This window comes from Euleptes europaea, chromosome 7, assembly GCF_029931775.1.
Source record: "Euleptes europaea isolate rEulEur1 chromosome 7, rEulEur1.hap1, whole genome shotgun sequence".
NCBI classification, from domain to species: domain Eukaryota; kingdom Metazoa; phylum Chordata; class Lepidosauria; order Squamata; family Sphaerodactylidae; genus Euleptes; species Euleptes europaea.
Genome location: NC_079318.1, coordinates 59489985 through 59634163, shown reverse-complemented (window position 1 = coordinate 59634163; position 144179 = coordinate 59489985). Strand labels below are relative to the sequence as shown.

Here is a 144179-nt window from a genome sequence, read left to right as displayed (position 1 = left end):
CTGAGAGACACTGTCCTTCAGTGTTACTCCTCTGAAGATGCCTGCCACAGCTGCTGGCAGGAAAGAAAATACCAAGACAACGGTTACACAGCCCGGATAACCTACAAGAACCAAATAAAAGGTTTTGTTCTTCATCCCTACATCAGGTAGCCCTAACCTTAAAACATTCTTTCGTTAATTTGTTCTCTCTCTGTGTGTAATATCAGTGGTTTGGTGCACTGGTTAGTGTTCAAAATCAGGACAGGCAGAGGATGCTACTAATCTCCCGGTCTCTTTATTCTAGTCCTGTTTCTGCTTTGATCCATTTCCTGCTCTTCCCCCACCCCTCCAGTCTTAAAATGAAAACTAGACTTGAATGCAGAATTTTAATTTCTACAGCTACAAACTGGGTCCTATTTTCCATTATACCTGCTGCAGAGGCGGCCTCTCCTTCCTTACTGCCCTCTGTCAGGCAAGCCACCTGGCCATTTTAAGCCAAGATCTGTCATACCAATCAATAATCCATAAATACACCACCTGTGATTCAGCAGCTCCCCCGCCCCCTGCAATGGTTGCTGTCACTTCTTGATATTAGACAGTTTACAAGTGGGAACTCACAAGGACTCCCAGGAGGCATCTCATTTCCCCCCCCCCACTATTTCCTCTTTCCCTTTTCCTGAAAGCCCCCACAGACTCTCCCCTTTTCCTGCTTCCTTCTCCCCTTCGCACCAACAGCCAACCTACATTAATCTGCCCCTTGGTCTTCAGGTCCCCTTCCCCGCCCCGCTGCCTCTACTTAGGCAAATTATGGCACAGATGTGTGGTGCCACCTACTGGGACAGGCCGACTTGCGTGGTTGGGAACCCTCAAGGACTTGTGGGGGGGCACCTCACTTTCCCCACACTACTTCCTCTTTCCCTCCTCCTGGCAATCCCCATATCCTCTCTCCTTTCCCTGCCTCATTCTTGCCTTCTCAGCCATTCACCAGCCTACCTTTTATCTGCCTCCCATCTTCAGCAGTATTATTTATTTACTTGATTTAAACCCCACTTTTCTTCACAGTGGGGTTCAAAGCAGCTGACATTATTCTCCTCTCCTCCTTTTTTCTCCTCACAACAGCCCTGTGAAGTAGGTTAGGCTGAAAGTATGCGACTAGCCCCAAATCACCCAGTGAGCTTCCACAGGAAGTTGGGGATTCAAACCTGGGTGTCCCAAACCCTACTCTGAAGCTGTAACTGCTACACCACACTGACTTTTTTAGAGTCACTGCTGAAGCCAGGAGCCAGGCCTAGGTAAGTCAGGCAAGCCTGGTGGTATCAAGTCACAGAGTGGTTTTTGTCAGGCCTGGCACCAATGATTTTTCCCTCGAAGGCCAAAACACCCCTAGAAAGGATCCTGCCCCCTGACTTTTATTTATTTTATTAAATTTATATCCCACCCTTTCCCTGCCACAGCAGGGCTCAGGGTGGCTTCCATCTAACCACACACACAACAATAGTCAAGTAACTAATATACAATACAAAATACCGTATTTTCCGGCGTACAAGACGACTGGGCGTATAAGACGACCCCCCATTTTTACAGTTAAAATATAGAGTTTGGGATTGTCCCGAGTCTGCGGCCTGGGGCCGGCCCTCGGGACTGCGCCCCAACCCCGCGGCCACCCCCGGTCCTCCTGGGGCGGGGAAGAAGAGAGGGACGGGGGCGAGAGTAAGGGCCCTCGAGAAGGGCGAGGCTAAAGGCAAGGGGAGGACTGAGCCGACGGCCCGTGGAGGGCGGGGCTAAAGGAGGCTTTGGAGGGGAGGGAAGCCCATAAAGACAGAAGCTGAAGCGGAGGCCGGGGAGGAAAGGGGGCATGTTGGGTGTGCTAGGCGGCAGCCAAAACACCCTGTGCCGGGAGAAGAGAGTGGCCACCCCAGCCCCGGCCAGCCAGCCGCATGCCTGCCTTGCGCTGCCGCTGGAGCACAGCCGAGCACTTCCCTCCGTGCACCCCAGCGCACCTGGCTCCGACTCCGAGCTGGGCAGTGAGCGCCCTCGCCGGGCTCGCCTCCCCTCCCTCCTCTGCCGGACATGGACAGAGCGGAGGCGGCTCCCCAGGCAGATTCTCCAGTCCGGCTCGGAATTCAGCATCCGGCGTATAAGACGACACCCGGCATATAAGACGACCCCCGACTTTTGAGAAGATTTTCCTGGGTTAAAAAGTAGTCTTATACGCCAGAAAATACAGTACTTAAAAACCAATAAACTGTGTTTAATGGTAAAAATCTCGGGAATTTAAATTATGATGGATATCAAATGCCTTCCATATTGGTAGTGTTGGAATCTTCAGGTCGGAGGCAAGTGTTAGCCGGTAACAGATGGTATAGAAGTAGTATAGGGAGGCCAGCTGATGACAGAACCATAGCTGCCCTCAATTGTAGGCCTGAAGAAACAACTCTGTCTTACAGGCCCTGCAGAATTGCAATAAGTCCTGCAGGGCCCTGGTCTCATTTGACAGAGTGTTCCACCAGGCTAGGGCCAGAGCCAAAAAGGCTCTGACCCTAGTCGAGGACTAAGGCCCTAAAGGCTCTGACCCTAGTCGAGGACAGCTGGATATTTCTCGGGCCAGGGACCACTAATAAGTTGGTATTTGAAAAGCATAATGCTCTTTGAGGGGCATACCAAGAGAGGCTGTCCTGCAGGTACAATGGTCCCAGACTGGTCAGGGCTTTAAAGACCTTAAACCTGATCTGGTATTCAACTTGGAGCCAATACAGCTGGCAGAGCACTGGTTGGATATGTGCTCTCCAAGAGGTCACTATAAGAATCCTTGCTGCCACATTCTGAACAAGGTGGAGTTTCTGGAGAAGCCTTAAGGGTAGCATTGCATAAAGCGAATTGCAGTAGTCTACCCTAGAGGTGAACATTGCATGGATCACTGTGGCTAGGTCAGGGTGGGACAGATAGGGCACCAGCTGTTTAGCCTGGTGAAGATGGGAAAATGCTGTTTTGGCTACATTGGTGACCTGGGCCTCCATTGATAAGGAGGCATCCAGTGTCATGCCCAGACTTGTCAAAGTTGGTGTAGGTGTTAGTTGTACCCCAAGAGCAGGTGTCCCATATCCGACCCTCCCCCACCCAGCCACAGTATCTCCATCTTCAATGGATTTCGTTTCAGCAGGCTTTGTTTCAACCATTTCACCTCCAGCTGGCTTTGTTTCAACCATTTCACCTCCAGACACCTAGTCAGATGTTCTGGGACAGTATCCAGTCAGCCGTCCACCAACAGATGTAGGTTGGAATGCTGTGGTTGCCTAGCAACAGTCACTAAAGGAATCTGTTAAAGCTATAGATGCTCCTTGTATCATTTTGGGCTTTTTAATTTCAGGTTTTTTGCAAACTTGGGGCACTGTTCAGGTTTCCAGAAAGATCTGTCTTGCTTATTCATTGCACCAATTGCATCCTCAGATTTGGCTGACTTCACTATTAGAATTTACAAGCGGTAATTCACAAAACATCCCTGCCTCTTTCTTTCCCCCCACCCCATCACTCTTTCTCTTTCTGCTCCCCCACATCATTTTCTCTTCCTGTCCCCCACACCCTCCCACCTTTTTCTTCTCCCTCTCACTGCAGCGGTAGTTGTGGTGGTGCTCCCAGCTGCCCACCTGCTTCCCCCCCACATCAGCAGTGGCAGCAGCGGCTCTCCAAGAATCACAATGGATCACCCATCTACAGAGATCAGTACCCCTCAGGGTTGCTTACTCCAAGTAGGGAAATTCCTGGACATTTGAGGGGTGGAGCCTGGGAAAGACGGGGTATGAGGAGGGGAGGGACCTCAGAAGGGTACAACAGCATAGACTCCACCCTCCAAAGCAGCCATTTCCTCCAGGGAATTAGGGTTGCCAGCTTCCAGGCGAGGGCTGGAGCTCATCCAGAATTACAACTGCTCTGAAGATGACAGAGATCAGTTCCCCTATCCCCTTCCCACTCTACAGCCAACCTACCTTTATTTGCCTCTCTGTCTTATGCTTTCTGTCTCCTCCTCCCCTACAGCCTCTACCTTGGAAAACTACAGTCTTTCTCCACAGTGAGGACCAAAGCAGCTCACATTATTCTCCTTTCCTTTTTACCTGTACAACCCTGTGAGGTAGGTTAGGCTGAAAGTATGTGACTGGTTCAAAAGCACCCAGTGATCTCTCAGAGCAAGATGGGGATTTGAATCTGGGTCTCACTGACCCTACTCTGAAGCTCTAATTACTATACCACACAGGCTTTCATAGGGTGGCTGCTGTTGAACAATAGCAAGCAGCCAGGCCTAGCTGAGTCATACAAGTAGGGTTGCCAACCTCCAGGTGGGGCCTGAAGATCTCCCACTTCTACAACTGATATTCAGAAGACAGAGATGAGTTCCCCTGGAGAAAATGTCTGCTTTGGAGAGTAGACTCTATGGCATTATAACGCTGCTGAGGTCCCTTCCCTCCTCAAACCCCGCCCTCCCCAGGCTCCACCCCCAAAATATTGAGGTATTTCCCATTCCAGAGCTGGTGATATGCAAGTCAGGTGATATCAAGCCACGCAGATGTTTCTGCCAGGCCCAGGGTTGCCAACCTCCAGGTGGGACCTCAAGATCCCCCAGAATTACAACTGAACTCCAGACAACAGAGATCTGTCCCCGTAGAGAAAATGGCTGCTTTGGAGGTTGGACTCTACTGTATTATATTCATCTGAAGCCTCTTTCCTCCCTGCCCTTCTGAGACTTCACCACAAAACCTCCAGGAATTTCTCAACCTGCAGCTGGCAACCCTAGCCAGGCCTGGCCCCGGTGAGTCCTCCCTCAAAGGCCAAAAGGGCCCTGGAAAGGGCCCTGCCCCCCCTTTTACTCACAGAAACTGAAGGCTGGAATGCTGTGGTTGCCTAGCAAAAGCCACTGAGGGAATCTGATGCTTAAAGCTGCATGTGCTCCTTTTATCATTTTGGGGTTTAAACCCTCCCCCCAATGTATATATATATTTAGATTATGCATTTTTCTGCAAACCTGGGGCATTTTTCAGGTTTGCAGGTTTACACACGCATTTTCATAACATCTAGTTTGAACCTTAGACCTATTCCTATTTTCAAGACAAACATTTGCACAGCACATGGGGGAAATGTCCACAAGGTTCTCAGTCTTTTGCTTCTTGATATGCTATAAAATCTTGATATGCTAAAAAACTTGAAGAAATGGTTTGTCCAATGCTAGCAACTAAAAGCCAGCGTGGTGTAGTGGTTAAGAGTGGTGGACTCTAATCTGGAGAACCGGGTTGGTTTCCCCATTCCTACACATGGACCCTGATGGGTGATCTTGTTCTCTCCAAACTCTCTCAGCCCTACCTACCTCACAAGGTGTCTGTTGTGGGGAGAGGAAGGGAAGGCAATTGTAAGCCGCTTTGAGATTCCTTAAGGTAGAGAAAAGCAGGGTATAAAAACCAATTCTTCTAAAAACCCCAGCCCAATCCAAATTTTAGTTCCTCCCCTTCCCACTGTAATTGTATAATGCAAAATCGAATCCTGATTTTTGAACTGAGTTAATTGTTAACTCTTCCCAATTATCTGCCAAACATCCAAATAATTTAATCATTCTATTTTCTAGCAATAATTATCTGAGCAAAAATTGTTTGCAGTACTATTTTAACCTCATAAACTATGAAAATAGAATCAAAAGTAAAATTTCAATACGATATAGACGCAATGGGCTGCATCCTACAATTCCATCCCACCAAGAAATCAAGATTCCTCACATAGTGGAAGTTGTTTAATCTAACCACATACTACTACACACAATCCAGAATGGCACTTCCATAATCAAAATACCAATTACAGATTTCTAGTTATATTTTAAGCAGAACTTTATATTAATATCTCCTAAATAAATAGGACTTTCCCATTAATTTTTCCTTTATAAGCATTTGCTACTAAAATCAGGTCATATGATTTTCTTTCATTAAGATAGCCTGAGAGGAAAAACTAATGAAATTGCAGTGGGAACAAGAAAAGGGCCCAAAGAAGAAAATTCTTTCCTTTGTTCCTCCTTTTCTAATTTCTGCTTTCACATAATGCACACACACACAATTAGGGAAGAGGAATCTCCTGACATTTGTTCCCTGCCACAGCTCCCGCCTTTACTTCACAAGTTTCCATATATGAAGTCCCTAACGTAGGGAGGGAAGTCCATGTATAACACCCCTTGTGCAAAAGAGAGAAAACAGGTGGCAACAATACAAAAACCACAGCCCCTAAAAACAGCATGTTCTTAAAGCCCTATTCACTTCATGGGCAACACACAACGCATCAGCAGGACTGTTCTCATCACTATGTTAGAGGGATGCTGTGTAACTGGTACATGCATGGATACAGGCTAGGGTCATTACTTGGGTTCTTTATTTGGCAACATCAGGAGGGCGGTAAAGATTGCTTATTACCAGACGTGCACATACATGTCATATGCTCCACTTGAATAGAGAAGGCAGGTGCAATTTTGATCCCACTTCCAATGAAATATGGATTTAAAATTGAACAGGTCTTGGGCTGCAGTACTACAGCTTACCACTCTGCGCCACGGGGCTCTTAATACTATGCCATAACAGACACAAATCTATAAGAACTCTATATGGGCACCAAATATAATATAAAACCACTTACAATGGGGTAGGATAACAGAAAATTTCTTATGTTCAATTATATGCTTATTTCAAGATGATAGTATGACACTTTCTAGAAAGCAGATTTTTTATTTTCAGAGTCCTCAGTGGCAAAAGCAATAAGCACTGAGAAATTGTTTATTAAGCATTTTGCGTGTCTGGCCAAATGATGACCTGTCTGATAAAGTTAGTAACCTGTGTCAGTAATTTCATAAAACTTGAAAGCCAAGATATTTAGTTAGTTGCTTTGTTGAAAGAGATTTTTAAAAAGCCATTGTTTTATTTCTAGGAGAAAAGTATACTTTGAATTCCACCTGAAAGACTTTCCAAACTACTGCTTGAGCAGCAGTATTATTACAGAAGCCTGAAGTTGAGAGCAGCTTACACTGTGGTTTCAGTTTCTTGAAGTTTCGCAGGAAGTTTTGCAGCGACACCCCTTGGTGTGTGGGGTGCTGCAGGGTGCAATCCTCTTTCCTATGTTGTCCAACATCTATATGGGCCCTCTCGCCCAGCTTGTCAGGAATTTCGGGCTGGGCTGTCATCAGTACGCTGATGACACCTAGCTTTACCTGTTGATGGATGACCATCCAGACTCCACCCCAGACACACTGTCCAGGTGTTTGGATGCTGTGACTGGATGGTTGAGGAAAAGCTGGCTGAAACTGAATCCATCTAAAACAGAGGTCCTTTGGCTTGGGGGTGGGGTGCTGACTACCGGCAGCGTACAATTAACACCTTCGTCCGCCATCAGGAGCCTGGGTGTGATCTTGGATGCCTCCTTATCGATGGAGGCCCAGGTCACACCCGTGGTCAAGGTGGCCTTCTTCCATCTCCGCCGGGCCCAGCAGCTGGTTCCTTACCTCTCCCGGACCAATCTAGCCAAGGTGATCCACACGACAGTCACCTCTAGGCTAGACTCCTGTAACTCACTCTATGTAAGGCTGCCCTTGGGACTGATCAAGAGGCTCCAGCTGGTGCAGAACGCTGCAGCGAGGCTCCTTACAGGGGCTTCGCTGTGAGAACATAACTCCAATGCTGAAACAACTGCACTGGCTCCAGTTGAAGTATCAGATCAGGTTCAAGGCGTTGGTTTTGACCTTTAAAGCCTTACACAGTATGGGATCTTCATACTTACAGGACTGCCTCTCTTGGCATGCCCCCCCCCCGACATCTTTACGCTCTATGAACAACAATTTACTGGTGATCCCCGGCCTGAGGAGTGTGCGGCTGCCCTCGACAAGGGCAGAACAGTCTCCCTAGTGACATCAGGACCCTGTAGGACCTAAATGAGTTCTGCAGGGCCTGTAAAATGGAACTGTTCAACCAGGCTTATAACTGAGGGCAGCCACAAGTTTTCTATTGTCATCTCTGCTGGCCTCCCCATTCTCACTCCAACTTGCTTATGGGTGGCTCACTGCCTGGCCAGGTTTTTCTAGTGGCCATTGTTTATGATTAATGAATGCCATCTTGCTTTATTACTTATATGGTATAAAGAGTTTTAATGAAGTTTTTAAGTATGTTTTAATCGACGTTTATGTTCATATTGTTGTAACCCACTCTGAGCCCAGCTTGTTGGGAATAAGGGTGGGCTATAAATATAAGGAATAAGTAAATAAATTCTGTAACTACTGAAGCAATGCTTGAGTTGTGTGCTATACACCAGCAGATTACAAGGTTACAGTTTGCTCCAAGCATGGAGTCACTGAGATGCAAAGATTGAGTAAAGTCCACTTCTCCCAGAACAATGGAAGAAGAAAATCTGGGGGTGGAAAATAGAAGTAGCCCTTCGCAGCCCAAGGTGCACTTGAGACCAAAGTTCACATGGCAAGCAGATGATTGAATTTTAAAAGTTAACACTGACACTCCAGAGAGGTTGAATACTAAAGGTTTTTTTAAGGACCACTTCAGTGTCTAACACCTTAAAAACAGGAAGTCCTAGTGAGCTGTTTAACTGCCTACCGGAACCTACCAAACTACTGGAACCTACAACCTGCCAACCACATTAAAGAAGAAACTTCCATTTGGAAGACAGAAAGCTGCCCTATTTAACAAAGCAGTTCCTATGGGGACTCTATTTGAGTGTAAAGGCAGCATAAAAGCGTTTTAAATAAATAAGTAAAATCCTTTTTGTTAAAGCAACCAGATTAAAGGAAAATGGCAGCCTTTGTAGTTCCAATGAAGGATTAGTTTTTTCTCCTCGCCAGCCCAGGACTATAGGGCAACCTACATCAAAGGCACCAATGTATATCTACTAGCCCTTGCATTCAGTACAGAAAGGCTTTGAGAGAATGCTTTTAAAATTATGATCTAGAATGTTTTTTTCTTCCCCATCTCCTTTTTCTAATCCCTAGGTGGAGGAAGATTTCTGGAGAATTTAAAAGCTTGGACACACTTCTGTGTCACTGTAGATGGTCCTAAGACAGGTATTATGTGGACTGTGGTTTGTTTTTGGATTTTGGACCAGTATGGCTACAAACAATTTTTTCAAAGCAATCAAAAAGGGCTAGACAGGCTTTGAATACAGGAGCAGCAGAAACAGTTAACACCTTTTCCTACCCCACCCCTCATATTTGTAGGCTTCAAGAATTATGTACTTCAACAAGCCTCTCTACAAAACTCCTTGGAAGTGCATCTACATGACATTGTGTTTTTGGCTCTGGAGGAGAAAGCTGTAGGTAAGTTACACTAATAATGTTTTTTGTACTGCTATATTTAAGTTTCCTAACTTGTAATCTACCACAGTCAAAATAAAAGCAGGTGGGGAGTCAGTCATTCAGCTACAAGCCAAGAATGGCAACCCTCTTGATGACCTCTTAGTGGCAGCAGTGACTTTGGAGGCCAAATATTTTCTAGTGTACTCACCTGTGAGGAGCATTAGGAGTATGTTGCCTTACTATTAGGTATGATGTTTGCATATTTCAAGTACATTGCATGGAACATGTTTTAATAGTGCCTTAAGTGCCTGTAAGCTCATCCACTAACTTTGTAATGCACTCACACACACCTGAATACATCTATTGACACCTAAAGAGAGACAGCTGCTGGGCAGTAGATCCACATTCTTTTCTACAGCAGTAAAAGGGGGGAGGGGAGACAAACAAGAAATCAAGTAACTATCAGTTAGCTTCTAAAAGGTCAACTGCTTCAAAACACAGAAGCTTCACTGCATAGCTGACAGGGTGCCCAAACTACATGCAAGAGGCGGTTTTGATACTTCTACCCAACTGGTTTTAAGGGAAAGCAAAGGAGCCATGGGAGGCTGAAACTAGGGGCAGAGGGACGAGGTGGCTTAACCTTCTCTCCTTACATCATTTTCCATCTAAAAATCACCAGATGTTGAATGGACAAACAGCAAAAAAGGGAAAGAGTGGAGTACCCCCCCCCGATCCACTGCGCTTGACTGCAGCCTCTTGCAGCTACAGCATGAAACTCTTCAACAGTCAGGAGGAAGAATCACTGAACTGCCCACCACTTACAATTTGACTGTAATGTCCTAGTGAAGTCTGACTGTAGGGGACAGATAGTTTTTCGAGTTTTTAAACACCACTTTTTAAGCCCCACTTTGAAGACTGAGGCTGCTTATTAATGACATAATCAGATAAATGCTGTGAGGCAAGACTATTTCCACTGCTTATTATTAGAAAAAGCATAGTTTCAAGATCTGAAGCCAAAAAGCTGCCCACCACTGACTAAAGAAGGCTAATAACGGTCACCTTGATTAGTACAATCAATTCTGCTGTTGCATATAATTCCAAAGTGTCAAGCAGCATTACACAACAGGCATTAAAGCTGAGGAATAAAACTCAATTCAGCATAACTCTAAAGAAAGCAAAATGATAGTGCTTTGCCAAGTTCCAGCAGCTTTATGGGATGATAATAGGACTATTACCTACGTTTGGTAAATAAAGATACTGCTCACTTTTTAAAAAACTGGATCCACTAACAGTTACTATCCTATCAGCAAGACTTCAAATTAGACTTCCTTCAGATTCAGGTACCGTGTGTCCAGGCCATTAGTCACTGCAGTTGCTCTTAAGAAAAAGTCAGTAGGAGGTGCATATAGCTTATTCAAATGCACTCAGAGCAAAGTATGTATAATACTTCAAGATACAGATTACTGAAAACCATTCTCACTCCCCCTATCAAAATGGCCAGACAGATTTTTGCCTGAGAAACTCAAACAGGAAAGATGGAGAAGGCCATCTTCTGTCCATAGTAATCGTAACTATACTGCCTCTTTTATACAGAGTTTCCATTCCAGCAACCTGACAAAACCAAATAAAGTGATTTCACTCACTAGCTGGTGGTTAGAAGTAAAGCAATCTCTTTGCACCATAGCTCCCCTTATACTTCAAGCAGTGTATGTAGTCTGAGAATGGCTTCAAACTGAGTTAGTTCCCACAGAATACAGCAGCATATTCATATGGATATGAAAAAGTTTCTCAAAGACAAACATTTTTAAACAAAATACTAAATTGACAATTTTTTTGAAGCATCATGTAAAAAGCACTGAGATAAGATAGCTCAGAGCACAGAATGCATTTTCATCAATGCTGCAGTGGAAGCCAATGATAAATTTAGGCTATTTTTTCTACTTTGGGGCTGCTTGTCAAGCAGATTCTAATCCAGCCAGCTTCATACATTGTTTTTAAAGCCATCCAGGGCTGTACGAGAACACTCATCCGGGCTAATGTGCAATGGTCAGGGTATCAGACCAGGAGACCCAGGTTTAAATCCCCACTCAGCCTTGAAAGCTTGCAGGGTGACCATGGACATGTTCCATGGCCACAAGATCTCAGCCTAATCTACCTCACAAGGTTGTTGTGAGGACAAAATGGAAGAATGGAGAATGATGGAAGCCATTTTGGGTCCTCACTGGGGAGAAAGGTGGGGCATAAATAATGTAAATAAAGCATACAATGCACATTAAGATTGGTAGCAAATGCCAATGCTTGGACTAATTGCCATTTGAAAAGTCAACCCAGGCATAAATAGCCCCTGATCTAAGGCATGGAGAAATTATTTCTAGACCACCAAGCAGAGAAGCTTTTGTAAACATGAAAATAATTCTTTTCTTTCATGCTGTCATTGCACCATAAATTAGTAATATAGGTATATGCCCAGACAGACTAGTAAAACATTTCCTGTGGTTTTCTTTTCAATAAGAATTTTATCTCATTTAATAAAAAATAGAAACAGAAATGGAAAATAGAAAATACAGAAAAGTGAAAAACAATACAAAGGAAGTTCTGAGTACACATACAAAAATTTGGTAAGATTACCACATACACACAATTATTTTTCTATCCTACTTAAAGACTATTATGACAAGTTTCTACCCTCTTAATTTCTTTCTTGCTTGATGGATAGGTCAAGAGAAAAGATCAACTGAATGAGTGGCAGTAGTGAAAATGCAAAATCTGTGTCAGAGATCATCGGAAAAGACTATGTTTTTATGTGAATGTATGATGCAGCCACATTTGGTACACTGACTAAATATAACTGATTTTTAAACTTCATTTGAAAAAAAACTAAATCAGGTTTTATGCTGAATATTTTTTCACCTTTGCTTTTATTCTTGCTCGTTATATGATATTGTCTTTCATTTTCATTTTATTTTCGTTTTCTATTATATTGTGAACTAGTCAGCTATACTATTTTATTTTTATTTATTTAAAAATTTCATTAGCCACCTTTCTACCTTGTGGAACTCAAGGCAGCTTACAGTGTAAATAAAACAGCAATTATAAAAACAATTATAGGGCCACCATTTAAAATCTCAGGGGAGGTAGTTGTGAGTTTCCTGCATTGTGAGGGGTCTTGGACTAGATGACCCTGGTGGTCCCTTCCAACTCTATGATTCTATGACTCCCAATGAATAAAAACTAAATTAGTCAAATGAATTTCTAAATAAAATTCTTCAACTGCCTCCTGAAGATTGAAAGTGACGAGGGCAGGCACACTTCCCTGGTGAGGTTGTTCCTTAATCATGGGAATGCCACTGAAAAGGCCCTGTCTCATGTGCCCACCAAATGAGTTTCTCTGATTGGTAGGACAGTCAGGAGGGTCTCTCCCTGTGATCTTAGTGTCCAGGCAGAACCTAAGGAACAATAAAGTTGTCTGCTATTTAAAACAGTTCTATGCCACCTTTCCACTCAGTCTCCAAGGCAGCAATCAAAACATTTCAACATTAAAATAGCATTTAAAATATATATAAATACAATTCAATACAAACAAATAAACACACATAACAAAACCAGGGAGGAGGGTCAACAACAGTTCATGAGGCGGGTACAGTAAATTATCAAATCTGAAGCCAAATGAATAATCCCCTTCTCTGAAGATTTCTAAGAGTATATTGGGTTTTAATCTGTGAAAGTTTCAATCCTATATATAAATACAATAAACATATATTAACATTGTCGAAGGCTTTCACGGTCAGAGTTCATTGGTTCTTGTAGGTTATCTGGGCTGTGAGACCGTGGTCTTGGTATTTTCTTTCCTGACGTTTCGCCAGCAGCTGTGGCAGGCATCTTCAGAGGAGTAACACTGAAGGACAGTGTCTCTCAGTGTCAAGGGTGTTGACACTGAGAGACACTGTCCAGTGTTACTCCTCTGAAGATGCCTGCCACAGCTGCTGGCGAAACGTCAGGAAAGAAAATACCAAGACCATGGTCACACAGCCCGGATAACCTACAAGAACCAATATATTAACACTGCTCTCACCAACCAATTGTAACAGGGAAATTTAAAACAATGAAAAAATAGCAACTAGAAATGTTTAAAAATATGACAAAAAAATCATGTAAAGATAGGACAGTAAGAAGTGAAAAGAGGATAAGGAGGAACAAGTTGGGAGGCATCTAGAATAAGAAGAAAAGAGTAAGACACGCTCTGGGATTGAGGCTTTGTTTCATGGTAAGTCTCAAAAACATGAGCACTTAACTGGTTTATTTCAGGTCATGTTGCTTTGCCATCTGTGAGAGAGTAGATATTTCAGGTAACTAGTACAAAATCCACATAACTGTATTAAACACACATCACTGAAGTCACATAAGTGAAGTCACTATAAGAAATAATTACAATCTGCTCCTCTGTGTGAGTTTTCTAAAAAAAAAGACCCAAGTTCAACAGAATTTTCTCCCAAGTATACACAGAATTGCAGCCCTAATCTATCAAGCTTACTTTCTGGTTGTCTGCAATAACCAGAAAACAACATAACCAAGATCTTGAGTAGCAGACAGGCTTCAAAATTAAAGTTTTGGTTCATTAATGTTATATGTACAGTAACCCAACATCATGTTCTACAATGTATGTTGTTCAATGAGTGTTTCAGACCCAAAGTGTGTTCACTCTGAAGTCAGTCGCAATGGGACTTATTTCCTAGTATGAGTAGTTAGGATTGTAATGATAGTGTTAATTACTTCAGACAGTTGTTAAAGCTTTACCTTCCCGATAAAGTTGGTTTAGATTAAACTAGTATAGAGAGCATTGTTTACCATGGTCCTCAACACATCAGACAGTAACCTCAGAGTCAAAGTCCCACATGAAACAAGGATTAATGGATACACCATAAGACCTAGCCCTGGGTTCAAATCTTTTTTTTAACCATGAAGGGACACACTCAATCTTAAATATACCACATATTTAAAAATGAGAACCACTACCTAATCCCACTGTGATATTTCAAAGTTGACTGAGCTCTAGGGATATGGCGGACTATCCATCTGTATATACATATTAAACTTTAAATTCGAACATTTTAATGAGAACCATTATAGCCCCAGTCAAGGTTTTAACAAGACTTTTAATATTTTGGTTTGAAATTCTTTGCATGATCGCACACACGCTAGTTTAGAGCTGTTGTGTGTGTGTGTAAAGTGCCGTCAAGTCGCACCCGACTCATGGCAAGAGACTAACAGAGGTGGTTTGCCAGTGCCTTCCTCTGTATAGCAACCCTGGACTTTCTTGGTGCTCTCTCATCCAAATACTAACCAGGGCTGACCCTGCTTAGCTTCTGAGATCTGACGAGATCAGGCTAGCCTGGGCCATCCAGGTCAGGGCTTAGAGCTGTTAGTCCACAATAAATGTTAATAAAATTAATTGGTGCAAAGCAATAGAGTATTTCTTATGCTAGCTTCAGCATTACTACCGGTACCTGGTGTTCAAGTAAACACTGCATTATTTATTTTCCTTTTTTTAGAATTAAGAACCCTTGCACACAATTTGTCCATGATCTTAAAGCAGCTCAAAATTCTGATCCTATGGCTTCACTCAGTTCAAGACTATACTATCTCTGTAACTCAGGGGTGGGGAACGTCAGGCCCGGGGGCCGTATAAGGCCCGCGAAATCATTTGGTCTGGCCCTTTGTGGGTCCTGGCAGATCTCTAGCTCAGAAGGATCTAAGACTGGCGATCCGCCCCCTCCTGCTGCAAGGAATAGCCTCTTTCAAGGTGGATGTTTGTTTTGCCAAGAAAAGGAATCTTCTTTCCCCCTTGCAGAAGAGTAATTAGCTATGAAGCTGCCAGGACCACCCAAGAAACTATGTTAACCCTTTCCCACCTGAGCTGTGGAGAAACGTATTTCCTCTGCACTAAGAGAGGGCTGGGGGCAGAAGTGGCGACAATGGAGGGGTTAAAGGGGGCAGGGCCAGAATGTGCGGCCCGCAAATGATGTTATAAATATCCAAATGGCCCTTGGCAGAAAAAAAGGTTCCCCACCCCTGCTGTAACTGATTTAATAGCCTCAGAACTACACACATACTACATTCACTTTACATTGAGAACAAAAGGAAATAATATAATCTCTACCTAAACTGTGCAGAGGAAGGCACTGGCAAACCACCTCTGTTAGTCTCTTGCCATGAAAACCCTAAAAAGGGGTCGCCATAAGTCAGCTGCGACTTGAAGGCACTTTACACACACAAACTATCATTGAAGTATTCCCAAGGCTCTAGCATCCTAGTTAAAGAACACCCTACTCTTCCCCTTGGCATCATTATTGAAAAATGCCAAGACTGAAGTCTCACAAATGGAGAGAATTTTTTTAAATAAGTAGAGCTTCTAAGCCATGTTTTATTAAGTAAGACACTGAAAACACATCAGCGATTCACAGTACAGAATTCTTATCTTTCTAAATCTCTGAAAATCAAAGTGGGTGATGTGTAAAGACACATTCATTATTCATATCACTAATTTTACAGGTAACAGAAATCTGCTGCAAATGGAAAAAACATCTGATTTGCCTGCAAATTACTTCAATTTCTAGTCAATGCAAATTTATGCAACATTATGTCATCCATATGAAGAATTTCTTGGCTGAGGTCTTAGTGGTTCTAAAAGCATAGATGTGTTTGCATAAAAGGACATTTCCTTTGGGCACTTCCATACTGCTCTGCTTTTCACTGTCCTACAGGTGACCCAGAATGAACATTTTAGCTTGCATGCTGGCTTGCAAGACAATCATCATATTCCTGAATGTCTCCCTAAGGTTAAAGCATTTCCTAGATACTTTTACCCTAAAAACACATCGTCACATTGCCTCCTGGTCACCCAAGTGAAGCCATTTTGTATGACAGACTTTAATACAAAGTCAGTGTTGTATGCATAGATTCTAAGATAAAATGGAACCAGGAAAGCTATTTTGCTTGACTAAACACAGTATCTTATGGCAAGGTGGTGTTTTTTAATAGCAGAACATATTTGCTGCAACAAATATGGAACCCTAGATTTATGGAAATATTTTTTTTACATATTTTAATCCTAAAGCTTCACTTATCTGTGCACTTCCAACTCTGGAGAACCACTAGATGATAGTGGACTATGTGGACCAATGGAGTCAGGCAGCTTGATGTGAAATCAATGGACTTATTTCTAAGTATGGTTAGGATTGGGCTATAAGGTTCTCATCCTACCATGAAATCTAGAGACCAGATGTTGCTGGTTCCCAATGGTAAAATACAAAAATCACCTACTTTTACAGAATTTTGTGTGAACAAGATTGGTTTTCCTGGTATGAGTGCATTGGACCTCAATTAAACACAGTGGTGCTTAAAGATATGCAAGCATAAAAGCAACTGACTTGTAAATGCTCAGTAATATTAAATAACCACAATTTGGGTCATAAGAATGTTTTTTGCAAATAGGAAATATACTGTTATTCCCTGAAACCTGAATGATGTTCAGAAATTTTTTTCCCAAAAGAAGCTTCACACTTGCCAAATATATCCTTATATAAAGAACTAAGTATAAACAATGAGAGAATATATGTATGTATAGTGCGTTTGTGACAGGTGATTCCTCCATCTGAATTAGCAGTCCATGGTTTTTATATAGCTTATAAAAAAGTCATTATCAATAATTCCATGTTACTCTCCCTTCTAAGACATGTCACAGTTTAATAGAACAAACCCACAGTTCATAATACCTCACTAAGGTTCATTTTAAAATGAGATTGTGAACTACTAGATATTTTAAAAGAGATTACATAATACTTGTGGCTAATATTAAAGCCTTGCATTAAGCATTTATATATGGCTTTTAATATATAAAATGTAATCCTTCACATCCTCAAAAAATGATTCTATGAAGCAGACTGTTATTCCCATCTTGCTGAGAAGGAACCAAGACCAAAGAGAAGAGAGCATTATGCAAGGTCAGTGAAGCTACTTCAGACATGGCAAATGTCATACACAGACAGCACTGCAATACAGGAAGGAGAACACAAACAGTATCCAAGTAGCTATGTACGCGGCCATGTCACTGCAACTGGCCAGCTTCGCTGCTCATACACACCTGTTTTGCTACTCAGTCACCATAGCTGACAACCAACCCAAGAAGTGTACATGACAGAGCTTCCATGTTCATCACATATGAAATTGACTTAAATATTTCCATGATAGGAGTAGAATTTAAATACAAGACAAGCTCTGCTAATCACTGAGCTACAACTTGAGAGAAGAGTACCAGAGCTTTGAGCACATAAGGACTCGTTCATTGGGGGTTACTGCACTTGTATTCCCAGCAAGGTATTAAGAGTTTGAAAACGTTATAAAAAATATTGTTCGCACTTTGTTTGGCCCCTTTAGCTGTGAAGACGTCTTCCAACCATTTATAAGCTGTGGTATCCAAAAACCCTTTTAAAGCGATGTTTTTATAACATTTTCAAACTCTTAATACATCGCTGGGAATACAAAGTGTGGTAACCCCCATTGTCTGGCATCTCCAGTCAATAGTTTCTTGAGTTCAGTTCTAGGAGGGACCTCTCAGCCTGAGATCTCAGAGAGCTGCTGCCAGTCAGAAGAGATACTACCAGCCAGGCAAGTGGGCCCTTTACTCAGACGAATACTCATTACAACTCTCTTTCATCCACAATTTTACAGTCTTCACAAGTCATTGGGAGTGATAGGAAAACAAGATACTGCCATAGTTTCTTGAATTATGGTATTGTCATCAGTCCCATTGAGGAATATGAACCTTAAATGACCATGAATGTTTCCTATCAATTTGGAAGTAATCCATCCAAGATCACTCCCAGGATCAAATTCTAAAACCACAGTCAAAATAGTTAAAGCTACAACAAACAACTTCCAAAAAACGCTCAAATTAAAAAAATTATACAAATCAGTCTTAATACTGTCAAAAGCTTTCAGAGCAGTCTTAATACTGCTCATGTATTTGCCTATCACATACAGTATACTCAGATTTCACAGGGTGATAAGCACAAACCACAACCCATTACCAACAAATGCAATATTTAACCACTTTAAATCAGAACATTATTGAAAGGGTTTTAAAATACCACTTCCCCCTCCCACCCACCAGTACTATTAACCATTTAAATTCTCACCCATATGTATGCGACCAACCATTCAGTGAGCAGCAATTCAGTTACAGCCCCATCCCATCCCCCAACCTGCTCCAACTAGCAAAACCAATGAATGAATGAAAAGGGGTGGGTGCTGGCCATACTGTCAGTTTTTATTAGGCAAAGTATATATGTATAAATTTCCTAAAAGCCTGAGTTTTCAAAACGCCTCTTGAGACTTTCACCCTTCAGGATTCAAATACACACACGTATATACATACATATATACACATACATATCTATAAAGAGAAACGTAGACGCCTACACTAATAATTAATAGAGCGGGCCCAGCTTCTTCCACGCAAATGCCGCAGAAAACGGAAGGACATGCAAGCAGACAACAGCCTCAATAAAAGTATAGGGGGACCCACGGAGAACGACTTGTCCTGCAGTAACCGAGTCCGGTTCTAGAGTACGGGGGTGAATTCGTGCACCGAGTTGGCTGGGGGGGGTGTCAACTCCCACTACCACCACCACCGCCTCCTCCTCTTAAATCCTCACAGCGGAAAACGGCACCCAAGGAACGCCGCCCGCCTTTCCCCTCGGGTCAACCGAGGCCTCTGAGAAGACCTGCCGAAAAGCGCCCAGGCTTAAGTCTCTTCGCCCTCCGCCAACCCCAGTCAGGCTTACCTACCTAACCCCAGTTCAGCAGCATCGACGGTGACGGCAGCAGCTGAGGAAGCTGCTGGCGGTGCTGCCAGGCCGGCACATTTCTCCCCCCCCCCTCCTCCCTCCTTTCAGCTCAGCGCCGGCTTCCTCCTGGGTCCCAACATCGCCTCGCTTCGCCTCCGCTCGAGCTAAGGCAGCGCGAGCGAGCAACCGCCTTCCCTCGCGCGGAGATAAACGCACTGCCCCTCCCCCCCTCTCCCTCACGGCCTGGGAAACGGCTTCCTCCTGAGGTCCAGAGAAAAAGTAAGGGAGTGGGGAGGGAGGAGTGACAGCACCACAGCCAATCGTCGAGAGCGACCGCCTCCGTCCAGTCAGCCAATAGCAGGAGCCGCAATGCGGAGGCAGGGTCCGGCGCAGCCTTTAGAAACGCGCCCAGGCCGAAACGAGAGGCCCAATCCCCGACACAGACATAGGAACAATTTCGTATCCCCCCCCCGCCCCTCGCGCGCGTTCTCTCCTGCGCTTCCTATTGGCTACGGGCTGTGGGTAGAATTTCAGTTGGGCGGCCATTTTGGAATGGGGAAAGGAAGAGCGGCTGGCGAGCCCAGGGAGGGAGGCCGAAAGAGTGGGTGGTCAGTGCGTAAAGAAAGTGCTTCGACACAAAACCCGATCCGACCCGGGGTTATTTTGGAGGGAGTCCGCCCGACTTCAGTGGAGCTTACTCCTAGGTAAATGCGCACAGAATTCCAAAGTCGAGGAACTACCTCTGACGGCCACAGCCAAACGGAAACTCACTTGCATAGCCCATGATGCATTGCGCGGTGGTGGTGGTGGGGTCTCTCCCATGATAAATCCAGTATGGTTTTAAACTGGAAACGAATATTTTAAATCTATACGGGGATAACGTCCTACTCCAACCCCGTCTCGGATCTGAGCTGTGGGAAGGGAGTAACAATGGTTCTATAAGCCACCATAACCAAAGAAATGCCGCCCGTTCTGTGGGCCGCGTTTCTGAAGCTTATTCGTCCTGTTTTCAGTGACTAGTAATCGTTACGTGCTAAGGCCTTTCCCAATTTTTTGTGGTCCAATAGTGGGCGAATGTTACATATATTCTGCTGGTAGTGGCACAACAAAAAATTTCAGTCCATCCCTTTTTTTCCCACCAATACTTTATTCTCCCAATTTCCCCTCTTTAAACTCTTACAGGACTCTAACATTTTTGTTACTAATACAGATTAACTTGGCTACCCACTTCAGACCACAACAATAATGCTGCTTATCTGTTCTCTACCTTATAAATCTTATTTTCCCAGCAACTACACCATAAATGGCACTTAAATTGTACTAACCTTTCTTGCTTATATTTCACAAATCATTTACATAAACAAATGCATGTGGTCATTTCTTCCTACTAATCTCTCATTTATTATCTATATTTTCTGTTGTGGAGAAACTATCAAATTTGGCCTCAGTGGGGTCTGGGAGTACATAGTCATAAACTAATTGATCCTAATTACACATTTCCATCTCCCATTCTTTCAAGTAATTTGATTGTGTCGTTTACTCTTGATTGGATCTTCTCTTTCATCCTTCCTCTGTAATTTAACACTCTCCCTGTCCCACTGCTGGGCCTTCAGACCTTAATTGGCAGTAATGTACCCTATAATCTTCTGTTTCTACTGAGCAGGTTATATAATTTTCTAACTGAATGCAGTAGTCCATATATCTACCAAAGTTTGTTACAGTAAATTGGTCTTTAAAATAAACTAAAACCTGCTAATAGTACATTAGTTCTGCTGACTCTTTTGATAATACTGAAAACAATTTTGGCTGGACATTAGAAAACATCAGTATGACATATAATCAAGTCTAACTAGTCTGGCAATCATAGTTATCTTTTTCAAAACCACTGGTCATCACAACAGTGGTAAACTGAAGTACTGGAGACAGCAGAAACTGACAAACATAAAGTCACCATCGAAGTGGCTTCTGGGTGGGGGGGAAATGGATTCCAATTTATTAATTAGATTCTGATGATTTCTGAATTAAAAAAAAGACACCCGCTGATACAAATTAATTTTGTTGTTTTTGTTTATCCAGGACGGGGACATAAAAGGACAGTATGGTCTAATAAGTCATTAATACTGTTTCACTATGGTAATGTAAATTGGGCATAATTTTATTCTGGGTTTTTAATATTTTGTTAAGGCTGGTGGTGAAAACTGCTGTCATGTCACAGCCAATTTTTGGCAACTCTGCAGGGTTTTCAAGGCATGCCATGATCAGAGGTGGTTTGCCATTGCCTGCCTTCATGTAGCAGCTCTGGACTTCCCTGGTGGTCTCCCATCCACGTGCTAATCAAGGTCAACCCTGCTTAGCAGCCAAGATCTAATGAGATCAGGCTAGCCTGGGCTATCCAAGTCAGGGCTTGCTAAGACTACCACATACAATTGAAAATATTTTCTGTTAGTCTTGCATAAGATAAAACATGGCTTCCAAAATCACTGTGGGGTAGAGGTTGTACTGAGATCTAAACACTGCCACATCTTGAAAGTCAAGAGGTCAAAGTAGACTTGGGATCAGGCTGGTTCACATAATTTTATTTATTTATTTATTTAGTGATTTATAAGCCGCCCTCCCCAGCCGAAGCTGGCTCAGAGCGGGTAACATCATATAAAAACATCACTGCACCAACAATAAGAATCTAAATTTAAAACATTAAAATCCCAATTAAAACACAAAATTACAAAGTTTTAAATGGCGCATTTTGCGGGGGGGGGGGATCTCTGTAGCCTCCCCTAGGTTGGTTATTCTCTTTTCTTGCTGCAAGCTTTCTAAGTAATGCACAAAGGATCTTCACTTGGCAGTATGTGGCTGCAGTCTCAACATGGCCACTGTTTTAATTTTTTATTGACATTCTGCCCCCCCCCCTTCAAAGTCAGGTAACACATATGTGTGTCCCTCTCCCAGTTGAGACTCTTATCATCGCACTCGATGAAGCCTGGCTCAGTCAACATAATAATGTTCTTTCGACTTTGGCAGTATAAATAATTCTAGCAGATCTTTCTTGACTATCTCCCTGCAGATTTTTCTTTTCTCCTTCTACATCACACTGTTTCTCTTCTAGTTAAGCATATGTGCCATTCATCATTTCCCCATCATGTGCTGTAGCACACAAGTCCCTGGGTAAATGGAAAGAGTACACTACACACCAATTCTTTAATAGCTTTAAACATATTAAACCTCCTTTGTTTAGGCACTGAATTGTCCCAGCTACCAAACACCAGTGCCCAACCTGACTAAAGCCCCTCACCAGCTGGGAGCCAGACCCAGTCTGTCCTCACCAGCCTCCTTCCTCAAGCTGCTGCCTGGTTTGAAGACCTTTACAGGGTGCATGTGTGACCCCACTGGGCCTGGGGATGCTGGGTTTGACCATGTTGGGGGGGATGAGAAGGTACAGATTGTTCTGCATTGATTTCCCCATGCAGTTTTAGGCTTATTTACCTCTGTTTCTGGTTAAGGGCCTGGTGTAGTGTTACCAAATCTATCTTGGGAAATTCCTGGAGATTTGGCGGTGGTGCCTGAGGAAGACGAGATTTAGGGAGGGAAGGGAGCTCAGCAGAGATGTGATGCCATAGAGTCCACCCTCTGAAGCTGCCATTTCCTCCAGGGGAGTCTGCAGACCAGTTGTAATTTGGCAGAAAGCTAGGCTCCACCTGGAGGTTGGCAACCCTGGCCTGGTGCTTTTCTTGCAGTTGGAGTGTATTCTCCAAATGTGTGCGTATTATAACATAAGTGCCTCCCCATGTATGTATAGTACACCGAAATAATGCCCACAACCAAAGTCAAATCCACCCCCAGTACACATTAGATTAGCTAGATTAATAGTTTTGTGTAATATCCTTTCTCCAGCCCTGCAATTCTTGACTCTGGACGTTGTACTTGATCTGCGCCCCCATTTACACAATAGCTATGAGAGAGGCTTGCAGGGTTGTTGTAAAGTTCCGATTAATAGCATTGTAATAACAGCCCACCCTACCCCCATGACCACAAGGATAGCATATAGAGAATATAAATATTAACAGTGACCACAATAGAGAGTACACATTAATGCAATTTTTTTCATATTCTTTATAGTTGCTGAAAATAAATTCAACAAAACATAATTCACAGTGTGCAAATTCAGTTGCTATGCTAATTTTAAATTATATCAGCCTGAGCTGGCATTATTATGCTGTGTGTGTGTGTGTATACACGCACGTGCACATGGGGTTTAGCAGAGGGAATGTCCTGTATTCTGGAATTCCACCAAGAGCTATCCTTCTTCAAATCTTTTACAACAGAATGCTGGCCAAATGTTGGAACTTCTTACCCTCTCATAAGAACATAAGAAAGGCCCTGCTGGATCAGACCAAGGCCCATCAAGTCCAGCAGTCTGTTCACACAGTGGCCAACCAGGTGCCTCTAGGAAGCCACAAACAAGACGACTGCAGCAGCACCATCCTTCCTGTGTTCCTCCGCACCCAAAATAGTAGGCATGCTCTCTCACTTTTGGTGACATGCTAAAACTGTTTTGGAGAACATTTGGTAGTTATAAGTTTATCTCCCGCCATGATTGATGAGAACCATATGAAGTAGTCATTGCAGAGCTGGACTAAGACTGGGGAAACCGTGGTTCAAAAGCCTGTTTGTCATGAAACTCACTGATTTGCCTTGGATCAGTCATTCTTTCTCAGCCTAACCTACCTCACAGGGTTCTTGTGAGGATAAAATGGAAGAAAATCACATGCATTACTCTAAACTCCTTGGAGGAAGGGCAGGATAAAAACACTATAAATGTGTAAGTTTCTTTCCTATGATGACTTTGATTGACTTCTGGTTCTTATTTTGTTGTCTGCCTGGTTTTATTGCTTTTATTTTTCTGCTTTGGGCTATCTTTTGATATTTGAAAAAATAATTGCTACTATTTTGCTGCTACTTGTACCTTGCAGTTTTGCGGGTTTTAAGTCTCTTATGTTCTGAGGGTGTTTTTTTTAATTAAATGTTTTTCATCCTTACTTTGCAAGCCCTCCTGAGTATTGTTTTAGTAGACAGAAAAGACTTTTCTTTTCAAAACAAGTAAATGTAAACATGTAACACTTCTAAAAAACTTAGGTCCCAGAATTCTCTTTGCTTTCTGAATGATACTGGAGAAGCAGCACAGAAATTCTCTAGATAAAAAAAATTAAAATACTGGGCCGAATTCTAGGAATATATTACTTGGGCCCTTGGGGTAGCCCATTGGCTTGGGGGGTGATACTCAGTGGCTGAGGAGCCATGTGTGGTTGTCTGAGATGCTACCTATGGCTCCTCTGAGCATTGTTTTCCTATGTGGCACCTGCCCCATTTTTTAAGAGCCCTGACTTGGATGGCCCAGGGACGCCTGATCTTGTCAGATCTCAGAAGTTAAGCAGGGTCAGCACTGGTTAATACTTGGATGGGAGACCACCAAGGAATACCAGGGTTGCTGTGTAGAGGAAGGCAATGGCAAACTACCTCTGTTAATCTCTTGCCTTGAAAACCCTACTGGGATGCCATAAATCTGCTGCAACTTGACAACACTTTACAACTTGACAACACATTTCCTGGTGAGGGTTGTGGTTAGCAAGCAGTTCCTACTTAGCACAGAGAGAGGTACTAACCACCCATCTCTTGCAACACTAGAGTTCAACTTGACGGGTACTTTTAACACAGGGAAGCATCCCCCCCCCTGCCACATCCAGCCTAATAAAGAGTTCTGGAGAATTGTGCACTGTTTTATGTCATGTCTGCCTTGTAGAGCCTTTCTCCTCACTCCAGGTACTAAAGTGTGGCTAAAGTTCACCAGTGGTGGGATGACGCAGCCCTGCATATTCTAAGGTTCTCTTGGAATTTAAAAGGTTGTAGTTAGACACATATTAGATCTTATTGTGTGTGTGTGTGTTTGATGGGGAATACAGCAGTCATCATGTGGCTATTTTGGTAGATAGTAATCATGAGTACCCTAGTTCATCGTGAGTACCTTAGTTCACTCTGAGTACCCAAATTCTTCGTGAGTATCCTTGTTCTCACTTATGAGGTAAACTTGTCTCTGGGCTGCAGATGAGGGACTCAAATGCCTATATATGATTTCCTTCCACATAGAAAAATAGATGTCAAGGAGAAGGTAAGACAGAAACTTTCTTGGCATGCTAGTTTCCTTTGTATAGAATTCTCCCACGCACACAAATGTTGAAGAGCACTCCCATCATGTGAAGCTCTACCACACCCTGGAATAGTATAACCCACACACAGATTACCATCTCACTGGGAATTAGGCCTGTGTAGAAGCTGTTTGGTATGTGTGTGTGTAGGAGCTGTTTGGTTTCATGCCATAGAAATGCACTTGGTGTGATCCTGCTCTGCACTTTGATATCAGGCTGTATGAAATATCTTTCTTGTAGAGAGCTCACCATGGCAAAGTTTGAGAGAAACCAGTATTTGCCCTCCTCTGGAGGTCACTTCATGTTCAGTGTCATAGAGCAGGCCAGTTCTTTTGTTATAAGATTTTTAATCCCGTCCTTCTAATTGACTCAACCATCCAAAGGTTTAAAAAGCTGCCACAGCGCCATCTAGTGACCCACATCTCGCTGTATGCATGCAGTGTCCTGGCAGCAATGCTCCTTAAAAATTATAACCATTTAGGATGCTGAAATGCAAAAGTGTTTTCTCAGTGGTAAGCATCTTCCTGTCCCTTTTTAACTTCTGGTGTGTGTTTATGCTGACTTCTCTTTATAGTCCATACCACTTCTTGAACAGAAAACAGCTGTTTCAGCAGTTAAAATGGGGCCTGGAGATCTAAAATTACTTTACAATGGATCAGATCCTTGGTCAAGCTAGTTGTGACAGTCCATGCTTGACAAGCCAGTTCTTCTCCAGGGTTTTAGGCCAAGTTCTTTTCCAGCATTGCTGTTGTACCACTGAGTGGCACTCCTTTCCTGCAGTAAGTAATGTGACAATGTATGAAATCATGATGGCAGTAGATTGCTGTCCTGATGAATGAACATCAGTTTTTAAGAGCAGGTGGAACAACACATTTTGTGCTCCTTTAAGGTAAGCATTTAAATATAAATCCTAAGCAGGTCTATTTGGAATCCTTCTTCCCTCCTTTTTTCTTTATTTATTATCGATTTATATTGGTTTATTTTATCCCTCTATTTTTTCCCTTATTGAGATTACCCTGTTGTTTTCCTTCCCTTATTCTTCCCCTTTGTTTAGTTCCCTGCTATTGTGTTTTATGGTTTAAAGGAGCCATGAAAATTTAGAATTTTTAATAGATACTGATTAGTTTCAATTCTATTTGATGCGTTTAAACTGTTGAATCCTTTGGAAGCCGTCCTGATCCTGACTTAGTCAGGAAAGGGCAGGTTAGAAAGTGAATGAATAAATAAATAAATACTGGGATCTATTTAATGGGGCTTAACTCAGGAAAGTGCTCTTAGGGTTGCAATGATAGCCAGTGAGTCCGTTAAAAATCTTATCAAATTATATATGCAGGATGAGTCCCTCCAATGATTATCAGGCAAACATCCCTGGTACATGTATTCCATGCTGATTATGTGAGTGAACTTTAGGGTGGGTATGCAGTACTGTTCTCCATCATATTTAATTTAATTTTGCTCTGCTCTTTCCCTGTATTGAATTTTGCATTTTTCCCTCTACCTAAGTGTTACCTTTTATGGGACAGCAGGCTTGTGTTTGAAGTGTTAACACACCTCTCCTAATATTACTGAATGTACACAGTTATATTTAAGCCCTGATCACAAGTTTCAGTGAACACACATGCAATCTGTGTAAAGAGTTCACTTGATTTTTCTTTATATATGCGTTGAGTAATTCTCAAATTACATTCAACACATGTACAGCTGAATGCATGACTAAAACCATACATTTATCTAGGTTCTGATCCCTGGTTTCCTTTGTGAAATGAATGCTCATTGGCTCTTTCTTACAAACAGATGTAGGCATGTAAATGCGGGATGTATGTGCATTCACTGTAACGCGAACAGGGCTTCATATGCACACTAATACATTTATCGTGCATCTGCACAGAATTAGCGTCAAGGTTCTTTTTCTCAAATACTCTCATGGTTGCAAAAGGCATTTACAAAAAACCCAATAGGTTTCCAATGGGCCAAGAATTGGGGGCCACCCCACCAGGAAGGGAGTAGTGACTTTCATTTTATGATTTAAAATATGGGGGGGAATCAGCCACAAATGACTATCAGGCGCAATGAATCCCAAATGCATTGTGACACTCAGGTCAGAATATTTATTTACTCTCCAAGTTCCTGTTTACCTAGGGCAGTGGTCGGCAAACCGCGGCTCCTGAGCTGCATGCGGCTCTTTGGCCCCTTGAGTGCGGCTCCCCACCTCCCCACCCCCCCGTCAGTTGGCTGAGCGGCTCCTCCGCATCCCCGCGCCCAGCCAGGCAGAGGCACTGCACTCCCGCCGGGCTCCAGCGCGCCCCAGGCGGGAGGACCCAGCAGGCGAGCGGGAGGCGGCGCCCCCTCCCCCATCCCCTCTCTCTCTCTCTCTCTCCGGCGGGGAGGGATCAGAGGCGGTGGGGAGAGGCGGCGGCCGGCCGCACAGACTGCTGCTGCAAGCGGGGGAAGAGGCAGGCTCCGCCTCGCGTTGGGCCGGAGCGGGCTGCACGCCCCTTGCGGTCCCGCCGCTGCCACCGCCTCACCCAGCCGGCCCAGGAAGGAGCCAGCAGGCGAGCGGGAGGCGGCGCCCCCTCCCCGTCCTCCCCTCCTCTCTCTCTCTCTCCCCGTCGGGGAGGGATCAGAGGCGGCGGGGAGAGGCGGTGGCCGGCCGCTCAGGCTGCTGCTGCAAGGAAGGAGGAGAGGCCGGCTCCGTCTCGCGCTGGGCAGGAGCGGGCTTGTCGCCCCCGTGCGCTCCCGCCGCTGCTGCCTGGCCCAGCCGGCTCAGGAAGGAGGGGAGGGCGGCGGCAGTGGGGCGCGGGGGGGGGAATCCCTCCCGGAGTGCAGAGCAGGGCACCCATTGGGTGGGGTTGGGGGGAGATAGCAGCGGCTACGGGGCGCGATTTGCACAAGATCACTCCAGAGGCATAGAGTCGGTGGCTGCTGTGTAGGGGCTGAATGGGAGATACAGCATTTGTTGAGGGCAGGCCAACACTGGGACTCCTTCCACCTCCCTCCCATTGCTAACCTAGTAGCAAAATCTCAGTTGCAGGAGTTGGGCGACCCTAATGGTGTTATTTATGTTGATGGGACTTAATAAAAGCGAGCTGAAGGCTCCATAAATAACTGCAGGGTGGGGGAAATGATGGGGAAAGCAAGCTGATTTCCTGCCCCCTCTTTCTTCTCCCTTTATTTGTTTAGGTGGCTCTCAAAAGAAATCTCAATCGTTGTACTGTTGATATTTGGCTCTGTTGACTAATGAGTTTGCCGACCACTGACCTAGGGGGACAGTTAGTAAAGATTCATCTACAGTGCACATCATTTATTTCAGAGGCTGATTGAAAACATGTAGCCAATGTGTACTGAAGACGTTTTGCCAAATTTACTTTTCAGGCCTTCTCTTGTTTTCACTCTACAAGGGTGAAAGCCAGAGAGGCAGTTCTCACTGTGCATCTCCTGAATCGGGATGACCATGCAGGAAAGATGATTTACAATCACATTTCAACCTTCCTGCACTTTACAGGGCACATGTGATTTTGTTGAGAGAGGTTGCACATCCAATTGATGGGGGTTTTTTGACAACCAGCGAACAGTAGCAGTCTGGGAGCCAGACAGGCTCAAAACAGATGAGATGCTGGAAGATTGGTGACTGGATATTTAAAATGCAGTTACAGTTGTGTGGGGTCCCCATCTGGGTAGGAAGGTAGAGGGGGTTTCAACTTCTCCCCCATGGTTTTGAAAATAGAAAATGAACTTTCACCCCACACTACTACAACCTTTTAAAGAAAAAAAAGGCAGACAGATGATGGGTACCTGTCTTTTTCCCCTTTAAAGGGCTAATAGCACTGGGGAGGAGCATGATTTCTATTAGTGACACCAAGTAGAGGTAGAAGAATTAAACCCCTCCTGTCCTTCCTATGTTCCCTGTGAAGAAATGCTTTGCACCCTGGAATTTCCTTAAAAGTGTACTATAAATGGGTCTTTATTTTATCCATGAACAGAGGTTTCTGAGAGTCATACTAGATGTTACACTGGCCATGGATTGGATCCCCTAGGACTATTTTGGCACTTGAGGAGGCATGGGGGAGGAGAAACAAGATCACTCTGTCCCGCCATGCTGAGGGGCCAATCAGGATCAGGCCCTTGTGACACTTTTTAAATGGCCAAAATTTTCTCTAAAATGGCAGGCCCATGTTTGCTGTAAAGTTTGGCCTTGCAATTTTTTTACTGGCTGCTGGAACGCAGGGGAAAAGGAGAGGGAGGGCTCATCTTTCCCAATGGAAGACGTAAACATTTCTCTTTAGAAATGCAAAGAAGCTAGCTTCAGGAAGAAGGAAGTCACATCTTGAAAGGAAAAGGGTCAAGTGTCACTTTCTTTAGAAAGCAAAAAAAAAGGCAGGAGATTTACTGTTAGAGAGGGGGTGAAGACTGAAAGGGGTGTCAAGACCCTGGCCACAAGACTCTTTTACCAAAGGCTCAGACAGGGAGATCATCTGGACCTGAGCTGTTTTGACAATGGCAGTGACGATCATGTGCAGGTAAACAAAGGAATGATGCACCATCTGGAAAGCACAGACTTGAACTGTTTTGAATGCTTGTGACCTCAAGAAATAAGTACTGATCCTTACCGTAACATCTTAGGGATGTGGAGACCAGAGTACAAAGGATTTGCTGCTATACTGGTTTTCATTTGATTTAGCTCAAATTTGCTGTATAAATAGGTGTACATGTGTTTCTGTGACTTTAGTAAACTCTTTTATCATTTGAATGCAGGTAGTCTGATTTTTCTATGAACCTTCCAAATGAACCAATTTGGACACACCAAGGAGAAACATGGCGGGGGGAGGGGCTGAGACGGATCACAGAGTGCCTTTAAAAAAATCACAGAGTGCATATGTATTTCTGTTAGTTCCCACAACAGCTAGAGAGAGATCAGTAAAGAGTGCTAACACAGTAGCCCTTTAGCAGGAGATACCCTTTTTTCCGAAGGCTAGATGGTGGCAATGATCCAGAGAGAATGAAAAGAGGGAGCTGAGAAAGGGGGACAAGCTGGATGGAGAATCCAGGAAGGCTGTGTAGCTTTTTCTCTCCCAACTGGCAGGAACGGAGCTAGCAAGAGCTGTTATGCCACACTATCCAATCCAAATTGGGACCCAGTGCTACTGCAGTTAAAAGGACACTGAGAGAGTCATGATCTCCATCATATCTACCTTGACCCTTTGGTGGGAGGATAAGGCCATGAAGCTTACTGGGTGTCTTCCTTGAGATTACCTCTATCTAACGAATCCTGCAATTTGCCCTTGCATAAAAAATCAACAACTTTTCTCATGTTGGAGGGAAGCAAGGCTGCCTGACCTCCAAGACTGAAAACCTTTTGTTAGATACACCAAACACTGCCATTTACATCCAATTATTACTACACCTCCGTTGGCAGATTCCTTCTATTCTTTTTGCAATGCAGTAGTGAGCAACGAATAGCAAAGAGTTTTCAGTGACTGGGCTGCAGTTCAGGCACATGGTTGGATAAGATCCTAAGCTTTTGTAATGAAAGCAACAGAGCTGGTGTTGCAGACCTGATTTGCCTGTTTGGCTCAGAGCCGTGCAACACTCTTAAAGTGTGACTGTTTTCCAGAATCAGCACAACACTTTGAAGGAACTCAATATGTATTATACACAAATAAGCATATTAGAGCCTGAATGTTTCTTTTTTTTAAAGGTGCTTTGGATAGGGTAACAGTAAGGTGGAAAATTGGCAGAGAAGGGGATGCTTTTAACCCTTTCCTGACCCACCACCGTTCTGCTCCTACAGCTCCCCCCCCTTAAAATCTATAAAGTTTGTGAGAGGCTGGCAGTCGAGCTGTAAAATGCTACTGATGTCTGTAAATCAAGCTGCTATTAGAGGCCCACAAAGAGGTTTTCCTGGCTTGTTTTTTTCTTTCCCCAGCCCTTTGGCAAACCAAAGCTGGGGTGTGTGTGTTGGAGCTCCCCTACTTGGCTCGCTTTTGAAAATGAAGCTTTGGCTCCCAGCGCCGTCGTTCTCATATAGTACCTTCCATAGTATTCTAAACTTAGAGTTTGCCCCTGAAATGAATCCATCACTCTTCCATCAGCAGGCAGCAAATTGGACAATAAATTCTTGTCTCATATGTTTCACGTGGAATTAGCCTGAAGCGAAAGAGGGTGATTTACTTCTCACCATGTGTAAAGGCAGAGGTCAAAGCAATAATAGAAAGTTCTCCTTATTGCCCCTCCCCAATTTGATTTCATGTTACTGGCTACGGCACAGCAAATTCTGCTTGGCAGTACGGAGTTGCACTGGATAGAAGAACAATAGAATCACTTAGGTAAAATGAATGTTTATCATTTGAACTATAAGGAAGTTAGCTGTTCTATTTGGCTTTATTTACCATACTTATATCTTGTGTTTCCTCCAGAGTCTGAGGCTGTCTCTTATCTAAGCACTCACCAGATCCAGGCCTGCTTAATTTCAGCAAGGTTTCTACATCAGAAATCAGGAAAAGGACAGTACCAAAACTGATAATTCTGCCTCGACATGCACACCATTTGTGGGAAGTTATACGAGCCACTGATGAAATTACAAATTCTCCATGCTTCTACTCAGAAGCATTGTCCCCAAACAAATCACCAAAAAAAAACCCTCTTGGCTGCTGCTGCATGCTTCTGATTTTCTCCTTGACCAAAACTTCTCTTAATTGTGTTATTCAAGGTCAGGCTGAAAGTACAAAATGAATTAAAAACTGCTGTGCTGACCTAACCTGCTGCCCTCAGTTTCCCACTAACCAAATTTACTTAAAAAAAAAAACTCCATCTAAAAAACATGTTCCCTGTTGCCACAACCTAATTGCTGGGGTGGCCAACTGACCAGCTAGGCATGTTCTTGTGTTACTGGCTGAAGGTTGCCTAACTAACGTGTCCGTGCCAGAGTGGGGGTTTGAACCTGGATTTCCCAGATCCTAATCTGACACCGTAGCCACTGCACCACACTGTTTCTCTTGTCTTGCAGAAATAAAAAGGCAAGGTCTTCTACGACACTGTCTCCAGCAAGTGTGTGTAGAAAAAACTGCGGTTAAAGTTGTAGTTATAAGGGACACTTGAACGATCGATAATCCTATGCCCAAATAAGTAGGCATGGGATTGCAGCCTTCAAGTGGTAGGCCATGTTTACATGCTCCTATATTGGTGATTCTGTCTATTGCCTCACTTACCTTTCAGCTCTTGGGTCATCTTTTGAGACCAGAAATTCCAAGTGCTTTGGGCAGCCATGTTGTCACCTTCTGTCTTGTCATGAGCTGAAAGTAGTGTGTCCGTCAACGCCAATGCATCTGGCCAAGACAAGGTGTACAGACTGGAGAATTCAGACCTGCTCAGGAACACTTGAACAGAGACTCACACTGGAGACAGTGTTCAGAACACAGGAACCTCTTTGGGGAGGGGTTGCCCTCGAGGGCTATAGTTAGTAGATTTTGTGGAAATGTTTAGCGTACCTTTAAGAAGAGATGCTTGTTAGTTGACTGTTGCAGCAGTATGCCTTTTGACACTGTTTCTTCCTTGTCATTGGCAGTTCCTTTTCCCTCTCTGTTCTTGCTTGCCCCAAGGACAATTTTTCTCTAACTCCTCAAGAGGTATCCACATTTTTAACACTGGTCGTTTATGCATGGGTGCTTTCACTCACATTCACCCCCCACCCCCGTCTGTCTTGGATGTTCCTTGGAGTTATGCATGAGTTTTCCTTCCATTAGTGGTGACCTCACTGCCAGCCCTCACAAATCCCGGGACTTCCCATTCATCTGTTAACCCGATTCTTCCCTCTCCCCTGAGCTCAGCCCTGGTGAAATCCCCGTGCATAAGGCAAAGTACGGGACACACAAGCTTAGTTTAACTCACAGCAAATTACAAAGCAGCATGTCAGAGGCGGGGATTCAATACTTCCTGCTTCCTCAGAGCTCTGAGCAGAAGAAAGGCTTTTTTAAAAACAAAGCTTGGATTCCCCCCCCCCTTCTTTTCAGATTGCTCTGTTTTTTGTTTGTTTTATGTTCTTAAAATGCTTTTTTATGCAGCATTTGGGTTTGGGGGGGGAGGAACTTTTCTCTCACTACAGCCAATTATGAAGCTGCCTTTCAAGGGGTGGGGATTCAAATATTTCCTGATTTGAGCTTGGAGACTGTTGGTGCATAGACTCCCAACAGGAAAGTGTGGGTCCAGCGAGCAACAAATCTCAGGTAAAACTCCCATGCATAAATGACCACTGAGGGAAAGCCTATAGTCTTTTCCACCAGATTTTTCTTAGAAGCTTCAGTTCTTTATTTGTATCCTGTTAAACTCTAATTATTTTACAGTGTCTAATCCAGCATAGGCATCACAGGAACTGTAGGTTTATTTGGACATTGGGCTTTCATATCATGTATCTTCAAAAATCTAAAGCTAATATTGTTTGCTTACAGGAAACCCATATTTTTCAGAAGGATTTATTTAGATTGGAACAACCGAGGTTGGGTAAACTTTGTGCATCATGTAATGATCACATCTTATTTGATAGGCTGAAAAGTCTTAAAAGGGGATTACATGAATTCCCAGAGGACAGGTCCATGTATGGCTATTACTGGCCATGTGACTGAATGGGACATACATTTTTGGAGGTCATATACCTTTGAGTTACATTTGTTGGAGGCCAATGGTGCGGCGAGTGCCCCTGCTCTGTGCCTTCAGGGAAACAGGGTCCTCAATGAGATGGTCTCATTTAGAGCAGCTACTTTTATGTTTTTGTGACACTGTTTGAGCAACCCATGAAAGATAATCAAAACAGAGACCGCATTATGTGACAGGAAAAAGGTGTTCAATGAAAAATGCCATTTATTTTGTAGTTCAGCCTAAATACAAATGTGGTGATTAATTTGTCAATAATAGACTTGTAGCTTAGCCATTACATGCTAGTGAGTTTGGCAGGATAAAAAGGTAGTGTTATTCATCTAGTCCCTTATTGTGGTGTTCTGGTCCTTTCTGTTTCGAAACCACAGATGATGAGCTAGAGAAGGTTTGCTCTGCTTCTGACTAGTTCCTGTGACTGAATAGAAACAATCTTTCTTTTTCCTACTTTGGAAAATGTGCATTGTACACTGGTTCAAACAGTGAAAAAGCTCCTTGTTAGCATCAAATAGGATCATACACACATTCTGTAACCAGCTCATTTCTAGAGCTGCTTAGCTGTGAGCCCTACAGTTATCCAGAGGCAATTAAAGCTGCTCTTTGGAAGAGCTCTGTTCTTCAAGCACTGACCTATAATAAGTGTACACAGTTAATCAGCTTGCATAGTGCAAATGTGTAAATATTTTGGAGGATATCCAAGCTAGGAATAAAAATAACCCATTAGGATTTAGTTGGGATAACAAACAATGCTGCCTAGTTTATTCAGGGGCCAGAGCACCAGTCCTTATTAATCTGTTGCGCATATTGAACCCACAAGAACCTATGCCCTGTTTTTAATACAAAGAGGATTTTGTGAAACCTAGCCCATCTACACCCAACCCCCTCAGATGAAGCTTGAATAAATAAAAGGCAGGAGATTGCTGCAGCGCGCGCAATAATGTGCCACCTAATTTTGCATTTTGTTGTTCTATGTTGAGTTCACTGACAAACTTTAGTGACAGGTTCAATCCCCGGCATTGCCAGTTAAAGGGACTAGGCAAGCAGGTGATGTGAAAGATCTCTACCTGAGACCCTGGAGAGCCACTGCCAATCTGAGTAGACAATACTGATCTTGATGGACCATGGTCTGATTCACTATGAGGCAGATTCATGTGATTGCAAGTGACCAAATTCACATTTTACGCATACAAGGTGTTATCTGCCTTCCGTTATGTTTGTAGTTTTTATAAACACACACAAAACCATTATCTTCACAGTCTCCATATATCTGACAGCCAGTGGGACTCTAGCCCACAGAACCTTATGCTGAAACAAATTCCATTTGTATCACACTCTTCCTGCCAATAGATCTGGGCAGGATACATGCAGTGATCCCATTTGTTTTCTCACTTGGCTAATCTCTCTGGCTCCTCCCCTTCCCCACTGTAAGGGGAAATTAGCTCAAAAACGTTTGACAGGTCCATGGGCCAGTAGCATCACCTTCCCTCTCAGTATTAAAGTTCTACTAAACTCCGTGCTTTATGCCGCAATGGGCTGACTGCCATGCCCTTGGAATTGTCCATTAGGCAGAGCTTACATTCTAATGACAGAAGGTTTGCTATTAGGTACTGTGACAGACTGTCATGCCCCAAAAGGCAAAACTGCCAATCCGCTGTCTGCACCTGAGCCTGTGGGAGTGGGCTCCAACATCCAATCACCATTCGGGGGGGGGGATGAAATGTTGGAGGGAAGCACCACAGCGGTCAGTATGGATCTGCCTCATCAAGAGAGCAGACAATTTAAGGGGTAGCTCCACCTGGCAATGTGATCCAGTGGTTTAACAGAACGTCAGCTCAGAGTACCCAGTTGTGAGACCTATCTCTGGTGATGAGCAGACCTGGTACCGTGTAGTCTGATGGGTGGGAAAGGGCAGACTGGTGTGGGCTGAGTTGCCTGTGTGTGTGTTTGAAAGGATCTACTCTGGTGGCCAGGCAGTGAAAGCCTGCTGGTAACCTCAAGCTTTAAAGGGAGTATAAAACACAACCGGAAGCCATAACTAGCTTTAGTTTAAGTGCCTCAGCCAGGCTTTTCGTGTGAGTGTCTGGAGACCTGTGCTGCTGAATTGTTCTGTACATAAATAAATCTTTGTTATATAAAAATAACTCCTGACTCATGATCTCCATGCTCTTCTTGCTCACCACAACCTTCACCTCATGACAACAAACCCACAACCTGCTAGCCCACTTATACCTTATAACCAAGGGAAACAACTGAGGGGAAGGTTTTATTTTAAAAGACCCTGATCCCCCAAAATCTTAAGAGGCTGTGAGAGTCCCCTTGGTTGATTTATAGGAGCCTATCACATTTCTACCCAGTCTTTGGGTAACCACAGACTTTTATGGCCTAATCCTGCACTGTGACAGTGACTCATGGGGTTCTACGAAGGGTTCTTACATAAGTATCATCTTCTCTGTGCTGCCATTAGAGCTCAAATCTGATGAGGCTGCAGAGATACTTCTTTCTTGTCCTCAGCACAGCATAGCTATGCTATACAAAGACCATTTTGCCATTCTGGAGGGTGGTCCCAGCTTTGTTCCTTCTTGCTCCTTCTTGCATTCTAATTGGTGGTCCAAATTAATAATCAGAGTGGGCTAGGATAGTTTCTAGGAAGAGGGGCAGAGTCTCTGCTTCCCTTTGCTGCAGCTGCACAGATCATCTTCATCTAGCACTATTATAACACAAGACAATGAACAAAAGTTATCCCGTAGTGCAATAGCATAGTGTAGCATCTAATAATGTAATATGCCACATTAGGCTATAGCACACTATCATCCATTCTTTAACTGATGGAAATACTTCTGCTCAATAGTTAACATTATAAATAGCTGTGAGGGCCATCTGGTTTTGGCTCTTATCTGTTTCTATCTCTACCCCTTTGAACGCGTACAAGCAGTTCGCACCTCTGTGTATCTTCCTGAATCCCCCGCCTCGTCCTTCTTGCCCAGGTGCCACCTCTCCTCCCCTGCTGTGCCTTCTGTCTTCACTCCCTCGGGCCGAGTCCGGCCTTGAAATGCAGATAGCCCTCACTGTTTCTCTAGGACTGTTTGATGTTTTATGCTGCACCGGTTTGCCTAGTAACCTCCCATGCCTCCCATGCGTGTGAACCTTCGTGCCCTGTAGTAGATAAATACTGTAACCCCGATAAGCTAGTCACTCGCAACTTTGTATCCATGAGCCTGTCTTCCCTACCTGAAGCCTTCAATAAATCTTTTGTTTCTGTATCCAAGTCTGAGCAATTGATTTGGCGAAGTTTGCCCAGCTAGGTTGGGGACTCTCACATTAAGTTGCGAGTCGTTGCCTCTTCGTTCTGCATCGGTACCCTACGGGACAGCCATGTCAGGCGACGAGGACAAAACTACCCCTCCGGCTTCGCCGGACGGAAGCGGTGCCCCGGACAAGCCGGCCCCGAAGGACAAACCGGACCAGAAGGTGCCAGGTGCGCCCCGCCCGGGCCCGGGACCGGGCACACGTCCCAAGACCACTTTCAATACTTGGCTGGATTCGCCGAAAGGTTGGTCGCTTTCCCGGACTGAAGCAAAGCACCGCTGCTTGGCCTTAACTGGTACGGGGTTCGAAGACGACCCCGCCCGTCGGGACGCTCTGATGGATGAGGAGCGGAGACAGTGGCAGGAGGAACGCCAAGCGATGGTGGAGCGCATAGATGCCATGCAACTTGTGATGGAGGAGATGGCCGCGGCCATGGACGCGCTGAAGGTACAGCCCCCGCCGGGTAACCCTCCGGATGGGACACCGGCGGCTCCCCCCGCGCCTCCTCCCAGCACCCCGGCCCGCCGGGACCTGAAGATCACGTATGATGGGTCGGGGGACCAGTTGACCTTTTTCATGGTCCAAGTGGACATTTTTATGCGGGAGCAGGGCCGGACCTTTACCTCCGAAGAGTCCCAGGTCCAGTATGTGGCCTCCCTCCTGCAAGGCGAAGCGGCCGCGTGGATGGTGTTACAGTACGAGCTCCGCTCCCCTGTGCTACGGAGTTTGGATGACTTTATGATCGCACTCCGTAACCGGTTTGAGGACCCGAATCTGGGGGAGCGGGCCAAAGCCGCTCTGATGCAACTGCGCCAAGGGACCAAGTCGGTGGCGCACTATGCGAGCGAGTTCCAGTCCTTATCGAGTCGGATTCTGGACTGGAGCGAGGCTACCCGGGTGCAGTTGTTCAGGGAGGGCCTAAACCTGGACCTGCAGCATTGGGCCTTTATGCAAGGTAACCCCCCTGACGTTGAGGGTTGGGTGCGTCACGCCGCCGATATCGAAAATAGGAAGCAGCTCCTAAACTTGTCCAAGCAACGATCCGGCCGTGACTTTAAACCGAGAGGAGACAAGGCAAGTGGGATCCGTGACCCTCGCACCCCAGGCGGCGGCGGCCCCACGCCAGCGGAGCGCCGCAAGCGCTTCGAGGCAGGGGTGTGCCTGGTTTGTGGAGGAAAGGGTCACTTCGCCTCCCAATGCCCATCCCGCTCCGGACGCCCGGCTTCCATTCGTCCCGTCCCGAGCGAACCAGAGAAAGCCCCCGCAGAGGGGCAGCCGCGACGCCGAAGCAACGCTCCAGGACGACGGAGCACTCCCTCGGCGCTCCACGCGCACGCCCTGGAGGGGATCGCCAGTTCGACCGGTCCATCGGGACCCCGGATTGCCAGTGCAACCTCTGACTCCGCCGAGTCACGGATTACAAATACCTCGTCCCCCTCGTCCAGCGAGGAGGAAGAGTGGGATGTGCCGGCAAAAAACGCCGTCGGTCTGCTGTAAAGGGGGCTCCTCAGCAGACCGCACCGTCCCCTGTGCAAGGAGCTCCACCGATGGTAAGCGCCCAGGAAGATAATGTTTATATCCGGGTTCACCTCTCACTACCCAAGGGGGGCCCAGTTTTAGAATTCCCCGCGCTCGTGGACTCGGGGTGCGCCCGCACTTTGATTAGTGAGGAGGCGGCCCGGAAATTACAAGTCCGCCGCAAGCGCCTCCCGGGTCCCCTCCGCTTCTCCCAGATGGACGGGAGTGACTTTAAAAAGGGGCCTGTCACTCACCGGACTACCGCGATAGTCATGACTGTAGGGGAGCATTGGGAACAGCTGTACTTTACCATTGCCCCCATAGTTGCCCCTGTAGTACTGGGAATGAACTGGCTACGGGGCCACAACCCTTCTATTGATTGGGTCAAGCGGACCCTTACCTTCCCAGAGGATCCCTGCGCCATGCATGACAGGGACCGCATGACCGGGACCCCGGCGGCCGCCCTAGTGGGTTCCCCAGGACCCGTTTCCAATACCCCCAACCTACCCTCGGAATACTCCCAATATTCGGATGTGTTTGATGTGCGGGAATGTGACGAACTGCCACCGCACCGGGAGACCGACTGTGCGATTGAAATAGTTAGAGACGGCAAGTTATCCAAGGGAAAGGTGTACCCCATGAGCCCCAGTGAAAAGGCAGTGTTGCGGGACTATTTGGACACTAACTTGGAGAGGGGCTTCATCCGCCCCTCCAAAGCTCCGTACTCCGCCCCCGCCTTTTTTGTCAAAAAGAAAACGGGTGACTTAAGACTGTGTATTGACTTTCGGAGGCTCAACGCTGTCACGCAGTCTAACGCTTACCCCCTCCCTCTCATTCCAGACCTGCTAGCACAATTGAAGGAGGGCCGGATTTTCACCAAACTGGATTTAGTGGAAGCCTATCACCGCATTCGCATAAAAGAGGGGGACGAACCAAAAACGGCTTTTTCGAGCTGTTTTGGCATGTTTGAGTATTTAGTCATGCCGTTCGGACTTTCTGGGGCTCCGAGTGTGTTCATGCAGTTAATCAATGAAGTGTTACATGATTTATTGTTTCGGGGGGTGGTAGTGTTTTTGGACGATATACTCATTTATTCTGAAACCATGGAAGAGCATGTCCGGCTGGTGCGGGAGGTCCTCCAGCGGTTACGGGACCACAAGTTATATGCCAAAGTGTCTAAGTGTGAATTCCACCAGCCTTCCATTACCTTTCTAGGCTATGTAATCTCCCACCAGGGGTTGGAAATGGACCCCGGAAAGGTTCAGGCTGTGCGAGATTGGGAACCCCCTACTACGCGCAAGCAACTGCAGCAGTTCCTGGGGTTCGCCAACTTCTATCGCAATTTCATTCCCAACTTTGCGCAAGTAGCTCTTCCTCTCACTTCCCTGCTGCGCACTAAGGGAAAGGGTGCCAATGCCGCCTTACCTTCGGCCCGACTGCAATGGTCCCCTCCCTGCCAACAGGCTTTCGAGGACTTGAAGCTACTCTTCTCGTCCGAACCAGTTCTGGCCCACCCGGACTGCACTAAACCGTTTGTGGTCCAGGTGGATGCATCCGATGTAGCTATGGGAGGGGCCCTCCTGCAGTGGGACGAAAGTGGCGCTTTAAAGCCATGCGCCTATTTCTCCAAGAAGTTTACCCAGTCCGAAATCAACTGGGCCATCTGGGAGAAAGAAGCCGCGGCAGTTAAGCACGCCCTCACTGTGTGGAGACATTTTCTAGAGGGGGCAGAATTCCCGTTTGAAGTGTGTACTGATCACAAGAATCTGGAGGCTCTCAAAGGGGCCAGAAAGCTCAACGCCAAGCAAATACGTTGGGCCCAATTCTTTGCCAAATTTCGGTTCACCCTCAAACACGTGCCCGGCAAGGAAAACGCTCTAGCGGATGCTCTATCCCGACTGCCCCAGTACCGCAATGAGTTTGACCGTCCTGTGGACTCTCTGTTCACTCCCGAGCAAAGGGGAGAGATCCCGGGTTTGGCGGTCTCCACCCGGTCTCAAACCCGCCGCCCCAGTGGTCCCTCGCTCAAGGGAATCCCGGAAGCTTTCCAGCAACGCCTCCGGGAAGCGTCCCTACAGGAAGCGGAGCAGCAGACGCTCCCTTCCGGTATGGAACAGCAAGAGTCCTGGTGGGTACAGGAGGGGAAACTCTATGTCCCAGCCTCTCTTCGCAAGGAGGTTTTGGGACTGGTCCACGGAGCCAAGCTGGCCGGTCACTTTGGGTTTGTCAAGACGTTGCATTTGGTACGGCGGCAGTTCTGGTGGCCGGGCATGAGAGGGGATGTAGAATTGTACGTTCGCAGTTGTCCCATATGCGCCACTGCCAAAAACAGGGGGGGCAAAACCCCAGGGCTTCTGAAACCTCTGGAGATCCCCACCCGGCCATGGGAGGTGATCGCCATGGATTTCATCACCGATCTACCCCCCAGCAGGGGCAAAACCGTACTGTGGGTTGTTACAGACCTCTTCTCCAAGCAGGTCCACTTTGTCCCCTGCGCTGGGCTCCCGTCGGCGCAGGGGTTGGCCAAAATGTATGTCACCCATGTCCTCAGGCTTCACTCGATCCCTAGGAAGGTCCTCTCCGACAGAGGGGCCCAGTTCGTTGCCAAATTCTGGCGGGCCTTCCTGAAGCTTATGGGGGTGGGGGAACAGGGTCTCTCGTCTGCCTACCACCCGCAAACTGATGGCCAAACCGAACGGGTGAATGCCGTGGTCGAGTGCTACCTCCGATGTTATGTTAATTACCATCAGGATGACTGGGTGGACCTGTTACCCTTCGCCGAATACGCATACAACAACGCCCCCCACTCCTCCACGGGGTTTAGTCCGTTCCGTGTAGTATACGGAACCGATTTCGGTCCTTTCGGTGCCGCCCCCGTCTCCCCCGAACTCGAGGCAGTGCCCGAGATGCAGGAATGGGTACAGGCGGTCAGTTCCACTTGGCCCTGGCTACAGAAGAACCTTGAACGGGCCAAGCGGAAATACAAGGAACAGGCTGACAAACACCGGTCACAGGGATGGGAACTCCGAGTGGGAGAACAGGTTTATCTTTCCACGAAAAATCTGCGCTCCCTCCGACCCTGTAAAAAACTCAGTGACCGTTATGTGGGCCCCTTCCCCATTACCCAGGTAATAAACGAGGTGACTGCGGAGCTGGATCTTCCCAAAACTCTTCGCGGGGTACACCCCGTTTTTCACATCAGTCTGCTCAAACCGTTCGTCTCCGCTCCCCAGTTCCACCCCCCTTCCAAGCCAGAAATGCCCACTGTTGTGGGAGGGGATACCCACATGGAAGTATCCAAGGTCTTGGATTCCAAGTGGAAAAAGGGAAAGCTGTTTTACTTTGTACGGTGGAAACATCTAGGCGCTGCGCACGATGAATGGGTTGCAGCCCCCCATATGGCCGCCCCCCGGCTCGTACACGAATTCCATTGCGCTTATCCCGAGAAGCCTCGACCTCCCGAACTCGCGGGAGGGGGGCCTTAAGGGGGGCAGAATGTGAGGGCCATCTGGTTTTGGCTCTTATCTGTTTCTATCTCTACCCCTTTGAACGCGTACAAGCAGTTCGCACCTCTGTGTATCTTCCTGAATCCCCCGCCTCGTCCTTCTTGCCCAGGTGCCACCTCTCCTCCCCTGCTGTGCCTTCTGTCTTCCCTCCCTCGGGCCGAGTCCGGCCTTGAAATGCAGATAGCCCTCACTGTCTCTCTAGGACTGTTTGATGTTTTATGCTGCACCGGTTTGCCTAGTAACCTCCCATGCCTCCCATGCGTGTGAACCTTCGTGCCCTGTAGTAGATAAATACTGTAACCCCGATAAGCTAGTCACTCGCAACTTTGTATCCATGAGCCTGTCTTCCCTACCTGAAGCCTTCAATAAATCTTTTGTTTCTGTATCCAAGTCTGAGCAATTGATTTGGCGAAGTTTGCCCAGCTAGGTTGGGGACTCTCACAATAGCAACAGTGGCAAATGGTTGTGTATATATATATAACACAATAATATGTATAATGTATATAAAGAAAAGGGATAAGCCTCTCCTGGATTTCTGTGGTTATTTGCCATTATTCTCCCTGCTACATTCTAGAATTACCAGTGTCTGAATCACAAATAGGTCTAATGGATCCCCTGATGAAGCAACACAGATGAGGTCTCTGCTTTTAATTCTGTTCTCATCCACAATTAAATGAGAGCTTTTATTTTTATCTATATAAGATGCTCATACAGTAAATTGTTACATAAAAGCCATGTATATTGATAGTGATATCTTAAAATTGGTTTTATGGAATGGGATTTAGAAATTTATGCATACATTTGCTTACTTTTATGTGTCATAGAATTTTGTGCTTGGAAGGCTTTTTTAAAAGAACATTTTATTTTGCGCCTGTCATTGTAAAAATGCTTATGGATTCTGTTTTAAAGTAGTATGAGCTATTTAAAGAAAAAAACAGGGTTGATGTGATTTCTCAATAGTTATTAACTGAATTGTTTTGCCCTTTCCTGCTTTTTAGCAGCTGTGGCTTGGAAGCTTACATTATGACTACTAAAGCAGTGTCCTTGTTAAAGTGGGGCAGGACTGTCTGTTTCTGATCCGCTTGTCTTAAGTCCCTCCCTCCCAATGTAAAAGTCTTGTTGACCTCCAAGACTGTTCTAACCATCCTTGGAATGTGTCACTAATAGTGTTGCCAAATACCCTGGTGAAATGACACTGCCTTGCAGCATTTTCTCTCCAGCAAAAGCTCTGTCCTCGCCTCTTCTGGGAACCTTTTCCACATAGCAGGAGCTGAAGTTGAAAAGGAACTGGCAGGAAGGAACCAAACTAAAAAGGGGGGGAAGGGATGTCAGAATTGACTATCAATAGTCAATTTAACTTTTTCACTGGGAAGAACAGAGTAGAGAAACATATCAAGAGTGTTTTCACGCAGCAGCTGTTTTCAAACAAGTGAATGTACATTAGCCGTAATGCTCATTGTTAAAAAGAATAGAGATAACTTTGTTGATTTTTATTTTTCAGATCAAAAGTTAGATAGGTATTTCCAAGCTGGGGCTATACAGCAGGATGCTTCAGTGCTTTCATGTGTTTTTTTTAAAAAAACCATACAGTATTTTTAAAGGAACGAAATAGTACAGACATGTAGGGTTGCCAGGTCCCTCTTTGTCACTGGCAGGAGGTTTTTGGGGCGGAGACTGAGGAGGGCAGGGTTTGGGGAGGGACTTCAATTCCATAGTGTCCAATTGCCAAAGCAACCATTTTCTCCAGGTGATCTGATCTCTATCGGCTGGAGATCAGTTGTAATAGCAGGAGATCTCCAGCTAGTACCTGGAGGTTGGCAACCCTACAGACATGGGAGGGCAAAAACAATAGACAATGAAGTAAGAGGAGAAAAGGGGCCAGCATCCATTTTAAAGCACGGTGATAAACTGGCACTCTCATGGGAAACCTTGATTTTATTTACCTTTCCCAGTCCCTTCCTCATTCACTCTCTGAACCAGTAGAAACCAGGACTGTGATAATTCTACAGGCGATCATTAGTTGTGTGCATGTCTGGCACATCTTGGTGATCCCTAGTCCAAGTACTGACCATGCGTAGCTTCCAAGATCAGGTTATACCATACCATACCATTTCACATCCTATTTTTCTTAATACTGATCAGCAGTAGAAGAATTGAAAGCTGGTATGGTGTTGTGGTTGGAGTGTTGGACAGGATCTGGGAGATCCAGGTTCAAATCCCCACTCTGCTGTGAAGCTTATCAGGTGACCCTGGACCAGTCACACTCTCAGCCTAACTATTTCACAGGGTTATTGTTGTGAGGTTAAAATGGAGGAGAGGATGATGATGTATGCCATCCTGAGCTCCTTGAAGGAAGGGTGGGCAAAATATACTAAACTTGAAACTGGCCGTAGGAGTTAATGCAGCAAATTTAGATCCAGATCATAATTCCACATCTCCCTAGGACAGTCCTACATAACTTGTGCCATAATACATGACTGATGGGCAGCATTCAGCATGGTAGGTCACAAGTCGTGCAGGCCTGACCCAGCATTTGTAGGGATGCCTTGATTCACCCCTGCCATTCAACTAGCAATGAAAACAGAGTCAGTAACATTCAGTGGGTCATCCAGAACGCATTAAGCATCAACGTATGTTCTGTATGAGTATGGACCTTGTCGAGTTCATTTGGTTTTCTGTTCTGCATACTTGTCACAGGCATATCTCTTAAATTTCCACAAGATCCCAAGAACAGATACTGCAAGGATACAGCTGCTCCTATCACATAAGTATGCTTTTTGATCTAAAAAAATCCATGAAATAATGATTTTTTACAAAAATTATTTTACAAAATGTTAACATTTACTTCAAAGTGGATTGTACCATCCAGCTTTTCAGTAACTTCCTTGTTCATTCTAACAACAGTGAAAGAAGCATGAAATATTTTGCCATTGCTCTGAAATCATTCCCTTCAAGATCTAAAGATATGGTGTATCTCATACAGCTTACTCAGGATGCCAAACCTTGGGAATCAACCTTGTGACACATGCTGGTCAATCATCAATCTACTTAGACAAATCTACTTTGGGAAGTCCCTGTTGGGACCATTAAAGTTCTGCAGGGCATGACTCTGAGATGATTTTGCTGTCCCTTTAAATCTCATGCAACCTCACTTGATGTGTAGTACACTAGCAGTCACCCATCAGGTCCTGCTTGGTGTGGAACTCAACTTCCTCCTGTCCTTGGGAACTATCCAAGGTCCTGCATTGCCCTTGTCTGATTGGCTCTCTCATTTACTTGCTGCCTGCTTGTGATTGCCTTCCGATTTTAGGTCTGTTTTTTCCAAACCTTGCCTTCACATTGTCAGTCTGGCTGGAAAAGGACACCTCAGATTTAAATCACTGAGCCATGCCCCTTCTGCCTGTTGTCTCACTGGCTCTAACATCTCATTAACTCTGACTTTTTCCAGTTTCATTTTCTGCTGAAAAGCCTAAGTCTTCAGAATCATTTAATATATTTTAATTTACTAAAATGTATAATTCAGACCTTAACTCTACCTCCAAACTAGCCCAGTTGGTACTTTAAGGATCTAATTTAAAGTTGCATTCCAAACAACTGTTTTGTTCTTTTAAAGATTCACACCTTTGGGGTGGTCTTCTGAATGAAAACTCTACTAATTAGCATTCCATTAATTATAACACAGTTCAACTGTGGGCATTTTATCCCACAGAACTTCCTTCTTATTAAGATCCTCTTGCGACCACACAACAAATTACTTTAGACCAGAAAATTTTGTAAATTGCTTTAATAAATTGAACTCTATGTGCTCACCAAGGAGTAGGCAGTTGTGACTTTCCCAGCCTGAGGAATTCCCTAGCAACACAAGGAATGGCTTTGCTTAAGGACTGGGGACCATCACAGAAAGACCTCATGGATTCTTAATCATACTGTGCTTTTTCAACTACAAAATGTTCTTCAGGTGCCTAAAAAAATAGGGAATTAACCCATTCTCTATTGACTCCATTTCCTTGAAGACTACTGGTTTGATAGCCACGAAGTACACGGTATACCATCATAAGATCTATGCACGATTAAAAGTAAGTATTTTAAAAATGGATATCATTTGCCATATTAAATACAGCTACTTTTTTCTTCATGTAACATCATATATTAGTGTATTTACCACTTGATCCTTTGAGCAGGATGTCCCTCTCCCCATAATTGCATATGGGATCCTGGGGGACAGCTGATCATATTGCCATTATTACTCTAGGCAAAGCACATGACAAAGGAGAGGGGTAGGGCTGTGGCTCAGTGGTAGAGCATCTGTTTTGTGTGCAAAAGGTTCCAGGTTCAATTCCTGGTATCTCCAGTTAAAAAGGAGCAGGTAGAAGGTGATGCGAAAGATCTCTGCCTGACAGCTTGGAGAGCTGCTACTAGTCAGAGTAGACAGTGCTGATCTTGGCAGACCATTTGTGTGACTCGGTGTAGTGCAGCTTCATATATGAAGCACAGACTCGTCAGAGCTGCGCTTATTCCCTGTCCTTCCTCCATTTCAGCTGTGCTAACTTGAGATAAAGACAGATATGACCCTTTAAGAATAGTAGTGGTGGTTTCATTACACTGTTGGTGTACTCCAGATATTGAAAGATGGGATTAATGTTGTAAAGACCAAGGGACATCTGATTTACTCTTCAGTGAGACTGGAATGAATCCACTAATGAACAGGACCATGGGTTAAAGAAAACCCCAGAATAATCTGACCTATTGGGAGTACACTTTCTGTACACTAACATCGGGATATGGCAGAAATATAAATAAATGAAGCTGCCTTGTACAGACACATTTATTTCAGTACTGGATTCCAAATGGAAGTAGCTCTCCAGGACTGCATGCTGCAACCCCCAGTCCCCAACACACACAAGCACTGCTATCCAAAGGTCAATTCCCACAAGATGGAGGTCACAGGGTGGGGACCCCAGGCCCAACCTGTTAACAGACACAAAGTCATATGCAACTTGTGTGTTGTCCTCAGTACCCATGCACACATTTCATATTCTGGATCAGAACCATTGTGTGTGTGTGTGTGTGTGTGTGTTGAAACAAAGACATTACATAATTCAATATTACTTTAATAACTAATAAGTTACAAGATACTTGACACCCATTTTAAGCCTGTTGCAACCAGGACACATGTCCTTTATCGCTCTGTTACAGTGCTGTTTCTACTTACATACAAGCAGTGGGTGAACAGGAATGGGCATAGTTCTTATGTGGGCTTGACCTTAAAAAGCTTGCATATCCAGAGGATTAGGCTGGCAAATAACATGGCACAAAGATGTAAAGATGTTGATCAGTCTTGTATTTTACTACGTACCCCAATCACAAAAAGGACATTGCTGTGGTCGCTAGCTGACCATTCCTTTGTTAACTTACCTAGGCAGAATTGCTTGATATTGTGTCCATTTTGATTTTCTGTCCCAGGGTTGTCTCTGGAAACATCCATACTTAAACACTATAATCTACTGAGAGGCTGAAAATATTCTTAAGTCTCCCAAAGAAAACAGTTTAAGTTTTAAAAATGTTCATCTTTGGCTAACTATCCTCACAGTCTACTGTCATAGTCAGTGAAAGAGCACAGCGACAAACACACAATTTAATTTGCAAATGGAAACACAGGTTTGATGTGTGCCTTTTCTGAAGACAACACATGACTAATTTTGAATACACACAGTGGGCTGTAAAGCAGATTCAATTATAAAACCATTTCAGGCTACACATGTTTGTGGAAATATGAGCCTCATCTCTTGATCAGTTTGCTGCTCACATCATACTGTTTTGCAGGAGTCATTGTGGTCATTGTCTGTGCAGGCTCAGAAGCAGAGCACGTTTGCCTTTTCATCCAAAGGTGAAGGAAACCAGAGCACCTGCATTCTACGAAACACATACGTCAACCTGAGACCTGCTTAAACTCCTTCCACCCTAGTGACATTGTCTCTGTGGCTGATAGATGGAACACTGAGTCACATAAACTGGACTATGCTCATATTGCAAAGGACAGATGGATGAACTTTAGGCAATTCTCTTAATTTTAAATTTTGTTTCGTAACTGCATTAGTCAGATCTTCAAATTTTTCTATAGTTTTTTTCCAACTCCATTTCTGAAACCTTTCATTTCTCTAGTTCTAAATAATAAACATTTATATAGAACTTTTGGTGTTTAAAGCATTTCACATGACATTGTATTAGGAAGAGACCATAGCTCAATGCATGTAGAAGGTTCAAGGTTCACTCCTTGGTCTCTGTAGTTGAACAACTACAACCTCAAGTTGGAGTAGACAGTAGTGTGATATGTGAACTAATGATCTGGTGAAGTGTCAGGCAGTATCATATGATCTTGCTGTAATTCTTACGCATTCATATAAGGTAGAGTAGTGTTACATTACTTACAGACAAGAGTGGCAGTTGAGAGTCAATGGCTTAACTAAGGCAATACAGTGAGTTTGTGGCAGAGGTGAAATTTGCCATAAGGACCTTTCATGACCCTTTGGCATTGGTCAGAGCACCAGTCAATCAGTGTGTTGTAGTGGGTTTGAGTGCTGGACCAGAACCAGGTAGAACCAGGTTTGTTTTCCACTCTGCCATGTAACTCACTGGATGATCTTGGGCCAATCACTGTCTCCTGCTTGAGGTACCTATCTTAGCTCACATGGTTGCTATGAAACTAAAACAGAGAACAATTTATGCCTCCATGAGCTCCTTTGTGGAAGGGTGCAATAAAAATGAAATAAATAGATAAAAATAGTGGCACCTCATTGGAAAACTACAGCACTACTGTAACTAGCTACCTGGCATGCTAGAAATCAGGGAGCACATTCTCCTGAATACAATGCCACAGATACATCAAGTAAAGGCAGATAGAGGTTCTAGGTAAAGGACAACCAAAGGTGGGTTGTTCTTGCAACATTTGATATCTTGGTCCAATGTGAGTTATTCGTTTATATATTTATACTCCACCTTTCTCCCAAATAGGAACCCAAAGCAGCTTGTATCTGTACCCTTTCCACAATTTTATCCTCACAACAAACCTGAGATAAGTTAGAGTAAAAGTGACTGGCCCAAGGTCACCCAGCATGTTTCCATGGCAGAGTGGGGATTTATGTAATCATCTCTCAACAGTCACGGTCTTTCAGCCTAACCTATCTCACAGGGTTGTTCTTGTAAGAATTAAATGTGGGAGGGGAAAACAATGTTAGAAGCTGCCTTGTTAGGGTCATGTTCAGCTTTGCTCTGAGTTCAGCATTGCAAGAAGAGCATGATAAAAACATAACATATAGATGTGTGTGTGTGTGTCAAGTGCCTTCAAGTCGCAGCCGACTTATGGCGACCCCTTATGGGGTTTTCATGGCAAGAGACTAACAGAGGTGGTTTGTCAGTGCCTTCCTCTGCACAGCAACCCTGGCATTCCTTGGTGGTCTCCCATCCAAATACTAACCAGGGCTGACCCTGCTTAGCTTCTGAGATCTGACAAGATCAGGCTAGCCAGGGCCATCCAGGTCAGGGCAACATATAGATAGACTTAAGAAAACAAACACATGTCGGTCACCATCCTGTCTAGTGTGGCTCTTATAAGACTCAAAGTTTATTGGCTAGCTCAGTATTCTTCAATTAAGTTGCTGTAAAATAGATGGAGCTCTATACATCTTGTGTAGCAGTAACTGACTTTCTTGAGGTTTAGCAAGCAATCATATAAAAATGTAGATACATAGTTTAAGAAACTGGCATTCAGTCAGCGTAAACCGAACTCATGTTTTTATTCCATGCTGATGTGGCACATGCTCAAAGGGGAATAAAGAATCCTGTAAAGGAGTGGCTGCTGGGGTCTCCACAAAGGCCTGCCCCTGCCACAGATCCTAAAGGACTTGGACTGCTTTGCCACTGAAACCCCCCATCTTTGTGTAGTCCCACATGAGAAAAGATACCAATGACCATTTTCTTTCTATCCGTCCTACCTTCCCTGTGCGTCTTCCATGTCAAATTTTAATTCAGAGGCTGCAGTTTTGTGTGTGTGTGTTAAATGCCATTGTCTCCCACTCATGGTGACTCTATGAATCAATGCCCTCCAAAATGGCCTATTGTTAAGAGCCTTGCTCAGGTCTTGCAAACCGAGGAATGTGGCTTCCTTTATAGAATCCATCTCATACTGGGTCTCCTCCTCCTGCCTTCAACTTTACCTAGCATTATTGTCTTTTCCAGTGACTCTCATCTCATAATGTGACCAAGGTATGATAATCTCAGTTTAGTCATTTTAGCTTCTAGGGAGGGTTCAGGCTTAATTTGATCTAGAGCGCACTTCTTTGTCTTTTTGGTGACCCACAGTATCCATAAAACTCTCCTCCAATACCATATTTCAAATGAATCAACTTACTCCCTGTCATTTTTTTTCATTGTATAACTTTCACACCCATACCTAGTAATGGGGAATACTATTGCATGAATTAATTTGATCGTGGTTGCCAGTAACATATCCTTAAGAATCTTTTCTAGCTCTTTCATGGCTGCCCTTCTCATTCTCAGTCTCCTTCTGATTTCTTGGCTGCAGTCTCCCTTCTGGTTGATGATGGATCCAAGGAATAGAAAATCCTGAACAATCTCAATTTCCTAATTGTCAAAATTGAGTAATTCCTCAGAAGTCATTACTTTTGTCTTCTTGACGTGTAGCTGTAATCCTGCTTTAGCACTTCCTGCTTTAACCATCATCAGTAGTCATTTTAAGTCTTCACTGCTTTCTGCCAGTAATGTGGTGTCATTTGCATATCTCAGATTGTTAATGTCCCTTTCACTAATTTTCACTTCACCTTTATCTAATCCAGTTTTCCTTATGATATGTCCTGTGTATAGATTGAAGAGATAGGGAGATAAAATACATCTTTGTCTGACACCTATGCCAACTGGAAACCATTCTGTTTCTCCATATTCTGTCCTAACAATAGCGTCTTGTCCAGAGTACAGGTTACACATCAAAACAATCAGATGCTGTGGTACACCCATTTCCTTTAAAACCAGTCATAGCTTTTTATGCTCCACAGTCAAAAGATTTGCTGCAATCTATGAAACTCAAGTTGATTTTCTTCTGAAATTCTCTTGTATGCTCCAGTAACCATCGTAAATACCAAACTGTAAAAACCTTCACCACCAATCCTGTAAGATTTCTTATGTGATGAATAGCTGAAAGGCACTTTTAAGTGGCAGGTGAGCCCTATTGAGAGCCAATGTTTATAGTGGTGAGAGTGCCTGACTAGGATCCGGGAAACCCAGGTTCAAATCCCCATGGAAACTCACTGGGTGACCTTGGGCCTGTCACACACACTTAGTCTAACCTACCTCACAAGGCTGTTGTGAGGATAAAACATGACAGGAGAAGTATATAAGCCCCTTTGGATCCCTTTTGGGGAGAAAGTCATGGTATAAATGAAGCAAATAAAAATAGGTGTGGCAAAGCCAAGCCAAGAGAAGGAGGGAGCTTTTATGGAGGGGGAAGAAGCCCCTGTCTGATGCACCTATGGACTGAAAAGGAAAAGAGAAAAGAAGGAAGAAAGAAAAAGCTTAGAGCTCTTGAGGCTGTGTTGGGGCTAGACAAGGTAAATGTGAAAACTCCCATCACTGCAGCAACAAGAATCCACTTCCTGATCCTCTTTGGGTGGCTTAGGAGAGCTCCAAATTCCACTTTCCAGTATTAAGAACCAGGATCTAAGCAAACAGCTTTGGGAAGTCCTGCCTCCCATCAAAACACCAACATCTATTTGATATGAAAAGAAGCAAATTAGGGGACATACTAAAATGAACAGGAATTGTGTTTGGACACAAATAATTCAATAAATAAGAACTGGGAATTTGTTCTGCAGTGGTCTTTGTTTAAATTCTTAATTTCTATTAACAGCAATTGTATTCAGTGTATGCATGTGTAACCCCACTGGATTCATTTATTAATGCTGGTGGGAAAGCATTATGGTCTGCCAAGGGATTCTTCTCTGCTATTTGGGGATCATTTTACTGATCATTTTATGAGCAACCAATCACCCTTGTTCTAATGCAGAGGTTCCCAGCCTTTTTGAGCTTGTAGGCACCTCTGGAATATCGACACAGGGTGGTGGGTGCAACCACAAGAGGTGAGGCCAGTCACGAAATGGCTCTGCCACAGGAGGCAGAGCCACACACACAGAGGAAGCCTAAGTACAGGGGAGAAGAGAGATCATTTTTTAAAAAACACACTGGGAAAGAGGAGTGAGACATAATACAACCAACACTGTGGTAGCAGCTGCCATTGAAGCAACGTTATTCTAATCTGCCCAGCTGTTTGGATTGCCAGTGGCCAGTCAGAAACCCTGCTAATTAAATACCCAATCAACTTTTTAAAACAGCACTTGGTGGGTGCCAGGAAAGGTGTTGCCGAGCACCATGGACCCCACAGGCACCATACTGGGGACCCCTGCTCTAAAGCAGTGGCAATTCACTCTGTGGCTCATTGAGAGCCACATTAATACTTACCATCAACTTAAAGAGCTGTATGACTACTGTATGCCCCACGTATGACTATGTATATTCCATGAGCCATCCTACCAAACACAATATAAGATACAACGATTTAATATTAAATATATAACTAATATCGCAGAGTACCTAGAAGCATGTAGGGTTGTGTCTCCCCACCACTGTTGAACGACAGCCAGACCTGTGTATGTGGAGTAAGGGGGAAATGATTCTTTCTCCACTGCCTTGCTCTGGGTTCTTTACTCCTATCCTTGGCAACATAGGCCTGCAGCTTACCTATCTGTCAGTCCCTGTGGCAGCAGCTGTTTCAGAGTAGGAACCATCTGCTAACCACAAGCCCTGCAGAGCAATGACCTTGCTTTTCTGCAACACTAGGAAGGGGCTGCATAGGGAGATAATGACCAGGAGAGCCAAAGGCGTTGTCAAAGAACACCTTGTGGCTCCCAAGCCACTGTCACTGCTCTAAAGCTTTCCTGTAGCCATTCAGAAGCTCCATGAATCCATAACACATTCTTAAGGGCTCAATGGATGCCATTCTGTGAACAAGATCCTCCCATCTGGTGTGGTGCTGTACTTCACGTTATGACTGACCATTTGTAATCCTCCTGCCTCTCTCCATTACCTTGTCACTGATGCTTGTAACCCCACCTGTCTCTACAACCTGCCCATTCCTCTATTACCATTCTACAATTAATCACTTGCCTTCCTGTAATAAGCTTCACACCTTTCCTTTCAAAGCATTAAAACCATGTAACGTACTCTACAGATCAGATATTGCTTTTTTGGGGTGGGGTGGGGATCCCTTCTTTCACTGGAGCACCAGGAATGTATGTGTGTGTGTGTATTAAGTGCCATCAAGTCGTTTCCGACGCATGGCGACCCTATGAATGAAAGTCCTTCAAAGTGTCCTATCCTTAACAGCCTTGCTCAGATCCTGAAAATTGAGGGCTGTGGCTTCCTTTATTGAGTCAGTCCATCTCTTGTTGGGTCTTCCTCTTTTCCTGCTGCCTTCAACTTTTCCTAGCATGTTGGTCTTTTCCAGTGACTCTTGTCTTCTCATAATATGTCCAAAGTAGGACAGCCTCAGTTTAGTCATTTTAGCTTCTAGGGTCAGTTCAGGCTTGATTTGATCTAAAACCCACTGATTTGTTTTTTTGGCGGTCCAGGGTATCCATACCACTCTCCTCCAACACCACATTTCAAAGGAATCTACTTTCTTCCTATCAGCTTACTTCATTGTCCAGTTCTCACACCCATACATAGTAATAGGGAATACTGGCATGAATTAACCCGATCTTGGTTGTCAGTGACACATCCTTATACTTCAGAATCTTTTCTAGCTCCTTCATGGCTGCCCTTCCCAGTCTCAATCTCCTTCTGATTTCTTGGCTGCAGTCTGCCTTTTGGTTGATGATGGAACCAAGGAATAGAAAGTCTTCAACACCACCAGGAATAGGGTTAGCAATTTTCTTTGGGGGGAAATGGGGGTGGCTCCAGGAATTGCAGCAAACCTCTATGCGTTGCGTTCACGTTTTAGGCTGGTCGCAGCTAACACGTTGCATCTAAATCACCATGGGTAGCCATGCTAGTCTGTCACTAACAGTGGAAAAGAGCAAGAGTCCAGTAGCACCTTAAAGACTAACATTTCTTGCAGGGTATGAGCTTCTGTGGCTCACGGAAGCTCATCCCCTGCAAGAAATGTGGTTAGTCTTTAAGGTGCTACTGGACTCTTGCTCTTTTCTAGGTTGCACCTAGGTAGCCGTACAAAACGCAGCGTGCGAAGAGTGTCTGGGCCTGAATCTCACGCCTGCGATGAACCGCTGCGGGTCGAGCAAGGCCATGCGGTTGAGCTTGGGCCTTTGGAAAAGGGAGGGGGGGAATCTTGCAGGCTGGCGTGTGGAAGGTCTGCATTGGGGGGGGGCGCGCATTAGCCGCGTGCTGCGTGCCTAACCCTCGTGTCCCAACCTTGTCTCCTCCGATTACCGCCCGGGGACAAAGGGCGCCTCAGTGAGCCTGGCCCAGCTGACAGCCCCAAGACGTCACTCCCTGACCGGGGGAAAAAGGGTCGATCGATCGCCGTGGCCAAGCGGCGCGATAAATACCAGACGGCCCGGCCAGGAGCGGCCCGGCAGCCGCCGCAGCCTCGCTCGCAGGTCTCCCCGCGCGGGGCAGAGAGGCGCGGAGAAAGGGCTTCCCGAGTCCCCAAAGAGGCGGACGCCCGCCCGCCTTCCCGCCACCGCGGATCAGCAGCCTGGCACTGCATTGCACGCCATTGCATTGCACGCCAGCAGGTTGGGGCCTAGGCTCAGCGACCGACGCCGCAGTGGGGCGCGGGGCTCCCGCCGCCTGCTGCAGGCCCTAGCCAGGTCCCCTTGGCATCCACCGGCCCGCCCTTTTGCAAAGGCGCCTCTTCTTTCATGCAGCACCGTCTGTGCGCGTTCTGGACGGACCGACGCCGGCCGGCCGCGATCTAGCCTCCCCCCGCGCGGCGCCGCCCGGGCTCCGCGCTCCCGCTTCGGCGGCACGTGCTCGGCGATGGCGAGCCCGCCGGCCTCGCAGGGCCTCCCGAACGGGGACTCGCGCCCCCGCCGCCGCCGCCTCCCGCAGGGCTTGGGCGAGCGGCCCGCGAAGCCTCCCCCTGCCTCGGGCGGCCCCGATGGAGACCAGGGCGAGCTGCCGGCTCTGGAGGCGGCCTACGCGGCCATCCTGCGGGGCCTGGACGAGGACCCGGCGAGGGAAGGGCTGCGGCTGACGCCCCGCCGGGCCGCCGAGGCCATGCAGTTTCTCACCAAGGGCTACGGCGAGACCGTCGCGGGTGAGTCCGGGTCGAGGCGCGGTTGTTTTTGCAAACCCTGCGAAACCGAGGCCCGCCCCAGCCCCAACGAAGCGCGTCGGAACGCCCGAGACCCCGGTTCACTCGCGTCCTGGCAACGCTCCAGTCAGAAGCCAGGAGATCTGAATACATAACGCCTGTGATGGTCATTTATGGGGAGATTAGTTGTGGCTATTTCGACTCGTGCTTCTGAAACTGTTGCCATCCAAAAACTGTAATAGTCAGCTAGGCATATAAACCCGCCATTGACAGGCTGGCAGATTATTTCTCTAAACTATTTCTCGCCCGAAGAATCCCAATGACCTCGGGTCCATTGGTGAGGCTGAGCTTACTCTTTGCAGCGGGAACTCTGGTTTCTCTTATGGGGAGTCACAATTCCTCATAATAATCAGATCCCACATTTTGACTTGTTTGGCGCAACTAGGTCCCATTTCAAACTTTGTAACGTCCTTCGGGTACCAACCTGTATGTGTCCGCCTGTTTCATTTTGGTGGGCGCACCTTGCCTTTTTGACAGCCATTCGAGTGGGTGGGTGACTCAGCCGCGGGATCTGAACTTAGGGTCGCAAAAGGAGCGTTCGGCAAAGTGCTGGGAAGGTGGGATGTGTGCAGCGCTGAAGGCGACCAGGGCAGAGACGCAGCAATATTTACAGCCGGTGAGATGGCAAGAGACCCATGATAGGATCTCCTGCATTATTTTAAAAGCTAGGGGCGGGATTTTGGGACAGGGTCCACTATGGAGGAGGGTGAGTTTACACCTGCTCCCGTTTTCTCGGGGGAACTCACTCTGTGAGGTCTGTCTGTCAAACTGGTGGACTTTGAAAGCTCCAAAACTGCGACTGGGATCTAGACAGAGGCTGGAACTGGCGGGATTTGCAGAATAAGATCGGTGGGAGAAGAGCCTTCCAAAGGGGGGTGGGAGAGAGAGATGGGGAGTGGAGGAGCCAGGTACTGGCACGGGATTGTGAGAGAATCATCCATGAAAGGTAACTGCTGTCTGCTGGAGGAAAATTAGTTTCAGAGGGACCTGGAGAAGGGGAAGGCATCGCATGAGGTTCAGATAGGGAGACAGGGCACATGATGCCATAGGACTATTCAGTGGATCTCCAGTTGATGGAGCCTTGTGGCATGTATCATTGGTACCAGGACTGGACTCCACAATATGAAAGTGACATAAGAAGCAATTTTGAAGGCCAGGGTTCTAAGCAGCACTTTTGCTCAATTCTGATAAGGCATAATTTAAACTGTTTGCACAGATCAGATCCTCAGCAAAAATTATCCTCTACCATCTCTTCTATCAGTGCAATTCTACAGAATCTCAAAAACCTGGCTGTCTTTCCGCGAAAAGTAAGATAAGCAAGCAAAACCATGTTAATTACTTTATTTTTCCTTATTCTTTAGGGCTAATCCTGTAGTGACAGAATAAGCATAAATTCTTCTGACAGCATCATTCCACTAGCTCATTCATTTCTCCTTATAATTAGTCTCTTGTTTTTCTTTTATTGAATTGATGCCCAGAAGCGCTTTGACCAGAAATCCTTTTCAATCATCATCTTGTTCCAAGGTTGCTGGATTATTTCTATAATTCATTTGTTCAGCAGCAATTGGTAAACACGTTTTTAATGAAAGAATGGGGCTTAAAGCTCTTGAAAATGTACTTGTATACATCATTGTGCTCTTATAACACAGATACAATCCTTGTTTCCAGGACTTATTTTGAGTATGACTGAGGAACATGAAATGAGAAGATATGAGCCCTCCATGCAGGCGATCTAGTGAAAAATGGAATACTCCTGTCTAGAATAGTCCTTGCCCCAAAACAAGCATTCCAGACTCAGATATCATGGTTCTTAAAATTTGTTGGTGATTCTTAAGAATGTAAAGATTTTCTTATCTCTTTCTTATCTCCCTACAGGACCCTGGTCCCTAGAAATTTTAAATGTTTTTCCAAGTTGACCAGAATCTTTTCTATCCAGTCCTTTGTTACTTTTTCTACTCTAAATAGCCTGTGACTCTTATTGGTTTCTCTAGAGTCAAAGACTGAATTTAATGAAAAAAGTTCAATTTATTTTTCCATGAATAGTGTCCTTTCCCCCACAGATATACTCAATGATGCAGTTTTTGATGAGGATCATGATGAGATGGTGATTGTGAAGGACATCGATATGTTCTCCCTTTGTGAACATCACTTGGTTCCTTTCTTTGGCAAGGTATTGTTCATCTGACATATATGAGGGTCAACTTGTGTTGGCTGGGGATAGGGGAAAAGGGTCTGGCTTCTTTCTTACTCTTTCTGTAGTTCACCCATTACAGATCTTGCTTCTCATACAGGCAGAAGCCTGAAAAGCCATTAGCCAACATTGGAGTTCGTGTTGTATAAGACATCAAGCTAGACATCCTAATGTGCTTTAGGAAAGCAGATTTTTAAGAAAGTATCCTTACCCTTAGCGGTCTCTGTAGACCAATGTAATAACTCAAACCCATGATGCATTACAACTGTTGCAAACCCAAAAGTCCCTTTGAAACAAATCGGTACTGTCTGTTAGCAAATCTTTTTCAGAACTACTGGTTTTGCTTGCTATAATAGTTCTTCCCCTTTTGCTTTGTCCCAGTTCCCTCTTTTGCTATCTCCCATGTTCTTTTTTGCAGTTCCCTTCTGTTTCTTATTCCTGTAACTTTCTTGCTGAAACTCTTTCTGTTCCAGGTTTCTCTTCATGCTCCTTATGCCATGAAAAATAGTAATGTTGATTGAAAGTCCACTTTAAACAGTGTTTTGTAGTGTGCATCAAATTTCCGTTTGTATCTTTTTATGCTTTTTGTAAATACACAGTTGTAGCTCCATCCTGCAAAGATTCCTTGCATATCACAAATGTTAGATATTCCCAGTGGTATCAGATGAATCACTCACTATGCAAACTGCTCTGCATAACAATAAAGTAGCATAATTTGAATCCACAAGTTGGTCTCTGTTTGAAACCCATACGATTAAAAAGTCCTGCAAAAATATTCAGGTATGGAATAATTTAATCATTTTTTTCCATTGAGGGGATCATCTGGTTTTCTTTGGAGAGATGAATGCGAAATCTGTTCTTATAAAGAGGGATCAGCTTCCCAGTCATAGACATGTGTCAGGCATGAATGTTGAAACCCGTTTATTTATTACATTTCCATCCTGCCCTCATTCCTGGCAAGCCGGGTTCAGAGCGGGTCACAAAAAGATCAAAATAATAAAACATAGGTTAAAACATATATTAAAGATATTTTAAAATCACTCTTCATTATACATTAAAACAAGATGGCATTTCCTTTTGTTTGCAGCCACTAAACAGGCCTGGTCAACAGTGGACCCCCAAATCAGGTTGGGGAGGCCAGCAAATGATGAAAGTGGAAAAGACTTGGGCTACCCTCAGGTGTAGGCCTGGCGGAACAGTTCTGTTTTGCAGGCCCTTTAGGTCCTGCAGGGCCCTGATGTTATTTGGAAAACTGTTCCACCAGGCCGGGGGTCCATGTCGAGGACAGCCGCACACTCCGCGGGCTGGGGATCACCAGTAAGTTGTTCCTTGAGCGTAAAGCTCTCTGGGGGGTATACCAGGAGAGGCGGTCCCGTAGATACGATAGTCCCAGGCCATGTAAGGCTTTAAAGGTCGAAACCAGCACCTTAAACTTGATCCTATGCTCCAGCTGGAGCCAGTGCAGTTGTTTCAGCACTGATGTTATGTGCTCTCGCAGTGAGGCCCCCGATAGGAGCCTCACCACGGCATTTTGCCACAGCTGGAGCCTCCTGATTGCTCCCAAGGGCAGCCCTGCATAGCGAGTTACAATAGTCTAGCCTAGAGGTGACCGTCACATGGATCACTGTGGCTAGATCGGGGCGGGAGAGTTAAGGCATCAGCTGCTGGGCCCGGCAGAGATGGAAAAAGGCCGCCTTGACCATGGCTGTGACCTGGGCCTCCATAGATGAGGCATCCAGAATCACACCCTGATGGTGGACGAAGATGTTAAACTCACACCGTCAAGAGCCAGGACCCCACCCCCAGGCCACCCCTGCCGAGCCACAGTACCTCTGTCTTCGATGGATTTAGTTTCAGCCAGCTTTTCCTCAGCCATCTGATGATGGTTGTGGGAAAGCCTATTTTCACAGCATGACTAGAAAGTTGTGCCAGATGGGTAATCATTTGAACCCAGTGTTGTACTCCTATACAAATATTTCCCCATCACCCTGTCATATCTACAGGTGCACATTGGATACTTACCAATGAAGAAGGTGGTTGGCTTAAGCAAACTTGCAAGGTTAGTACACTCACATGTAATACTGGACTTTCATGAATGAATTTATAATATGAGCATTTAAGGTTCTTATTGGGACACAGCCTCATCTTTTCCCTGAGATGTGACTACTGATAGTGGAATTGATTGCATTGGTTGTATTAGCATCCTATGCTTCCTTCAAGGGATCAGGACATCATTGGTGGAGTTGTAATGTTTTATTTTGGCAGCAACCCTGAGGTGTGGATAAAGTGAGATATGGTGGCTTGTTTAGGTCCACCCTGCAAACTTCATGGCTGAGCAAGGATTTGAGCCTGAGTCTCCCAGATGCCACTCCATCTGTTAGAATGTACTGTGTGCTCCAAAACGTCTGGCAGGAAGGATAAGAGGCAGTATGACGCTTGATTTACAGATTCCATTGCAGTAGGAATTCACAGACAATGCAATTCAGCATCACAAAGAAAAATGATTTGGGAGAAGCCATTTGGAAGCAGAGTCCACTGCAGCTGGTTCTTAACTTCAGTGTGCAGGAGGGATGGTCTAAAGAAACTTTATTTCCTCTATGTACCTTTAACAGCTGTGTTGAAAGTGGAACCATGATAGCTTGTCATGAAATGGTTAAGAAACTATACCTGCTGAAATTCTCTTTCATCCAACTCTTAAAGGTACAGCTCCTTCACAACATCTTGCCACCCTAAATGTAAGCTTTCTGGCCCGTTCTTGAGCTTTCTTCCCACATCTCAGTGCACTAACAAGAACACTGCAGTTATTCCCAGAGCAAACCCATTGAGGACTTAAGACTGCAGACCTTAGACATGGGAAACCACCTATTTTACAGGCCCTGTTCCTATACCTTTGAACAGCAGGTCACATAACACTTGTCTGGTAAAGGTTTCCTTGCCAGTAAAGGCTCTATGTGTTCAATTTCTGTTAGACGGTTGTATAGAAACAATCTGTTTTTTTTTAATAGTGCTAAATTTGTTGCTACTGCACTTATTTTAAAGTGGTCTCAGATTTCATTGAGTCCACTTGAGAGGTACAGGCTTGAAGAATGCAGCCAAGTGATTGCTAAAAATGAAAGCTCACTGATAATTTCCTGAATTTTTGTTTGCATTTTCTGTTGTTTTGCCAGGCAGCTGCTTTTCATGTTGTTGTTTTACTTACTATATCTATCTTTTCTCCATTCAGAATTGTTGAGATATTTAGCCGAAGGCTTCAAGGTTTGTATCCTTTCTGCAACATGACCCTGTTCTACTACTGTCTTATTCTCATTGATAGCTCTAAGTTTTGTGATGGCCTTAACTATAAACTGCCTTGAGCAGGCTGCTGGAGAGGTGGCATAAAAATGTTCTTAATAAAATTTATATTCTTCTCCCACCCTTCCTTCAAGGGGCTCAGGGCCTTCTATTTGGTTCACACCAACCCTATGACATACATTAGACTGAGAGTGTGCTGCTGGCCCAAGGTTGGCCAGTGAGCCTTATGGTTGAATGGAGATTTCTCAGTGGGTTTCTCAGTTTGCCCAACACACTGAACTATAATACTAATGCTAACAGTGCATCCCTAAGCAGAGTTAAACCCTTTTAAGTCCACTGAAGTCAACAGACACAGAAGTGTGTAACTAAGCTTAGGTCTGCATTGTTAGTGTCCCTCTAGGTCAGCAATTCCCAAAGTATGTACCACAGAGAGAATTGTTGCCATGCCAAAAGGAATATATCAATCAATTCACTGAATGCTTTTGTGAACCCAAAGTGCTCACCCCAGAAGAGGTTGCCTGTTATGCTTAGTGTGATTACAGGAGGGATGAGCAGTTTTGTGCTCTCTATGCCAGGTATGTCGGATTATTCAGTCGCTCCTGAAGCAGAGACGTAGCACAATTCTTCACTGTCAAAGTAGGCTGTCTATGGGGGTCGTCACATGAGCCATTCCTCTGGGCTACCCTCCCACTATGGAAGGAGTAAACAAAAATCATGCTGCGATGGCAGTGAGATCCAGTTTGCCGATTCAAAAGAGAAAGTGCAGGAGGAGTTGGAAGAGGGAGCATGTAAGCTCAAGACTCAGACATGGAAACAAGTCCAGTGTCCTTTTTTAGAAAGCTCCATTATGATTTTTCCAGTCCAGGAACGGCTTACCAAACAGATTGCCCTGGCAATTACTGAAGCACTGAAACCTGTTGGAGTGGCTGTGGTCATAGAAGCATCGTAAGTTAATTATTAACATCAAAACTCCAATAACGATTGTCCAACCAAATATATGGGGTGCTCCTCTTGGTTCCTTCCTGGGAATGGTGCCTGTGGTAAAGACAACTGAGAACAGGAGAAGCAGACATCAGCTCAGTTTTGCAACAGACTGTGATTTTGATTGTCTTTTACTATCTTAAGATTGTATGCCTGAACACAGTGACCACCACAGAAAGGCATGTTACAATTGGAATGTCAGTCATGGGTGGGGGAAAAGCCATAGTTGTTGCTGCATTTCACAGAATTGTTTTCCTTGGGCTATTTATTTGGCTGTTATGCCCTGGTCATTATTTGAAGAACCACATTTGGCACTTCCTCAATATTGACTGGCATTAGCACAGAATGCACTTTTCATGGATGCTGTGTGGAAAGATAAAGCCACAGATGAAGAAACTGTACAAGTGCCAGGACTGAGAAGGGGAAGCTGCAAGTGATCCAGATAAAATGCAATTAAGATGGGCTTTCTATGGGGTTACTTTATAAAAAGTATGAGCCCTCAGCCGTTTGACGTGGTACAGTCTTATAATCTACCATATGATTTTATTGTATACCCTGGCAGAAAAAAAAATCCTGGCAAACGTATTATCATTTGCCCCTATTTTAGTATGCGTGGTACTAGCATATTATGCTGACATTTTTATACTGAAAATGCCTTTCTCATATTCTTGGCAGGCACATGTGCATGGTCATGAGGGGCGTTCAGAAAATGAACAGTAAAACTGTCACCAGCGCCATGCTTGGAGTCTTACGAGAAGATCCAAAAACCAGGGAGGAATTTCTCGCCTTGATTAAGAATTAAACGGCAACAGCTTGTGGCTCTCCGTGGGTTTGGATCCCACGCTAAAGCTAATTGCCAACACACAATTGCCTTATGTGATCCAGTTTTTCAGAATCTGTGCAGTTTAAACAACAAAAAATAACTATCACAGCTTTGTTCTCGCTTCTTGGTAACACCTCAGAATGTTGCTAAACATTTAACAGGGAACGCAAGTACCTGACTCCATTATTATTACTGAAAATTAAACAGGTATTCTTGATGCCACATATGGTAGCATCTTATGACATATCAGCAAAGGGCATTTTTCATGCAAATGTTTTAAGACTGGATAACTTGAAATATTAGTGCTTCCTTTGTTGTAAAGAACGCCATTCGAAATAGGATGTGAAATATTAGTGGATGAAGTGGCAAAAAGTTCATTTTATCACATTTTAATTCTTATTAATTTGATGTCCTGAAATCCATGGCACACCGACTGATGTCATTAGGAGGACCGCAGAATTCTAGCTGCTTCCCCATATTTCCCCCTCTGCTCCCCTCTTCAGCTTTTTTGCCCTGCTGGTGGGGAGTGATGAGTTGATGACAGCAGGCAGCTGCAAGGAAAGAAAAGTATGCTGTTTCCCTCCATCTTTTCGCCCCATACCAATGACTTGGACGTCTAACAGCCTGTACTTTCTGGGAACTACATTTCCTTGAATGCACCAGGTTCCCAGAATGCATCCCAGGGAAAGGGTTTCTAGCTTTATATCTGTCAACATAGTCACCAGATTCTTGGTTGCTGATCGTGACATGGAGACTGCATTGTGGACCCAAATATAGCTTTCTCCATGCTCCCCACAAAACCTAAACCTTGACCCCATAAACTATTATAGTGTTAGAAAGTTGTATTTTTAAAAAGGTCTGAATACCAGTTTTTCATTGATGTTGTTAAAAAGTGTCTGCGTTACTCCTTACTTTGGTTTAATGCCAGTTTAACTGTCATGGTTTCCTTTGAAAGAATCCTAGTAACTTTACTTTGTGGAGGGTGCTAAAAATGTTATCGATATTGATGCTGCGTATATAGGGCATACACTACACTTTCCAGTGTTGCTGTTGGATAATAACTGCTTAACCACTTTAACAGTTCAGTCCTAAACAGTGTTATACCATTCTCAGTCCAATGAAGTCAGTGGGTTTAAAAGAGTGTAACTCTGCTTTGGACTGCATTAAGTCTGAATTGTAGATACGTATCTAACTAGCTGTATTCTTTTATAGGTCCCCATTTAGCCATTCTCTAGCAACTGCCAGAGGCTGTGTATGTAGAACCCAATTAGAAAATCAGAAATTGCACAGCTCAGCTGTTTGAGGGTAACTGCCCATACTTTGCTCCCCCTCCTGAACAGATTGGACTTTTATTGATTTCCTAAGGGGTCTTCATGTAGATTGGGGTATCAATATCAGGAAATATGCATCCTGCCTTGCTTCTTATCCAGATAAACTACTGCCTCTGCATTTGACTGCTAGCTGGATTTACAGTGTTTTTAGGTAGCTTTGGTCTAGGCAGAAAAGGATATTATCCTGAAGCAGAATTATGAGTAAAAGCTCTTTTATGTACTCTGTTGTCCATTGGAGACTAGTTTCAGTGCATGGTCTTCATTCAATCAGTGCCATTTAACAGATCATGTAAAGCGCTGTGGGTCTCTATTGATGAGTACGGCAGGGTACAAATGAAGTAAATAAATACTTGACTTATTCACTGTATTTTTTTCTGAACACATGTTTCAGGATATGGCTCTGTTAAAAGTACTGTAACACTACCGCATTATCCTCAGAACTGAACAGCACAACTTGGAATGTGCCTTATATGACTTAACATGCTGTACAGTTGGCATTTCCTGAAAAGTACTTGTTTGCTTAAATGGAAGGCTCTGGGCCTGGTATTTTTACAGTTCACTCAGTTCTGCAGTTTTTTGAGACTTTTTTGTCAAATAACTTTGAACGCGGTGCTAAAATGTATACATAACCCAAAAGTGTTATGTTAGCGTACTACTGCATTTACAAAATGCTTTTGATACAGACCTACAGTTCTGGATTCTAGCTTAGCTTGTCATATGTTAGTAGCAAGTCGTGCCTTACATAGTTGTATTGTGCTCAGAAATGCAAAATTAACTGGTACCTATTGTCATCACTGCTTCCCTTTTACTCTGACTTAGTGCTGCAATGATGGCATAGAACAAGTTAAGATTGAATTTCTATAGAACAGTTTTATCTTGGTTTGCTTTAGTGCAATCTGTCATCTTTTGCATTGGATATAAACCAACCTAATGCATCTGCAAAGAGCCTTTGTGAATCACTACTTTAAGATTATGATTGCAGATGGGGCCTCAGCATCAAGGCTGAGAAAGAGCTCTGTGGCTGGGAATCAAAAGCTAGCTCACTGCTTTCATATTTTAGCAGGTCCTTGTAATAGGATCATGATACCTTCCCACTCAGCTTATACTAAAACTACTTCCTAAAGTTAGCACAGTGCAATATTAAATAGTCATTTTGCTATTATCATTGTACCAGAGGGACAGCGGGTAGAGTAGCTTAGGAAAAAGAGCAGACAGAGCGAAAGGTAGTTCTGCCTGGTTGTGTGGCAGCGCAGTTAGCTGTGTCTCTGGGAGAGGAGAGAGTGCTCGATTGTTAGGTCTGTCTCTGGTGATGAGCAGACCTTGTACAATTAGTGTGCCTCTGGGGAAAGGGCAGGCTGGTGTTGGGGAAATCCTGTGTGTGAGAGAGGATCCAACCTAGTGGCTAGTCAATAAAAGCCTGTTTGTGCCTGAAAGCATTGTAGAAAAGTGTAACTACTCTCTGAAGTCATAACCAGTTTAAATTTTTGTGCCTCAGTCAGGTTTCTACTTTGTCTACCTGCTGCTGATCTGTTCCTTGAGGCTAACCTGTAAATAAATAAATCTTTGTTTATATTCAAATCCTGCCTCAGTGATCTCCATAAACTCCTTGTGCACCACAAAACTTACCTCACAGCAGCAAATCCAAAGCCTATACCCTCACTATCTGTAGAACACTTGGAAAGTGAGGGGAAGGTTTATAGTTCAAAACACACCTAGATCCCAAAAATCTTAGGAGGCTGGTGCTTCCCCTCAGGCTTGTCACAGTAGACTATAAATAACGTAAATAAAGTTTCATTTATCATCCACGCAAACTCTTTTTTTCTTTATATATAGCAACAGAACATAGGAGGGAAGAGGGAGGAGGTACTGATTGCTCAGGTTAGTCGTGGTGCAGATATGATAGATGTATGTAAATGCCTATTGGGATGTACAGAAAAAAGGGAAAGGATCATGTACAAAGAAATTAAGTGGAGTATTATACTCTCCAAAAAGCAGGAAGTACATAAACTCGGGACACAGGAACGTTGACATCAGACAAAGAAAGCACATCCTGTTATGGAAGGCAGCCAACATCCATTACATAACAAACCACATGATAGTCAACAATTTACTTTTAAACTTTCTCATACAATTTTCTGTTATACAACATTTTGAATGAAGCATTGTGCACTAGCAAATATTCTTAACTCCTTGACCTGAAGACTCACAAGAAAATCCCTTAATTTTCTCCACAAAGTTCCCTCCTCTTGCTACAAGGAATTACTTCTCGACTACAGAATTAGAAGACATTGCTCAATACCAGAGCTAAGCCTCTTGTCCAAAACTGTATGTAGTTACAATAGAACCTTTGCTTCCTGAAATAATTAGTAGTCCTTTACAATTAACTACGACAATGTGGAAGAATGCTTGAAAAACCACGAATGTTTCCTATATATGTCCCTTGCCAGCAATCTCACATGCAGTATAATTCTGCTGACTGTACAGAATTGACAGCTGATCGTACTAGCACAAGAAATGCTCCTACAACAAATTACTGTTGAATGTATGTAGAAGCTATTCTTGAACCTCCCCAAATTTTGCCTCCCTGAAGTCAGAAATTGTGCCCTTGAGAAGCACATGTCTGACTGATTAGCCCTTAAAGGACATTCTTTCACCAAGCATAAAGATGTTGTTCAAAACAAATATCAAACAGTAACAAAGCACTCCATGTAAAAACACCCTACCAGGTAGAACCCATGCACACATGTACATAAAGAATCATACAAATTGGGGATTCACAGTCAAGACCCAGCACCAGTTCAAAGGAACCATCCCCATAATGGAGATGATTATGAATGAATGAACAGCTAGTAATATGTCCTGAAAAGGAAAATGATACACATTGCACAAGAACAGAACACACACAAAATAATTAAGATTCCTGGATCACCTCTGTTTTAATGCAACCTACTGAAAACACATTTACATACAGTGTCTCCTTTATGTTAAAGCTGTGCCTCAATACTTAATTGACACCACAAAGAAAGTCTAATTTACATCAGCCTTGTAAACTCCATCTTATATTTCAGTCAAACAAACCCAGATTAAAAGAAAATAGTCTTCACTGAAACCTATTGCATAGGGCCTCAGAACTTGGGACCTGCCAAGCTGGACACACAGCCTTCAACTATGTGACGTAACAGCAGGGAACAAACCTAGGAAGTTTATGGGGCCCCAGGGGGCTCCATATGGCTTGGCTTGCACGGTGTACTTTATTAAACATAGATGCAAACTTGCTATTTGTTTCTACTGCTGGCACATTCAGCAGCTCACAATACAACCACTAAATCCTGCAGGTTATCAACCGATGAAGAAAAAGTTGATAAATAGTTTCAGCCTTGCATTTTCCACAGATTTCTTTTAGATTTTTTAAGTTCAGACAATGTGTGCTTATAATAAGATGTATAAATATTTATACCACTAAGTGCCACTGGTGGATCTCTCTCGTATCAGTATATCAAAAATTCAAATAGTGATTACAACCAGATCAAGTTATAAGGAAGTGTAAGGCTCCCTTATAGTAAAAGTAGCACAAACATTAATTGGACCATTTTGTAGCCAGTTACAAAGTCAGAACAATACCACTAGAAGCCCAAGTAAATTATGGGGGACCCTTTCAGCATTTGGCCCAAGTTGATAATGTTTGTTAACTGTGCTTAATCTCAAAGGGGGTGAATGAGAAGAGCTCACAGTATACAACTATACAGATGTTTGCTTGTAGTTTTTTGTATCCAGGACTTTCTTTCCACACATTGAGCAGATGCCTATTAAAGAAAAACACAGTGAAGTTAAAACAAACATCTGCTACTAATGCAAACAGCATAACATTGAAATTATCTTTTGATGTTTCAAATGTTTCATTTCTATCCCTTCTTTCTTCATTCATGAAATTCAAGGGGTAGGGATGCTACATGGGGTTCCCAGGAGGCTTTCCAACTACCCGCTAAGATCCATTCCTGCTTAGTTTCAGCAAGTTTCATCTCTATCTAGAGATGTAAAATTTCCAGAAATTTTGAAGCCATGAGAAAAAAAAATCAATTTTTCCCCTCTTCCCCACCTTGCAGAAAAATAGATTTTTTTGGGGGAGGGATTGAAGTATAGGTAATACTTGCCAAGCAATCCTGAGTGTGTTTTGGAGCTGCTTAGGAGCTGGCATGACCCATGACCCCGGGGGCAGAGGTGACATTAGTAAGCTCCCTAAGCCCTACTGACCCAGGGATGCCCCCTTTTACAGACACGAACTTTCCCTGCAAAATAGCTGGCTTAGCCCCATGTAACTCAATGGAGGAGCTTAACAGGGCTTGGTGGGGGGGGGGAACTGAATTTATTTCCCCCACTGCACTGCTGTGAGCCTCTCAGGAGGCGGCACAGCTGTGCCGTCTCCGGCTGCCCCCAACTATCCCCCGCACTCACGATTGCTCTGCCCATGTCCTATCAAACCTAAACTAATTTTACTGCTTTAACAACATAAAATGCATCATTTATCACGTACCCAGATATAAAACAGTAATATTTGACATAGTTATGGACTTCAAAAATTATAAATGCCTTAATTTGGTACAAGCAAAACTGCCAACAAACCCAATACTTGAGACAAAATTGCAAGCTGATGAACCCTACGCTACCTTAGCATGTGCACCTTAATTTTTGCCGTTTGGGAAGAGAGAACTAAGTTCTCAATAAAACGTTCAGTCTTCCTCTGAAGCTTTGGCGCAGTTCCCCCCCACCCAAGCTTCTAATCTTTTTTCTCTTCTGCAAAGTAGGCAATAAGCTACTTTTTACCTGATTTGTGGCTAACTGTGTCACAGTGGTTTGAGGAAGAGGTGAAAAAGTCAGCCACTTTAGGTCAAAAAAACAAAAGAAAGCATGCGACTGTTGGGAAGCAATGAAAGCCCTGCATGGTCTCTTCATGAAGATTAGGTATCCTTCTAGGTGCAGAAATACATCTTTGATTTAAGATCTGTATATGAACAAATGAAGCTGCCTTATACTGAATCAGACCCTTGGGTCCATCAAGGTCAGTATTGTCTACTCAGACCAGCAGCAGCTCCCCAGAGTCTCAGGTAGAGGTCTTTCACATCACCTACTTGCCCAGTCCATTTAACTGGAGATGCCGAGGATTCTGCATGCCAAGCAGATACTCTGCCACTGAACTACTGCCCCTCCCCAATGTCAACAGCATGTTCACCATGTCTTTAAGACCACTTTGCTCATTTGAAAATAAAATTGTTCGTAGGAGTTGTTGTTTTTCAGTACTCCTCAAAATTTCCAATTTTTGCACTGGAAAAACTGAAAAGAAGGCAATGGGCAAAAGGGGGGGGAAATGCCCCTCCTAATTCTTTTTTTCCAGGCCTTCACATCTCTACTGCTATCAGGTGCCTTCAAACCATACCCTAGGACTAATGTAAAATTAAGAGCAGCTAATGGCAACTCTTGGACAGCTACTCTGACAATTCAGCCACGAATGGAGCCTTCCTGGTAGTTTTACTCATTACAATTAATTGAAAAATTGGCTTTCTTCACATGAAAGAAAAAACAGCCATCTGAAATTGGTACCCTAAAAACTTTTCTAGATTCTCTTAAATAGGTTTACAAATTAGCTGTTACAACTGAATGGACCAAGAAACACATGGCAATCATATACAATATGGCAAAACTGGCTAAGATTTTCATGCAGTCATAGAAATGCCATAATAACTGCTAAGCATGTAATCTGAAAACCTGCTTTGGAGGCCATTTATATCTATCTGAGGAGGAAGGAACTAAAATCTCATCTCCCTATTTCAAAGTGTGTAGATGTGAATATGGCCAACTTCTCTGTAACACAGACTCTGAAATGGGGGGCACTTGTTGTATTATAGACACATTTTATATGCACATTGTTGTTGCACTCAGTAGCATGAAAAAGTTTCAATTTTTTCTATACTGGAATACTGAAAGACAGATAGATTACTGGTAATTTTAGTTCCTGGTGTACAAACAACGTACTTATTACAGCTAGTAAGAAAACAAATTAAAAGAAAGTATGTTAAATGCCTCACCCTTTTTGTAAGCACATCCTTGGCAGTAGTGAGAGCCTGGCTGGTGAACTGAACTTTTACAAATTCGGCATATTGCAAATTTGTTTTTGCCATAAGGATCAAATCTAGAAAGACCAACAGCAAAAAAACAAAAAAAAGCATAGAAACATGAATTACCTATTGTATAGAACACATGAAGTATCCCTATTTACTTTTATACAGTTGATGTGGGGGGGGGGAGAGCAGGAGCAAAAGTGAAAAGGAAAAGATACAAACAATAATGAGATCCAAAGAAGTTTTCTAGTTACATCTGCATAAAGACAATCAAATGTTGTGCTTCACTTTTGATTTACTGTAGATTAGAAGCTGGCTTGCATGTCATTATCTTCACATACCAGATGTTTTCCAAGAAATTTTTGATCATATCTCTTTTGCAAGTGGGTAAAATAGCCCAGAAGACCTATGAAAACCATATATTGTAAAAAGTTTTCAAAATCAGAAGTGGTACAAAAGCAACTGACATATAAGTTAGTTGCCAACTTTGCCTTTTCATTTCTGCCCTGCTACATCATGCTTGTAGGACTGTAGACAAAAACAGAAAGATTACAACTGGTGGGAAAGAGGATGCATGGCCTCTCCCCTCCCCACACCACTGCTGTTTGTCTGTTTGGGCAGCTACTCTAGCCACGCAACCTCATTCCCATCACTCCATTCCCTCACCGATGCTGAGTGCACATGACAGCAGGCCAAGGAGTTGAGATGAAGTGCCAGGAGGTGTGGGCCAAGTATCGGGAAGACAGGCCATGCTGAAGGACAGGGGCAAGAGAAATAAGTGGCAAATCAAGATACGGATGTAATGGCAGCAGGCCGAGTGTTGACTGTGGAAGGAAGCATTCGTGGGGTGAAGGAAAAGTTAGACGAAGCTCCTAGGTCATCTAACGTGACCCTAGGAAATGTAAGACGGAACAAGGACAAAAGAGAGCCAGGATATGGGAAGGAAAAAGAGGAAGAAGTACCAAGGAAAAACAGGGCAGGGAAAATGGAAGGAACAGGGATTCAGGAAAGAAGAAAAAAATTAGAGGAATATGGAGACCAGAGAGGGAGGGGGGATTGGACATGCAATGTTTTGTTCTGTAAAAATATTGAACATCAATTACCTTGCCTTCTTTGATGTCAATGCCTTATTTTCATTTAGTTTTCGCCCACCACTTTCTATAAAACAAAAGTTAATAAACTTATAACAAAAGCATTTTGTTACAATTTATCAAAGATTTACCAAAAGCAATGCAAAGACAACAAAGATGTTCCCCCAAAAGAGAGATGCAAATGTGCAAGCTGTCTACACAAAGGAAGTTTGCTTATTGACAGTATTTCTATGCTGCCTCTCCAGGAAGTTCTAGTATCTGATGCACTATACATATGGACACTGAAGGTGGTATAGAACAATGGCAAACTGTACCTCAGGACTGAAGCCAGAAGCAGCATATTTGTGAAACATGGACACAAGTCCTCAAAGAAGAAATGTATAGACTACTGATGAGCTTGAAGTGGTCCAATGACATAAGAAACTAATATTATAATATTTGTCGCCAATATACATCTAGATTAAGAGTTCTGGGTAGGGGTGGGCCCTCAACTAGCCTAGCAATCAGAAGAACCATACAGAGCTGAACTATGTCCACAAGCTTACATGAAACTCAGTGATGCACTGATCCCATAGAGCCACAGAAAGTAAAAAGAGCATGAAATTGAGTATATGGTCAGATGATGACGCCAAACTAGAGCAAAAGTGTTTCTTGAAAATGTAAGCCACTATGTGAGTTGCATCCACCATTTTACGCCTGGAGGAGCTTAGTACGGTTCTAAGTGTTCATCTCTGAGAGCACATGAGCAGCAACAGCAATCCAAAGGAAGGAATACAAATAGATCGTGATTCAGCCTGCACTATAGATGATGGGCACAATCCTAGAAGCATCACACATGGATGTATGAATCTGTCTTACATCTAGTTCAGTACTATTTGCTCCGACTGACAACAGCTCTCCAGTCAGAACCTTCCCCACTACTGTTGCCTGATATCCTTTTAACTATATTCAACCAAGCTAGGGACTCTTTCCTCCATTGTCCAGGAGCATCGTAATTGCCAAACCATCAATGAATCCAGTTCACTGGGCATGAAGAAGGCAGGACATTGCCAGGCAACATTCATTGGGTATTCTAGATGTTAACACAGGTCTCTGCACTACTCAAATATAATATGAAAGAGACTTCAATTTTAATCCTCAAAGAAAATTTGCTCCTTATGTGTCAAAAGATTGAGAAACAGCGACAGAGTTCTATAAATAACTTCAATTTCTACACACATTGCTGAAATTGCAAGATGCTTTAAAGCAGGTTCATTGATGCCCATATGATGAAGTGACAAAGATTACTTTAAACAAGCTTCATCAGTACATTTCTTTCAAGTAAAGTTCCTATACACTTTCTCTCAGTGTTAAAGGTAGGTACAAAGGTAACCTGCCCAGGGATTCATGCACATATACAATTGTCTTTCACTAGCAAGGACTTTTTTGTGCATAAAGATCCAGGAACTAAACAACAAGCTAAAAGATTATATACGAGTAGTGGGCCTTAAATATTGACATCCTGCAATAAGTTATTAAAGAAAAAACATTTTAAAGTAAAATTCTGCATACCAACTGCTGTTTTTCAGGCTTATAGATCTCAGTAGCAAACATGAAGTTTTCCTAATACATATAAGTCACAAATACATTTTGTAGCAATACATATATTTAAGAATACCTGTAGTGTTTCGCGCACCATCTTTCCATGTATCTGGTGTAATTACAGTACCAAGTTTCTTCTCACCTGAATAGAAATACAGAATAAAAGTCATAAAAGTCTACTCCTTAGGAGCATAATATGCATGCAACACCAAAGTGGCAGTCCTAAGCATGATTACCTAGGCGTAATGATCAGAGTAAGGCTTACTTTAGTAAACATAAATGGCTCCAAATCATACGAATGCATAAATACTGATTAAGCAGAACAGAAGACATAGATAAGGTTATGCAAATAAAAAGATTACATTCAGGAAAGGGGAGATTTGCAGATTATGTTTTAGAGTAGGATACTCAGATCTAAGCAAAACAGACATGGATATGATCATCAGAAATTCCTGCAATCATATCTACATTTTCTTCAGTTTTGGTTATCAAAGGAACGTCTGCTTATTGCCATGTATTGCCCAGAGAAGATCAGGACTGGTCATATGGATGAAAAATACACTGTGGATGAGCCTGCCTCAAATTATTAAAGCTTGATGTTTGAGAACAAAGTAAGCTCTTTTATACTGTATGGTTTACAAGTCAGTTGCACTTGCTCAGCATAATGGCTGTTTGTCTTAGTACCATGATGATATGTTGTGGGTTTAGCATCTGTCTCACAGAGAATCAAATCTATGTATCTGCAACACCCCAAGTGGCATCTATTTTCAAAAGCTCACAACCAGCCTACCTCCATTTAGGGCTATGTATGCAGAACTTGCACTATGAATAGTTGTTATAACTTGGTATGTAAACATTACTAAATGAGGGAGCCCCTTCATTAGATATGCTTAGGACACATCATAGTTTGTTTCTCAAGTTTGTCTCTCTAGAACTGTAAATTCAAATCCCACCTCCTGAATTTCCAATAGTTTGAGAGCTGGTACAGATTAGTGACTAAGTCATACATCAGAAACCTTTTAGTTAGAATCTCATCTCTGCCATGAATTAACTAGGTAGCCTTAGGCAAGGCACTCTATCCTAGACCCTCATATGCGATATGGTAAGAACAATACTCATCAACCTTTAAAAACCTATATAAATACTAACCGCTATTGGACACCCAACAGCTTAATAGGGCAACTGGCCCCACCACTGCTAAACATTAATGCCTAGTCCTCCTATGAAGGAACAAGTTCTCATCTCACCTCTCCAGTACCACTATAACAATTCCATCCTACTTCATATTACATTAGTGGTTCCTCTTTCCTCTACATGCTCTGTGGAAGTTTCTTAAATTCTGGATAGCCACAACTTGCCTTTCCCTTCCCTGAATTAAAATTGGAGACAATATTTAAAAAATTCAGACTATGAAAGCGTTAAGAATTGCTCATGCTCACAGGAGAGTACCTCTCCATGTGTCTGCGTGGATTACTGATCTGAGCATGCCTGTCTCTGAATTGTGGATTTGAGTTCTGAAAAGGGACACAAGTGCAGTAGTATCTCCCACCTCCAGCAGAGGCTGATTCAAGAGAGACCAGTTCAAAACAGTGATTCAGACCCAGCAGCAAGGAAGAAACTCCTATAGCACTGCTGCACTTCTGTATCCAGAACAACAGACTGTTCCAGGCCCACATGATGCGGAGACCAAGCAGGATCGTTGCCCCCACAACAGAAGGGGACTAAGAAAGAGCCAGAGCAGGAGCAATGAATCATGCAGAGACACAAGAGTCAGCCTCGGGGGTGGGGGAGGTCTTAACGTGCTCAAGAATTTAAAGACTTCGTGGCACGTGTTTCTATCAGGGGGACTCCCCTCCAGCTCTTTCAACAGCATCCCCTTCTCGTTACGTCACGCCCCCCCCCCACAACCGACACCCATTCCTTCCGCCTCGTACCCCTCTAACGCACGAGTAACTTACACTTCTCGCACACCATGGCGAATCACCCGCGACGGAGTCCCCACACAACGGGGGGGGGGGGGAACAAAAACGACCACAACGGTCGACTGAAAAACTCGTCAACCGCCACCACCCGCTCCGACTTCCGGCGAACGCGCAGTCACCCTTTTCCTGGTTTCCGGACGGAAGTTCCGCCCCCCTATTGGTTGAGATGGCTCAAAGAGTCCGCCTCGTGCGCCATCCGATTGGTTGTCCCCCGTGTCAGTTTTTTATCACGGTTTGTTGTGGAGGAGAGGCGGAGCCTGTCCGTGGTTGTGCGTCACGTGCATGGTGGGAAAGCTCCTCCCAGTCGCTCGTGGAAGACAGGTAAGGTGAGCCCCTTTTTTGGGGGGTTGAGGTTACGCAGGCTGCATATCCCAATCCCCTAAATACTTACTCGGAAGTAAGGTGCCCCGAGGGAAGAGTTGTTCGCAAGGAACCACATCGAGGATTCCAGTTGGGGCTGAGCCCGATCCTGCTCATGTCGAATTGAAAGTAAGTCCCACTGAGTTTGTAGGGGCTTGCACTCAAGTAAGTCGGGACGGAGGCAACATGCTCATCCCCTGAGATGTGTGTTTAGTGGGAAGTTTAATTGATTTTTTTTTTTACTTGCAAGTGAACACACGTTGGCTTTCGTGTTAAGGTTTCCTTTACATAGTCTGCAGTAGTCGAAAAGGGCAAGAGTCCAGTAGCCCCTTAAAGACTAACAAAAATATTTTCTGGTAGGGTATCAGCTTTCGTGAGCCACAGCTCACTTCTCTTGCTGTATGTAGTAATACTACTGTATGTAGTAATAGAAAAGAGCAAGAGTCCAGTAGCCCCTTAAAGACTAACAAAAATATTTTCTGGTAGGGTATCAGCTTTCGTGAGCCACAGCTCACTTCTCTTGCTGTATGTAGTAATACTACTGTATGTAGTAATAGAAAAGGCCAAGAGTCCAGTAGCCCCTTAAAGACTAACAAAAATATTTTCTGGCAGGGTATGAGCTTTCATACCCTGCCAGAAAATATTTTTGTTAGTCTTTAAGGGGCTACTGGACTCTTGGCCTTTTCTACTACTGCAGACAGACTAACACTGCTACCCACTGTGAATTATTTACATAGTCTAGACAGCTGTATTCCAAATGCCGACGTTCTGCCTGTTTGAGACAGTGGTGGGGGTAGTAGTTATGTCATTTCTTTATCGTTAATGACACCTTCCCATGAATAATTAGATGTACTTTAGCCCACCGACTTCACTCGAATGAAATATAACATTGTTTATAGGATTGTATTGCATGGCTGTAATTTTGTGCACACATGCTAGGAAATCACAGGAGACACTATAAAACTTCCAGTTAAGTCTATATAGGACTGGCTCCTTAAGCTGCAGTCCTAAACTCACTGTAAAGTCATTGAACATTGTTATGCTGAGAGGGTGTGACTATATGATGCCAGTGTTACTACATTAAAGTGTAAAGCAAGTCAGCCACCTTTCCTGCCATGCTTTGCTAGGCCTGTTCTGTGCACTTCCTCCTTCCAGTGGCTGCAGGTCCTCCGGTTCTGGCTACCATATTTCACTGTAGTACTGTTGAAATAACGCTATTATAGAGAAGTGTCTCTGTGGGCAGCTGATGCGAACCAGAAAAAGACATAGGATGAATGGCGATGGTGTGGAAGTAGATGGGGTAGAGGCTGCACTTTGTGACTGAAGAGGCTCAGCAGGCCTGTCATGGTTGTTTTTGATGTAATTGATTTTATTTGGACTGGTCTTCATCTGTTAAGGTTGTATGGCCTTTTGCTATGAAGCAGTTCCATATTTCAGAAGATGAGAAGGAAAAATGGAAAGGTGTAGTTTGAATTATTTGGTATTCCTTGTCTTGCAAAAATGGACAAGGCCAAAACAACAGTAGGCTTTTTATTGTCTTGTCTGGTATCAAATCTAATAAGCTACTTCCACAAGCTCTAAAGTAAAAACTTTGGTCTCACGCTGGAACTTATGGGATCATTCTCTAAAATTCAAGAAAAGCTTTATTGTGTCTGACCAGTTGGTCAGATCCTTTCTCCAACAGTCATCCTTTCTTGTGATCAGGTCTCACTGAAGTCCCAAATAAGTGCGCGTACAATTGCAGTCTCTGCTTTAGAGTTGTAGTGCTGAAGGTGGCATTGTTTTAAACTTGTGTATCAGTTTAGACATTCATACTGTCATTGTTCCAAAGTGTTTTATAAGAAGAGTATTGCTCCTCTGTATGCATAAGTATATAAATATAATAATCTGCTTCTCAACAGGTGGAAGCTGAAGAAAGAACACCATGAGACATACAGAAATAAAGAGGCTGCTTTCTGCCAACGCTGTCTGTGTAGTTTCCATTATTTTAACAACTCTCATTCCCTCGCTGTTTATGAAGAACTTCTCGATCTTGGGAACACACCTGACATGGTTGTGCATCTGTTCGGCAAGTGTTGGTACGATCAACGTAATTTTGTATCTTATCCTTAAACCAAATCCATCTATGAAAAGAAGCTCTGTTGCCCACAAGGTAAGGCTAAATCCTGCTTTAAATTAATTTTTGGTATGATATGGACCTTAGAATGAAATGTGATGGGGTATCTCTAGGGTTTGGGGGAAAGTGATAAAAGGTCCCCCTGGTGTGATGCTGGCACTTCTGCATTGTGCTGGAAGTGACATCATCATATGTGGCCACCAATCTTCCCTTTTTGGCCAGCCTGCTTCTGCCTGTCAAACAGCTGAGTGTTGGTGGGCAGTGGCAGGTATCCCTGGGAACCCTAGGTATTACCCAGCTGAAAGTCTAGTACTACCATTAGCACCTTGTTGCAGGCTTTATGTACCTGAAACAGGAGATTTGAAGCACAGATAGCTAAACTCCTTTGAGGGGGGCTCCCTGGTAGCTTCAAGTATGTTATATAGTCCTAAAGCTGTAGTGCTACTGTGTGGTTCTCCAGCCATCCCAGAGCAGTGCTACACATTCTCCAGCCATCATCAGGTTTGAGGCTGGCTGTCCTAAGTCTTCCTTCAGCAGCATGGGCATGTAAAGGAGACTTCTGGGGGCAATTGGGGTCATGAGATAAGCACTTCAAAATGTGTCTCCTTCAGCCCAATTTCTCTTCCTTCCTAGGCCAAGGGGGAGTAAGCAGTTGCCCTTACGCCTGATGGCCACCCATCCTGTGTCTGCAGGCTGGAGTCTGCATTTTGCCTAAATTCAGCAGCAGCAGGAAGGAAGCTTGCATGTGCAGTCATTCTGTCCACCTCTATTGTGGAGGGGGGGGGGCAATACTTACCTGCGTACTTGGGATTTTCCCAAGTATGCAGAAATCTCCTTGGCCCTGTTTGGCAGCCTTGTTGGTCAGCATGAGCTGCACACTTTGCTATGAGAAGGAACAAACTTGAGGCCTGCAGTGAATTGCCAGGGACAGTGATAATTTGGAGATTACCTCCTCCGCCCCAAAGATCTCTCCCTCCAGAATTTTGTTTTATGATCTCTCAGAAGTTTGAGCAGGCTAGTCCCCTTCTCTCCTTTAAAAGGTAAAGGTAGTCCGCTGTGCAGGCACTGGATCATTACTGACCCATGTGGTGATGTCACATCATGATGTTTGCTAGGCAGACTGTGTTTACAGGGTGGTTTGCCATTGCCTTCCCTAGTTGTCTAGACTTTACCCCCAGCAAGCTGGGTACTCATTTTACTGACCTTGGAACGATGGAAGGCTGAGTCAACCTTGAGCTGGCTACCTGAAACTGACTTCCGTCGGGCTCAAACTCAGATCGTGAGCAGAGCTTTTGACTGCAGAACTGCAGCTTCCCACTCTGCGCCTTTTCCCATTTAACTAACTCTCAAATGCTCTCAAGGTGTTCCTGGGGCATACTCAAACTTCATTAGGCTGTTTTTTTGGGAGGAGTCCTTTTACTTTTGGATAATTTTCAATGTCATATTTTTTTGGATAGCTGGGGAGTCTCCTGATGATGGAGAGACCCTTACCGTGTTGGCGGGTCACCTGGTTCAGCTCCTTCTGTCATCCATGCAGGGGCTAGCCTCTTTATTCTTTAGAGATAGTGATGATGTTACTCAGAGCATCTCAAGCCTTTAAAGAGCATTTAAAGAATATTATGTAAGTTATCTTAGTAATACTTATGTAAGATAGACCAGATGGGTTGGCAAGGCTTAGAGAATAGTGACTCGTCTTCTATTTTCTAATGAGCTCACTATTGAAATCAGATTTCAGTCATAGATTTCTGGGCTCATCCTCTTAACCACTACCTTATGCAATCATACTTTCCCCTATAATTTTGTCATACAAAGAACAGGATTTCTCTTTCTTGAAATGGCAAGTGATGATGTGTCAGCTTTTTACTCAAAAAACGGATGAATAGTAGTCAAGGTCATTGCTCTCTGGAGTAGGATGCAGGGGTGACATTCAGCAGAGCAAGCTTTGCTTTCATAAGGTCACATGTTTAGTTCCTTCCACTCCCCCCCTTGTTAAAACATCTTGATGCAGTTAAGAGGGAAGTTTTATTGACTTTAATGGGAAGCGTATGAATGTGCTTACACTTGTCCAGATTAAACCTATGGAACTTTAAAAGTTGTCAGCTCTGACTGCACCATGCTCCTTATTACAGTAAGGTGCATGGCTGTGCCACCAAATGCTCCTGAGCTACTCAGTTGGCTCTGAGGGTGATAACTCATCTGAGCTGTCCTTGGTTCCATCTTTGCCAGTACCCACATAATGGAATGTTAACAGAATTTTTTTTTTTTATAAATTATATCAGAGGGCTTCTACCCTCTTGTTAATGTAAAAACTTTTTTCTTCTATTTAAAAGGTGGCAAAGTTTATAAGATCCTCTGTGTACTTCTTCGCATCTTGTATCTTATTTCATGGGATCATTGTTCTTTATGGAGCACCATTAATTGAGTAAGTGTCTAAAAATGTCGCTTGAATCATCAAACATAGATCTCACTGTTCTGTCTAACGATTTGCATTCCCTGTATTTAAATTCGTGATCCTGTACTCACTTGAAAGTAAATCCTGGTGAGCTGTGATCTTCGCTGAGGTGGCAAACATTTGTCTGGAGCGCACATAATTATATGTTATTCCATTTTATAAAGGAGTCCTGCTGCATAGAAAATTAACATATTTAGGAAAGGCCTGGCTAGAATCCCTCTCCTTGCCACATTTCTGTGGGGAGAATTTTTGGTATTGAGGAGGAGTTGGCCATTCGGTTCCTCTGCCAGCAGTCGGATGTTGTTCAGCCTGTGCACAGGTTTACTATCTCAGTGAGAACTGTAGGATTTACTTCTGAGCAAACATGCTTAGAATTGGGCTTTTAATGAAACTTGTTTAAAATGGTGAGCTATAATGAAGTACCCTAAATCAGTGATTTACTGTGGAATAATAAAATAATTTGGAGAAACTGGCATTGCTTGGTCGGCTGTTCCCCTGCGTGGGTGCAGTGCTGAATTAGCAGAGTGCTCTGCGGCAGAAGGCTGCAGAGACCAGAAGTTCTGTCCTTCTACAAATACTTACTCCTTTCCAAGGGCAACATTTAAAGCTGGAAAACTGTTGTTGGAAGTACGTGAAACGATTTTTTATTTGTATAAACCTATTTGAATAAAGAAAAAAGAGAAAGGAGGAAGAATTGATATACAGAGCACCTTTATTGATATAGTTAATGAGCGAAGCCATTCTTTAATGAAATACAACGTAGAAAAAAATTAGGAACAGAGTTGAAATCATTTGGTATATGAAGGTAAGGCAATTAGCATTGCAGTCATAAGTGGAGTTACACCCTTCTAAGCTTCACTGGATTTCGCAGGGTATAATTCTGCGTAATATTGGACTTGGAAACAGTTATAACCTACGAGATGGTGTTAGCCCAAACATTGACAATCTCTGTCAGGATAAATAACCTTTCATTGATATATCAGAGTTTTGACCTCTAGGAATTTTTTATTCAAATCCAGTTCTTTTCAGAATGGTTGCATCTTCTATGCCATTTTTTACCCTTATTAACTAGGAAATTTTCTCTATCTTGAATAGGTCCTGTAATTCTCTTTAGGCTTCCAGTGAAATAGTTTTGGAAGTTGGGAATATAAATGAATAGATCTGTGGGTTAAAAAAGTCTATGCAAGAATTGTTCCTGCAACCAATTTAATATCTCACTATTCCTCTTCCTTTAATGTTGCCTACTGTGCTTCTCTTTCCCCTCTACTGTAGAAGTACAGGAAGTGTAATGACACCTTGTAGTTTGCTTTCTGTTGGGTTTGCTGAGATGATCCTGCAGAGGTGAGGCAGGTGACAACCAAAGACACGGCTTTTTCCCCCCAGCAGTGGTGTGATGCCTTTGGAATGGCCTCCCCACTTGAGACTCGCCTGGTGCCTACTTTACTGTCCTTTAGGCACCAGGCAAAAACATTAATTTTTACAAAGGATTTTAACTGTGGGATTCTACTATTTTTAACAGTTTAGCATATGGGGGTAAACTCCTGACCTGACGACTCCTTTATGGATATCATGCTAGGCTGCTGAATGTTGTTTGTATGCCCTGTCTTTACTGTATGGCTTGTTTTAATACTGATAATTCATATGTTGTTGCTTTTATGATTTTACTGGATTGTTTTTACCTTGAGAGCGGCCTCCAGAGGTTCTCTGGAGAGGCAGCATACACATTTTCTAAAGAAATCAGTAGCTTGATTTTTTGTTGCTGCTTCCCTTCCTTTCAGATCAGTACTTGAGACCTTCTTATTTGCAGTTCTCCTTTCTACATTCACTACTCTGCACTGCTTGTGTCTGCTGGGGCCAAATTTTCAAGTGTGGCTGCGAGTGTTCAGTAAAAATGGGTAAGTTGTGTGCCAATTTCTAGCTCTACAACAGCCTAGGGACAGTTGAAATGAGTTATATTTAAGGAACTGTACTAAATCCAATTTCATACAAAAATTTAAAATGATCAGAATGCAATGAACATCATAGTTATTGTGCAATATAGTATAATGGTAACTTTCTGATAGAAGAACCGACTTCTTTTGGCCCAAAAGATGATGCCCTACCTTGACATGGGTGATCTGGCCACATGGATCCATGCTATAGTTACCTTGAGGCTAGAGTATTATAATGCACTGTATTTGAGGTCCGTCCTTGAAGATAACTCAGAAATTCCAGTTGGTGCAGAACCCCACAGCTGAGTTATTGTTGGGCTGTAGGTAGAACATACATGTCACACCCATTCTTCAGACACTGCACTGGTTACTGATCAGTTACCAGGTTCAATTCAAGGGTCTTCGATCAGCATATGTGCATGACTGCCTCTCCTGTTATGCTCTGCTGTGACCGTTTCACTCGTCTGGGCAAAGCCTTCTAAAGGTGCTCCCCAGCTAATAAGCAAGATTGGCAGCTGCCCACTCATATGCATTCTGAGTGGTGGCTCCCAACTTGTGGAATGGCCAGCCTGGGGAGATCAGGAAGCCCCCCTACACACACACACACCTGCCATTCTGCAGAATGTGCAAAACACATTCAGAAGGGCATTTTAAAAGAGAGTAGAATTGTAGAATGGAACGGTCCAGGAGGGCTCCTTCTAATGGAATAGGATCGTAGTCCATTGCAGTGATTACTATAGGTATTACCTGTTTTTACTGCATTGTAATCCTCTTTCTGTACTGTTTACAGTATACCTTGACTTAGATAGTTTGTTTGCATTGTTCTCTTATTTCGGTAATCCTATTCAAAGTACATTGTTAGTTGGTTGTTTTATACTGTCTGATTGAACTGTAGTCAGCCTAGAGTCTTAGCAAGAAAGGTGGACTATAAATAGAGTAAATAATAATAATAGGACCACATGCAAGGTATTTAGGATGGACTGTAAGCTTGCCAATGCTATCTTAGAAACACTTTGCTGGGAATAAGTGCCATTGAATAAAATGGAGTTTACTCCTGAGTAGACCTCTTTAGGATTGCTGTGTCCCCTTTTAATGGCGACTGTGCAGTTGAGTGAAATGCGTTAAGTTTTTTGATGCAGTATTTTGTAATCCTCCATGTGAAATGTCTAGCATCACATGCATTGCCTGGAATATGCTGAACAACTCTGAACACTCTGTTTTTTCAGCAAAAATATGACATTTATTTGAAATGTCAAATCTATAGTACTGAAATTATTCAGCAAAATGACATATTGGATTTACCCAGTGGGGGATGGATGGAAAGAGAGGGCACCACCATCTTAAGCTAAAAGATTTCTGTAAAAAGAATATGGGGGTAAATTGAAGAAATAATGCTTTGGGCATTTGATATTTGGGGTTCAAACCCCACTTCTACCTTATATTTGGGGGGCTTGAGGGCAACTTGCTTATGTCTCAGCCACAGTACTTCACATCTTGTTAAATGCCCTCACTCGGACATCAGAAAATCTCGGTGCTATTATATGCAGATGATATGGCTTTAATCTCCCTTACTAAAGTTGGCTTGAGAAGGTTGCTGCAACAACTGGGAATGTACTGCAAGGAAGAGGCTCTTAATATTAATTACAAGAAGACAAAAGTGATGGTCTTCAGGGAAAAGCCCAAAATATCATCTTGGAGTATACTTGGCTACCCATTCAAGCAGTGTAGCTCCTTTAAGTACCTCGGAGTCACATTTAAGAAGATCCTAAATTGGAATGTGCACCTAGCAACAGCTAGGGCCTCTGCATTAAGGATAGTGGGGTCCATTTTACGTTTTTTCTACACTAAAGGGAGGTTTCTTTATAGACCCCGTCCTAAAACTATACAAAAGCAAGGTCATACCACACCTCCTTTATGGAGTGAAAGTATGGGGTTGGAAAGATGGTATTCTTATCAGATTCTTATCAGGTGACCTAAACACCTGTCCTAGAGCCGAGAAACTAGTATTTTTGTTAAAAGATACAAATGGGTTTGTCTCTTATAAGACTGCCCTGTATGCTCTGGCAGCAAAGAAAATAAGGGCCAATATGGCTGCTAAGGGAGTAGATCCTTCAAGTTGATTTTAATGGTCGCTAGGTCCCATTGTCGGATTGGGACACCACCACAATTTTTAGCTATTATTTTGTTTTGTATGCATCGTTTTGTATGCATTCTTTCGAAGCAGCCACTTGCCTTGGAGAGAACCTGCTGGGGGGTCTGACTCCAAACACTCCCTGCCCCCAAATCCAGCCCCCTCTCCCCCTGCCTTTCCTTGACTCACAATCCCCCCACCCAAGACCCATCCAGTCTCTCCCCTCCTCCCTCCCACCCACCCTGCAAATCTGGATCCCTCGAGAGACCTCTGCAATGCAGGGAAGGGGCTGCATCTCCCCCACCCCAGCCTTCTGCAGAGAGGAAGGAGGAAAGAGGAGAGCCAGATGGAGAAGCCCCCCCCACCCCCAGGCTTTTCGGTGTTTGTGTGTGTGGGGGGGTGTCTTTCCTCTCCCAGATTGGGGCCAGCCTCTGACCTCCCTTGCATTTCCCTTCCCCCCCCCGCCATCTTTCCCACCCTCGAGTCCCCCCCAACCCATCCTCAGGATCCCCCTTGACTCACTTGGGAGGAGCTGCTGCTGCTTTTCCACGCGTCAGAACAACAAAGGCCGCGTCCCCACGCGCGGGCTCTGGGTAAGAAGGAAGTGGCCTCTCTAGGGTTTCAGACTCGCTGGCCTTCATTCCGGGAGGTGGGGCTGAGACAGCCAATCGAGGCGACCCTCCGCCCAAGTGTCGCCCCTTCGGTCAGGGATGCAAAGCACAGGCGCAGCTCCCACGCGCCCCCTTTTCTCTCTCTGCAAAATGGGCTGGGGGGCCGTATTAAACCGGCCCAGGGGCCGCAATTGGCCCCCGGGCCGGACTTTGGACATGACTGCAGTATGTTATTAATCTAATATTTTATTATGTACCATATTTTTTGCTCCATAAGACGCACTTTTTTTCTCAAAAGTGAGGGGAAATGTCTGTGCATCTTATGGAGCGAATGTGTGTGAATCCGGCCCCCGGGGAGAAGGGCAAAGCTGCCGAGAGGCCCTGGGAGCCACGGCTGACCCCTGGCCGCGGCAGCCCAGCGCAGAGCCGGCGCGCCCCGGGAGCCGGCTAGGAAGCCGCCAGCCAGCTGGGGGGCGGGAGACCCCTCCCAGCAGCCGCCCAGCGCAGCGGGAGCCGGGCGCGGAGCCCACGCGCTCCTGGAGCCGGCTAGAAAGCCGCCAGCCAGCTAGGCGGGCGGCCCTGTCAAGAAGTTGAGGTCCCTCCATTTCTTGGATTGTTTTATTTTGAGTTCAGGCCTAGAAGCCTGAGAATTCTGTGTTGTTGGGATTTTAGACCAACAAAATAAGTTTCCTTTTGAAAACTGCTTCTGTAGAGGGAATAAGGTAAGCCTCAGCTGGTGCTCGTTAAAGCCTTCTCTCCCCTTTCTGGAATGCAAGGCCGTGCATTGCCATAGTAACAAATCGGTCAGCCATCATGACAATGTCCAGGTTCAGGTAGTTCTGTAAGCTTCCTCACCTGAATACCTCTTAGTGAGTCAGCATTTCTGACCAAGCGATTAATTACCAGCTAATTGCTTTCGTTTTCTCAATTGGCTTCTATGAGCTCATCCTTTTGAGAAAACGGATATAAGGACAAACCAGCTCTAAGCAGACTATGCATGCTTTGGGGTACAGCAGGAGAGCTGTGCTGGCAGCATCACAACCCATTTGTTTTTGGCCCTTGAGGGGGAAACTCTGGTCAAGCTGACCTGCTTGGAGAAACCTTTTGGACAACCTTTTGAAACTCTTGAATGCTGGAAGCATCTTTGGAACTTGGTAACTATAAATCTGATGCAAAAAACCTTTGCCAATCCTTTTGAACTAAAAAGGCTTTTGAATGTATTAGTTAGCTATGCTAAATAGTTTATTATTTTCTTGCTTAACACTTCATGACTTTTTCTTTCCTGTAAACTAGCATAATTCTGATAAATACATTGTTAGCCTTTAAATGGACTATGTCTTTTGATTTTGGGATTCCAAGCCTAAATTCTAAGTGCCTTGTTTTGAGTGTAAAAACCACCTACCAAAATAACCTAAGACCGTTTTGGGAGTGTAATCTTTCCCTGGCAGGCCTCTACCTTGCAGGGAAAGTGTTACACTTAACCTTTGGAGCTTGGCTGGAGGTACCCTGGACTCCTTGTCTGGAGGCTCACCCTTTGGACCCCAGGGTTGGTGGCAGCTACTGATTAAACTTGGGGTGAAAGCCTGGAGTTTAATGTTTTGTCCCTTTTGGGAAACTTTTGACTAAACCAAAGCAGCTCCAGCTGGTAGAGGCTGGTTGGAGCTCTTTGACAGGCCCCTCCCAGCCGCCCAGCCCATGGCAGCGGGGCACGGAGCGCCGTCCGCGTGCTCAGGTATTCAGGGCGCTTCCCCAGGCGTAACGTCCCCCCCCCCCCGTGCAGACGGGGCATTCGGGCACCAGCCGCCGCACAAGTCCCCAGGGCGGGTGCCCCTCTTGGGGGGCAGGGAGTCCGGCCAACCCCTTTCAGACCCCAGGGTCCCAAGCTGCTTCCCAGGGCAGAGATGCAGAGGCAGAATATATTTTTTCTTGTTTTCCTCCTCTAAAAACGAGGTGCGTCTTATGGAGCGAAAAATACGGTATTTGTGGTATCCTTGATATGTTTGTAATGGCCTATGGCTAAATGCAAATAAAACCATTCATATTCATTCATTCATCAGTTTAGAATCTATTCAAAATTACTTTCTCAGGCATATTTTAGCTCTCCCCAAGAGGACTCCCGCTGCCCTGATGAGGGCCGAAACAGGTCTTCCCCCGCTCAGGGCGCGTGGATACCTAGCGGTATTAAAACTATGGGGAAAAATCAGAACAGCTAGAGCAAAATTGTTTAGCACTCAATTATTTAATATCATGCTATCGAAAGATCCACTACGCCTTGCCTTCTTAAATAAGATATTATTTCAGTTTTCAATTCCAGATGACCTTTTAGGGCTATCAGCAGATTATTCCCAATTTAAATACTGGGTCTGCAAATTCGATGCCCTGATGGACAGATTTTGAAATGGGAACTGCTCCTTGGTTTAAACTTTTCAAAACTGACCATTTTAGAGCTTCTTTTTTAGCCAATATAGCAAATCCAAAGCTTAGAGCAGCCTTTACGTCCCTATGGTTTCAAACAATGCCAACGGCTGTATTGACCGGGAATTATTGCCGAATTCCAAATTCCAGGTTCTTTTTGCATCTGTGGAACATCAGCTCTGGAGGACTTATACCACTGCTTATTTGAATGCCCTCAATATGGGGAACCCAGAGCTAAATTTCTTGTCGGGTTGGTTTCTGGTCTAAACACTTGTCCTAGTGCTGAGAAATTGGTATTTTTGTTAAAAGACACCGATGGGTGTGTTTCTTACAGGTTTTCCCTGTATGCTCTGGTGACAAAGAAAATAAGGTCCAATATGGTTGCTAAGAGAACTGATCCTCCAAGTTGATTTTAATGGTTGCAAGGTCCCATTGGCTGGTTGGGACATCACTGCAATTTTTAGTTATTATTAGTTATTATTTCTCTGTATGCATCAATTTAGCATAGTTTTATTATGTATATTTATTATCAACCCAGCATTTTATCAACCTCGTATTTCCTTTTATTACATATCTGTGGTATCCTTGACAGGTTTGTAATGGCCTATGGCTATATGCAAATAAAACCATTCATCTTGTTAAATGGATGTTAAAATAGCAGGTGTTGGGGGTCAAGGAGATGTTTGGGGGCTCGGACCCAGCCTTTTCCTTCTCCATTTGGAGGGGGGGCAATATCTTTCAGTGTCTATGCAGTATTTCTAGTGGGCACCACAATGCAAACTCCATAAGTATTAGCATCCGGTGCTAAATAATTACTCAGCAAGACTCCCGTCTCCTGTAGTTCTGCCTGCAAGGGACAAGATGCCTAAGCTGGCTGCTCCTGGATTTTGTAATCTGGCACCTCTCATTGTAGCCAGTGTCTCTGAGCTAATGACCGGCTGTCACAAGCCTATCGTGGGGGAAGAACCGCTGTGGAGAGATTGTCAGGGCTAATGGAGCCAGGAAAAAGCACTTTGAAAGACCGTTCCAGTGTTGTTCAGTCATCGTTGGCTAAAATAGCAGCTGAAATGAAAGGCCCTGGTTGCTTCTACAGACAATTGGTGATTTTGTTACTGCTGCGATTTGAATCCTTCTTCCTCAGTCTCCCCTCCAGCCCCCAGGCTAGGTGCTTATGTTGCATTTCCTAGACTGTGTCAGTTGCATCACTGACAGTGATTATACTTGTGAGAATTGGAGTGGATATTAACACTGTAAATGGCCCTGCTTCTCTTTGAATTGCAGCGTTTTGGTTCCTTTCCCCCCCCCCCTTCCTTGTGGAGTTTTTGGAGGGGTCTTTTTCTTTGTGTTATTACAGCTTTTCTCCCATTCTAAGGAGATAGCCCTGTGTCTGGGCTACATCACTTCAAGCAGCAGGTGGGGCCTCCTTCCATGCAAAATAATTTCTTACGCATACAGAATAAGCATGGTAGGCTCCCCGCATCTGCAGTATGAGGGCCATAATACTAGCCTACCATGCAGAGCTGTTGTAAGGTTTACCAGAAATGTAACATGTTATATAATAGTATTCCTGCTTCATCATCTATATATCTAATTCTCTAGTCTGCTTCCTGCCTGCGGATACTTAAATACGCAAATAGGGGGCAGACTGACCCCCAACAGGATTTTCTGTAGATTCAGGGGATCTCTTGGGTCTGCAGAAAAAGCTGGAACTTAAAACAACAACAACATGGGGGGTTTAAATCCCCCAAAACTGAAGAAAGAATTCTCTGTGCATGTGCAGAGAATGCACCTATTGTTGATGACTGCCAGTGTCTCCCCCCCCCCCTGCCCAGGCATGTTATCTCTGCAGACACAAATTCAAAGTTTTGAGAACTGCAAAACGAAGCATCTGTGATATCTTCTAGATAGAAAAATTGCCCAAAATAATCTTACAGAAACCTCTGGAAGGGCATGACATGATGAATGAATGGGATTAATTTACCAACATGTAAGCATTGCATGAATATGCAGCCTCATGCTACATAATTAAAAACTAATCTTTATTTCATGATGAATAACCTTTGGACTATAATGTATCTTAAATAGAAAACTATTTAAACTATCTTTATATAGATTTTTCCTCAAACATTTTATTTTTAAAAATCTAATTTAAATAAGAAAAATGTTTTAAATTTATATTCATCCACCTTGCCTTCCAGTGATTCCTAGCATCTTCTGTCCTATATACGGAAATGCATTTTGTCAGTGCACAAGTAAACTGCAGGGACTTAAGCATTTCTTGAGTAGTAATATCTGACAAGTAGGCTACAACTGAAAAAAAAACATGGAGTAAGGATTATTTTTCTTTTCAGTGTGCATCAGTTCGTACTTACCACCTGGAGTATCATCTGCCACTTTCTAGCCCACTCCCTGTGTTATGAAAGCCTTCTGTAACTCCTCACAATCTGCTGTAGATTTAGATTTTTGTATCCTTTGTGTATTTTCCTATCTTGAAACTTATTTCAACTCAATCCTCTGGGTACATTGCTGCCACCCTCCCTCCCTGTTATAAAAGTGGACCACATGTAAAAGTTGTTCTCTAATTTCCAGTTCTGCTATGCTGAAAGTGGACTAGTTACTGATGCATCTACTGAACTAATGAAAACTTTTAGAAAGAGTTTACTTAGTGGGAATTATTGCTGTGTCCTAAAAGCTAAAGCAAAGATTATGTGGAAGAGTCCCACAAGTTAAGTTGGTCTGGGTTTTGTTACTGATTGTGTAGTATATTGACTTATGGATTGTGATTTTTAAGTGAATCTTGTCTGGAAGCTGCTTCAGAACCATACAGCTGAGAGGTGGGATAGAAATTTATAGCTTGAATGTGTAGCTTTTTAAATTTTTATGACATTTTTCAGCCTGATGTTTGTTTAGTCAGAAGTAAGTTTCATTTAATTCATTTGGACTTTATCCTGAGTAAATGTGCATTATATCTTTGAATGGATTGGTGGGGGAGATGATTCTAAAGTTGGGGATGAGTGCATTGCTTAAGGTTACTGAAAATGTGAAGCAATTTTTTTCCAGGGCTATGTCCATCTGGGATAACAATCTGCAGATCACAACAATGTGCAGCGTGGTGGGAGCATGGCTTGGAGCATTTCCTATTCCCCTGGATTGGGATCGACCATGGCAGGTTAGTTTCTTGCCCTAATACAGATGAACAGAAGAATTGCTTTGTTTGGTTCAGACCAAGGTACACCTGATCTACCATTGTGCTGCCAGTAGCAGCTACCCAGATCCATCTGGTGAATGGATAAGGAGAGCATGAAGGTGAAGCACCGTTATAGTATTTTGTCCCCAGCACCTGATATTCAGAGGAACGCAACCTCTGAACATGGAGACTTTAGATATTGTGGCCTTTGGTAGATCTGTCATTGTAGAATTTGTCTAATCCATTTTAAAGCCACCTGGATGATTGATTGTTGCCACATCTTGCAACAGTATATTCAGCTGTTGAAATACTGTGTTTGCAAACAGAGAAGAGAGATTTTTCAGGAGCCTTGTGGTGAAGGCATATTTAAGATATTGTGAATACATACATTTAAGATATCTGAATATCTTTTTCCATTTTGAAATTGCTGCGTATTGATGGACCTTTATCTCTCTTTTTTTAAGATGATCTGATATTTTGCGTTTGTCCATTATGTGTCTAAAATAGATCTGAATAAAGCTAATATTTGTTTTGTCAATTGAAAGGCAATGGAATATTGGGTGAGGGAAAGTGATTTCCTCCAGTCAGGTAACAGAGGAATGTGGCTTGTGTGGTGGTCAGCTTTCTTCTGCATTCCAGCAGTACAAACGTGCAACTACATTTCTTATTTATGGTGCAGAATTTCCATTCCTAGAGGTTGGTGCTGGTCCAGTCAGCTCAGCTCCACTGATGTCGTGGGAGGCCATGTACTCTTATGCCACCTAGAATGTGGCCTGTGGTGTTCACAGCTCCCTTCCATTAAAGTACTTAACAAAATGCATTTGAGCATGGCTACTGGCTCCAAATTGATCTGCCAGGGTGGCATAGCCAGGCTCTGCATCAAAAACCTAGCTTGCAATTTCGAACAGAGCTCTGGCAAACTTTGGCCTTTGGCTGCATATAAAAAAATACGAAGCTTGCAGGAAAGCTATACATTCAGCTGCCTGAGCTGCTGTTGGCAGCTGATGCCATTTCAGACTGTGTGTAATCATTTGGTCGTTAGAGATCCTTTTGATTTTAAAACTAATTGGGGGAGGAGGGAGATTGATTTTGTTTAATAATGGGAACTGGGTTCAGATGTTCCAGCAGTACATAGTGCCCCGACCACAGGGAAGGGTTTTTTGGCAGTGATCAAACTGCAGCCGGCATCTCTGGACTTGAGTGATGCTGCATTGGAGAACCACTTTGATGTAGCGGTTAGAGTGCTGGACTAGGATCTGGGAGACCCAGCTTCAAATGCGTACATAACTATGAATGCTTTCTGGGTGACTTGGGATCATTTACACTCTTTGTCAGCCTAATCTTCTTCAGAGGGATTGTTATGAGGATAAAATAGGGAAATTTACTCCGCCCTTTCCCCAAGGAGCTCAGGGCTGGTTATAAGGGTAGTAAGTTGATACATTTTAAAAAGAATTTGAATACATCTGAGCCAATTCTCACTTCACCTTTTTGTGTACACACAAGTTCATGTGCTTACATTAATGTGGAGTAGTGGTTAGCATGTCATTCTGTGACTATGGAAACCTGAGTTCAAATCCCCATTCTGCCATAAAGTTCACACGGTAGCCTTGGATGGCTCAGCCTAACCTACCTCACAGAGTTGTTGTGAGGATAAAATGGGGGGAGGAGACCTTGTAAGCCACGCTGAGCTCACTAGCAGAAAGGCCAGATAAAAGTCTAATAAGTTGCACACATACTTCGTGCAATTAATTTAACTGGGTAAATATTCTTCCCCTCTGTACCCGTGCCTTGATCTCTCTCTCTGTTGCCTCCCTTGTGGTGAATTTCAGATTGTCAGCTCCTTGGAGCGAGGATCTTTGAAGCATCATCCTCTAACTTAACTGGCTCTTCCATGGGAAAAAAAGAACCAATTAAGTTGGAGCAAGCTCTTTAGATTGGAGCTCAGTGGAGTGGTAGGATGGGAGTAGGATCCATTCCACAGCTTCCAAGGTTATTTTTTTAAGTGGCATGTGCTCTCCTGTTTTGATGTATCTTGTACTAGAGTGTGTGCCAAACAATACCAAACAATCAATCACTCTGCCCTCGACTGACATAACACTTAGGTGTTCAGAAAGAGCAGGAAGGCAAGGCCTGGCCTAGATAGTAAATGGAAGCCTGGCTGGGTGGGAGAAGGCAAGAGAAGGCAGGCAGGAACACATGGAGTCTCTTTGCAGGGTCCCTGTGAACATTACCCATCAGCATATTAAGAGGCCAGATGATCCCAGCAAACTACAAGACCACCCTTTTAGACAGCCTCAAGGAGAAGCAGGGGAATCTAGAAAGCGGTTTTATCATGCTTTCCCACCATACATGGTATTTGAGCCAGCTTTTTAAAAATCCATCCGATATATAATAAATTAGTCATACATGCATGCAAGCACAAAGTTGATGAGCTGATGTCACTTCAGGGGCCTCTCCCCAGCCCTCAAGATCTTCCTGGCAGTGTGACTCGGGATGTTGTTTCAGGCCCACAGCTGCCATGGGTTGAAAAGTCTCCTTGCTTCTTACCCATCCATGGAATAGGCTGCCAAACTAACCCTTAGCAGCCAGATGTTGTCATTCTCTGTGTGGATGGCGCTGCTTTTCTTGGGCTACTGCCCCTGTAATGCAAAGCTCTACTGCTCTTCTCTCCTCCCCCCCCCCCCGCCAAGTAATTCTCCAGTCCCTGCTGACTGGTTCTTTCACTCTGCACATATATGTGTGTGTGTGTGTGCATATATATATAGATACATGCTTCTGAGCTGACATTCCATAGCTAGATGTTGTCACTCTGGGAAATTACTTTTCTCCTCCAGAGTTATTCAAAGGAGCTAGACTCCAGCAAACGTTAATGGAGCACAATGGCCTGCTGATTGGCCTTCAAATTGACCTCTCTCTAAAACACCCTGATTCCACCGCCTTTACGCACAGTTTTCATCTTTTATTTCTAGTATCCTTTGGAAACGGATGAAATTTGTAATATTTCTGAAGCACTCTGTAAATGGGTATTTATCTCAGTGCTAGATTAAGACAATGCAATATGTGATTCACTGGAGTAGAAAGCATAAACCCTGCTTTTATTGGGAAAGGTAAATTTTTCTACCAGCAATTGACTTTCAGGGCTTGGGAAATATTGATTGGAGAAGTTTTATATTGTTTTATGAACTGAGGCTTCCATAAATATTTGGTCATTTCACCAGGAGAAAAAAACTTATTACAGCATGACTTTGGCGGGGAGACCTTTGGAACCGAGGTTGCATTGGAGTGTTGATAAAGGCAAAAAAGATGATTCCAGGAAAGCAGCTTTAGTTTAATCTGTATTCCTTTGATATAAACAGACTACTTTGTGCCTGAGGGAAATGTATCTCAAGAGCTTCTTCATGGTCCCCTCCTGGAATTTTTTGTCCCAGTGAAGGAAATTACTATTCTTACTTTTATGTAGAAAGTATCACAACAGAAAGCAATAGAACTCATTAGGTAACAGTCTTGGCAGTAGATATGGGCCCTCTCACTGTCTACAATATAAAAGCCAAAATCTTCTCTATTCAATGTAAGATAACTCTGGAGAGATAACTTGGGAGAATATGATGGAATGTGCCTTTTCAGAGTAAGCATGGAGCAAACTTGGTATGTTTCCCCCACCCCTGGAAGTGGTGAAAACTGATGGAGTTTCCTGTGGGAAAAACATCAGTTGTTGTTGTTGGTGGGGGTAACCACATTATTTCCCTACCTCGTGTGTTCTTCACCATTACATATATTACCCGAGTGGTATGGAAAGAAACCACATTCAAAGCGGCAGCCATGCTATTAAGGCAACTCTCAAATAATCCCCCACTAATGAAAACCTATGATTTTATTCAAATTTTCAAGAAGCATATCATCATCCCATTTGTATCCTGATTCCTGCCCTTTTCCCAAGGAGTTCTGAGTGGCATATATAGGTATTCCCTTCCACTTTATCCTCATATCAACCCCATGGGCTAAATTTGACTGTGTGTGTGTGTGTGTATATATATAGATATATGACTAGCCTAAGATCACCCCATGAGCTTTATGACTGAATGGGGCTTGAGTTTCCCTTGTTCAAGTTTAGCACTGTAGCTGCTGCATTACATTGACTCTCTTTACAATGCATTGGGTTTCTACATACGCAAAAATCCTTGCAGAAGTGCTGAAATTATTATTCACTTCTGCTTGAGTTAAATGGAAGTGATTTTATTCCTGCTTTTTCCCTACGTGCCCAAGACCTAATGCAAGTTATTTCTTCTGAAATACTTTCGAAAATAAATAATGGGAACCATCTGTTGAACATTCCATTGCTCTTTGTCTACATTATTTCATTAAAATATATTGAAGCTCTATTGCTTTGCTGCAGTCCTCACACTATTTCTTGTACATTTTCCTATATTCTTGTACATCGCTTACATTTTCCTATATTGTGCATCGCTGGACCCAAGTAATTTGGCAAAGTAGTCCATATGTTATAGTTCCATAATTTAACCTTTTCACCTAAAAGTGATAGATCTTTATTTTTTTTAAAAGCACTGCCAATAAAAGGAGAAAATTAAAGCTTTGGACATTTCTATTTCCTTCAAAGATGCTTCCAAGATGAACAAAAAGAAAAAGGAATAGTTTCTTTCTTCTCTCCTTTGTATGCAAGTCAGGTAACTTTAAGCCATTAACACCCACAAATATGAACAAAACAGCCTGTTTCTTCAGACTCTTAAAAACTGCAACCTTCAGCAAAAATTAGTTCCTGCAGAGATGGCTATTTATGACGCAGTATGAGCTATGAAATTAAAGAGGTAATAACATTAAGTTGGCTGAAAATAGAAATAGTTATCCCCCATAAATATATATTGTACTAAATATCACTTAATATTTTTTCCAAAAATAGATGGTTGGCTAAACTCTTTTTTATAACTTACAGATTTTTGTTCATGCTTTAGGAAATTCCTGTAATTAGGGCACTCTGTTAAAACTGAAAACCATAACATACCTTCTTTAATCAGTAGCCTTTTTTCTTCCTTTGGATCTGTTTCTCCGAGAATTGTACCTCTGTGATTCTTTTAAAAAGCTGTTCATCTTAAAGTATCACACTTAATAATATGGTCCTGAGAGAATATATGATGTTGTCTCACAAGGCAGACTTCTAGGAGTCTGCAGCAGCTAGCTTGTGAGTTACTGGTAGCCCTCCTGCTTCTGTAGCATCGCTTATATGTCCCCTAAAAGATGCAGGGAAAGATTGCAAAAAGAAGAGGAGTTGGTTTTTATTTGCCAGCTTTCTCTACCACTTAAGGAAGAATCAAACAGGTTTACCTTACCTTCCCCTCTCCACAGCAGACACCCTTTGAGGTAGGTAGGGCTGAGAGAGCTCTAAGAGCTGTGACTAGCCCAAGGTCACCCAGCTGGCTTTATGTGTAGGAGTGGGGAAACAAATCCAGTTCACCAGCTTAGCATCTGCCACTCATGTAGAGGAGTGGGGAATCAAACCCGGTTCTCCAGATCAGAGTTCACCACTCCAAACCACTGCTCTTAACCACTACACCACACTGGCTCTCACACCACATCTACTCTGGGCTTTTCCTCCCCTCTGTGTGATTTATCTGATAGCTTCATTTCTTTTGCTATTTCTAGTCCATGTTCTGTTTCTAGGATAGAACAGAATTTAGTGACATGCTGGGTACGAGGAATAACTTGGGATATGATTCATTACTCTCATTAAAGAAAAGGTTAGCACCTCCTGCTTTAGCCCATCTAGCTCATAAAGGTCTACCCAGACTGACAGCCGTTCTTTAGAATCTTAGACAGAGAAGGTGTTTTCCAACACCTGATGGACACCCAAGACCCTTTAACTAAAAATGCCGGGGAATGAATGGCCACCTGCGTGCAAAGCCCTGTACTCTCCCACTGAACCTCCCCTGCTGGATTGTCATGAGGCAAAGGGAAATATTTACGTTCTCTTAAAGCGTGACAGAGAAGAGAAATAAATATTGTAATTCTTAAGGGTTACTTTGAGACATTGCTTTGTCTATCACGTAATACAAGTGCACAGTATAGGTACAAGTGTACAGTATACATTTGTGAATTTTTGAATATGAAAGCAGGATACAAATCTTATAGACAAGTACATTAATACTCCCAAAGCATGATTCTATATTTCACATCCTGACAAGTTCAAATTACTTGCCCTGCTTCTTGATATCCATTAGTGGTGGTGTGGTGGAACGGGCCTGCTCAGATTCTCAGGCCCTATTCCACTCCTGCCCTCTCCCAGGGATTCGAAACCTCTCCTGGAAGGGGTTGCCTTTTCCTCCTTTCGGGTAACCGCTGCCACCACCTGACAGTTGTAGGACTTGCCCACGGGTGGGGGTCAGGATCCCCCCCAGCGTCCCTCTCAAACCCTGAGGCCTTGCCTTGGTGTCTCCCACTTCTGGGCACCACGGGGACAAGATCCTGCCTGGGATTGCCACTGGAGAAATAGCTGCTTGCCAACTGCCAGCCTTCCTCCTTCCTAGGGCCCCCCTGTTTTCCAATAGTGTGTTCCAAGCTGGTGGAGGACTATGTGGTACAGAGAACTATGGTCAGCATTCAAAGTTTGAAAGTATTTATTAAAACTAAAACATTTCCAAGGATACTTCTAGCACAGCAACAGATTGAGCAAGGGATTCAAAAGAACTGGGGGAAACGCAGTTCCTCTGTCCCTCTCTCTATACATGCTCTATCAAATGTTGGAATATAGGACAGGCTCTTAAAGCTTAGGGTACTGTGTCTAGATTCCATTCCCTAGAAGTCTTCATCAGTGCCTGGGGCCAGCACATTGTCAAAAATGGCTGCATCCTCCAGGCCTCAGATGAGCTCTGTCTTCCCTGAGTGTCCCAGCCAAAAAAGGGCTCTCTGCTCCCTCTCAGCAGTTTTAATCCTTTTCTGTCTCCACCCACTGACTAGGTCAACCTGGGTCAAAGAGGTTTTTCCTAGAACCTCCAGAAACTTTCTTTCTGGAGCCCCTTCTAGCATTTTAAAACCTCCGAGTCCCATTTCTTCACAGGTGGTATAATAGAAAGCTTATTAACCCATCTCTGTGGGAGCTGAGCTTTGATAGCTTGTGCAACCTTCCAGACCAGGATTGTATGAGTCCAAGTAGCGACTGCTTGGAGATTAAGGACTTCTCTCTTGACATACCCAGTAGGGTGGATACCTCTTCTCCATGGTGCTTTCGAACATTGCTAATGAGTGAATGTGAACATTACAACTAAATAGGTGGAGTCAGTCACATCCCTTTTCTTCATGGCAGGGTGCCATGTGGGAAAACTCCATGATACTCATCAGTTTGGAAATCTCCCCCCCACACACACACACCCAATATCCCTGAGATTCTATAAGCTTTCGGGTATTTTCTTCTTTTGCTGTTCTTCCTTTTAGAGATCTCCAGTTCGGACTCCAATTCTCAACGTTCCCAGGAACATATTTGTGTGTGTGTATGTGTGGGGGGTGGCTTTTCTATCTGTCTGTCTGATATCCATCCTGCTCCTCCTTTGACGAGGTCTGTCAAAAAGAGAGCGCCAACCGGTCTCCACCAGCTGGGCTCACTTTGTTTAGGTTTGGGGTAATCTACAAAACAAAACGTTCAACTCTAGGCTTCCGCCTTGAGCTGAACGGGTCGCTGCCACCAGCTCTGAATCAAAAGGTTGAGCCTCCAGGCAAAGGGCTCAGAGCAACCCTTACCAAGCTCCAAATACAGGGTGAGTCTCTCTGCCAAGCTGAGACTTGGTCAGAGTGGTTCACACTGTCCAAAAGGTTCACACAAAAGATAGCATGGGCAAAGCCAGTCTAGGCACTAGGATTCAGGCTTGGGAAAACCACAGAAACCACTAGACACAGCAAATATAATAAACTAGAAGTTTATTCAAAAGTTTGTGCTCGTTACAGAAAGACAAACGTGAGGCAGGTTAGCATATAAAACAAGAAAGCTTCAATAATCTAACTACACATTTCATCAGAAAGGCAATTGGCTTAGGTTTAGGCAATCAGGCAAATTGGCAAAGCTTTTGGAGATGCAAAAGAGTTACCACAGTCCACGAGTTAGCATCTGGGTGTCAGCATGCTGGTCTCCTCAGTCAAGCATAGATTCGTTCTATGGGACAAAGCAAAAGGTGATGAAAGACTCCAGGATGCGCCCGCGCATCCCAAAAGCCTCCATGCTTCTAAGTCCAAACAGGGCTCATTTTATTCCCTCCATCTTAGCGGCCTATGGCCATCTTAGCCAATAAAATGGCGAGAATCCCAATCAGCCCTGAATTAATTTGTCAGGTCATCTCTCAGTCACGAGTGTTACCGCTGACCCGCATTCTGCAGTTATGCGGGACACCTGGGAAGACTCAACTGAGAGATAACGCTTAATGGGCCCATTCGTTGTCAAGGAGATAAATCGTTGGTGCTGCCCCCGATGGCTGTAAAATCAGGGCAGCTGTTTATCTCCAACCTTGAGACCTTTAAGGAGTACTTCTAAAAACGAAAGTACATTCCACTGTGAGTTGTGAGAAGCCTGCTTGTTATTCCAGGCCCCTCAATGTTTAATGCTCCAAAGGTTAATATCAGAGAATACCAGGCCTGAAGCCTGAACCAGTGTTTCATAGAAGGAAAGCAGGGTGCTTTTCCTTCACATCCTTCCCTTCGGGGAGATGAAAATACGCGGTTCGCTTATTTTTATCTTACCATAAAACTAATCTACCATAGTCAATTAAAATCACACAACAACCTACACAGTTTAATACAGAAACTAAACATATATGAGGTAGATTAGGTTTTACTAACAGCATTGTGCAAAAATGGCTATATCCCAATAACTACACAAATACAGAAGAGAAAACAGGGTTAAAACAGCTTAACCTAAACCAAATCAGAGTCCACATAAGCTCGAGAGAGGTGATCAGCAACCTTGTTGTCCCTCCCTTTGATGTGAACTATTTTAAAATCAAAATCTTGCAAAGCAAGGCTCCACCTCAAAAGTTTTTGGTTGGTATTTTTAACCCTATCCAGCCAGCATAAGGGTGAGTGATCCGTTTGCAATTCAAATTGCTGTCCCCATAGGTAAGGTCTCAATTTATTTAATGCCCAAAAAATAGCTAAACACTCCCGTTCAATAACTGCCAGGTTCCTTTCTCGTGGCAGCAACTTTTTGCTCAAAAATACCACAGGCCTCAGTTCTCCCTGAGGATCCTTCTGAAGCAGGGCAGCTCCAAGGCCAAAATCAGACGCATCCGTCTGGACTACAAACTGTTCATTAGGATCAGGGGCAATTAGCACCTGTGATTGCAAAAGAGCCTGCTTTAACGCAGCAAATGCTGTTTGACACTCCTCAGTCCAAACGAGCCTAATGGGTTGTCTTTTTCTGCATAACTCCGTCAGCGGAGTGGCCAGGGTAGAGAAGTGGGCTATAAACCTCCTGTAAAATCCTATAAGGCCCAGGAAGGCCTGCAATTGACGTTTGGTTTTGGGCCTAGGCCACTCTTGGATACTTTGCACCTTGGCCTCTAGAGGTTGAATCAGGCCCTTGCCAACGATATAACCCAAATATTGAACAGATCCTAGCCCAAATTGACACTTTGGGGCTTTCACAGTTAGGCCTGCAGACTTCAGTCTCTCCAAAACCTTTTCCAAATGAACCAAATGTTCTTCCCAACTGTCACTATAGATCGCCACATCATCTAGGTACGCACAGGAGAACTCATTAAGACCATTTAGCAGGGAATTAATTAACCTTTGAAAGGTCGCCGGGGCATTTCGAAGACCAAAAGGGAGAGTAACAAACTCATAGAGTCCCATAGGAGTAGAGAAAGCAGTTTTCTGAATGGACTCGGGCTCCACAGGGATCTGCCAGTACCCTTTGGTCAAATCTATACAGCTGACATACTGGGCCCGCCCCAACCTTTCAATCAAGTCATCTATCCGTGGCATTGGGAAATGGTCTGCCACTGTCACAGCATTCAGCTTCCTATAGTCTACACAAAATCTAATAGAACCATCAGGTTTATTCACCAACACCACAGGGGAACACCAGGGGGAATTACTTGGCCTAATCACCCCCATCTCCAGCATAGCTTTTACTTCCTCTGCAATGGCTTTCCCTTGCTGAGGTGACACTCTATAGGGATGTACAGCTAATGGAGCTGCAGTTCCAGTATCAATTGCATGTTTAGCCATGCTGGTCTTTCCCGGTAAACTAGAAAAAGTTGTTTCAAACTTGCTCAAGACACCATACAACTGTTCAGCCTGTGAAACACTCAGAGCAGGGCTTAACATTAGCTCACTCAACCCACCAGGTTGCTGGCAGTCTGAAAGCAGATCAAAAGGCTGTTCCTCCAGCTCAGCTTTTACTGCAAACATGCCAGGAGCTCGCTCATGGTACCTCTTAAGGGTGTTCACATGATAGAGGCGAGGCTTGGGGTGTTCCTGGGGGCAAGATACCAAATAATTCACTTCATTTTCCCTCCTCAGAACTTCACCAGGTCCTAACCAGGCCAGAGTTTGCTTATTAGGCCTGATATGCCTGAGAATCAACACTTTATCCCCAGCCTCAAATTCTCTGACCACAGCTTTTTTATCATAGTATTTTTTCTGTACTAATTGAGCCTTCTTCATGTTCTGCTGGGCTATTTTCCACACACCACTTAGAGTTTCCTTCAGCTTAGTCATGTATTCACACACAGATCGGGGCCCAACCTCTAGGGTCCCTTCCCACTGTTGTTTTAACAAGTTTAGGGGGCTGCGTACAGATCTGCCCAAAGCCAACTCATTTGGGGAAAACCCCAGGCTTTCCTGAATCGTATCACGGTAGGCACACACAAGAAACAGCAAATTCTGATCCCAGTCAGCTGGGTGAGTCACAGCGTATTTTTTCAACATGGTCCCAATTGTTTTATTCAACTTCTCTATCAGACCATTTGACCAGTGACAATACGCTACGCTGACTCGGTGTTCTATGTTAGCCAACTTGAACACCTGTTGTACCAGGGTGGACAGGAAACTACCCCCAAGGTCGCTGGCTATGGTCTTAGGAATCCCAAAGGAGCACACAAGGGTTAATAAAGCTTTAGTAATGCTAGGAGCTGAGATACTAGCAAGGGGAATGGCTTCACAAAAGTGGGTACAAAAATCAATCATGGTCAGTATATATTTCTTCCCAGTTCTGGTGGGGGTCGGAAAGGGCCCTACCAGATCAATTCCCCATTTTGCAAAAGGCTCTCCCTCTATGGCAGAGGGTTGCAGGGGGTACCTTGCATGATCTCGCTCATACCCCACCCTCTGGCACACATCACACGTTCTCACATAATTTTTAACATCCTCATACACATCCGGCCAATAGAACTGTCTGGAGATCTTCTCCAAAGTCCTTTTCACTCCAAAATGCCCACTAAAAGCACACTCATGTGCCATCTGAAGCACACTGCCTCTCTGAGATTTTGGCACAACCAACTGTTTTCTAGGGGCACACTCAGGAGCTAAGTCCTTGGGATGAAATTCTCTATAGAGCAACTCATTTTCAAAATAAAAGCGTACCCTTCTGTCTCCAGAGGCCCTTGGCTCTGTCTGGGCCTGTTCTCGGCACCTTTCAAGAGTCTCATCTTGTTGCTGCTCATTTGCAAAGTTAACATTTTCTATTGTGAGAGGCAAAGGCTCTCCTGGTCCCTTTCCCTCACTCTCAGGTTCATTTACATCTGAAGGGGAGGAATTCGTGGAGCTGCTCTCTGGCAAGAGAGGCTTAGCAATCAAGACAGGTAAAGGAATTTCCCCTTCCCCCTCTTCCTCCTTTTCAAAATTCATTTTATCAATCAAATATTGCTTATATGCTACATCATTTCCCACAAGACACTGATGCCCACAATTGTTTGAGTGGACTAAGACAGGCATAACCTCATTCACATCTTTATAAGCAATTTTTACAAAAGCAACCCTCATTGAAATTGGATCACTGGCATAAGGGGTCACCCACATTTGTTGTCCCTCTTTCAACTGTCCCGGTTCTAACAAATTTTCATTTATACTGCTTATTTCTGAACCGGTGTCTCTTAACCCTAACACTTTTTTATTATTCACCTGAAGTTCGCAGCTAAAAGTCATATTGGACCAGCAGGGTTGCCTCGGGTCGATGAAGGCCATCCTCACAGGCTGCAGGCTTGCATCAGGCTGGGCTGGGGCTGCTTCTCTCGGCTCCCTCCCGGCTGTCTGCATTCCGGCTGGAGGAGTTGAAACTGCCGCCGCTGGCTCACCCTCAGTTATGCTGATTTCCTCTTCCCAATTTTCAGCTGCAGGCTGCTGAGTTGTAGTCACAAGCCGCACTCTTGGAGCAGGAGTGGGGGGGTTTGATTTTTTCTTCTCCCTCTCCTTTAATGCCGGGCAGTCCTGTCTTTTGTGCCCTTTCTTCTTACAGAAGAAGCATAGGCCAGACTCGATGGACACATGGGGATGTACTGTAGCTGTAGGGGAGGTTTCTGCTGGCTTTCCCCCACGTCTCTCTTCCCCTCCCGACTTCTTACTCTGAGTTGGAGCAGGGTTTCGTGGCTGCCCTCCCATGCTGCTTGGTTTTCCAAAGCCCTTCTGCCTGTTCAATTGCAGCTGCTCAGCACAACTGGCTGCACTGGTCAAAGTCCCTGGGCTTTTATCCTTGACAAGGGCCACCAGATCCTCCGGGAGAAGCCGAAAAAATTGTTCCAGAAGCATAAGCTCTTTCAAGTCTTGGAAAGTATGGATGTTCTCTGAGGCTAGCCACCTTTCAAAATTGCGATTCAAACGGGACGCAATGGCTGGGTAGCCCTCAGTGGTATTTCGGTCAATCTTTCTAAAGGCTCTACGATAGGATTCAGCAGACAAAGCGAAGTGCTGCTGAGCTAGCTTCTTAAATGCCATATAATCATTACTCGCGCTAAGGGGGAGGTTCCCCATCAAGTCAAGTAGGCTCCCCGATATCTGGGCCCTCAAAACTCTCATCCAATGATTAGTCGGGATATTAAAATCCAGACATGCCAATTCGAAAAGTGAAAAATATGCCAAAAGATCACAAGACTCTGAGTATGGCGGTAGCAAATGTCTATTGGCTCGCCATGTAGCGAGGGGATCTTTCTGGCCTCGGCCACGGTGCGGGGAAAAGTCTTCTTCCTCATCGGAGGTATAGTAATCTCTCCACTTGCTTCTCCTCCTCTCCCGGCTCTGCTGCCGCTGCCTTAGGGGTCTGTGGTCCGTCAGCTCGCCTGCCCCACCATCTCCCTGCCAGGTAAACTTCCACTCCGCTGGGGATGGGCTGCTGTAGGGGACTTCTGGCTTGGCTCTAGGTTCGAGGGGACGGGATCTCTCTCGGGTGTCCCACAGGGAAAACTTCCTCTGCTCTTCCTCCCGTCTCTCCCAGTCTCTTTGCCTGGACCTTCCCCTCTCCTCTGAGTCTCGGGGTGGGGGTACTGGGGAATTAGCTCGAAAAGTCTTTTCCCCCCTTTCCCCAATCTCACCAAAGTAGTCTTCCGGGCTGTAAGTCATCAGCTTTGGCTCCCGGGGCACACAACATTCCAGCTCCCATCTCCTTGCCTCTCGGTCTTGAGGTTGGATGTTTGGGGACTTCTCTCTTTCTGGCTCTCCCCTCCTTTCCCCAGACTCACCGAGGTGGTTTGCAGAGCTGTAAAAAGCTGCCGTCGGCTTCCTTGGTTGGCCCCACTCTCTCTCCCATTTCCGTCTCATCTCCTGCCACATCTCCTCCTCTCTCTGCTGGGCACTTCGGAGTTCTTCCTCCATAGCCGCAAGCTGGGTCGAGCTGCCAGGTCGAGTAGTCGTTGCCAAATTCCCAACAGTTGGGGGGGCAGGTTGTTTAGAGCGTACTGCCGGCTCACCACTGATAGGCTTCCAACACGGTTGTGGGTCTGGCCTTACTAGGTCCCACTCATCCTCCGAGAGCTCCACGAGGTCTCGCAATCCCACTTCAGTCAGAGGTTTAATAATTCGTCCCTTTCTGTCAAGTAAAGGTCTCTGGGGTTCTCCCCCCTCTTCCCCCATCCGGTAGGAAGTGTCCAAAAGACCAGTCTGGTCAACCGTCGTTAGGCTGCTCTCATTCTGGTTTTCAAAAGACAGCCTACCTGTTGCCATTGCCAAATTCCTAACTCACACCTCACAAAATAACAAACACTTGCCAGCCACCTCACACTGTAATCCTCAGCACAAAATAGGTGTAAAGCAATCTCTGGGTTCCCAGTTCGAATCCAACCGCTACGCCACCATGTCAAAAAGAGAGCGCCAACCGGTCTCCACCAGCTGGGCTCACTTTGTTTAGGTTTGGGGTAATCTACAAAACAAAACGTTCAACTCTAGGCTTCCGCCTTGAGCTGAACGGGTCGCTGCCACCAGCTCTGAATCAAAAGGTTGAGCCTCCAGGCAAAGGGCTCAGAGCAACCCTTACCAAGCTCCAAATACAGGGTGAGTCTCTCTGCCAAGCTGAGACTTGGTCAGAGTGGTTCACACTGTCCAAAAGGTTCACACAAAAGATAGCATGGGCAAAGCCAGTCTAGGCACTAGGATTCAGGCTTGGGAAAACCACAGAAACCACTAGACACAGCAAATATAATAAACTAGAAGTTTATTCAAAAGTTTGTGCTCGTTACAGAAAGACAAACGTGAGGCAGGTTAGCATATAAAACAAGAAAGCTTCAATAATCTAACTACACATTTCATCAGAAAGGCAATTGGCTTAGGTTTAGGCAATCAGGCAAATTGGCAAAGCTTTTGGAGATGCAAAAGAGTTACCACAGTCCACGAGTTAGCATCTGGGTGTCAGCATGCTGGTCTCCTCAGTCAAGCATAGATTCGTTCTATGGGACAAAGCAAAAGGTGATGAAAGACTCCAGGATGCGCCCGCGCATCCCAAAAGCCTCCATGCTTCTAAGTCCAAACAGGGCTCATTTTATTCCCTCCATCTTAGCGGCCTATGGCCATCTTAGCCAATAAAATGGCGAGAATCCCAATCAGCCCTGAATTAATTTGTCAGGTCATCTCTCAGTCACGAGTGTTACCGCTGACCCGCATTCTGCAGTTATGCGGGACACCTGGGAAGACTCAACTGAGAGATAACGCTTAATGGGCCCATTCGTTGTCAAGGAGATAAATCGTTGGTGCTGCCCCCGATGGCTGTAAAATCAGGGCAGCTGTTTATCTCCAACCTTGAGACCTTTAAGGAGTACTTCTAAAAACGAAAGTACATTCCACTGTGAGTTGTGAGAAGCCTGCTTGTTATTCCAGGCCCCTCAATGTTTAATGCTCCAAAGGTTAATATCAGAGAATACCAGGCCTGAAGCCTGAACCAGTGTTTCATAGAAGGAAAGCAGGGTGCTTTTCCTTCACAAGGTCAAGACATAAGAAGAACATAAGAAAAAGCCATTCTGGATCAGACCAAGGTCCATCAGTCTGTTTACACGGTGGCCAACCAGGTGCCTCTAGGAAGCCCACAAACAAGATGACTGCAGCAGCATTGTCCTGCTTGTGTTCCACAGCACCTAATAGGCATGTTCATCTGATCCTGGAGAGAATAGGTATGCGTCATGACTAGTATCCATTTTGGCTAGTAGCCATGAAGAGCCCTATTCTCCATGAACATACATGGCTATTCTTTCTCTTTTCATCATCATAAAAATTCCTGTGAGGTAGGATAGGGTGAGAGAGTTTGACTGGCCAAGATCACCCCGCAAGCTTCATGACAAAGAATGGATTTAAACCTGGGTCTTCCATTTCCTAGTCTGACATTCTGTTACATCACTTTGGCTATTGAGTAACGTACAAAGTCATATTTTAGTACATACCTCAGGCATTTCCCAAGTATAGTGCACTGCCTATCTTGTCTATGGATGGTCTGTTTTTTCTGCTTTTGTGATCATTAGAAGTGCTTTTTTAGTGACAACCATTGAAACAGAATATTTTAGAATGAACCCATCATAATTTTTATAACTTCCTAGTGATATTCATCGTTTTCATAGAAGAGAGTAGTCAGGTATGAGTAAGACCAGCTTCTCAGGCCATCCTCCCATGCCTGAGGCAGTATAAAAACTTCTGCCTGAGGAAAAGGCTGAGACCTGTTGCGTGAGAGATTTTTATTATCATTCTGTGTACTGTCGTGTTTGTTGAGTTTGACTTCTAACTTGTCACCTTGGGCCCTACTTGGCAGTAGAAAGGCAGGATGGAAGGTTTTAAAAATACCATAATTTAAAAAAAAAAATCAGCCAGTAGCCAGGATTCCATGAACCAGTTTATCTGAGCTGAAGGGTTTTTGTCTGCACACAGTGGGATTTTCTTTTAAAAGTTAACAGTCAAGTTCCATGCTATATCCCAAACTGCTTTTGGAAATTCCAAGTTTCACATAGCGGTCGCTGTGTGGTTTTTGTTTTGAGACACAACGTCAAAGTCAGGTTCAACATACAGAACAAGCACTGCAGGTATATGTGTATCCTGGTCTAAACCATTTCAAGGTAATGCAGAACAAGAAAACTGTAGCTGATTTCATTTATGTAACATGCAAGGAAAAAAGGAAGCTGATTTTAAACAGATGTGTGAACAGCACTATTGAATAATCCTTGTCACCATGTATTGAAGTATTTTCTCTAAAAATAGTTGTAAAAAACTCCCTAACACAAATGCCAGGCTCTGTGTTTCTTACCAGTGCCTGCTTTTCTAACAAAGGTGATGGAGAATGTGAAAGTGATGACAAAAAAATGAAAACTTGATGAATGCTTTCAAATGGAAAAGTCATTTTTATTTTTTTCCTGATTTAGAAAGCACTTTTTTTCTGGTGAGAAAAGGCTGTACTCACTAGAAATCACCACATTAGCGTTTGACACATACAATTAAAATGTGCATATAGCGATTAAAGAGCAAAAAGATTCCAAGATATCAGTTCATCAAGGAGAGACCATAAATATTCCCGCAAAGACTTCAGTGTGCATTGTAAGTCTTCAGTGATATCAGTAAACTCTTTGGCCTGGTCACATGCAATGGGTCCAGCCTCTTAACTGTGGCTAAGGCAAACCAAGTGCCATTTGACCAGTTCTGTAGCTGTTTAAGAATCCTTGTTAAACAGGGAACCCAGGTATACTTAGCCATTGTTAAGGTGAGTGCCAAAATAGCCTTTCAGTGGCATTAAGTGAGGAATATGTAATTTGACCCAGGGAAGTAGCATGCCGGTTTCAGAATCACAATTAAGAGATAAGGCCTGTTAGTGTGCATTGGATCTTTGGGGTAGACATAGGGAAAGGGTTCATACCATTGCAAGAAAACATCTAGCCATTGCCCCTGTGAAGGGAAAGGTACATGGTCAGATTCAAATGCATACTCACTTCCTTGCTTTTGGGTTATAAGTGGCTCTGAAAATGTAACCATTTATCTTACATACAGGTTTGTCATTGCCCAGATTATTTTCATCTAATGATTGGTCAAATCCTGCTAAAATTGAGTTTTATTGTGAATGAAAATATCCAGGGAAGATACAACTTTAGGCTACACAATACAATACACTAGCATTGAATATACATTGTGTTACGTAAAAGCTTCTTGAAACTTGGCAGAAGATACCCAGTGCCATGTTAATGAATGAGAACAAGCAAATCTTTGGTTTGGAAATAGCAGTATCAAATGAAACCAGTGATCTTTCTGAAACTATGAAGGGGAAGCTTAAGCAAGGTCAAGGAAGAGTATCTAAGGCACCTCATGTAAAGATGATGGTTGTCATCTTTTCTGTACCCCTCAAGACCTCTAAATAAATGCAGTCTAACACTAAATGCACTCGGGAATGTGAAGGTTTAAGTGCGGGAAGACCAAATCACACTAAATCCTAGCTAGCGAAAGCAAAGTTGACGTGATGAAAAGGTTAATGGCTAGAAGGATGTGGGAGAGCAAACCAGCTCTCTTTCCTGTCCCTTCTCCTTGTATCCTTAGTTTGGGGAGCTGGTGAATTACAACCATAGGACAGGAGCTCCAGGCTGGAGAAAGAGACAATGTGGCTTTCTCTTCTCACATGCCTAGGTTATGCTTCACTGGTTGTCCTGGAGATGAGGCAAAAAAGCAAATTGTGCCTATTAGAAAGACTAACAAAATACATAGTGTCTCAGTCCAGCAGAAGGCACAGGGAACATTGCCGGTACCCAGACAAAAAGGGCCAAAGTAGGCCGCAGCATTCTACTCTATTTCATGGGTTGCAGCTCTAAAGCAAAACTTGGCTTTGTATTTGGTGATGAGCCAGGCTAGTACCTTTCAAAACTGGGCTTGATCTTTTTCTTTGCATTCAAATGTTTTAAAAATTGGTCTTTTGGGTTCCCTGAATAATCAAGCCAGGGTAGGGACACTAGTACCAAGGAAAATCTTAAATGAAAGTTTTCAGCTAACTTAAACCCTAAGCAGATGTCCTTTTATGTCTGCATGATGGAGCAGTGGGATTTCACTACCTTATCCCTGGCATGACCACGTAGGTCATGCACCCCTGTGCATGAACATTACTGTTTGACATGCATAGGCCTTATCCACACTGTACCTACCCCACTCCTACTTTTGAAATGTAGCAGCCTCATGGATTGCACCTACACAACTTGAGCCTGTTACAACATGATTTCAAGCATGTGAATATCAGGAAGGGAGGTAAAGTGGGTTGGGCCCTGCCCATGTTTCTGCTGGCAAAAGAGGGAGGGGCCCCTCTTGATCACCAAAAAGGCTATGCCGAGAATCATGGGACAAGGGCTTCAGTGTGGAAGAGAATCAAGTGCAATCAAGCAGAAAATCCGGAAGGATCAACCCACTACAGTCGCTGAGGATGTCTGCATAGGGCTTCAAAGTGATTGAACAAGTATGAGCTGTCAATGTTCAGTATCAGCATTTAGCATCAGTTAATCGTAACAGCACCATTGTGTTTCCTTACTCTGTAACATAACAGTGGTGACTGTCTCAGTATAATCATTGTGGGGCTGAAAGATCACTGTTTGCTGCATGCAATTGTTCAGTGCTTTTTTTTTTTAGGTAGAACATGGCTTTACTTTGCAACCAGGTTTATTTGCATTCTGCTTGTTTACAGGATCAGTGTGTTAACTTCAGTGCTATCTCACTTGACACACAATTTGGCACTCTAAGAATCTAATATCAAGAGTAGTAAGTTTCTCATTTTTATGGCTGTGCAGAACAGCCAGGAAGCCAAACAGTGTGACTCTATCATTTGTATTCACAGGTTGCGATACTGTGCTAGGACACAGAGCATTTTTACATGCTTTTCTGTTAATGTGTTTTCAGTTTACCTTCCAGTTCATGCAGATATTTAAATCTTTGATTGATCTGACTCTTCAGGATGTCAGTCCAGTGTTTTGGATTCAGCTGACTCCAGCAATTTAGCTTTCTTAAATAAGATCCAAAATTATATATTTAACATATATGTTGTTTGCTATTATTGTCAATTACAAGCCTGAAATTGCATTTAAATCACATGAGATTATACTCTGAACATCCTGGCAAGCAGCAGAAGCCATTTGCATGTCTGTTGAGAGGCGTTCCTTTCCCATTTGATGGTCCTTTGTTCTGGAACCTTTGTGCTAAAAGTACGTGGAACTGCAAAACAAACTATTCCTAAAACACCTCCTACTTCAGATAGCAAATCCCTTCCTCGTTGCCCATTGCAATGATATCACAACATCGCTTGGGCTGGCCATAATTCAAAGAGGGAAGAGGTAGGCATGGTCCATTTGTAACAAGAATCCATGGCTTATCATTATGGGAATGAGACGGGGGGGGGGGGAATCTCCAAGCCTACACACACACACTTCCTCCCTACCTTGTATGCAGCTCAGAGATTATTTTTACTTTTGTAGCAAATCATAGTTGATGGTTGTATCTAAGCCAGCAAACAATGATTTCTCCTCCTCCCAGGCAGGATTGCAAGCCATAGTTTAATCTTGATTTGTATACAAGAGAACAAACAACCATTTTTTTTTGTGGAGGGGGGGAAAGTCAGACATCACCACAAAATGTGGTTTGCCTCAAAAGCTAAAACTGTTAATTTTTAAGCCACACAGAGGGGAAAGCCCGCCAGCCCAAGGTTTTCCCCAAGCCTGTTCTTTTTACCATAGTTTGTCACTGTTATAGGCATACCATGCCTCACAATCAGTATGGCAAAGATTTGCCAACCCAAGGAACTCTGCTGGCTGCCTATTTATTACAACTGCCAGCAGCATTCACTTATACCACCTTTTTTTTTTTTGGCTACAAGTGCAATCCTAAGCATCACTCAGAAGTAAATCCCCCTGTGTGATTCATTCTCAGGTAGGCGTACATAAGATTGCAGCATTAATCAATTAATTGGTTAGATTATTCATAAAATTTTGGATTAACTAATACACCTGCTCCAATTGACCAGGCGATCACACCATAATTTTAAATAGAAGTACCTACTTAAAAAAAAAAAAAAACAGATGGCAGGAGCCATCTTAGGAGAGGTATTATCCCTTCTCTCTCACACACAAACCAGAATGTCTCTTCTAAGATGGTGCCTGCTGCAACACACACATGCATCATTTAAAAGCAAAGTGTACCTTTCCCCCTTCAAAACAGTTCTTGTATTCCTATCTGCATTTAAGAATATTTATTTGGCTAATTCATCAGTTACAACCCACACAATCAGTCAGCTAAGATTTCTTTTAATGACGTGACTGCTGTCATTTTTACTTAACAAGCAACTACCTCCGCCTTAGGCTGCTGGTGAGCTTTCCGGGGTGGCTGGTTGGCCTCTGTTGGAGAGTATGCTGGGGCTAGAATGGGTCTCTTGGTCTGATTCTACACAGGCAGTTCTTACATCCTGTTCTCGAGTCTTCAGTTCAAATACAAATTCAAAAACTTCATGAGTGTGGGGTGAGATGCCACTCTTCTGGATTTCACTTTTCCTTTTTTGCCACCAGCCTAAGTTGGGCCACTTTCACCACAATGTAGGCACTGCAGACCTTGTCATGGGCCAAAAAACACTCAGGGAACCCGTGAGGCAGAACGATTTGAGGTAAATGCGACACTGTAAATGGGACTATCTGCCTAGCATTTGGTGGGGGTAAGGAAACAGAAGAGAAACCTGCACACAATGTGTTTCCTAGTAGGGTGTTGGGGCAACACTTGGCAGCTGAGGAGATGGGCTGTACGCTTCCTCTCCTGGGCCTTAGCAGTCCCTTGAGGAGGAAGGTGACAATGTGCCCTCAAGCCACTCTAACCTGCCCTTCTGCTTTGTTCAGTTGTGCCTTGCTGCCAAACAGCTATTCAGCAATGTAAGAATGCCAGGGAGGGGTGGGATCACAAATTGTTTTAACCAGACACTGTAAAGTCTATTTAAAGACTGACAAATTCATTGAGAAGAACGAACACTTCAACAGCTCTGGCCCTCCAAGACTAGCAGGTGAAATGCTCCACGAGCTTCTTGCATGGTTTGGGGAAATTATCAAGCATCAGCTGTAACACCCAGAAGCCTAGTTACATTTTAATGCATATTAATTAAAAACTGTACAACGTTTAGTGTTCGTAATAAATGCTCTATGACCACTAACACTTTTGGCATTCTCCAAGGAAGCGCATGAAGCTCTAAAATTGATCCTGTACCGCATTGTTTTCTGTAGATTACACCCAAAACAACTTGTGCTCATAAAGTTCATAAAGCCACAATGTCTTCCTCCCCTCCCCATCTAATGCAGCATTTTCTTCCTTTAGGTGTGGCCCATTTCCTGTTCACTTGGAGCCACCTTTGGCTATGTGGCCGGTCTCCTCATTGCACCTTTGTGGATATACTGGAACAGGAAGCAGCTTACATACAAAAGCAGATAATAGACGCTAAGAAGAGAGAAGGCTTTGTTTTGTTTTCTTCTTGTGCCGATTCTATAAAGACTGTGCAGAGACTTCCGTGTGGGTCAAAGCTATCCAGGCCTCTTCAAAGCGTCATTGGGCCTTTCGCAGCATGGTCTGCATGCTGCGGCAACACGATGATGCATCTGTCACGTGTCCTAAATTGTGTTACCCCTGAGAGATTGTATTTTCCTTCCAGTCCTAATAAATTATTTGGAACAGATGGTTGCTTGCTCCTTCACAGATATGGGATTTTTGTCTCCTCCCTTCGCCCCACCTTCTAGATTTCACCAAATGCCAATTCCTGAAATCAGCTTCCAAATTAATTTATGAACAGTTAACAGGAGGGTTTTAAGAAGTGTGTATATGCAGGGAAGTTTCACAGTAGGTGTGGCCATTGTCCCGACGGGGATCTCACGTGATCAGGCAGCAATTAATGCATCTCGATCCTATTCTTTTTTTCACCGTGTGTTTCTTTGGAGTTAAAATGGCTATAATAGCTTCATCAAAAACGGTCTTCAGTCCTTTCTGTGTTAAAGCTGAGCACTCCACGTAGCAGCAAGCTCCTATCTGTCAAGAAAACAAATGTCTTTAATAGCTACACAGGCACTGACTGTCCTCCCCAAAATCTATTTGTAAGCTCGTGGGGCTTTCATTTATACAGAAACATCAAAGGTTTGTGTTTTTCCTTTCTTTGCCTTGTGAAAAACATTCTAGCGTTTGACCCTCCAGGAAAAGAAGTTACTCGTTTGCTTTGTCTTTTGGTGACAGGTTTAGAATGTATTTCATTAGGTTCGGTTCCTGAAGAAAAACACATTAAAACCAGAGTGGTTGTTTTAAATGGGTGGCTTTGTGATTGTGAGGTGTTTCAAGAAAGTGCAAAGGAGCAAAAGGAATCATGTGAGCAATTCTTTAAAAATTAAACTCCCAAGCAGAAATAAGTCTATAAACAAAAACAGCCTTCATAATCCAGTGTAACTTCACCTGGCGTTTTAAATAGTAGTAATTTTGGAATGCCCTGAAGATACTGCCAGCCTTTCAATTATCTCACTATTTTAATGTGGTTTGATTCTCTTCCATTCCAGAGAGCTATTTTCTAATTATTAAAAAAAAGAAGTATTAAATGAGCCAACCTAGTTAGCAGTATTTAATATTATGTTTTATTCATGAGCAAAATGGCTTCATTAACTGCTAAGATTGCACTGCAGCCTTGAAATAAGATAATTCTCCTGCTTTCCGGAGGGGGGGGGGAGGCTATGGCTTAGCAGTAGAGCAGATGCTTTCCATGCAGAGGGTCCCAGGTTTAGTCCCTGACAAGTACTATTGAAAGGACTTCAGGCAGTAAGTGCCGATATCTTTCTCAGCCTGAGATCCTGGAGAAGAGCTGCCAGTCAGGAAAGACTAGGGACGTGCACTCGGTTATATCCAGCCTGAATATATACCCCAAAAATACCTTATTTGTATATCTGGGTATCCTGAAGAGTATCCTGTGAACTCAGGAGGAAGCTGGGCTGAACCCCCACCCCCCGGAATAGAGTCAGCTGCAAGTTGTGTTTCAATGTATGCATCCCAATATGTCTTCCAATTCTTTGTGTACCCTGTTCATGGTTTCTTTTGCCCCTGGAAACTGATACGCCAAGACTCACCCCATCTTCCAAAGTCTTATCTAAATTTTGGAACGCTTCTGCGTCACTTTGGTCAGTAGTGAATTTGCTTCATTGTGCTATGCAGCAACTTCTAGAATTTGTTGAGGAAATGCTACCCTGTGAGCCCATGTTGGGGATAATTACAGACTTTTTTTTAAAGCATGCTTTATCACGTTTGTATTCAGCCCTCCTTCCAAGGATCACAAAGTAAGATACATGGCAGTGTCCCATTTTATTTTCACAGAAACTCTTATGAGGCAGGTTACATTGAACTGTGAGGCACTGGGCATTATGGCTGAGCACCCAAGAAGTGCAAGTCCTGGAGAGGCTGGGACCAACACTGGCTGCAGTACTTTGACCAGACCCACAGGAAGGTAAATTGTAGGCCAAGATCCAAATCAAGAAATCCTTTTGCGCTTGTGCTGGATGAAGGATGTAGGCACGGAGACGCAAGAGGACAAGCAAGCAGACAACCAGACCGATATCTGGAGCAAAACTTGAAATCCACAGTAAGACCAGAGTCTGGCTGCTGTCCTGGCAAAGACGTCAGCCTGAACCGCTCAGAAGGGAAAGGGTGTACATGTACATATATATGTGCACGTATTCCAGCCTATGGAAGAATCCACCTTCCTCTTCCATTCTGTAGCCACAAGGGGCACCGGTGCACAGATTAGAAGGTTCTCCCCAGTCCAGATCTAACACTATATGCACTTTTGGTTTGTGTCTGACTTCAAATGGGCAGAGCAGCTTCCAAACAAAATTCCCACCCAGCTTTCCAAGAATTACCAGGTGATATCTGTTCTCCAGAATGTCCTCGGGGACATAAAGGACTTCTGCCAGTCTCTCCTTCATGTGCTGTAGCAGTTAATGTATTTCTTTCTGGCAATAGTAGTGATAACAGTAAAGTAAATAAAGTTTAAAAAGCTTGTTTGGAAATGTTTGAGGAATCGGGGACAGAAGTCCATTGGTGGCAGTGAGGACCAATGCTGGATAAAGGAACCGTATATATTAGAGCCAACACACCTTGAGGGATTGGCAACAGATTAGACAACATGGACCTGGATAGAGCAATGGTTTGAACGGTGTTAATCCCTTCAAGTTCCCTTAATGGAAGTCATGCATTGCCAAGTTTTTGTGAAATGAGCCAAACGTAAGCGGTAGTTTAGTGAGTGTGGAAGTCTAGAGGAAAGCAAAAGGTAGAACTGAAATGTGCACATGAAAAGCAGAGAAACACACTATTTTGTCATTACAATATTAGCCTGAATGACACTGGCACATGAGACGTATTTCTGGCTTGCTGCTGAAACAAGCACAAAGCATTTTCCTGGTTTTCAATCAACTCGGTATGACCGTTCTGGTATGATGAGCACCTGCTACTTGATTAGCGAAGGACAGCTATCTCATGGGTATGAGAACAGTGGGTGATCCACTCTTCCATGCTGTTCTCTAAAGAGGCTGCATTGCTGCTTCTGGTCCTCCACTTCAAAGTATTGGTTCCAAGCATATTAGTATAGGCCTAGTTCTTTCATTTGATGTTTCCTGTTAATATCACCCTGTTATTTCACTGCAGTTGTTCTTTCATGTAAGATTTCATAAAAGCTTTCTAAATGGGGGTGGAAAGGAGAACCCAATGGACTACCCTGTGGGTCTCTAAATAGCCAGCTTACCTCTTTTGCTAGCTTCTGTCCTTGCTCCATAGATATTGGTTTCTCTTTCATATCATTCAGCCGCGCTAACGTTTTGGGATCATCCCGAAGATCAATCTGATGGGAGAAGATCACAAATCATGGACATGCTTTCTCATGCATTGCAATCTTGGAATGGAACTGGGCACAGTGGATATCCTTCTGAGAGTGGAGCCGTACAGGGCAAAAGGTGAGGCATTTTCAGCAGAGAATCAGCAGGTGGGGAAAGGGCACTTAATCCTTGTTCCACTCGCCAATTCTCCCACAAAACTCCTCCCCTGCCCTTGCTGGTTCCGAGATCAGAAATAAGCTCATCTGGATGGGGGGAGAGGTGAAAAAAGAGACTGCCGGGGAGAACTGGTTTCACTCCCACCCACTACCTCTCCTTGCAAATTGCCTCCCACCCACCCCCACATTAACTATTAACAGAAAAATGCCTGTTTTCCATTGCATCATGTATTGCTACTCTGAATCTTAGAACATTTTTTGCAATTACTCTTTCCCGGTATAAAATAATTAAAAAAAAACAATAACAGCTGCAATAATAAAACCATTTAAAACTATTAGATTTAAAATTGAGAAGATCCGAGCCCAGCAGTGCCAAAACACAGAACCCAAAATATACATGAGCATCCTGGGAGAAGGCAGGCCTCTCTTTCCTCGGGACAGCCCCACATTTAGCCTGGGAAGCTGGCAGGGCAAACACTGTGCCACTTGTACTACTCACCGACACTGCAGATGGGAGTAGGGTGAGCAACAGCCCAGAGTTCCGCATGCTGCATAGAAAAGTGCCTGGAAAGAGTGGAAAGCTCTCGTTCCAGTATCCCCCTAAGAGTTGGCAAGGGATTTTTGCAACAGATGTGATTGGTTGTGCGATGAACCATGAGGATTCCCACCCACCCCCCATCCCACTGCAGCATGTGTATCCCACAACTGATAAAACTGGGCAATACAAATTCATACAGGTGTTTGCTTTCGATCCTAAGTTTTGAAAGAAATTTTAACATCAGGTCAGGAATAGGTGGGGGTGAGACACACTTGAGGAACTTTTACTTCACTTCTGGGTGGTATAGGGCTAAGGAAGTCAGTCACAGGGACTAGAAGACTGCAGACATCCTCTCTGGCTCTGTGTCTGAATTAACCATGACACATCCCTTATTCTCTTGCAAACTAGAAAAAGAAGAAAATCTATCTGGTTGGAAGGAACAAGGGAGTAACAGACTGGAAAAAAGAGGGAGTAGGAGTGATTGGAACTTGGAGGGGCTGGACTGCTGTCATAGAATGTCATAGAAGAGTTGGAAGGAATCTTGGAGGACCAAGAAGCAAAGCTGGTGTAGGGCAGCAGCTAAGAAACTGAGCTGCAAATCAGGATCTCTCTGGTTCAAATACTACCAGGTGACCTTGGGCAAATTGGACCATCAGCTCATCTACAATATGAAGAGTTAAAGTACTGCCCTTGCATTAAAAATGAGGTATGTGAAGTGCTTTGGACATTCTAAAACACTATATAAATGTTAAATATGATTGCAAGGCAAATGATTTGTGGAAAAGATAAATTCTGAGAAGGGACCTGAAGAGGAAAGAGAAAGGTGGTAGCATGTAAGTGTTCTGGAAAGGCATTCAAGGCAACAGGAAGAATTGGCAGAGCCACAAGTGGGCAGCAGAATTTTCGGCTTCATTTCAAAGTTGGAGAGTGAAAGTACCAGAAAGGGACTGAATGAGAGATAAGAACAGAAAGATAAAACAGGTCAAGACCATGAAGATATTTAAAACTAAGGGCCAGGAATTCATGCTGGATGTGGAAGAGGATTGTTTTGCTTTCATAATATTCAGACCCACCTGGGTTCCAACTAACAAGAAGGGTACATTTGGGGCATATTCTTTCAGCTCTGGCACCCATTCCTCCTTCACGTTCTGAAAGGAAGCTGGATTTACCACAGAGAAGCAGATGAGGAAGACGTCAGTCATGGGGTAAGATAATGGTCTCAGGCGATCATAGTCTTCCTGGGAAGAGAAATAAGAATAACATTATTCATGCTAGTAGCTTTGTAGCAGCACTTTGTCTGTTATAGCTTTTGTTCCATATATTCTGATGATCCCAAGCAGTGCTGGAAGAAGGAAGCATCATATATACCCCCTGAGCCCATTGAAGGAAAAGCAAGATAGACATGTGTTCCCGACCTTAACCTGAACAATGCAGCTCTGCAACTCACTGAGTCCACAGACTGACTACTATGATGGAGCTGCTAGGAGAAAGAGAATACATGCAGAACAAGAAGAGTCCCTTATTTTATTCAGGCCGCAGCCCTGAGAGTCTTAAACAGAAGCTCAACCTTAGGCTGAAATGATACACGACGAAAGACAAAATGAATAACATGACATCATTAGGGTGCAAGTTTTTCAGTCAAGCAAGCTGATTAAGGCCGGGGGGGGCGGGGGGTCATGGTATTTATTTATTTAGAAATTTTTGTATTACTCTAGCTTTCTATTAAGAACTACCCATAGCAGATTACAAAATAAATAAACTAAGTAAAAAAATCAACTAGAAGTAACTAAAATCAATCATAAATAGCAAATATCGCTACAATCAGTACGAACCAGCAATCAGCCAAACAAACAAAAAAACAAAGCATTAGAGAAATACATTATACCATGTAAGGGTCAGTTTATGTCATCTGTCAACAAATGTTCTCCTGAATACAACGGTTTTTGCATATCTCCAGAAGGCCAACAGGCCACCTGGTAGAGTTGCCAGCCACCTGGTGGGGGTTGGGAATCCTCTGCCTCCAGTGGGTGTCGGTGGTGTGATGGAAAAAATGATCATCAGCTAAGTCACTCCTGGGTAAACCTGAAAGTGATGCCACGTCCCTCTAGGAATTAGCCAAAACTCTACGGTAAACCTATAGAATTTTCAGAGGTTCCTAGAGAGGACTGACATCACTTCCAGGCTTTCCTGGAAGTGATGTCATGTAAAACCATAGAATTTTCAATGATTACTATAGAGGACTGACATCACTTCCAGTTTTCCCCAGAAGTTCTCTCTATGAATCACCGAAAATGCTACGGTTTTATGTAAAGACATGCCATCGCCTGATGTTCCCCCCAATGCCCCCTCCAGGCTCCGGCTGGTTGCCAGGCCAGGCAACCCTACCTCCTGGACAAGGCGTTCCAAAGTCTGCAAGCTGCAGCTGAAAAGGCTGTGTCCCACATACCTACCAATCTCACATCTGTTAGGAAGAGAAGGATGTGCAAGGCTGCTGCTTTAAATGTGGGCCACATGTAGGCCTTACCATAAAGTTTTAGCCTTGATACACCTCTACACCCCAAACTCTCCAGTCCACCACAGTGGGCCTCAGTTCGGGCTGCCTTGTCTAATAAAGGATGAAGTAAAGCCAGAAAAGGTATGGAGGATGGTGGAAAGCAATTAAACAAAACAGGGCACAAGTCATCGTAAAAAGAAAGACTTAAACAGTTGGGGGCTAAAAATAATACAAAAGACTTCAAGTGGAAAAGGAATCAAAAACTGTTTCAAAGAAAGCAGCTAGTTGAAAAGAATTCATTTTCTCTCAGAATACAATAACTGGGATCAGGTTGACAACAAGCAAACATTAACGGAACACAATTAGCCTATGAACTTCACCGTGACTGGTTGTTGTGGCAAGCACCAGAGGCTTTAAAAATAATTAGATCAATGCCTGGATGCTATTAGCTATTAACAGCCGAAAATGCAACTTCCATTGTCCAAAGGACAGGCAGTTCTGACTTGTGACAAACAAGCTACCAGAGATATGGAAATACCTGTCTCTGTATGCCTTAGCACTTTCTGCCTACGTATTACATCCAGAGCAGTGTCCCACCCTGGCTTAACGGGGTTTACAGGTTTTTGAAGATACAAAACCCTGAAATGATATGAAAACCTGCAAAACATATTTACCAGAGGCAAAAAGGTAAGCAAGTATACATAACGTGAAGAATGGCCCCATTTTCACATTGCCTGAAACGCTCTGAAAAATTACTATTGCTTACCTGCCTGAGAAAAATGTCAACCACTAAAGAACTATTAAACCTTTGATAAATTTCAAAATAAGGTCAGTAATATTACCAAATACATATATGTTTTGGGTTGTCCACCAATCTACCCTCTGCAATCAATATTCTCTGGTTAAGACGAACCACTTGCAGCTAACTACCCCTCAAAAAACAATGTCCTGAATCCAACCATACAGTTCTTCTCACGGAATGGTTTTCCCGCTTGGGGTGTAGTAATTTTGACAGATTCTTCACTCCCACAGCAGACCCCTCTTTGCCCCCTATGCTGTTCCTGAGGAACGAAAGGGGAAGGGGGCTCAGTAAATAACAGCAGGAATGAAAAGTGGGGAAATCCTGATCTGCAAAGCCCACAGACGTTTGGAATGACATACAGTGCTTGGGTCTCACTAACAGTGGTCAGGGTGCAACAGACAGAAAGATGAAATGTACTACTCATCTGTTGAGTAATTCATGCTGATTACTGGAATATCTGAGAAACAGGATTTTTTGTGTCAGGTTGCCAAAAACAAAATGAGAAGCGTATCTCACAATAGGAACCAGGACTCCAGTAAGAGCAAGTTAAGCCATACATGAGAGATGGCTGGAGCATGTAAGTTTCCTCTTCACAGACCTGACCCTGTCTGAAAGTGAGGGGAAGGGGATGGAATTTCCTATGATGATCAGGAATGCACTCCCTCCAGCTTTTCAATGAAAAGAAGGACATTCCTGTGCCTCACAGCGTGGGCCTAGGAGCAGAATGTGGCAGCCCGAGGCGTGGTCTGGTGGACAATGACAAAGTTAATACAGGACACCATGAAATGTACACAAGCTGAATATGAGAAATGAAGCATGTGCTAGCAAACAGCTCCATATAACAAGTGCTGCAAGGCAAGCCACAAGCTACACGTGCCATAACGTCCGCAGCATGGTATAGTGGTTAAGAGCAGTGGACTCTGATCTGGAGAACCGGGTTTGATTCCCCACTCCTCCACATGAGCAGCGGACATTAATCTGGTGAACTGGGTTCGTTTCCCCACTCCTCCACATGAAGCCAGCTGGGTGACCTTGGGCTAGTCACAGTTCTCTCCGAGCTCCCTCAGCCCCACCTACCTCACAGGGTGTCTGTTGTGGGGAGGGGAAGGTGATTGTAAGCCAGTTTGATTCTTCCAAGTGGTAGAGAAAGTCGGCATATAAAAACCAACTCTTCTTCTTCTTCTTCCTCTTGTTATTCTTCTGCAGAAAGCGGTTGTGTGTGTCCAGGCACCAAATCCTCTGTGCACCTGCTGCCTACCTCATGGCAATCCCTCTCCTGTAGGGTTTTTCTTCTAGCTAAGCATGCTTCTTTTTTGGAGTTTAGCTGACAAGTAAAAACACTGAAGGAGAGAAAGTGTAAGGAGGTACGCCATGGGGGTGGGGATTCCGAATTTCTAACTTGCATTCCTCTTTCGTTGTTCAAAGGGCTTGCCCCATCCCCAGTTTCCTGTTTCTACGCAACTGGGGGTAGGTCCTCTGTTTGAATTCACAGAGCTGTCACTGTTGCTTCCAGCTTGGCCCTTAGACTCTTTTGTTCCATTTTTATGACGTTCCAGTTGAAGAATGCATTATGTGGGAGCACAACTGGTAGTTAAATGTATAATAGCGTCTTTTTGGAAGGGAAAGAAATGTCAGCTATGGAAATGTGGTTTGCTAGTCCAGTTAGGGGAAACCCTAATAATGGACAAACTCACAGAGTCACCAAGGCATGGCATCTCCCCTCCTCTGTATGACATATGACTCCTAATCTTGCAAAATATGATAATCTTAACTATGTTGTTGCAACGTTTTTGACAAAATCATGAGAACCGCCTCCAGAACTGAACCAAAGGTCAATCTAATCCAGCATTTTTTTTAATAAGCAGAGAGGCTTACAAGCATTACAAGAAGACAAACAGACTTCCCCCACTGAATCTTAAGATCCTATGCAGCATAAGCAGAGCTTTCCCCCTCCTGCTTCATTTTATGGCCCCCAAAACTGTGGGACAGTGGAACCCCAGAAATGCCATGGTGGTACAGGGGCAACTGCAGTGAGAGGATGAATAGGCAGAATTTGTCCTCCCCCTTTTCCATGAGTGGAAGTACCTAACACAAGTGGAAGGGTGGGGGTTAGGATCCAAGCCTGCATATTTAGAGATACACGGCCTCTGAACAAGTCTGATTTAGCTATCATAGTTAATATCGTGCCCTGCCCTGGATGGCCCAAGGTAGCCTGAGCTCATCAGATCTCAGAAGCTAAGCAGGGTTGGCCCTGGCAAGTATTTGGATGGGAGACCACCAAGGAATACCAGGGTCATTATGCAGAGGAAGGCAATGGCAAACCACCTCTGTAAGTCTGTTGCCTTGAAAGCCTCACGGAGTTGCCATAAGTCAGCTGTGACTTGATGGCACTTTACATACACACACACACATCATGGTTAATAGTTGCACCTTTAATTCATCTAATCCTTTTTTAAAGCCATCCATGATTATTCAAAATACATCCAAATATATTAAGCTAGATGGCTTCACGTGTTTAGGTATGCATACTGCAAACTCACTAACATCTTCCCAGATGAAAACAGGGACATGCTTGTTAACACCCTAATCCAGAAGAAAGAGTCCGCACTAACAACATTTTAAGAAGGCATTCCTAAAAGGCAAATATAGACGGCAGCGATTCACCATGCAGAAGAACCAGAGAACAGGGGCTGTCCATAGGAACAGTGGAAGTATACTATATTACTTTCTGTAATAATGTTAAAAACATATTAAACATATTAAACCAATATTTTCAAAGATGCATATATGACTTTAGATATCATAAAAATATAAACTATCATGGGTGTAAATGCTGGGCAGCTGGGAGTTCTATACCAGCCATGGCATTAGGATCCAGAGACAAACCCTGGTCATATAAGAGAACAACACAGACCAGGTCATTGCCAGGGAAAATAGCTGCTGTGTTTATGTCCAAACAACTGCAAACAGAAGTAGAGGGGGAAGTGTGAGATACAGGCTTTACTGTCTGGCCCATCTTAATCCATGCAACCCACCCCCAGTGAGGGAAGACCATGCTCCCTTGTGCACAACTTCCATCCTCGATCAAAGTGACAAGATTCCCTCCCATCAACAAAGAACAAAGAAAAACGTAATTGTATAACCTGTAGAAACCATGTAATTTGAACATGTTTACATTAATTCTTCCAATTATATTCTCTGTTTCACTTTTGATTTTGCTAGATACTTGCAAAGGGATGTGGAATGGTATAGTACAGTGCAATCTTGTCAGATCTCAGAAGCTAAGCTGGGTCGTTACTTGGAAGGGAGACCTCCAAGAAGGACTCTGCAGAGGAAGGACATGGCAAACCACCTCTGCTTAATCACTTGCCATGAAAACCCCACCAGGGGTCGCTATAAGTTGGCTATGACTTGAAGGCATTTTACACATACACACACACATTTGCAAGGAACTGTGCAAGCTTCCCTCCTACACAAAAATCTTATTCAGCCATCCGTCTGGCTTTTGGAATTTTCTGCAGGCAGTTCACCCACAACCTCTCAAGCATCTCTCCTAGAAGTCATAGGAGCGAGTAACTTGGTTTCTTTTTTTAAAATGACAAAAAAGCTGTTAAATGACACTGCCATACACAGGAAACTGAATTTTGCCAACACTACATTCTGTGCCTTTTCTGTGTGACATAAACAAAGCCATCGTCTCAGGTGGTGTCAGACCATAATGTTAATTTTAATTAATAAATGCAAACCAAAAACCAAAAGCTCAATGTTTTCAGGCGTCAAACGGAGTCCTGATTCAGGAAACAATCAGCCTAAAACCCAGCAGCAGACAGACATGCACACAAGATTTTCTTTCCAGCTTCAAGGAGGGAGTGGGCTTTTTGAGGCATGAAAAATATTTGAAGAACTTGAGCGGAATATTTTGAACACATGGAACGGATGGGAGGGGAAAATCGACACAATTCAGACAAGCCGCCCAAAGTGAAGTCATGTTAAAAGCACGCACCTGTACTCCTCTGCCTGGAAAGAAAGTGGTCTGTTGCCAGAGCAGCCTTAGCAATAGGAGGACAGGGTGGGAAGAGGGGTGAAACATCTGGAAAATTAGAATTGGAAAGAGATTTAGAGCCGTATGGGCTGGAAGGACCACAAGACCATGAGAATGCCTGCCACCAAGGCAGTGTGGAAACAGGGCTTGCAACAGCAGGGCACTGAAGTTCCTTCTCTTTCACTGTCTCATAATGCGCAAAGGAAGAAAAACCTGCAAGGTACAGTGAAAATTTGGAAGCAGTTCAGCATAACAATGTCCTACTTTGGGAACCTTGAGGCAGAAAAGCAACACAGAAGCCAACTAAAATAAGATCTCTCGTGCTAAAATGTTACGGCCTGATCTGAGGAACTGCTATACTGAGCCAACTGAAAGCCACATAAAATGTATCAACTAGATTTTTTTAATCTCCAAGGAACTTAGGGGCAGCTCTCACACCTTCCCTAATTTTATCCTCATGACAATCCTGTGAGGTTAGTTATATTGAATAACTGCCGGCCGAAGGTCACCCAGAGAAGCAATATGAGAACCCATGCCATCCCAGTCCTAGCGTGATCTAACCACTACACGTCACTGGTTTGCACTCAGATCTTACAGGAAAGCATGTACCTGAAGCATGTACCTGTTTGTATCTTCGAAGCCCTTGGTTAGGCCTAGTGTTATCTGAGCAGCTATAAAATGTGGTAGTAATGGGAACTTTATTTATGGAGGGTACAGGTTACCATCTTGCTGTGAAGAAAAAGTGCTTCACAGAAAGATGCGTACAGAGTGGCACCTGATCTCCTGACACCAACAAAATGGATTTAGTGTAGTATCCTTGGGCTCCCATAAAGTGACAACAACGACTCTGACATTTTATGGGATTTATATACCACCCTACCCTGACCGAGGCCGGGCTCAGGGTGACTCACATCATGCCATATCATTCAAGACATCACAATTAAAATTCCATACATAACATAACAATAAACTTCACAATAAAATAAATATTATTATAAGATTTAACAGTTTAAACCAAGATTCTAGATGGCACTCTTGATACCAGTGCTGGTAGTTGCACTCAGGAGAGGGGACGAGGTAAGAGAAGTAAAGATGGAACAGGGGCCACTTTGATGGAACCTATTATATGCCTATTATATTAGGTGCTGTGGAAGACAGGCAGGAGGGTGCTGCTGCAGTCGTCTTGTTTGTGGGCATCCTAGAGGCACCTGGTTGGCCACTGTGTGAACAGACTGCTGGACATGATGGGCCTTGGTCTGATCCAGCAGGGCTTTTCTTATGTTCTTATGCAACCGTAGCTGTCTTCAACCGTACGCCTGATGGCATATCTCCATCTTGCAGGCCCTGAGGAACTGACCTAAATCCTTCAGGGCCCAGGTTTCATTAGACAGAGAGTACCACCAGGCAGGGGCCAGAGCGAAGAAACCTCTGGCCCTGGTTGAGGACAGCCAGATACTTCACGGGCCAGGGACCACTAATTGGTTGTTGTTTGCTGAGCATAAAGCTCTTTGAGGGGTGTACTGGGAGAGGCGGTCCCGTAGGTATGATAGTCCCAGACCATTAGGGGCTTTGAAAGTCAATACCAAAACCTTAAACCTGATCTATTACTCAACTTGGAGCCAGTGCAGTTGGCAGAGCACCAGTTGGATATGTGCTCGCCAGGGGGTCCCCATAAGGACCCTCGCCACTGCATTCTGGACCAGCTGAAGTTTCCAGTGCAGTCTTAAAGGCAGCCCTGCTTAGAGCAAATTGCAGTAGTCTAGAGGTGACTGTTGCATAGATCATTGTAGCTAGGTCAGGGTGAGATAGGTAGGGCACCAGCTGTTTAGCCTGGCAAAGGCAGAAGAATGCCACTCTGGCTACATTTGTGACCTGGGCCTCCATAGGTAAGGAGGCATCCAGTATCACACCCAGAGTCTTCTTAACAGTTGGCACAGGTGTCAGTTGCACCCCATCAAGAGTTGGGAGCAGATGCTCCATCTCTGTCCCTCCTCCAGCCCAGCCACAGCTTCAACCATCTCACTACAGCCTCCAGACATCAGGCTGCCGCATAATCCTAGCCCAGATAAAACAATGAGCGCTACTAGCATGGCCATCAAGAGGAAGGGGACAAACTTCTAGGGGCCCTAGTTACTCCAGGAGTCCACAGAGCTGGACAAGTCATTTGACTTATTTTCATATAACATTGTGTTTTGGTAAGGGGACACGGGCCCTGAAGGGATCTTTGGCCAGGGACCTGTAGCAGCTCTTGGTAGCCTGACTAACAGTATGATACCTGTTGGATTTACATAGTTATATCATACAGTGTCCTTATGGCAGCCCTCTAAAGAAGATCAGTATTGCCCCTAGGATGCAGATAGTGGGCCAGGAGCATGTTGGCTAGCTAAAGGTCTCTTAATCAGTTTGTGTCCCAGATGCCGGTCCTCCCACTCCTGCATACAAGTACTGCCACACCAATATATGGCCAAGAACTCTCTCTGCATTTTTATAAGGACACCTTTTATAAAGATATAAAACTCCTGATCTCTTTATTTGTAGCTATGAAAAAGCTGTTTATTGCTAGAATAACACCAGGCAGGTACAGAAAGGAAGTGGAAAGAAGAGTCTTGCTCCAGCCCATACTAATAAGAGCTTCTAAAGTTAACTCCATGTTGATCAGTTGTTTTACTACACATAGGATTGTTGTACTTCTTGTAGGAAGGGGATTTTAAAAAAAGTCCTTCTCATTACTGACTGGTGATAGAAAAACCAAATGGAAGCTCACTGCTGTTCAATGTGTGTGTGTGTCTCCCCCCACCCCCCGCCGAATTTGTATCTTGAATTAAAGCTTTCTGTTTCTATTACACGCCATAGTTGCTTGTGGGGGATAACCCTATGCCTAGCTGTGATTGGAGACTACAAGTAAATGGTTCCCCATAGTTACAGGCTAGCCAGTGAGGTTTACATAGCTACCTGTTGGCTCCTGGATGTCCAAATCCATGTTTCGATAGAGGATAGTGTACTATGTGACTCCAACAGGGACACAAGGACAGCTGCTGTCACTACGTCTTGCCCTACTGACCGAATTACCAAGGAATGATGTTGATTATAATCTGTGTGCTTCTAATTTCTTGATGTGTTAGGAGACCTATTTAGCCATTAAAGCAGATGGAAATATTTGCAGGCTAGCACTAGTGTGGTTTTGCACATGGTGCATTTGTTTTAATGCAATGCAGAACTTTCCTATGGATTATGTTTCGTGCACTCATCTTGCTTTTTTAAATGGGAAATGGTTGTTGGTCCATCCATACGGACATATGAACACATTAAGCTGCCTTATACTGAATCAGACCATCAGTCCATCAAGATCAGTATTGTCTACTCAGACTGGCAGCTGTTCTCCAGGGTCTCAGGTGGAGGCCTTTCACATCACCTACTACCCAATCATTTTAACTGGAGGTGACAAAATTGAACCTGGGACCTTCTGCATGCCAAGCAGATGCTCTCCCACTGAGCCACAGCCCCTTACCAAGTTCATGCATACCTTTCTCTAAACAACCATGAACCTGTGATCATGTGGAGAAACTTAGCTGTATAAATGGTGCTGTTCACTATAGGCTGGATTCAGACTACACATTTCTGCAGATAAAACTATTTCCACTCATGAAGTACAATTTTTCCACCTTCTCCCTCCCACAGCAGCCTGAAATGCCCCCCAAATCCTGTTCTTGGAGGAGAGGGGACCCCTAGAAATATATTTCAGGGGCATTTCAGGCTGGTTGGGAAAGGGGAAGAAATCATGCTCTGTGAGAAGAAATCCTTGTGCCCATGGAAATGTTAGTCTGGATCCAACTCATGGTGAACCAACAGCAGCTCCATCACTGTTGCTGTAGTTTTCTAGATGTAATCCATGAAAGGGATTGTACTCAGGCCCCACAACAATCAACAACTGAGTGCAGTGTTTATGTTGAAAAGTCTAAGCGGCAAATGGATGGCTCGAGGGTCTTCTGACAGACTGTTGCACAACTGTGGAAATGGAACATATGAAACTCCCATACATCAAGTCAGACAACTGGTCCACCTAGCTCAGTATTGTCTACTGTGACTGGCAGCAGTTCTCCAAGGTCTCAGCCAGAGGAAGTCCTTTCCCAACAACAGTTTAACTGGGGATGCAAGGGAGTGAACCTGGGACCTTCTGCAAGCAAAGAATTGCTGCTACATGTACACCATAGTTCACATTAACTTTTCCCATAGGGTACCTATATAGTGTCTGAAAGACTCATAAGAAAAGCTCTGCTGGATCTGGCCAATAGTCTATCTAGTTCAGCATCCTGTTTCACACAGGAGCCAATAAGTTGCCTTAGGGGGCCAACAAACAGGACACAGAGGCCGAGGCCTTCCTCTAATGTTGCCTCCTAGCACTGGCCTATGCTGATATTAGTAAACAGAATGGAAGCAGCAGCCACACCAGCTGTTTCCTTGGGCTTCATTTTGCATAACAAGCATGTGCCAATGAAGTTAAAGGAAGCATAACTGCGAGCAAAACACACACACACAAAAGACGGAGAGAAGTTCTTCAAATCCAGTGGTGCAGAAGGGAGAGGGGCCAGAGCAGTCAGACATGAAACTGGCCATTGAGGAGCCGTCTGGCATGCCTCTAATGTTTCTGTACTTCTGTGAACTCTGAACTTGTAAGCAAAAGACAATCCACCAGTATCAGAGCTTGATGAGTGACTTAATAGCATCCACCCCAAAGAGTAGGGGACAGACTTTTTAGATTAGTTTATTCAGTCTACATTTGCCTTTCCCTTGTAATTAAAGCAGGTATGTCAAGAAGTGTTTAATGTGTACTTTTAAAGGCAGCCTTGCAACTTTAAATGTCAGCTTGGACAAAACACACATTACACCATGGGAGTTCAGGCAACCTAACAGCCACTAAACGCACTGTGCAAAGATAGGGTTTTTTTAATCAATATTTTCTCTGATTGTACGTATCAGAGAAGGGCAGTCTCCCACTGAGAGCTGAGAAATAAAGTTTGTCTAATGACTCAATGACTCATTCATTTGGCCAAGAAAACCTCTATTCTCCAGGCTTCGGCACCAGGTGGGATGAGCAGTATCCCTACAACACCTACACCCTGGCTTATCCTTTCAAGTCTTTCCATAAAACCATGAAGGCTAGAACCTTAACCTTTGTTCCTCTTGTAACCACCTGGTACCATAACATGCAACTTAAAGATCCAAAGATACTAAGTGGAATAATTTCCAGTCCTACTGGGAAAGGTATGTATCAGGGGCCTTGGGACTTGCCAAGGGTCTACTGTGCCTTATCTAAAAAGCCATCCTCAGACTGAGTTTTCTCTAACTGTATTCCTCCAGCTTCCTTGCACCTCTCTTGCTATCGTTACCACTGGTGGTCTTGCTGGGCTCTCTGCTCCTTGAACCTTCCTGAATCCTTCCTGCCTCCCTCTTCTGCTCCCAACATTGTAGTCTTAAAACACTGGGCTTAGAAGGGTATAAACACTGCTAATGGTGGCACTAGAAATATGGCATTCCTTTCCTGCTAGTTGGTTCTGAATAATTTGGAGTGTGAGCTTGCTTGATGAATTTACTTAGTTTTGGAACCTGGATCCGAAAGAAACTTCCTAAGTCCACCCTCACCATCCCAATCTTAGCGCAACCAAGGCAGCCAACACTTTGGTTGCTTTATAGTAGATGCATGGACAATTCAACCCTAAACCTAGCCCGATATCTTTTCTGATCCTCCCCTTTTTCCCCATATGCTTGAGTGAGATCCACTCGAGAGCTTTGCGAATGATGGATATTTCTCTAGAGAACATTCAACTCATACAATCTGGAAGGACTCGCAAAGCCATCCCTACTCCTGCCCAGTGCAATAGCCAGCATGGGGCAATAAAGACACCTGCCCTAGGTGGGCAGGGGCACAAAATTATTGTCAAATATGTTCTATATTAACACATTAAAATATGTAAGAGTTTGGAACTGTTGGAAATGCTTTCAGTGTGGTAGATGAAAAGGCAAATGTCAGCTTTCGCGTGGAGTTGGGGTGAGCAGCAGGCCAGGCAGACTGGCACCGTCTCATAGAAACGTCTACCAAGTCTGGTCATTGGTTCATCTGGTTCACCACTGTCCACGCCGACTTTTCACAGTTCTCCTTTCCTGTTGGAAGAACTCCTCCCTCCTGCTGTTCCTGGGGGCACCCCCTGTCCTGTAAGAACAGCATTTGGTGGATACTTTTGGACTGCAGCGGAAGGGAAGAAGTTTCATTCTGCTGACAGAAATCCCTTCTGTCGGCAGAGATATACCATAGGATCCTCACTGCAGCGCTTTACCCTTCTGTATGATTAGGGAAGTCTCAAATAAGAAGACTCCTCCATCAAGCTGCCGCCCCCTTTCTCCTGTGCAATAAGACAGGAATGCCAATATTTCAGATTCTGGTGGCCCCCGGGCCTGCAGTCTGACACAGTAAAGCGTATTCATTCAGCCACTGATTTTGATAAAAGAGATACAGAAGACTGGCGATTCAACCAAGCCCCACAGGGATCAGTGTAGGAGAGCTAATTTCTCATGCACGGACGGATGAACACAAAGAAATAGGAGAGGCACAGGTATGGCTCTACCTCTGTCCCCTCTAATCTACACCAGAAAAAGTAAGTAGCAGTTAGTTACTCCCTCTTTCCTTTGTTTAAGGCTGCTGCAATCCAAGGCACACTTAGGCAAAAGTAAACCTAACTGAATACTGTGGGACTTCCTTCTGCAAAGACATGCACAGGATTGCACTATAAGTCTATTAGACCCGTTCTGAATTTCTCTTGACACAAGGATGATTTTAAAAAGAGAAAGGCTCTCTTAAATTGGGGTAGGGAAATCTAGTTAAGATCACAAAAGATTTGCACACCCCAGGGAAAGAGCTCCAGGGTTTGTAGTCACTTCATTGTGAACCATCTGTTGCTCTCACAGTTTATGGCCAAGGAATCATAAGAGAAGGCTCTCAATCAGAACCATCTGTTTTTAGAAGGGGAACCAAAAATAGATATTGGTCAGAGCTGCCGAAGAAAGCCAACCTTCATGTGCTGAAGGGTAGCCATTAGCAGGGCTAAAACGGGTATATGAGTAGAGGCACATCGTAGCTCGAGGTTGGCTGCTTGAGGAGGGGAGGGTCCTAGTTATGGTTCCACATCATAATCTCTTTCCACAGCAGTGCCGGCTAATGAGAGCCTACAAAAATTTCTCTTTGAGATGAAGTGCCACTCTTTGCATGGGGGACAGACGGACGGAGACCTTTCAAAGTTATCTTTTAAGGTCCCAAGGAAAGGCCATGCCACATACAGAACATATAATTTTCTACATTTGAAACAGGGTTAGTACAATACATTCCACACGCAAATCCAATGGATAGTGAAAGGCTAAAAACAATGAGGGGAGAGGGGCTGCATGTCATTTGAGCTGAAGACATTTTCAAAATATTTTGCTGTTTTATGCAACTGCAAAAAAGGAATGCCAAATTATGTGACTGGCATAAATTACGCAAATTAATCGGTCTGTGTAATTTAGTCTGCTTCTACTACTTTTCCTTTATTCTGTTCCATATACTCGTGGACCAACAGGTCATGAGCAAAACAAATCAACAAATTTAGTAATACAGAAGTAACCAAACATACAGAAATACAAAACTCTTAGGAATCTGAATTCTGCAGCCATTGCCTCATTCAGATTCAACCCTGGACGAGGCAGAACAATAGGAAGACACAGAATCAATCCCTGGTAGCAGTTCTCTGGGACTGTTGGCACAGAATCAATCCCTGGTAGCAGTTCTCTGGGACTGTTGGCAGAGATTCTGGAAAGGTGGCTTCAAGTTTTTTTGCCATTCAGAATGGGAAATACTAGACTCAATCTTTACTTACTAGTGATTTTTGAACAAGTTATGCATCCTAAGCCTTTAGAATAGGACAGGAAACAAATTTCCCAATGGAAGTCTTTATGAGAAACCTTTTGAATGCCTTAAATTCCATACAAAGCATAATGCTTTGTCTTTCTTCTCTCCAACACTTATGGATAAAGACACAGACAGACAAGCAGGAGTGCTGCTTTAGTTTTACATTACATCAGGATAATATGAGAGTAGTCCCAAGGGCTACACTCCTCTGTGGACAGGGCTGATATCATGTCACATCTATCCATATCTATGCAAGTTCAAAGACTGGCTACTGAAGTGCATTCTAAATGGGGCTGTCCTTGAAGATGGTTCAGAAGTTGCAAGTAGTGCAGAATGCTCTAGTTTGCCTGTTAGTTGCTATGAGAAATGGATTTACCTGGTTCTTTGCCAACTCCACTAGCTGCATGCATTGTGGTAGTTCTTACTTTTAAAGGCTTTCATAATTTGGGTTTTGTGTATCATACAGAGCACCATGTCCCTGTCTGAGACCTTTTAAGATCTGCATCAAGAATCCTTCTTTGAGTTCTCTGATTTTGACTGATTCAACTCAGCTGTCAATAGTGAGGAGTTGGGCCTTCTGTGTGGTTGGCCTAGATTATGGAATGACATCTTCAGAGGTTTGTCAGTGTTGTTCCTTTTTGGTTTTTAGACACCTTTAGATTAATGCATTCCAGAAATCCTTTGTCTGTATGGAGTTAGAATTATACTTTGGCTGAGGTGGTGATGTTGCTGTTCTAGATTATAATGTTCAGAGTTTTAGTGTATATTTGGTGGGTTTTACAAGGTTGTGAGGCTCTAAATGCAAGGATTACTGCAAATGAAATGTTTTACTACGTACGTAAGTGTCGTTTAATCACAACTGACTTAAAGCCTTAACAAAGGGCTTTCAAGCAAGTGAGAAGCAAAGGTGGGGGTTTTGCCATTGCCTTCCTCTCCAGACTCTTCCTTGGTGGTCTCCCATCCAAGTACTGACCCTGTTTAGCTTCCAAGATCTGTTGAGATCAGGCTGCCTTCCTTCCCTGAAATGTTTTACTGGAACTCTATAATATTTTCCTGGATTACATGGGATTACTCCACACCCCTCTATAGATCCTGAATAATAAACTACCCACTGCGATCAATGGGTTCAGTTCAGACATAACAACAAATCATGGTTTGTTGCCACATGGATGAACCTCCTTTTAACTAATAAACTATTTCCCCTTTCAAGGCAACCCTGAGTTTGTAGTTACGTTTAAACCAGCAAACTATGATTTATTTTCTTCCTGCAAACCAGGCTTTCAAATAGTGGTTTATTTTCAGTTTAGAATCCTGGTTTGCAGGGAAAGTGCAAACCGTTGTTTGCTGGATGGGATGCAAGAAGAAATTATTCATTAGCTGGCTGGCTGCAAGAGGAACGGAGTATGTAAGCTTGGGTCCCGCAAACTCAGGTCACAATAAACCATGGTTTGCTACTGCATCTGAACTAAATAACAGAATGTTTTTCTTGACCATTTTCACAATACTATCATAATATTTTTGCTAAACATAGGTTTCCTAGGAAAGCACTTGACCTACATGACCAAAATAACCTTTTCAAACACTGTATCAAAAAGAAGTTCCCAATGCAATATTATTACAATTTGTATTATGGGATGGGGGCAAGCAGATGAGACTAAAAGATAAATGACGTGGATCCAATCTTCCTCCAGCCTAAGAAACCTTCCTCCAACTTAAGTGCCTCTTCTACTGGAGGAAGAGCCACTTCAGATGGAGGAAAGCTTTAAACTTTTTTTCAATGGAGTAGTAGGATAAGGGTAGGATCAATCCAAATAAGCCCCACGTAAGACCATCCAGTAAGACCTGCACTGGCAACTTCCAGCTCATACACTATAAGTAACCACTGTGCTATATCAACTCTCAAGCTTGCAGTCACGATGTTCCCGTGTGCCATATTGATTTGTTAGGGAAATCAGGCACACTTAGATACCTATTCCCATTTGACTGAGTACCCCAAAGAGGCTACGCTTCACAGCAGTGATAACCATTTAGCAGCCTGTGAGCCAGCCCCTAAAGCAATTTTACCTGGCCCTAGTAGCTCTGTTAAATTTTACTTGGGTAGAAAAAAAAGTTATCACTTATAAAGAAAAGTGGGGGGGGGATTTCAAGTGGTAAGAAATCAGGATTTTTCATAGTTTAAATATCACATGAATCCTTAGATTTTGTATATAATGGTCATTATTATAGAGCCTGATCATCTATGAAGCATGTCAGAATATGGGGAAAAGAACATTTGTGTTCTCTGAATTGCCTGGGGAATGAAGCAGCTCCTGAGAATACAGAAGCCAGTCATCCCTGCCAGACTGCTTTCTCAGGCACATGGTAGAAATCCATCTGAAGCCTCCTTAAGAGCATTCCTGCAAATGGCTACAAGTCCCATTATCTCTACCACTGATGGTGACATATCTCATAAATTCCTCTACCTCTCGGTGAACCAAGACTAGGACACCCTTTCTTAAAGATAAAATTAGAGATGTCAAGGGCATGCAGGGGAGATGTGATTATATGAACATTTTTGTCAGAATAAAAAAAAAATGCACCCTGTTACATCACTGGGCACCCCAGAAGTAGTGGAACATGGGCACTGATCTAAGCATGTCAGCAGCCCTGTAACAAGGCAGAGGGAGGCACCCTGGGGCCAATGAGGGCATGGCAGGAGCAGATAGGACACCCAGGGCCAGTTTCCAAGGGAGAAAAGACCTACTCAAAAGTAGGCACAGGGCAGTAGGAACTAGGTGGGTCCAAGAGAAGGAGAATAAAAAGGGCTAGCAAAAGGAGGTGGGAGGGAGTACCTGGCTAGCACCTGCTAGAAAAGGAAGGAGAGTAGCCAGCCTGACCTCTCTACAGTGAGACTCAGGACGCCCCTGAACTGGGAAAATGACATTCCTGGCCAAGAGGCTACAATTACCACTGGGTCAGGCCTGTTGGGCCTAGCTACTGCCAGCATTAACCCCAACAGAAGATGAGGTGGCCAACGCTGGGAGTTACCAAGATACCAAGACTAGGTGAAGGACCTCAGCAGTGGAAGCAGGCCTAAGAAACTGGGTGGAGGTGATCAAGAAAAAACCAGCCAAGCTGTAGGGGGACGGTTAACCTTGGAAACTGCTGACTGGAACTGAACTAATAAATAAAAAGGGCAATCTCGGTATCACTTGAGTGTTGATTCATCTTTGACAACATGGATACACCATGGTACGTCCCTGGGGAGATGGGCCCCTGGCTGCAGGGGCATCACATGCCCATTCTGGAATTTTTTTAGGAGGAGGGACTACTGCCAAAGAGGACAGAACTACTCTGGATATACTTCATTTACTCTCACTGGCATCACTGTGGGTAATACATGATCATCCACATTACTAGTCTGGGAAGCACTGACCTCACATTAAATCTGATTTGGTTGCCTTCCGTGACATCAGCACATAGCAAATCTGATCTGCTACATAGTGTTATGGCATCAGCATACTTATTACATGATGCCTGACTGGTTGGGATTATACTAGGAAGGTAAAAGAAGCCTTAACCAGGAAAACAATGGTGCCAAGACAGCAATAGAAAGGGGGGGGGGAATTGACTATTAACAGCTTCAAAAATGGTGAACATTTGAGCAATTATTCTCTTGTACTGTACCAGGAAAGAACATAGGTTGGCTCAAAAGACTAACTGAATTTCTTTCAAATAACCACCTTTGCAGCTCTGGAACAACTCACAAAAGGGGTACCAGCTCATCTGCCTGCATAAACCAATGTGTCAGCAGTAGAAAAGAGCAAGTGTCCAGTAGCACCTTAAAGACTAACAAAATTTATGGCAGGGTATGAGCTTACGTTGAGTCACAGCTCACTTCTTCAGCTACTTCAATGTGTCAGCTTTTTAACAGAAGGGCTTGAATGATAACTTCTCTGAAGGGACCTGCTACCATTCTCAAAGTATATGACTAACTGCAAAGAGGGACTTCATCCCAACCTCCTAATGCGGGCTAATACTGAAAAAACTCAGGTTTTAGGTTGAAAAGGAGTAAGGAAAGCAGTGCCAGTAAACAACTGAGAGACAACCTACTCAGAACGTGTGTAAAAGTAAGTCCCCTGACCCAGCTTGGCCTCACAGCAATAAAACCTCATGACAAAATCAGCAGTTGGGAAGTAATGAGCTGCAATCTAAAACTGTACAGGAAACACGGCTGGTCCTAAGACTGGCTTTCAACTTGTCTTGTGACCTTACAGATCAGATCACTTGACCTCAGTGGTGTGGATTTATCTCCTATTGTGGGACAAGCATTTTAACTTGCAAAATGTGTTCATTCTCTTTAGGTTTACTCAAGCTAAGTAGCTCATTGAGTCAAACCATCTGTTCCTGTAGAACAAGGACCTTTTCCATATGGGGTACTTCCCTCAGATGTGATGCTGTTGGGAAGCTGTGCTTCCCTCCCCACACTTCCCCACAACATTGCAGTTCACAGACCTCCTAGGTTTTACCCAGCTTTTCTTGATCTTTCCCAAACCTGCTTTGCTGTGAAGTTTTCAGAAAGATCACAGCAAAACCTGGAGGGCAGCTGTCAGGGCAAGAGAGTCCAGATTTTCTCAGTTCCACCCACATAGCAGTCGTGTCCTCTGCCCTAGTCCTTGAGATAGCCATTCACACCCACACACCCACCCCCCACATGCCACAGAGGACTTTTTCAAGGACTTTTAAAAGCATATATCGATATAATGGTATATCACTATGTCAACCCCCAGTTTTAAAATCCTTGAAAAGCCCCTCCCCCAGTATTGTGGGGGGAGGAACAGCCACCACGGGGAGTGGGACAGGAAAAATGCAGGGTAACCTGCCACCTGGAAGCCCTGGTGTTTCTCTGCTGCATCAGAACATGAAGCGACAATGGGGATTCTACAGGAAAGGGTAGCCATGTGTAAGTCTTCTGGGACTCCTAACTTCCAATGAGCGCATACTGCAATTGAACACACTGATCACTCTCTCATTGCAACCTCTAAAATTAAAATATCAGTTTTCTTTTCTGCCATCGCACATTGGTAAAACATCAGACGGACATATGGAAAGCAGGTGAAACCCAGTGACGAAATGTATGGTCTATAAGTAGAAAGCCACAGATTTGCTAAATGACCCCAGGCAAGCCAAAGGCCTTCAGCCCCACCCTTTAAGTATGATTAATTATTATTCCAAGATGACTAAGTGCTGATGCCACAGCCCTTCTGACTAGTACATTTCTGTAAGGCCATGCTCTGCCTTGCCTTCTTTCTTTTTTTCAAAATGACAAGCCTCAGGACAGCAGGCTGGAGGGAAGGCTAGCATAACATTTGGCCAGTCAAGAGATCAACTGAGGGTCTAAACAGACCTGAAAGAAATCGCATATCTCCGTCAGTTAAAGGTAAATCGCATGCAAAGCAGAAATTCAAATCAGGGCTGCCTGTGAAAAGAAAAAGAGGTTTAAGCCCCCTTCAACTTGATTTCATAAACTGAAATCAGATTTCCTGCACTAACAGTTTTAAGAAGTAAAAATGGCAGGTTTGTTTGTAAAATCCAATACAAAGAATGCTAGCAAGATCAGGTCTAAAGATTACAACTTGAAAAATCTGATTTTGTCCTCCCCTATCTTTTTTTTATTTTGTAACATGTAGCCTGATTCAAAGTTCTAATGAGCTCAAAAAGCTTGCACAAAGTTTTGTGTCATTTTGGTTGAGTCCTAATAAAAGATTTTTTGCATTTTTTGTTCTTTTTTTGTGCGTTTTTTGTTCTTTTAAAAGAAGCTGTCTGTTCCCCTTTAAAACTGCTAATAATAGCATGAAGAATCAAATTTGAATTAGCAACATTGATCAGTTGTTCAATGGTTACATCACCTCCTCCCTTCCTGCTTGGCCTCAATCCTTTTAACAGGCCAATGGAGTTCTATGATATCTGTTTTGGTAATGAACAACATTATTTCTAGCACCTTCTTATTTTATTGATTTATTTAAAATACTTGTATCCAACTTTCCCCCCCAAAAGTTATCCAAAGTGGTTCGCATCAATACCATAAAATCATAAATACAACAGAAGTCAGTAGAAACCACCATTAAAAGGAATGAAAAAGTATTTAGAAGCAGAATATTTATGAGTCAACGGTATAATAGAAGCAAATAAAAACAGCATAATCAGATCACTTTAACTAAAAGCAGCAAGAAAGATTTAAAAGGCCCAGATACACACACAGGTACAGAATACTCTACAAAGGTACTAACAAACCTTTTAATACATCAAGAATTGTGATAAACCAAGGAAGCTGCATCATACTGACCATTGGTTCATCAAGCCCGCAGTTGCTCTACTGCAGCACCATCTCTTTAAGGCCTCAGCTAGCTCGGCACCATTACTTGAGATCCTTTTAAACTAGTGTTGCTGGAGAGTGAAACTGAGACCTCTACCACTGAACAGGGCCCCTCTCATAAATACCCAGTATGATTCTTTGAAGCTCCAGCTTCTATAGCCATAAGCTGTAGGTTTCCTAAGAACACAAAACTCAACTACCCATATGAGGGCCATTCAGAACACTTTGTAGTATATGACTTCAAGTAACTGCTGAGTTTTTAAAAAATGAATTTGGAAGAGTCTTTCTTCCCATGTGCTCTTCTGGAGTGCCTAACTAAGGATTGCAAAACTCTTGCAATTTTGCTGAATGTCCTACTGCTTTTTTCAATGTTTACTTAATGCCCCAGCTGGTGAAACTCTGAAAGTTTATAGCACACATGACAATGAAGAAAAGTTTGACTGCACAACCGCAGTGTGAGCTGTTAAGGTTTAGATGACAAACAACTCCCTTATAATTTTTAATGTTTGCCTCCAGAATTTTAACCAGTGTCTAATTCCACATTGTCTTTCAATAAAATAATGACCAGACTAACAAAATCTTATTTATTTAAACCACATATCATAATTTAAACTACTTTGTATTAAGGGCTCATGCAAAGAGCAGTTCTGTTCATCAGTTCTATTTCTCCTATATGATTCAGATAAATTAGGCTGAACTACATTTGGTGACATCAAGTGATGCAGATATTTCTATGATATACAGTTATCAGAGGAATGCGTAACTGGTTTTTCAAATGCATTTTACTTGGGCCATTTCAGAGTTCTATCTGTTTGATGAGAACTTCTGCATTTAAAACACCCTGGCAAGATGCTGCACTAATCTACTATTAGGGTCTTACAAAAGCCAGGCACTGCTATGTCTAAAATAATGCAAAAAACTGGCAAGCACTGAGTAGGAGTCTGTTATTCTTGCTGCTCATTATGTCTGATATGGAAGCGAGAGCAGCAATTTGGGATTTCCGTTTTGGCTGAGCAGACGTGCTTGCACCAGAAGAGATGCCCCCTGTCTGGTGCGCTCCAGAACTATTCAGCCATTCCTTTGCAAATGTTTTGACTCCAAGGATGATTTCAGGATAGAAAGTGATGCCGTCCCTGGGCTGCAATAAACACAGTCAGACAAAATGCCTTCCCATAACATTAGATGATGCCATTATTCACCAATCAGAGCCAGAGGTTCGTGTTGCCCGTTCACCAATGAGGAGCACGGCAGAACTCAAAAGAGGACCCAGCCATTTGGAACTAAAAATAAAGTATCTCGCGGCTGGTTGTTTTCACTGTAGGGTAGGAGTTTGATCAGGACAGTGAAGAGAACTGCTTTTATCATTTCTTTTAAAATTGGGATGGGGGAGCCTCTGGGAAACAGCTTTTTTTCTCAAATGTCTGTGTGACAAGGCAGGCAATGAGGTGCTTACGGCAAGCAGCTGGAATGAGACTCCCCAACATAAACAGACATCTTTGAATAATTCAGTGTGAGCAAGTAAGCATGAAAAGAGCGAAAGCTTTGGAAAACACCATATGCTGATCTCGGCTTCTCTTTTTCAAAAAGTACCCAATCTGGCTATCTGAAGGCACTGGGTCGGAAGTCCTTACCTGTCCCGCAGTGTCATACAGCCCAAGGAGATACTGCTTGCCACCCACAGTCACGCTGACTGCAAAACAAAGCAGAGAGAAAATGAAGCCAGGCACCCCAGCCAGAGAAGCCCAGCGCAAGCTCGCCTTCTCTCTCTCTCTCTCTCTGCATCCAGAAGCAGTACGGAGTGGTTTCAATTACTCTACCAGACTCAACAATAATCATAAAAAAACACAGACGTCTAAGGGGGGGGGGAGAAAGGGGGCTTGATGGAGCAAAACAGCTGCCTGCCCCAGTGCGAAATAGTTTTCCAAAGCACTTTGGAAGACAGACTGGCTGTCAAGGCCGTTGGTGCAACAAAAGATGTCCCCTGTTGTGTGGGAGCTTGACTGCCCATCACAATTTGGGACAGCTATCTAGCCAGCCTAGGTCTCCTGTGCTCTCCCGGCCCCCCACCCCCGCACAACTGCATGGGCTCACCAGCGTCCCAGCCAGGCCGTCTATGCCCGGGAGGCTTGGCCTCGGATCGGCCGCTCTCGAGGTGCCCCTTTCCCCCATCCATCCACATTCTCAAAGCTCAACCATCAGCCCCCCCTGCAGAGTGTCGAGAATCCGGAGGGGGGAAACGTGCAGCTGGAGGGCGGCCGATGCGAGGCAAAACCTCCTCCCGGGCATAACCGGCCCCGGCCCTTCGGGTCAGCTTCGACTTTTGCCAAAGGGGTAACACGGGAGGGTGCGCACCCAGGCCCCGCTCAGAAGGTCAAGGGCGAGAGACACGGAGGGAGGGCGAAGAGGGAAGGAGAAGGGCTGGAAAGGGGAAAGTTTTTGCAGAAGTTCCTGCGTTGCTTGCTTTTTGGGGGGGGGAGGAAAGCGGGCGGCACGGCACTTACTCAGCACTTCCAAGCGAGACACGTCTTTACCCCCCCCCCGCCGGCCCATCTCTCTCTCTCTCTCACCTGCGTAATGGTCAAAGACGGTGGGCACATACTCCTCCGGGAAGGCGTCGTTGGCGTAGCTCATGAGCAGGCAAGTTTTGCCCACCGCGCCGTCCCCGACCACCACGCATTTCAGCATGACCGTCGCCCCCGTCCCGTTGGCCATGACGCCGCCCAGCAAAGCGGCATTATTTATTTATTTATTTAAAACCAACCCCCCCAAAAGACGTCTCTGCGCGGAGATGCTGCAAGGAAAGGGGTCAGGCGCCGGGCTGCGAAGGGCGCCGGTCCTGGCGCATCCCCCGGCCGGGAGCGCCGCCGCGCCGGCGGGGCTCGCTCGCTGTCAGCAGGCGCCGCAAATCCCCGGCGATGGCATTTCTCTTCTCTCCCCCCCCCTTCCTCCTCCAGCGCCCAATTTGGCTCGCGGGGCTCTCCCCCCCCCGCTAGCCCCAGCTGGGCGCGAGGACACCGCGTCTCCCCAGCCCGGCAGCCCGGGCGGAACGAGAACTTCCCTCCGCGGGGCCAAAGTGCTGCTCCCCAGGCGCCGTGGGAACCCTCCCCGCCGACAAGGGGGGGGGAAAAGCCCACCCGAGGAGCAAGTGCGGGTCCCGCTGGACTTTCCGGCTTCCCTTCCTTCCTTCCCCACCCCCCGATCTGTCCAGGCTTCAGACACCACTTCTCCAAAAGCGGTGGTGGGGGGGGGGGGGAAGAGGCAGCCCTGCAACCTCAGACTAGCTTGAGAGGAGGAGCGACGCCGAGCAGCTCGGAAAGCCGCTCGGGGCTCCTCTCCAAAGAGCCTCCAGCGCAGAGAAACGTCCGCGGCTTTTGCAAACCGCCTCCTCCCCTCCTTGCCTCGGATGATGTAATCCAGAACTACCACTGCCGGAATGGGTTTCCTGTGGATTTCGCAGCGGGGGGGGGGGGGGTAAAAAATAAAATAAATCCGAGAGAGAGATTATTATCTGAGCATCGTGATTTCGTTGTTTGGTTGGCTGGGGAGTGGGATGCCTTGGACGAACTGTAAAAAAAAGATACACATGTGGAAATAAGATTCGCTGATGTCTTAGAGTGAAAAGAAGGGAGGGAGGGAAAAGTAAAACTTGGAACTACCCATAAACGTTCCTAAATTAAAGCAGCATGAGGAACTGGTATTTTTTTTAAGTGTTTGAGTTCCACCTTTGAATCTATCTTGTGTTCCACCTTTGAATCTATCCCTTTTCTATATCAATCCTGGGGAGCTCGAGACATTTCTGGGCTTTCTTCTCTTTTATCACCGCAACAACCTGACCAGGCCTGAGGGTGTGTGAGTGGCCCAAAACAGTCCCAGGGGCTGAATGGGAAATATGCCCCCTGGTCTCCCCAAGACAGGACCTTCCCTCTTAGGATGGCAAGTGCTGGGTTGGGAAATTCCTGGAGATTTGGGGGTTTGGCGGGTGGGTTTGGGGAAAGACTTCAGGGTATAATGACATCGAGTCACCCTCCAAAGAAGCCATGATCTCCAAGGGAACTGACCTCTGTCAGCTGGAGACCAGTTGTAATTCTGGGAGATCTCCAGCCATCACCTGGAGGTTGACAACCCTATAATCACTCTCCACTGGAGGCTTGCCTGGTCCCCTGCACCCTGAGGGTGGGGCTTGTTGAAGACTCACTGAACAGCAATATTAACAGCCATGCTTCCATACACGACTAGAAATTGTACCATATGGCATCTAGGAGTGTGTGCACTCATAATCATGTGGCATTGAAGTGACACATACACATTTTTTTAAAAAAGCATGCAACCATGTGCTAAACGTAAAATATAGTTGAGTTGATAGTGCTAGATTATTGCCTGCCATCACCAATCTGCCTGTGCAGCAGTTTCTGCGAGCACAAAGACATCTTTAAAAAAGTCATCAACAACCATTCAGGATAGCTGATGGTCCTGAGATTTCAACCTGCTGCTCTGAGCCCTTGAGAATAAGAGCTCCAAAACCCGAGCCGGGGGCCAAAGACTTGGCAAACATGCTTCACTGCACTGCAGTGGCTTTCAGCTGCTGTCCTGTATTAATATTATTCACAAGTGAAACATTCCAGACTAAAAGGCATGTGTTGTGAACCTGCCACTTCATGCTGATTCTGGACAATGTGGGATATGTGTGTGAGTAAAGTGCCCTCAAATCGCAGCTGACTTATGGCGACCCCTTTTGGGGTTTTCATGGCAAAAGACTAACAGAGGTGGTTTGCCAGTGCCTTCCTCTGCACAGCAACCCTGGTATTCCTTGGTGGTCTCCCATCCAAATACGAACCAGGGCTGACCCTGCTTAGCTTCTGAGATCAGACGAGATCAGGCTAGCCTGGGCCTAATGTGGGATATAAATCTGTTTAAAGGTAATGTAATATTTTGACAGCCAAAGTGCACAGTATTCTCAGCTGCCTCCATGTTAATGATAGACAAGGCCAAGACACAAACAATGATAGGGTGGGCCCAGTCCAGTACAGGCATCTTGGTTGTGGAAAATGCCATCAAGTCGCAATCAGCTTATGGTGAACCCATAGGGTTTTCATGGCAAGAGACCAACAGGGGTGGTTTGCCATTTCCTGCCTCTGCGTAGCAACCCTGGACTTCCCTGGTGGTGTGCCATCCAAATAGTAGCCTGGATGACCCTGCTTATCTTCTGAGATCTGACAAGATTGGGCTAGCCTGGGCCATCCGGGGCAGGGAGTGTACAGTGCAGTGAAGCAGGCATATTACCCAGCAAAAAGGTCCTTAGCAGCCAGCTCTTCCTGGTGGCACCATGCAGGCACAGTATACCTGCCACAGACAAAATGGATCCAGCTTTACCCTGTAGAGCCAGCCTGTACGTGCAGAGCTGTCTTCCCTGCTTGGCTTTTGTATCAGTGAGGTGGACTAGATTAGCAGCAAACACATAAACTCAGGCTCCTTGTTATAAGTAGGAGGAACCGGGGAATGTTCTAGCCAGACTCCTTGTGGCAGAAGGAAGAAGTATCAATGTGTGTAGGGGTGTAATAATCCTGGGATGTTATTGTGAAGTTACAGAGAGCGCGCTCATGCAAGGGTAGCCCAGGCCAGCGTGATCTTGTTAGATCTTGGAATCTAAATAGGGTTGGCCCTGGTTAGTACTTGGATGGGAGACCACCAAGGAAGTCCAGGGTCGCCATGCAGAGGCAGGCCATGGCAAACTACCCCTGTTCATCTCTTGTCCTTGGAAACCCTACTGGGTTGCAGTAAGTTGACTACTAACTGATGGCACTTTCCACCACCACACAGTAAGTAATTTAGAGATTTTATATCAGGACTTCAGTGTACTTCATTTCTGTCCACTGTGCCCTCCCCACAAATCTTCTGCACTATGGAAAATATTAGACATATGCCCTGGATATTATTTAATGCTATAAATAAGCAAAAAAGCCATTTTTGTTGATGTCATATTATACTAAAAATGAACACATGGAGTAAACAACATATTGTAATCTAAGTAACTATTCAAAACTCTTCCTTATCCTGGTTCACAGAGGGAGAAGGAGACAATGTAGATGATATAGGTTGTTTATGCATGGGTATTTTCACTCACGTTTGCCCCTGGTCTGTCTCGGTTGTTCCTTGGAGTTATGCATGAGTTTTCCATCCATAGAGATGACCTTGTGGCCAGCCCTCACAAATCCCAGGCCTTCCCATTCCTCTAATAACCTGACTCTTCGAGCTTCCCTGAGATCAGTCCAGGT

General features: G+C 44.1%; 4 protein-coding genes across 4 annotated transcripts; 2 read left to right on the top strand and 2 right to left on the bottom strand.

Annotated features, from left to right (window-relative positions):
- The first annotated feature begins 55369 nt into the window (after positions 1-55369).
- LOC130480764 (GTP cyclohydrolase 1-like) lies at positions 55370-63058 on the top strand. The gene is made up of 6 exons (XM_056853385.1): positions 55370-55649; positions 57767-57876; positions 59901-59956; positions 61121-61152; positions 62049-62133; positions 62845-63058. Exons 1-6 carry the CDS (start codon positions 55370-55372, stop codon positions 62969-62971), a joined length of 690 nt encoding a protein of 229 aa, XP_056709363.1. The 3' UTR covers positions 62972-63058.
- A 4935-nt stretch (positions 63059-67993) lies between these two features.
- On the bottom strand, positions 67994-75106 carry CRIPT (CXXC repeat containing interactor of PDZ3 domain). Its single transcript, XM_056853281.1, has 5 exons — positions 75067-75106; positions 73185-73250; positions 71540-71594; positions 70404-70507; positions 67994-68126 (listed from the first exon to the last, which is right to left on the bottom strand). Exons 1-5 carry the CDS (start codon positions 75080-75082, stop codon positions 68062-68064), a joined length of 306 nt encoding a protein of 101 aa, XP_056709259.1. The 5' UTR covers positions 75083-75106; the 3' UTR covers positions 67994-68061.
- Positions 75107-77351: 2245 nt separating this feature from the next.
- PIGF (phosphatidylinositol glycan anchor biosynthesis class F) lies at positions 77352-112280 on the top strand. The gene is made up of 5 exons (XM_056852499.1): positions 77352-77602; positions 79897-79988; positions 81797-81913; positions 90167-90275; positions 112050-112280. Exons 1-5 carry the CDS (start codon positions 77375-77377, stop codon positions 112161-112163), a joined length of 660 nt encoding a protein of 219 aa, XP_056708477.1. The 5' UTR covers positions 77352-77374; the 3' UTR covers positions 112164-112280.
- Positions 112281-112298: 18 nt separating this feature from the next.
- On the bottom strand, positions 112299-140641 carry RHOQ (ras homolog family member Q). The gene is made up of 5 exons (XM_056852500.1): positions 140475-140641; positions 139539-139597; positions 117352-117516; positions 115495-115590; positions 112299-112751 (listed from the first exon to the last, which is right to left on the bottom strand). Exons 1-5 carry the CDS (start codon positions 140617-140619, stop codon positions 112596-112598), a joined length of 621 nt encoding a protein of 206 aa, XP_056708478.1. The 5' UTR covers positions 140620-140641; the 3' UTR covers positions 112299-112595.
- Between the last annotated feature and the right edge of the window lie 3538 nt (positions 140642-144179).

What these genes read in the sequence shown, in the direction of transcription:
- PIGF (XM_056852499.1), top strand. Translation starts at nt 77,375, where the DNA reads ATGAGACATACAGAAATAAAGAGGCTGCTTTCTGCCAACGCTGTCTGT. An exon ending in CGAGTGTTCAGTAAAAATGG is followed by an intron (nt 81,914 to 90,166) that starts GTAAGTTGTGTG and finishes ATTTTTTTCCAG; the next exon opens with GGCTATGTCCATCTGGGATA. An exon ending in ATTGGGATCGACCATGGCAG is followed by an intron (nt 90,276 to 112,049) that starts GTTAGTTTCTTG and finishes TTCTTCCTTTAG; the next exon opens with GTGTGGCCCATTTCCTGTTC.
- CRIPT (XM_056853281.1), bottom strand. An exon ending in TGGTGCGCGAAACACTACAG is followed by an intron (nt 71,595 to 73,184) that starts GTATTCTTAAAT and finishes TTTGTTTTATAG; the next exon opens with AAAGTGGTGGGCGAAAACTA. An exon ending in TTGACATCAAAGAAGGCAAG is followed by an intron (nt 70,508 to 71,539) that starts GTAATTGATGTT and finishes TGGTCTTTCTAG; the next exon opens with ATTTGATCCTTATGGCAAAA.
- LOC130480764 (XM_056853385.1), top strand. Translation starts at nt 55,370, where the DNA reads ATGGCGAGCCCGCCGGCCTCGCAGGGCCTCCCGAACGGGGACTCGCGC. An exon ending in CTACGGCGAGACCGTCGCGG is followed by an intron (nt 55,650 to 57,766) that starts GTGAGTCCGGGT and finishes TTTCCCCCACAG; the next exon opens with ATATACTCAATGATGCAGTT. An exon ending in TGGTTCCTTTCTTTGGCAAG is followed by an intron (nt 57,877 to 59,900) that starts GTATTGTTCATC and finishes TCATATCTACAG; the next exon opens with GTGCACATTGGATACTTACC.
- RHOQ (XM_056852500.1), bottom strand. Translation starts at nt 140,619, where the DNA reads ATGGCCAACGGGACGGGGGCGACGGTCATGCTGAAATGCGTGGTGGTC. An exon ending in CGTCTTTGACCATTACGCAG is followed by an intron (nt 139,598 to 140,474) that starts GTGAGAGAGAGA and finishes TTTGTTTTGCAG; the next exon opens with TCAGCGTGACTGTGGGTGGC. An exon ending in TGTATGACACTGCGGGACAG is followed by an intron (nt 117,517 to 139,538) that starts GTAAGGACTTCC and finishes TTCTCTTCCCAG; the next exon opens with GAAGACTATGATCGCCTGAG.